We start from the raw sequence: 144,179 nt of genomic DNA, 5'->3' as shown, positions 1-144,179 counted from the left end.
CCCCAATGACATTCCAGAACTCGTGATAAAATATAGCCTGAAAACCATCTCTGCCAGGAGCTTTGAAGGTACCAATGTTTTTCACTGCCTCCAGAATTTTAGCATGAGTTATATTTCTTTGAAGCACATTATTATCATCAATAGAAATTTTATGGTGTGCAAGATTACATCAATGATCAAGAACCTCAGTAGCATTAGCTTTAAACAAGGTTATAAAATAGTTTTGAATATGCTCATTCACAATATTAGGGTCATGCAGCCAGACTCCTTGCTCATTTTTCAAAGAGTCAATTTTTAATTTTCTTTTTCTAGTAATAGTAGAAACATGGAAAACATTTGTGTTTCTTTCACCTTGAGTGATCCAATTTGCCCTAGATTTTTCAAACCACAAAAGTTCCTCTTGAAAAAGAGTTTTATTAAATTGTGAAACCAAATCTTTTTCAAGAAAGAAAAAACTATGGGAAAAATAATTTTATTAAGCTTTTTGGATTCCCTCAATGCGAGCAAGGAGCCACTGTTTCCTTTTAAAGATTTTACCAAAGACTTTCTTGTTCCAAACAAGGGAGTTTTCGGCAACAAGATTGAGATTGGAGTTCAAAGAACTGGCAGTGTTCCAAGAAGCATTCACAATATCAACATAAGTAGGGTGTGATAGCCAAGCGGCCTCAAAATGAAAAGGGCAGTTAAAAAGGAAGTTTGGATATACCTTCAACATAGACAATGAAAGTCGAATGATAAGAGTAGGTACGAGGGAGGTTTCGAATTACACCTTCAGAGAAGGCAGTTCTCCATTCTACATTGCAAAGAGCTCTGTCCAACCTTTCCATGGTGTTTGTCATACCTCTTCTATTGTTTGACCAGGTGAATTTAGGGCCAGTACATCTCAAATCCATGAGACTATAATTATTTATGCTTTCCTAGAACCGTCTATGCCTTCCTTGTTGGTTGCTTTGGCTGAAGCTTTTTCTTTCATCTTGGCCTCTTACATCATTAAAATCCCCTGCAACTAGCCAAGGGGATCTCACGGTTGCTGCTGTGTCTTTTAAGTCTTTCCAGAGATTATGTTGAAGATTGATGTTAGGGCTAGCATATACAACAAACAAGATCCACTCCTTAAAGTTTTCTTTTTTGATTGTTGCCTGAATAACCTGAGAATTTGCAACATATGCATTGGCTGAAACTTGAGTAGGATCCCAAATGAGCTAAATACCTCTCACCCTTCTAATTAGGTCAACAACTGTAGATGCAGTGAAGCCTAGATTGTTGAAGAATAATCCTATAGAACTAAAAATAACCTTTGTTTTGAATAAAGTGACCACATTAGGCCGGTGAACTCTTATGAGTTCCCTAATATTTCTTTTGAAGACTTTATTGCCGCCTCTCCGACACTTCCAAAGCATGACATTCATTGATGAACGATTGGGGAAGTTAGGTAGCTGTTACATCTACTTAGACCAGTTATGTCACGAACTTGTTTTTGAGCCAACATAGATGAACTCAAAGCTACCATCTGTATTGCTTGCACTGGTCTTCCTCCTGCACTTGTCCATTTGGCCTTGATGTTCAGTCTTATCTCTTCAATCCACCATTTGATACCTACTTGGTAAATAGCTTCGCTCTTGGGTTCTAAGTACGAGCCCACTACACTGTGAGCCATTCTGGTCAGTTGCACCTTTGGTAACACCATGTCTTCGATACTGAGATTTTGGTTCATTCTTGGAATCTAGTGGTTTATGTTTAAAATCAAGGTTTTCACTTGGTGGTACCTCTGGTTGGGGAATCAAAGGTGGGGGTGGACATAGCAATTGAGAAAAAGATGTGTGAGCTGGGTTTTGGGAGGTTGTGGTTATGGCAATATTAGGGATTTGGCTGGGGGAGGTTGTGCACGTATCAGTCATAATTTCCTCTATTTCCATACTTGTAATTTGTTCAAGCCTGGGGTTATGGCTAGTCTATTCCATCTCAGATCTATTTTGTTTTTGCATAGCTGGTGCTTTGTCTGTGAGCTAGTGTTGTTTTTTCCCAGATGGGATGCTATTTTCAATATATTCCTTCTCATATACTCTTTGCACGTGGCTTTCACTATATGATGCTTTGTTTAGAAAATCCTTCTTGTATTGGTTTGGTTCAACATTTTTTTCTTTATCTCTGGGTATGTCCAAAGCGTTGGAAGGGGTTTCAGCTAAAGGACCAAATCTATTATTGGGCCTTCTAGAATTGTTGGGTCCTACTTGTCTCCAAAAAACAATGGGCCTTCAATTTTTCCTACTAACCAATATCTATAGGCCATATTTTGCCCCTTCCTGTTCTTTGTTAATTGTGCCTTGGGTGTTTGGTGAATTAGTCGTTGTGTCTTGTCGTTGCTACCCTATTGAACCGTTAGAGTTGGTGCCCAAATTTGTTTTTCCCAGTTCTGGTGCCAGCTTAGTATTGCAGTACTCTTTCCAATGACCAACTTTGCTGCATGTGAAGCAAAAGTAATGCAGATGCTCGTACTCAATGTTGTATGTATACTTTCCAATTGCAAATCTAGAGATCAGAGAGGCTTGGTTAGGTCAACTTCCACACTCACTCTGGCATATCTACCTCTAGCTGACATAGTTGTGTTAAGGCCCACCTATAACGGCTGCCCAATTGCCTTAGCTATGTGGTAAAGGACCTTTTCATTATAATACTCTATTAGGAATTGAGGGAATCTTACCTAAAGTGCAATGGCAACCTCCCCCGCTTCTGACGGTTTAAAACCATGCTCCCGTCTCCTAACTGTGAGGTAATGATCCATAATAATCTATGGGCCTTCAGTGTAAACTCTACTACAATCAGCCATCATCTCAAATTTAATTACGAAAAAGCGTAACCCCAAATTGGTAGCTTCGAAATCTCCTTGTAAACCCCAGATTTTTCTGAGCGTGGTTACAAAGAACTTTTAACCCATTGTCTTCCCTAGTAATCTCACAATAAGGAAATCTTTCCATGGTTTACGAATGTACCTGATTAGGCGCGATGGAAGTTTGATTTTTGGAATCACAATCCCTAGATCCCTTTCATGGATTTCATCTTCCATCTCCTCAATTTCTTCATTCTCTTTCTCATCAAAAAGATGCTCAAGTGTTTGAGCTGACTGCATCAAAATTTTGAGCAATCTTTTGACATTTGTTCTATTTTCACTTTAAAAATAAAAAATCACTTTCTTATTAGGGTAAATTATAATTTACCCTTTCAACTATCACTTAGTATCATGGAAAATTTACCCATAAATCTCATTTGTAGGATAAGAATGGAAATGTTATGTGTGTTGAGATATTTTTGGGAGGATTTGGGGGTTTCATGCTGGCAACGTCTGCTGGTTGATGTTTAACGTGTTTGGTGTTGGGTGTTGAAACTCCTTTTTCTGGTGGTGTGGTGTTCCGGTGAGGGAAATGCAGAGTTTGTTTGGTTCGGTCCGGGGTGGAATTATGACAAGGTACGTGTGTTGGTTAGTTGATGTTTTATGTTTAATGTTTTTTTGTGTTTTGTTGCGTTGGTTTCTGTGGTTGGTTTGGAGTGTTGCCAGGTTCATTATTAGGGTCCATTTTTTGTCGTTACGATGGTTCATTGTTGTGTTTTGTTGTATTGTTTATTGTGTTTTGTTGGACTAGTCGGCCAGATGGTTCGATGTAGTTGTATTGTTTTGTTTATGTTGATTTTAATACGGAAACATTTTGTGTCGTATCACATGACGTTGGTGCATCCAGTATGTACATATGTAGCATGCAACACATTTGTGGTGTGTTAAGGTTTTCTTTTCTGTATGTGATGATGTTACGAGGGGTCACAACACACTAGCTGTCATTATTTTGACCCATTTTCTATTTGTGTCACATGAGTGTTCTGGCAATGTTAGTGTAATAATAATGGGTGTGGTTAATTTCAATTCTTATTTCACATTTGGAGTTTTAATGTGTTACATTGATTGGAGTGTTACGTTTGGAAAAAAATACGAGTTGCTTTTTTTTTTTGTTGTGTTTTTTTGTGTTACATTGGAATACTTTAGGTCAAGTTTGGCATATTGCAAAAAAATCAAAAGTCAAAAAGTTACTCAAAAAGTTAAAAAGTTAACACTATTCACCAAAAGTCAACAATTACGGCTGCACAACTCTCAATCTTAATTTTTTCCTACAAATCAATTTTTACAATTTTTTATTACACATTTTTCCATAAAAAGTCAAAAAGTTAACCCAAACATCTATATTTTCTTCCTCAATTTTTTAGTCCAAAAAGACAAAAAGTGCACTTATTTAGGACACCCCAAACAACCCCTTGCATTTAAGTGTTACGTTTGAGAAAAATACACTAGAAATTTTTTTCGGGGTGTTATGTTGTCACGTTTAAAAAAGTATATTAAGAAATTTTTTAATATGCTACATTGGAGTGTTATGTTATTATTCGTACAATGAGGAAAAATCCAAAACTTCTATAGTGTGAATTGTCCAAATGTGTAATTTTAGATTTGGAAAAATCCACTTTTATCCCTAAAAAATTAAACCTAAACGTGTAAGTGATTACTCTTTTATATAATTTTTACTTTAATGAGACCTTTAGATTCATAAGAAAAAAATGAAGAATTAAATAGTTCACAAAATTACATTTTAAAATTTATTAATATTTCACCCTAATATAATTTTATTTCCCTCACTAAAAAATTATTACATTTCATCACCTTAAACTATTAATTCTTATCCTTGTGAAATTTCTATTAAGAACCTATACATATATAAATAAAAAATTGACAATGTAACATGTGACTTGCACGTTGCATTTATGATATTGTTATTTGTTATCTTCTCCTATTGATAAACAAAAAAGAAAAAAAATGTCAATCCTGACAAAAATTCTTGAAATGAAATGGCTGAGCGTTTAGTGATTTGAAGTGATGGTGGACATAAAGTAGGATTATTGGAGAAAAAGCTGGCTAGCTTTATGTAGGCAATTTCGTCCGGGGATTTTTTTTTTTTTTTCAGTGTTTATTTTTGACAAAAAATTTGAGTTTTTTAAAGACTTATATAGAGGTTGAACTCTCGTTTGAAAATATGTTATTTTAGTAATTTTTTAAAAATAAATATACAGTAAAGTAAAAAGAATGATGTGACATTTATAGTGATTTTTTGACTTTTTAACTAAAATGTATAGTTGATAAATGAAACCTAAAAGACCATAAAAAAAGTTATGTTTATTGAAAAAAGTGCTGCTAAATACAAAAGAAAATAGAGAGAAAAAAAAAAAAAAAGGAAGCTGATTTTAAATTGTCGATAATGTGGTTGCTCATGAGCCAAAAAATACAAGAGCAAGGGACAGAAGGGACACAAACTCTCAGTTTTCCAAGTCCTCTTTCTTCATTTTTGCCTTTTAATGGGGCTTAATTAATGGTTGCTATTTGATAATAAAAATGTAGACACACCAAGAGGTTTTGTACAATCAAACAATTAGGACAATGAGATTGTTGAAAAAAATTAAAAATAGAAAGAAAATTTGGGAAAACAGTCTAAAATTTGATGGATAGTTCCTACTTATATAATGAAGGAAAGTTTTGGGAAGTTTAAAAAAATAGATCACTGAGAAAAAAATGAACTTGAATCCGTAGTGCTAACATCCATAACATATTTTTTCCTTTTTTATAAGGATGTTTGCTGTGATTTTAAATGGCGCCCCGCAAGTAGACAGTGAGATTGATTTTTCAAAATTAGTCCATGTAAATTGATTTGAACACTCAATTATAATAAATAAAAAAAAAAGAAAAAAAAAAGATACATTGTAATAGGAGTGAAATTATAAGTTCATGCTAAGAGAAATACCATGACAAAATTTCATAAAAAACATAATTAGTAAATGAACATAAACATTACTATATATATTAAATTATGAATACAATTGAAACAAATTCATTAAAAAAAAGTTGTTTATGAATTCATATAACTGGACATTAATGATAAAACGTCTCTAAATATTCCTCTAAACTACAATAATACTTAATTTAACATAACAATCAATAATCCTTAGCCACAACCAAAAAATAAATAAATTATGGATGTAAAATTGTGCTTGTTAAATTTTGACTAAACAAATAAATCGAATCTCTTCCCTGAGATCTTGAAAACTAAGCTATAAGCATGTATAGAAATAGAGAAACTCAATATCTGTACACAAAAATACAATAAGACCGGTGGCTCATCCACTCGGGATTCTCCGATGGTCAAGTCGGTCAACTTATCTCACAAAGATATCGGCTCAAAATAACACACTAGTTCAGAACATAGCTTAGTCCTTCTCAATTCTCTTAAGAGTTCAACCTCACCCAAATAGGTAATCTGATATCATTTTGGACTCTTGTCCTTTATCCGATTATCTCGGAGTTCAATCACATCATATCCCAGCAACTTGAATCACCTACGTGACACCTCGGCTAATAAACTAGGCTATGTGGACAATTTTCCAAAATTATGTCTCCACAAGAATCATATAATAATCACCCATAATTTTTTACCTTAAAAGATAAATATATCAATTTTTTTTAGGGCAAATTATACAAATAATCCCTATAGTTTAGGGCTTGTGTCACTTTGGTTCCTGACTTTTCAATTATAACACATTTGACCTTGAATTTTGAATCTTGTTCCAATTAAGGACAATTGAATATATAATTAGATTTTTCAAGGGTAAAATTGTCAATTTGATAAAATATAAACTAATTTGACAAAAATAAATGTCAAACAAATATTTTTGAATTTTTAAAAATCATTTCTACCTACTAAAAATAAAATTATGTAAAATCGATAAATCTTTTAGACATTTATTTATTTATTTTACTAAATTAATTTTTATTATATGCTTGGATGATGATCATGTAAAATTAATTTAAAAAAATTAATCATGTAATTTTTATTAATTTTACTTAATTTTATCATTGGTGGATAAAAATAATTTAAAAAAAAAACAAAAATATTTTTTTGACATTTATTTTTGTCAAATTAGTTTATATTTTATCAAATTGACGATTTTATCCTTGAAAAATCTAATAATATTTTCAATTGTCCTTATTTGGAACAAGATTCAAAATTTAGAGTCAAATGTGTCACAATTGAAAAGTCAGGAACCAAAGTGATACAAGTCCCAAACTATAGGGACTATTAGTGTAATTAACCATTTTTTTTATGTCACAAAATATAAGAATTTGAAGCTAGATAGTCTCGGAGCAACCATGTGGCACTATTTACATGGTGTTTCAAATCAATCACGTAATGAAAACTTTTTGACAATCACGTAATGAAAACTTTTTGAGTGAGTGTCGATTCACATTTGTTAAGTAATTAAAAGACAAATTATAGCTCACTTACTGTGTGTTTCAATTTCTTACTGACCGAGATTACCATATAATACTTTAGGAGCATTCAATAATTCTCCCAGGTAATAGGTATTATTATTATGGTTACTCATTATTAGGGTTTCATTTGTTTCATCATAAAATATTCCACATACACATTGATAGGAGTGTAAAATTCACATTGACATGTTAATATTTACATTGATAGGAGTGTAAAATTAGCCTACGCCCCGTGGTTGCTCGAAACCCGCCCACGGCGCGTGGGCGGCCCGGGGCGGACCTGGCCCGACCTGTTAACAATGTAAATATTCACATTGACATGTTAACATTCACATTGATAAGAGTGTAAAATTGGCCTGCAGCCCGTGGGCAGCCCAAAGCCCAACCGCAGCCTGAGGCGGGCTTGGCCCGACTCGTGACATTGTGAATATTCACATTGACATGTTAACATTAACATTGATAGGAGTGTAAAATTTGCCCGCTGCCCGAAGCTTGCCGGCGGCTCGGGGTACGCTCGGCCCGGCCCGTTGACAATGTGAATATTCACATTGACATGTTAACATGCACATTGATAGGAATGTAGAATTGGCTCGCGGCCAGTGGGTTGTCCGAAGCTTGCCCACGGCCCGGGGCAGGTTCGTTTGGGTCCGGGCCCAAGCTGGTGGGTAGAGCCTCGGGTCGGGCCGATGGGCCTGGGCTTAGCCTCAGGCTTGGGTCGGGCTTGGGCGGGCCTAACCATTTTTTTAAATTCTTTTTAATTTTTTCTATCAAAATTTTATTATTTTCCACAAAAAAAGACACTAGGCCTCGGCACGGGCCGGGCCTCGGACCGAGCCTTGAATGGGCCTTAACGGGCCGATGGGCCGGGCCGGGCTTCAAAGTGATGGCCTAGGCCCTAGCCTAGGGTCTCGGACTAGGCTCGAGCCCGAGCCGGGCCGGGCCTAACCTATCCCGGGCCGCTGGCAAGCTTCGGGCAGCGGGTAAATTTTACACTTCTATCAATGTTAATGTTAACATGTCAATGTGAATATTCACAATGTCACGGGTCGGGCCAAGCCCGCCTCGGGCAGCGGACGAGCTTCGGACCGCCCACGGGCTGCGGGCCAATTTTACACTCTTATCAATGTGAATATTAACATGTCAATTTGAATATTCACATTGTCAACGGGCCGGGTCGGGCCCGCCCTAGGCCGCTGGCTAATTTTACACTCCTATCAATGTGAATGTTAACATGTCAATGTGAATATTCACATTGTTAACTGGCCGAGCCGGGCCCGCCCCGGGTCGCCCACGGGCCGTGGGCGGGTTTCAGGCGGCCATGAGGCGCGGACTAATTTTACACTCCTATCAATGTGAATGTTAACATGTCAATGTGAATATTCACATTGTCAACGGGCCGGGCCAGGCCCGCCCCGGGCCTCGGGCGAGCTTTTGGCCGCCCATGGGCCGCGGCCCAATTTTATACTCTTATCAATGTGAATGTTAACATGTCAATGTAGCTATTCACATTGTCAACGGGCCGGACCGGGCCCACCCCGGGCCACGGGCGGGTTTCGCGCCGCCACGGGACGCGGGTCAATTTTACACTCCTATTAATATGAATGTTAACATGTCAATGTGAATATTCACATTGTCACCGGGTCGGGCCCGCCCCGGCCCGACTCAAATTTTTCCGGGCACCCACGAGGATCGACATGGGCCGAGCCCCTACACATTGACGATATGAACATTCACATTGACGGTGTGAACATTCATATTAGGGGTATTTTGGTAATTATGTCACCCATAGGACTTATTGAAACATAAGAAAATAATGTGAAGTAAATGGAACATAAGTAGATGAAAAATGATATTTTGATCTTCTTATCTGAAATAGGACCTAATGAAATAGTAAAAAAGAATATGGGTTGGATGGAATAAAACTCTTAGCAAGTGGATTTATCAAAAAAGCTCTCAATTGATTTTACATAATATATACATACATAGATATATATATACATACATAGATATATATATATATATATATATCTCCCTACGTTTGATTGACATTAGAAATACAAATATTCTATTGTCTAGAAGTAGAATCTGGGTTCAATAAAAAATCCATCTTGACTTTTTATCAAACAATTAGGGTGTGTTTGGTAACGTTTACGTTTTCAGTTTATATTTACAAAAATTTTATAAATTAATTTTTGTTTATTTTTAGAAAAACATAAACTACAAACGCGTTTGGTAATTGACAAAATATTTAAAAAAAATTTAAAATATAAAAAAGAGTGAGAAATGGCAAGGTGCGGCGGAAGACGGTGGTGGAAAGTGGTGACAGTGGGTGGTGGGTAGCTGGTGGTGGTGGTAGTGGGTGGGTGGGTGACAGTGATGGGTGGTGGGTGGTGGTGGTGGTAGCGGGTGGTGGGTGGTGGTGGCAGGTGGGTGGCGGATGGTGGGTGGTGGTGATGGGTGGTGGCAGGTGAGTGGTGGTGGCGGGTAGGTGACGGGTGGTGGTGGTGGTGGTGATGGATGGGTGGGTGACGGTGGCGGATGGTGGGTGGTAGCGAGTGGGTGGTGGTGGTGGTGGTGGCGGGTGGTGGTGGCAGTTGGGTGGCGGATGGTGGGTGGTGGTGGGTGGTGGCGAGTGGTGATGGTGGTGGATGGTGGGTGGGTGACGATAGCGGGTGGCAGGTAGTGGTGGCAGGTGGGTGGCGGATGATGGGTGGTAGTGGGTGGTGGTGGGTGGTGACGGGTAGGTGGCGAGTGGTGGTGGTGGTGGCGGGTGGGTGGGTGACGGTGGCGGGTGGGTGGGTGACGGTGGCGGGTGGTAGGTGTAAGCGAGTGGATGGTGGTGGTGATGGTGGGTGGTAGGTGGTGGTGGCAGGTGGGTGGCGGATGGGTGATGGGTGGTGATGGTAGTGGTGGTGGCAGGTGGCTGGTGGTGGTGGGTGGCTGGTGGTGGCAGGTGGTGCATGGTGGTGGCAGGTGGGTAGTGAGTGGTGGTGGCAAGTAGGTGGCAGGTGGTGGTGGCGGGCGGTGGATGGTAGTGGCGGGTGAATGACAGGTGGGTGGTGGGTGATGGTGGTGGTGGTGGTGGCAAGGGGTGGGTAGTGGTGGCGAGTGGGTGGTGGGTGGGTGGTGGCGACTGGTGTGTGGGTGGTGAGTGGTGGTGGTAGGTGGTGGTGGTGGTGGTGGGGGGTGGGTGGTGGTGGCGGAAGACGGTGGTGGAAAATGGTGGTGGGTGGTGGCTAGTGTTGGGTGGTAAAAAAAAAAAAAAAATTGAAAACTCAAAACGGAAACACATTTTTTGTGTTTTCATTTTTTGGTCAAATTTATAAACTAAGACCACTGATTTATAAATCAAAAATTTACCAAACAAGTTTTTATTTGAATTTTTTAAATTTTTGTAAATATAAATAGAAAACTGAAAACGAAAGTGTTACCAAACAACAACTTAGTAAGTTAAGATATTTTATTTGAAAATGTCAAATGAGCTAAAAAGGGTCGAAAGATTTATTTGGAAATGCACAATAATTGCACTTACTTGATAAGTCCGCTTATTTGGATTATATCATCTTTTTTATTTTTTTACACATCTTTTTATAAAAAATAAAAAAATATACTAAATAAGAAAACCCTAAACAAACTTCAAAAAAATTGACTTACATAATTTTTACTGATAAGTCATTTTTGGGATTATAATAAAAAATATATATTTCACTTACATTTTATTTAATTAAAATAAAAAATATTAAAATATTTTTAAGTATTTTACATTAAAACAAATGAAATTTACGTGTGCCACATCATATGCTTTAACTAAATTTCTGTAGAAAGATTCTGAAGGAAGAACAATCGAACATGGGTTTTGATTTGTGCCCTCAAAAAGTTATTTCAACAATGTATATACATTCAAATCTAAAAAAAAATATAAATGTATATACATCCATGTAAGTGAGCTCAATTATTTGACCATATGAGAACAGGCAATTTTAAATATTGAATGTCCTTTTATGCAACAATATGAATACATAAATTTCAAAAATTATTTTTACTTACACTTTTGATAATTAACTTACTTCAATTATTATTTTAATAGGCTTCCATTGAAATACTAAAATATGCCCATGTTCTAGTTTAAAATTGTTCGTAAATTCAAATCTAGGAATGTATGGCGTTAGATCTAATAATTATTTTATTTTGGTTGTAAGCACATGATTAATGAAATTATTTGGTAAGAAAGATAAATTATAGTTTTGAAGGATAACTCTTTTCGGTTTTACTCATTGTTGTCAGACAACTACCAGATTGCAGATCGCTGAAAAAGTCGTCACAAGTGGCCGACAATGGTGGTGATATGGACAGCTAGGTAAATTTAGTAGATAAATAAGTGAATAGATATGTGACATATGGACAGAGATCTATAACACTAAATCGATAGGCGAAATAGTAGACATTTGACAGATAGGTAGGGGCAATATTGTTTTTGAAATTGTTATTGCCTTAATGACCCAAAAAAATTAGAATTTAAAGCTATTGTTCCAAAAATTTCAAAATTGAATTTGTTGTCTGAGTGCCTTATGTTCTGTCGTCTAAACAAAATTAGAAAATATCAAATTGTCAACCTCAATTTTTGCAAAATAATGGAGGTAACATGCCATGTTCTAACCACAACTTTGTTCATCCAATTTTAATTTAACATCTAATTATGCCTATCATAGATGCCAAAATTCCAATTCTTGATCTGAGAATTCATATAATATAAGATATCATTAAATCTGAATCTAGATTGAGGTATTTTTGGCTTAAAATTTTATTTAATTCACAACAGTTTAAAAAATAAATAAATAAATAATTGCATACATATGCCACATTGGCTGATAATGTATGTACGTCAATATATTAATTTGTTAAATTTTTTTTTTATGTCCCTCAAAATAAATAAATAAATAAATAAATAAAAAACTCTGCCCATAGTTTGCATATGTACAACATCAATAAGGTTACATACACAGAAAAATTATAAAAGTATACATTGAAAAATAAATGTGACTCAATTTTATTCGAAGTGTGATCCATTTACTGTTATAAGATTGCTCTTATTTTATGCAATTTAACTCTTAAGCTGTGTTTAGATAGTAAATTTGAAGAAGGATTTGTGAAGTGAAAATAAAAAGTATGAAAAAAGTAAATTGAATAGGCTGTCGTTAACATTTCACCCTTAGGACATACGTTAGGAAAGTATTAAATAAGTATAGTTATTCTCATTTATATAGAAAATTGCAGAAACTTAAAAGTTGTTAGAATTTAAAAACCAAAAAAATTACATAGAGACAAAAATACCATTTCACCTTATCAGCAATGCTACAGGCCTCCAGTGACCCTCCTAGTGCCACGTGTCGGCCTGGGGTTGGCTGAAAAAAAAAAAAAAAAAAAAACTGTTTTTTGGACCAGTGGGAAGGGAGCCCCCAGCACCCCCACTGGGGGTCCGAAGCTTTATTCTTCACCTTAAAATGGTTTAATTTTTTTTTGGGGGGAGGGGGGAGGTTAATTTGTTGTGTGTGTGTGTGTAATAAGAACATTGCAACACATACAGTACTATAAAAATCTAAATAAGATATTTTTATTTATTTTATTTATTATTTTTGAAAATAAATAGAAAGAGTTTTTTATTTATATTCTTTGTTGTATTATTATAGCATCTATGGATTAATTTTTCTTTTTAATTTTTTTTTTCTTTGTAATATTGTAGTATCAATGGATGAAAATCTAATTGTAAGTGAGATTCATCAATGTATATCAAGGAATTGTTTTAACTAAAATGAATTTGCAAATAAATAAAGTACTATAACTTTATTTATATTTTTAACAAAATATTAATTTTTTATTTTTATTTAGGTGGCTCACTCCATAAATCCAAAATTAGATTTTGTTTGGTCAAAACTCTAGCCATTCAAATAGTTTGTCCATAAAGACATGTGTAGGTAAAATGACCAAACTAGTGAAGTATATATATGCCTTATGCGTGGACAAATTCCTCATTTTACAGACTAAAATCCTCTACTATCTCTCTCTCTCTCTCTCTCCCTCTCTGCAATCTGCCTCATCTAATCAAGACCACCTGGTTAACTTGAAGACTGCCCATGGTGGCCCTGCCGCTACTTCCTCTGCCATCGCCACCTCTTCGTTGTCACCTCTGACGTTCCGTTCGTCTCTCTCTCTCTCTCTCTCTCTCTCTCTCACTCACAATTTTGAACATTGCTTAACACCACCACACCAGAACCATCACATAGCTGATCAGTATCGCCAAACTAGCACCACAAATCTTCTGTGGTAACATGCAAATCACAAAAAACTTCTAACTTCTGACATGTTTGTCAATCTAGGCCAGTCCACAATAGCTTCAATTTTTTGTAGGTCAACAAAGATACCATCCTTGTTGATTACATTCCTAAAAAATGCTATACTGTCAAGCCAGAATTCACATTTGGACAATGTTGCATACAATTTCTTTTCTCTCAGAATCTGTAAAACAATTCTCAGATGATTTTCATGTTCGTCCGTACTTTTGGAATAAATCAGTATATCATCAATAAAAATAATGATAAATTCATCAAGGAATTGTTTGAAAACCCTGTTCATTAGGTCCAGAAAAGCTGCGGGTGCATTGGTTACTCCGAATGGCATAACCAAAAAATCATAATGCCCATATCTAGTTCTGAATGTCGTTTTTTCAACATCTTCTGCATTGACCTTTAACTTCTGATATTCGGATCTAAGGTCTATCTTGGAGAACACTTGTGCTGCCTAAAGTTGGTCAAACAGGTCATCTATTCGTGGTAATGGGTCTTTGTTCTTCATAGTTACTTTGTTCAATTCACGGTAGTCAATACATAGCCTTAAAGATTTGTCTTTCTTTTTGTCAAATAACACTGGAGCTCTCCAAGGTGAAGTGCTCGGGCAGATAAACTTCTTGTCTAATAGTTCTTGGAGTTGAATTTTTAATTCTTTCAATTTAGAAATGGACATTTTGTATGGGGTTTTAGAAATTGTTTGTGTCCCGGGTACTACATCAACGACAAACTCAATTTCCTTATCAATTAACTCCCTAGGTAGGTCATTAGGAAATACATCAGGAAATTCACAGCACGGGAATATTTTGCACACTACCACTATCCGAAGACATAGTCAACACACAATACAAGTAACCTCGACAACCTTTTCTTAATAATTTCCTGGCTTTCATAAATGAAATTAAGTATGGTGGAGGAACTAGCCCATTTCTAGTAAAAACAAACTCAGGCATACTAGGTGATCTAAACACAACAGATTTACTCGCACAGTCAATGGTGGCATAGTATTTAGTCAACCAACCCATACCCAGAATATAATCAAAATGGTCAATGCTCAAAGGCAATAAATCAATGTACATTGTCATATCACCAACCATAATATCAGATGTTGGATACACATATGCACACATCATAGAACCTCAAGCAAGTGTAGATACAACTAACAAATATGTCATGGGTTCTAGTGGTTTAGTAAATTTTCGAGAAAAAGCATGCGACACGAATAAATGTGTAGAATCAGAGTCTATCAACACATATGCGTTTGAGTACAAATAGGGAGTATACCTGACACCACAGATTCGGTGTTTTGCACATCACCAGGCACAAGTGCAAATACTCAACCCTGTCTCAAGGTTTCCTTCCCGGTGTTAGCTCTTGTATTTGCTCTTGATACGGAAGCAGACCCAGCTGAACTTGCTGCTGGTCGGTTGGCATTTTCGAGCCTGATAGGATAGTCTCTCATCACATGGCTGATTTTACCACACCTGAAGCAAGCACCCGTCGCTCCTTTGTGTTTCTTACCACATTCTGGGCAAATTGGTGTTAATCCACTACTTTGGCTTGAGCAACTGTAAGATCTCGTATTTTACTTCTTTGAGAATGACCGACCCTTTTAAAGTTAGATCCCGACCTCTTACTCTTCATTCATTTGTCAGAGTATTGGTCTGTTTCTTTGCGACTAAGTTGGCTTCAGTCATAAGGGCTCTATCAAGTACGTCCACATATGTGGGTAGCTTTAGGACATTTACCCGATCAAACACATCTAGATCCAGTCCTCCCTCAAACTTTCATGCTTTCTTATAATCTGTGTCCACCATATGTGGAGTAAAATGAGCTAACTCGGTAAACTTGGCCTCATATTCGGCCACTGGCATCCTGCCTTGCTTGAGTTCTTGAAATTTTGACACTTTCCCTAAAGCATTGGTGGAAGTACTTGTCGTAGAAGATCTCATTGAAACAAGCCCATGTCATATTCCCATTACTACTTTGGATTAGCAACCACCATCTACGGGCTTCATCTTTTAAGGTGTAGGTGGCCAAAAGAACCTTTTGAGTCTTAGAGCAGGGAAAGACCTCAAATAATTTTTCCCTCTCAAGTAGCTACATTTTTGCCTTCAACGGCTCAATACCACCTAAGAAAGTTAGTGGTTTCATTTTCATGAACTTCTGGGTTAAGTTGATAATGTCATTGTTATATGGTTCAACTTGGACCGGCGGAGGCGGAGGAGGTAAAGGTTGTTGCCTCTGTTGTTATGTCATTGCTTCAGTTAAAGCTGCAAGCATTTGTTCCATGCGGCTTATTCTAGCCTCAAATGATTCAGTTGCTCCATCACTTCTTGCATTTTCCATTTGCTATAGGTAAATAGAGCACTATAAACATAGGCAAATAGTCCTTTTCACAATATTCAGATCATTCATTTCAATGTCATGTGGTCATGGTCAGATTCAGTTTTCACTTTTAAAGAACACACACTCACACATGCAGATAGAATGCCCCTACTTCTTACTAGGACATTCTAAGCTCATATGGACACGTGTGTGCGGTAGAACACGTGTTCTGATACCATTCTGTCACGACCCAAACCCGCCCATGTAGGTTTAGCGTCGTAACCGGCTAGTAATCCTAAGATTACCAAAGGCCTCTGGCATGAAAAACATATAATATGGGACTGCGGAGGCAAATATAGAAATAATCATAGTCCATAGAGCTATGCAGACATACATAGAACAAAAGCTTAAACTTCAATATATAAGAGTGACGTTATATAAATACATTAGTCATACATCACCAAAGCCAGATATACAGAACTTTCAAAATATGTTCAGATAAAACATAAACATCAGAAAGTACAAAAGTCCCAAAGACTCAAAAACTTGATCGGATCTCAAAAGGGAACCTCCACAAGAGGCACGTTGGCTAGCTGACCCAACTCCTTAGGCAATAGCTTAGGCTTGGTCACACGCCTGCTCACATGCATACATATATAATACATAGTGAGCAGAAGCCCAGTGAATAATAACAGAGTAAAGATTTTACTGAATGATGTCCATAAAGAAACAAAGTCTTATACATGATTGGATGCCAAAACGGAAGCAGTTTCATATACGTAGTCGTCTTCATATTCAAAGTTCATGCATTTCACATTATAGTGTGTCGCGCATCCATTTGCATTAACAAATCCGATGACCCATGAAGGGACGACCATGAAGGCATTCTGATGACTCATGTACACAGAGACATTTCTAATGACCCATAAAGGGATGGTCATAAAGGCATTCCAATGACTCATGTGCACGGAGATGTTTCCGATGACCCATAAAGGAACGGCCATAAAGGCATACCGATAACTCATGTGCACAGAGACGTTTCCGATGACCCATAGAGCGACGCGTATCATATGATGCTAAGGATGCCACAAATATATTTCAGAAATTTGGCCAATCATTTATTCATACAAAACATAGCATTTCAGAGAATTAATCATTTCATATCATCAGAAAATAATTAAAGTTAAACATAACTTTACAGAGTTATTACTCACAGATAGTTCTAGAAGCAGATAGATTGAGTAGCTCACAGTGCGTGACCTACACAGATACAGAACGAATGCGTACTGAATTACACACCCCGAATTGTTAACTTAGTACTATCTTATCTTGGTGTGTTTCTACTTTTATCCTCATTATTGGGTCTTAATCTTGGCCTAGGAATGCCTAGGAAGAAATAAGGATGCAAAAACGCACTTGAAAACATTTAAGAAAACGTGCTGAAAACAGAGGTCTCGCTCGAGCGGACATGCAAAATATGAGTGGTCGCTCGAGCGTAACTTCTGTCACTCAAGCGGTTTGTAAACTCTGCAAAAGTATTGGTTGCTTACTTTTCCGCTTGATGCTCACTCGACGGTCGCTCGAGTGTGACACTCAGGTCCTCGTTCGAGCGCAACTCTTGTCGCTCGAGTAGTCTGCAAAAACATGAAACTTCTGGGAGCTTGCATTTCACGCTCGAGTGAACTTCTGGTCGCTCGAGCAAAAGTGCAAGATCACAGAGTGGTCGCTCGAGCGTAGATTATGTCATTCGAGCAGAGAGCAAAATTATGGGATTTCCAGATTCGTTCTCAAGCATCAAAACTCAAATTCAAAGCCATAAATCCTATTCTTTTGGGCCAAAACTCAAGAAAACATGTCTAAACTTGAAATACATTGAGAATTAAAGCTCATTTCATGAAATCAAGGCCCATAAACTTATCAATTAAATAAGCTCAAACTTGAATTGTGAAAACATAACATGAATATGACATGAATGGAGTGATTTGAGCCCCAAGTTTCCAAATCATGAGCAAATGAGATGTTGAGGTCAAAAACATGTTGGACATGCATGTAGAAATTCTTGAGAATCAACTTGCAAAATTATGAGAATTATCTATTCATGCATGAGATACTCTTCTTTACTACTTCCTGAGTTCAATTCATGCATCTCATGGCCCAATTTCTTTGAATGCATGCACCAACCAATTAAATTACAAGACTAGAGGCTTGACTGTTTACCTTAGATGCTTAATTGAACTCTAATTGGCTATTTGTGTGAGTTTCTAAGTCAAATCCTCCAAGTCTTCTTCAATTTGTTGCTCTCACTCCAATTCTCTCTCCCTCACGTTTTGTTGCTCAAGATGATGGTAGGAATGAGTCTACTCAATTATAAGTGGCCTATTTATATGCTTGATTAGCTTAGGCTAATTAATTGTGATTAGAGCAAAGTTTATTCAACTTAATAATTAATTTATTTCAATTTTTTGATTCCGAATCGAATTCTAATAAAACTTACCATAAAATTCTAAAAATTCTAAATAACACATAAACTTAGTTAGTCTCATGATCGGTGGCTGATAAGGCCTTCAATTAACAGAACAAAGTAGAATTCTAAACAGATATTCCTACGATTAACAGATATGAATGTTCTCGTTCTTAAACCTTAGCATTCTTAATCATGGATTATACATTAATCATGGGTCGAGGTTGTTACAAATGTTATATCTCATTGTCATTGATACTCGTCATCTTTAAACATGGATATTTTTTCATATATCTTTGTCCATAGCTCATTTTGAGTGTACATGCTCATTGAATTCATGATCTCATTTTGTACACATCATTGAGTTAAGTTGTTGTAGGGGTTTCCACATAAGTGATCAAATTTCTCTATAAACTTCTAACATTGTATCTTATGCATTTCTAAAGTATACTAGCATATCATGGGTGATGTTGAGTCTCTTAACCATCCACCATCTGTTTGTATCTCTATAGTTTCTCTCTCACTTCATTGAAGTCCGGGCATTAGGAAAAGGCTACCTCAGAGGCACCAACCAGGCCATCCTAATTGTTTCCATGCTTCTCTGGTTTGGTTTCCATACTCTTGAGCGTAAAAGCCGCCAGTGAATGCCCAAAAGAAAGAAAATTTTAAAGATAAATAAATAAATAAAAAATGGTGTCATTAATTGAGGGGGAGCCTCTGCTTTTACTCAACAAATACCCCTTGATTCCTGGTGGTTTGACTTTTCTCAGTGATGCTTAGATTCTCTTGTCGGAGGTCCAACTATCCGATCACTACCAGGATTAACTCTAGCGATTATGGCCTTTCAAGGATTGCACACACACTCACTATGTGAGCTGTCATGTTTGCCTTTGAGTTCTGATATTGACCTATGTTTACTTGTCTTGCTCATGATATTGTGCTTTATTTTGCCTAAATTACAAGATTGCAAGCCTCATGGTATATGGATTATCTCATCCTAGTATCACATTATTTCCATCATACTAATCCATTTGTGTTTCAAATGATACTTGAGTGCATGAGTAGTTTTGGATACTCTAGGGTGGGTGTTTCAGGTGTTTTTGGAGGTTGCTTGTTTTTGGCCACCGCTTGAGCGGTCTTAGCCCATATCTAGTACTTTTGCAAACGAGACACCTTTTGAGAGCCTTAGATATGCGCTTGAGTGCATAAGTTTTGGCTCGAGCGAAGGGGTGCGCATAAGTGAGTTCACTTGAGCGATAAAAGATTCGCTCTAGCAATTTACTCAAGTATAAAAGCCTGCAACCGTCTCTTCCACTCTATTTTTCCCCAATTCTCGTCGAAGCCTCTTCTCTCTCCTAGGGCAGACTCACCGTTGATGCACTCGCCTCCTTTTGGCTTTTTAGTGAATTTGCTCTTTAGATTTGTGTTGTTTATCACTGGTTGGTAAGTCTTCTCTCCTAATTTTGTGTTTTTCTGTTTGTTTTTGTCTCCTTTCTTTGTCATTATATACTCTTTCATTGTTTCATGCTTAGCGTGTCTTGTGTTAATGTACCTTTATGGTTTATTTTACCATCTAGTTGTATCTAGAATTTTTTTTTTCTATTTTTTTTTTAAATTATCTTATTTTTTTGTTTGGCCAATCTAGGGTCTTTCTTCTTAGTTTCTGCCAAGGTTTTAATTTTTTATTGAGTGTTGATCTTGCAAATTGTTTATCATGATTGGTTTACTGATGTGTGTTACTTGAACTCAATTTTTTGTTTCTTGCTTACTAATGGGATTTGCCTTTTTTTTAGTTAAATTTGGTGGTGGCTAGTTTTGTTGTTAATGGTTCTATTTGGCTTGTCTTGTGTGGTTCTTGGGTATATCTGTGATGGTTGTTCTTAGGTCTATAGGTTTTATTTCCCGATCTTTCAATTCTACCTATTATGGCCGCATCCTCTTGTAAACGGCTCAAGTCCACTAGTACCCGTCCTACCTATAATACTGACCTATTTCCATCTCCAGAAAAGGCCATCATGTGCGGTGATTTCTATGTGTCGCGAGCAGTTCATCTAGAATGGAACATCCAACCTTCCACCTTTGAATCCATCCCAATTCGGCATGTGTTTGATCCGTTAGGCGGTGAAATTGTTCTCTTCTTTTCTGGCCAACAAAATCTTAGTTGGATTAGAGAATTCTACTGTAACATCACCTCTATTAATACCATAGCCCCTTCCTTCAAAACATGGGTTTGGTCTAAAGAAATTTTCATTAATGATGAAATCATCCGGTCCCTACTTGCAATTCTTGAAGTTCGTAATTGCCATTTTCCTTTTCTTGGCTTTCGCAATGCAGATTTTGATATGGTATCCACTGAACGGTGTGGCACCCTCCGGACGTGGGTCGCCAAGGCACTTATTAGGCAAAATGAGCTTCTTCCTCGGCTCTGCCTTCTGAATATCATTATTTATGCCAACATCTATGTCACCCCACACAGTTCTAACATTTCCCAAAATCAGGGATATGTCTTTTACTGCATTAATCGTCATCTTCCCATAGACCTTCCTGAAATGATTGTGACAAAAATGGTAGCTATTTTCTAGGGCAAGAAATCTTTAGGTCTTCCTTACGGCTGTATGATAAACCGCTTATTTACCCCTCTTGGTGTTTTATCCTCCTCGGATGATAAGTTTGCCTATCCTATCAAACCCATTACTAAAAAGATCGTATCCCAAAGTTAGGCGCATGTTAGGGAGGGTCCATCAAGGATGGGAGGTTCTGGTACAAGTGAAGCCCCTATGGAAAAGGAAGCAGAGTTTGATGCCGCCACTACTGGTGAAGGGGAGCAACCTCCTCCAGCTTGGTCTATTCGGGGACAACTATGCCAGATTGAGCATGCCATCTTTACCTACTTTGACCGCTTGGAGGCTTAGATGGACATATATGATGCTCGTATCACAGACCTGGAGACATCCACAGATGCGTGGCTTACTGCATTGGAGGTGTCTTCTTGCCGTATTGAGCATTCCGTTGACCGATCCTCATTGCAGCTTGCTCAGATTTTATATCTTCTTCAGATGTTGTAGCCTCCTCCACCACCTCCAAATCAGTGACGTTTGTTTTTTGGACAATTTTCTTTTTTCTTTTTTTTTTCCTGTTTATTGTTGTTTTTGATCCTTCTTGGCCAGTATATATAGTTTTAATTCTTTTTGGCTTTGTCTTTTCTAAACAAAAAGGAGAGAGAAGTTGGATATTCGGTTATGTCAGATATTTTGTTAGATATTGGGATATTGGGCTATGTACTGGCTTGAACTAATCATGATTTGGATTTGATGGATTTGATTTACTCTGGTTATCTTAATTTCTATCCATTTACTTTGATTATGTATTTTTTGATTGATCCACTACTAATCACTGCTAATTTTGATTGATCATCCTACCTCTAGTGTTTGGATTATGTTGTTTTGCAGAAGGTTTGTTCAAGGTTGTTCTTTATATTGCTCGGGTTGATTTAGACTAGTTTTGTAGTGGTTTGTTTAGTTAGTTTGTGTGTTTAATGCATGTGTTTGATAGGAAAATTTGTTAGAGTGTTTTGTCTGGAAATTGACAAATGAGGAGATTGTTAGGTCCCTACTTGTTGCCAATTCTGCAAACAAACATGTTTTATTGAGTTGTAAGTGTGCCTGTGTTTTTTGGCTTGACCGCTCGAGCGGTGAAAACGTTGCTCGAGCAAAGATGCAAGCCTTACAGAAGTTTGAACTGACTGCAAAAGTACTAGGAATTGAGTTTCACGCTCGAGTGAACTTTCCATTGCTCGAGCAAAGTCACTTATGCAAAAACAAGCGTTTAAGTCACATCACTTGAGCAACCATTCCGTGGCTCAAGCGGTGATCGCAATTTAGTCTGCTATAAAGTTGCAATCAAGTTAGTTTCTAGGGTATAGCTTCCAGATCTTCTTCTTGGGTAATAGGATTTTCATCTAGAGCTTCTTTGATTGTTTCCTTTGATATCTGTGAGAGTTTATATCATGAATTGAGTGGATTATATCAAAGAGTTTATTTTTTTTTATGCTTCAATACAAAAGAGGTCTTCTTCGGTGGATTTCAAGGATTTGAGCGTGAAGTCTTTGAAGGAGTTCGAAGCTTCTCGTGGTTGTGGCTTTGACGTGGATGTTGTCAACATCAAGCTAATCAATTCCAAGATGAAAGCGTTGGAGAAAGAGGCACGAATTGTTGAAGACAGTTTTATGAAATTTGGTTCAATTGTTTGGTGAATTTGTGTTCTTTTATTCTTCATAGTGGATTGATTTGTAGCGTTTCACCTGTGATTTTTTTATCATAATTGGACGTGCTTCAACTGTGATTTTTTTCACGTAAAAATAGTTTGTGTTGATTTATTAATTGTGAAACAACAACCTAAATCACTTTCGTACATGCTAGATGATTTAGATTGTTAGTTTCAATTGTTTGGGATTTGTTGCAATTAAATCTATTACGAATCATGAATCGCTAGGTTTTTCATGTATAAATTATGTTCCATCTGTGTGTGTGTGCGCGCGCGCGCGTGTGTGCGGGTGTGTGTGTGTTGAGTGAGATCGAATGAAGAAATTTGTTACGCCCTCAAAATAATAACATTAAACCCAACAATATAGACATGCATTGATATATATAATAATTCCACATCCTTCCATTCATCAGAGTTCCATTACCAAAAAGTATTACATGTTAACGACAAAAGCAAATGCCCTACGGGCTTACAGCTTTCCAAGTTAACGCTTGGTTACAACAAAAGAGTACTAACTCATTTACACATTAAGCCCTTGGCTTGAATATACATGTAATACATCAAGAAACTAAATAACAAAAGTCTGCCCGCCTCTAGCCTCCCAAGCTATGTCCTTGGAGGTGGCATGCTACCTGTACCTGAAAATGATATTCCCATATAGGGTGAGCCACAGCCCAGTAGAGATATGCTAAACATAGTATGGGCAATGACTAAGACATTAGCAATTGATAAATGTTCAATTTTCATAAACCAATTCATAATCCATTTCCATTTCTTATCGATTTCACAGTTTCCATCAATGGCTCAGAACCCGGCCAACCACTTATATAAGACAAAGACTCATATTAAGCATTTTCCATTTTTACCATAGATAAACACACAGGTTATATCAATATCTCAACAGATAAGCATACAAGCTATATCCACATTTTAACAGATATGCATATTAGCTATATCAACACTTCCAATGACAAGCATATGAGCTGTATCAACACTTCCAATGACAAGCATATAAGCTGTATCAACACATTATCTGACAAGCATATGAGCTGTATCAGTGGAGTCCATCCCCTATCTCCTCCCAAACAATATCCGATTTAGAGGTCCATCCCCTATCTTCCCCTAAACCGTGGAGTACATCTCCTATCTCCTCCCACACATACAATGCATATATACACAAAGGTCATCTACACAATCAGTCAATACATAACGTTAATGTATTCTATCAACCGTCATACTCTATGACATATCCAATTGATTAGTTTTAGTTTGCCTAATCATCATGCATTGTCTACAACAATCAAAACTACCCTCCACCGGTAGTCCAAGCAATTATTTCTAAACAGATAATAAAAAGCTCCAACAGATAAGATATTAATGTTTTCAAAAACGAGCGATTTATAAATCCAACTCCATCATTTCACAATCATAATGAGCCAATTTCATTATTTTCAACTTAATTCCATAAGTTCATAATTTTCCCAAATTAATTATACCAATTAATTTATATCACAAATTAGGGTTTTCTACCTCTTTCCCAATATTGACCCAATGGCCTAATATCAACAACCAACAACTATATCATCACTTTGGAACCCAAAAATAAAAGTTATGAGCCCACAATCACCCAACCCCTTTTACACATTTTGAAACCCTAAGTCCCAAAATTTCCCAAGTTCAACACTCTATCAAAACAACTAAAAATCTAGGTCAAAGACCATAAGAGTGAGTAGGAATCCCTACCTCAAAAGACGACAACCAACGGAGAAGATGACGAAAACGAACTTGCTCCAAATCACGAGTTTCTCGGATCAAAAGATAGCCCTTGACAATCAACAACTCTTTTGTAAAGACCAAAGGTGAGGAAAACACCCTAGCTAGATCAAAATCTAGAGAGAAGGTAGAGCTCTAGAGTGAGAAGCTCAACAATGGTGTTTTTGAAAAAGTAAGAGAGAGAAGAAGAGTGAAAAAGTGATTTAAAAAGACCCAGCGGATAACTCATATACGCATGACCCGCTCGAGCGGAGAACACAATGCTCGAGCGCCAAGAACAAAATCTGGACACGCTCGAGCGCAATAATGCCCGCTCGAGCGCCAAGACACAAGAATAAAGCACTTCCGCTCGAGCGCGAAAACCAGTCCGCTCGAGCGTAGATTTTCCCCTCCCAGAACTTATACCCAGAAAGTACTACCCGCTCGAGCGCCAACAAACCCGCTCGAGCGCCACCGCTCGAGCGCAAAGAAACCAGCTCGAGCGCAAAAATCACATCTGCAGAAGTTTTGCAAGAACCCGAAATACTGGAGGTGTGCAATACCCGCTCGAGCACAAGAAGACCCGCTCGAGCGGACCGCCTAAAAACTGAACAACAAGGAATTGAAACCAAGGCCTAACCAACCTGTAACAACCCTCCTCAAAACATCCTAAAACTCAATCAAGTGGAATTAAAGGACGACAACAAGATAGATACAACTACCAACTTCACGGAACCAAGTCCGGAACACAACAGAACAGTGAAGGGGCAACCGGGATCGCTATAACCTCCCTCCCTTAAAGAATTTCGTCCCCGAAATTAAACACAAGTTTTTCAAAAACAGGTTTTCTCCATTCTCAATAATATTACAACATAATATTAAACAACCCGACCCATTACCGGTCAATTCCATCTCTTTTCAAGAGGCATTTCGCGACATATATTATAAGTGCATTATCAACATGTAATTTTCCTCCATTTCCAACCATTTCCAACATACATGGTTCACAGTTCATATCATAGTCAATATACATGATACAATTCCAATTCGACAATATAGTCAACATATGCAATATCATAATCAACTCCCATATCAAGGTAAGTTCTACAACATACTTTCATTAAACCAAAACATTACCAATGTTTTACAACTTAAGACATATATAAAGCTCTTAAGTCCAATAACATTACATAATCTAGATACCAGATTACTCATCAATAAACAAGTCCGGATATTTCTCGCGGACCTCCAACTCACGTTCCCAAGTGGCTTCCTCCACCCCGTGATGTTTCCACAAAACCTTTACCAAAGGAATGGTCTTGCCACGCAGGACTTGATCCCGCCTATCCAAGACCCGAACCGGTCTCTCCTCATACGAGGCATCCTCATCTACCTCTAAGTCGGCCCAATCTAACACATGAGATGGATCCGGCTCATACTTCCGAAGCATACTCACATGAAACACGTCATGAACTCCGGACAACTGTGGCGGCAACGCTAAACGATAAGCAACCTCGCCAATCCTCTCAAGGATCTCAAAAGGCCCAATAAACCGAGGGGATAACTTCCCACTCTTTCCAAATCTCATCAAACCTCGCCTAGGTGATATTTTCAAAAAGACATGATCACCTACCTCAAACGCCAAAGGCCTCCTCCTACGGTCGGCATAATTCTTTTGGCGACTCTGGGATGTAACAAGCCTCCTACGGATAAGCTCAACTTTCTCCGTCGTCTCCCTAACCAACTCCGGACCCAACAAAGGTGCATCACCCACCTCGGCCCAACACACTGGAGACCTACACGGTCGGCCATACAAGGCCTCAAACGGTGCCATACCGATGCTAGACTGAAAACTGTTGTTGTAGGCAAACTTTACCAATGGCAAGTGCCTCTCCCACGTCCCACTAAAGTCTAGGACACAACCTCGAAGCATATTCTCAAGGATCTGAATAGTACGCTCGGACTGCCCGTCAGTCTGAGGATGATAAGCCGTACTAAAGGTCAACTTAGTGCCCAAGGCACTCTGCAAACTCTGCCACAACCTGGCAGTAAAACGAGGATCTCTATCTGAGACGATCGTCACTGGGACCCCGTGCAATCTCACTATGTCCCGAATATACAAGTCGGCATGATGATCTACCGAATCTCTCACGCGCATAGGAATGAAGTGCGCCGACTTAGTCAACCGGTCTACAACCACCCAAATAGCATCACTACCCCGCTGAGTCCTCGGAAGACCTACAACGAAGTCCATAGTGACATGCTCCCACTTCCACTCGGCAATAGGCAAGGGTTGTAACAAACCCGCTGGCCTCTGATGCTCGGCCTTCACTTGCTGGCAAGTAAGGCACTTCGATACGAAAACAGCCACATCTCTCTTCATACCTCGCCACCAAAACTGGCGGCCTAAATCCCGATACATCTTAGTGCCTCCCGGATGCACCGCAAGGCGTGAATGATGGAACTCTTTGAGTACTTCCTCTCGGCGAGACTCCGGCACAAACAAACGGTCTCGGTATCTCACACTCTGGTCGGGATACACCGTCAAACCCTTCTCAACTTTCCCACTAGAGATCTTCTCTCAGAAGGATTCTACCTCAAGGTCATCTCTTTGTGCCTCTAACACTCTAGTCACAAGTGTAGGCTGTGCAAGAATAGAAAACAAGGCCGTAGCCTCAACAAATTCGCCCAAACGCAAATCAAACTCACCAAGTACACCCAACATCTCCCATTCCCGGATGGCTATACAAGCTACATCACTAATGGATTTCCTACTAAGGGCATCGGCCACAACATTGGCCTTTCCCGGGTGATAGTGCAACTCAAAATCGTAGTCCTCCATGAACTCCATCCATCTCCTTTGCCTCAAATTCAAGTCCCCCTGTGTAAACAGGTACTTCAAACTTTTGTGGTCCGAGAACACCTGGAACCTCTCACCATAAAGGTAGTGCCTCCAAATTTTCAAGGCAAAGATCACTGCCGCTAACTCTAGGTCGTGTGTAGGGTAGTTCTTCTCGTGAATTTTCAACTGTCGTGAGCCATAAGCTACCACTTTCCCTTCTTGCATCAACACACAACCCAAACCCTCTCGTGAGGCATCACAATAGACCGCATAACCCAACCCTCTCTCCGGAATAATCAAAACCGGAGCGGTGGTCAATCTAACCTTCAACTCTTGGAACAACTTTTCGCAAGTCTCACTCCACACAAACTTAACCCCTTTTCGCGTCAATCTAGTTAACGGCGAAGCTAGCCTGGAGAAATCCTTCACAAACCGACGGTAATACCCAGCTAATCCCAGAAAACTGCGGATCTCAAACACACTCTTAGGCTGTGCCCAATCTTGCACTGCCTCAACCTTGGATGCATCAACGGACACCCCTTCCCTAGATACCACATGGCCTAAGAATTTCACCTCTCCTAGCCAGAACTCACATTTCCCAAACTTGGCATACAGTCTATGGGCTCTAAGCAACTCAAGCACCACTCTCAAGTGTTCCTCGTGCTCCTCCTCAGAAGGCGAATAGATGAGAATGTCGTCCACGAAAACGACTACAAATCGATCCAAGAATTCCCGGAAGATCCGGTTCATCAAGTCCATAAAGACTGCCGGTGCGTTGGTAAGCCCGAATGGCATCACCAGAAGCCATACCGCATACGGAATGCCGTCTTAGGAATATCCTCCTTCCTGACCCTCAACTGGTGGTAACCCGATCTCAAGTCTATCTTAGAGAAACAACGGGAACCCTTCAACTGGTCAAACAGATCATCTATACGGGGCATAGGGTACTTATTCTTGACCGTAGTCCGATTCAACTTCCGGTAGTCTATACACAATCTCAAGGCACCATCTTTCTTTTTAGCAAAGAGGGCCGGTGCTCCCCACGGCGAAACACTAGGGCGAACGAAACCCTTATCTAACAATTCTTGGAGCTGAATCTTCAACTCACTCAACTCGGCTGGGGCAAAACGATAAGGTGCCATAGAAATCGGCGCTGTGCCGGGCACTAAATCAATAGAGAACTCTATCTCTCGATGAGGTGGAAAACTAACGAGATCCTCGAGAAAGACATCCGAATACTCACAAACCACCCTCGGCAAAACAACTTGGGTCTCATCACACTCACCACTCAAAAAGCTAGCAAGTAGACCACTAAGCTCACTCCGCCCTCGCGAATCATACCCCGGTGGCAAAACACAACCAACCCGATCTCCCAAGAAATGGAACCACTCCCCACTCAAGGTACATAACGTGACCTTCTAGCGGTAGCAATCGATAACAGCCCGGTATGACGATAACCAGTCCATATCCAAAATAACATCAAAACCCTTCATAGGCATAACTACAAAAGGGAACGAAAGCCTATAATCGGCGACCTCTATATCACAACCTCTACAACCCTGTTTCAGAATCAACTCACCCCCAAGAGGTGACACTACACAAATAGGAGATGCTAACTGTGCCAACTCCAATTCCAAAACAGATGCAAATACAGCAGATACAAAAGAATGAGATGCACCCGTATCAATCAACACACTAGCAACCGAGTTGCAAAACAGGAAAGTACCTCTCACTACTGATGGAGCCGGTACTAGGTCCTGCGCGGTAACAGCATACACGCGCCCTGTAGGCCCCTGATCCACCTGCTCACCTCTAGGAGCAAAAGACTGCTGCACAGACTGGGATGACGAAGCTCCCGGATTGGCCCTTAAGGCCTGCACAGACTGAGCTGGCTGATAACTCTGCTTCTTCCTAGAACCAGACGCTCCCGAAGTAGCACTCAACTGTGGGAAATACCTCTTCAGGTGCCCAGGCTGACCACACTGATAGCAAGACAAAGGCTGGCCCCTGCCTTGACTCTGGCCCTGAGGTCTAGCTGAAGAAGAAGCAGCTCGCTGACCCCCTCCCTTCTGCGGGCAAACCGAAGACTTGTGACCCAGCTAGCCACACGCAAAACAAGTCAAGCCTCCCTGACTACCTCTCCCTGAGCCCGTACTCGATACAGGAAAAGTCGATCTAGCCACACCTCCCTGAGACTGCTGACGGTTAGAACCCCTCTGTCTCCTGCCATCACCCTGACCATCTTGGCCCCTCTTGGAGCCCTTCTGCCCCTCATCTTCCTCCTGCATCATGAGCTCCATATGAGCTGCTGCATCCATCAAACGTCTATACTCCCGGATGAAAGATCCACCAACCCTTAACTTGAGGCCTCGCCTCAACTTCCGCTCAAACTCAAAGCAACGGCGTTCCTCGGACGCCACCAATTCAGGTGCAAACCTGGACAGCTTGGTAAAAGTAGCCTCAAACTCGGCCACAGACAAGCCTTGCTGTCTAAGCTGGCAGAACTGCTCCCTCAGCTTTTCTATAGCAGCTGAAGACAAGAACTTCTCCTAGAAAGCATTCACAAATGCCTCCCATGCACCACCAACACTGTCCTTCTCATACTTCCACCATTGACCCGCATCTCCCTTCAGCTGGAAGGATGCCAAGGTTACCTTCAAAGCCCCGTCCTCGATGCCAAGCATCTCGAACGTCTTCTCCATTTGTTCCAACCACTCGTCAGCCTTAAGTGGCTCATTTGAATCCCCAACAAACTCGTCCGGGTTAGACCAGAAGAATTCCCTCTTCAAGAAAGAAGGCCCTGCCTCAGCAACCTGATTCTCAGCCCTGAGAATACCCAAAGCTCCCGCTATCTCTCGGGCTAAGGCGCCCATAGCCTGCTGACCCGCTGGCTCGGCCACATTGGCCTGACCAACTCCCTCCTGCATTGCCGGAACGTCATCCGGTACAGGTACCTCCTGCCTACCATGCCTGCCTACCTCCTGCCTACCACGCCCTCGTCCTGACATCCTAATAAAGGTAACCAAGACTATTAACACATTCACAAATGTGCCAAAGCTATAACACTCGCGTCCTAATGCATGGACAACTGTAATTCACTCCACGTAAGCACATAAATACATAAGCATTTACGAATTTCATTTCCGGATAATGATAGTCCCGAGGCGTTACTAGAGTTCCGGTTAGAAACAGCATTGATCAAGTGCTTTTCCAACAAGACTCCCAGCAACCCAAGGATCCGATTAACATCCTAAAAACTACATTCCATACCCACATAGTCACATAAGCATGTTATCAATTAAGCACATAGCATATGACACTACATCTAAGTCTCTATCAAGCGAGACAAACCCATTGTGATCCTAATCACTTCCCACGTACCCAAAGTATTCGAACCCGGTACGCTCTGATACCAAGTTGTTACGCCCTCGAAATAACAACATTAAACCCAACAATATAGACATGCATTGATATATATAATAATTCCACATCCTTCCATTCATCAGAGTTCCATTACCAAAAAGTATTACATGTTAACGACAAAAGAAAATGCCCTACGGGCTTACAGCTTTCCAAGTTAATACTTGGTTACAACAAAAGAGTACTAACTCATTTACACATTAAGCCCTTGGCTTGAATATACATGTAATACATCAAGAAACTAAATAACAAAAGTCTGCCCGCCTCTAGCCTCCCAAGCTATGTCCTTGGAGGTGGCATGCTACCTGTACCTGAAAATGATATTCCCATATAGGGTGAGCCACAGCCCAGTAGAGATATGCTAAACACAGTATGGGCAATGACTAAGACATTAGCAATTGATAAATGTTCAATTTTCATAAACCAATTCATAATCCATTTCCATTTCTTATCGATTTCACAGTTTCCATCAATGGCTCAGAACCTGGCCAACCACTTATATGAGACAAAGACTCATATTAAGCATTTTCCATTTTTACCATAGATAAACACACAGGTTATATCAATATCTCAACAGATAAGCATACAAGCTATATCCACATTTTAACAGATATGCATATTAGCTATATCAACACTTCCAATGACAAGCATATGAGTTGTATCAACACTTCCAATGACAAGCATATAAACTGTATCAACACATTATCTGACAAGCATATGAGCTGTATCAGTGGAGTCCATCCCCTATCTCCTCCCAAACAATATCTGGTTTAGAGGTCCATCCCCTATCTTCCCCTAAACCGTGGAGTACATCCCTATCTCCTCCCACACATACAATGCATATATACACAAAGGTTATCTACACAATCAATCAATACATAACGTTAATGTATTCTATCAACCGTCATACTCTATGACATATCCAATTGATTAGTTTTAGTTTGCCTAATCATCATGCATTGTCTACAACAATCAAAACTACCATCCACCGATAGTCCAAGCAATTATTTCTAAACAGATAATAAAAAGCTCCAACAGATAAGATATTAATGTTTTCAAAAGCGAGCGATTTATAAATCCAACTCCATCATTTCACAATCATAATGAGCCAATTTCATTATTTTCAACTCAATTCCATAAGTTCATAATTTTCCCAAATTAATTATACCAATTAATTTATATCACAAATTAGGGTTTTCTACCTCTTTCCCAATATTGACCCAATGGCCTAATATCAACAACCAACAACTATATCATCACTTTGGAACCCAAAAATAAAAGTTATGAGCCCACAATCACCCAACCCCTTTTACACATTTTGAAACCCTAAGTCCCAAAATTTCCCAAGTTCAACACTCTATCAAAACAACTAAAAATCTAGGTCAAGGACCATAAGAGTGAGTAGGAATCCCTACCTCAAAAGACGACAACCAACGGAGAAGATGACGAAAACGAACTTGCTCCAAATCACGAGTTTCTCGGATCAAAAGATAGCCCTCGACGATCAAAAACTCTTTTGTAAAGACCAAAGGTGAGGAAAACACCCTAGCTAGATCAAAATCTAGAGAGAAGGTAGAGCTCTAGAGTGAGAAGCTTAACAATGGTGTTTTTGAAAAAGTAAGAGAGAGAAGAAGAGTGAAAAAGTGATTTAAAAAGACCCAGCGGATAACTCATATACGCATGACCCGCTCGAGCAAAGAACACAACGCTCGAGCGCCAAGAACAAAATCTGGACACGCTCGAGCGCAATAATGCCCGCTTGAGCGCCAAGACACAAGAATAAAGCACTTCCGCTCGAGCGCGAAAACCAGTCCGCTCGAGCGTAGATTTTCCCCTCCCAGAACTTATACCCAGAAAGTACTACCCGCTCGAGCGCCAACAAACCCGCTCGAGCGCAAAAATCACATCTGCAGAAGTTTTGCAGGAACCCGAAATACTGAAGGTGTGCAATACCCGCTCGAGCACAAGAAGACCCGCTCGAGCGGACCGCCTAAAAACTGAACAACAAGGAATTGAAACCAAGGCCTAACCAACCTGTAACAACCCTCCTCAAAACATCCTAAAACTCAATCAAGTGGAATTAAAGGACGACAACAAGATAGATACAACTACCAACTTCATGGAACCAAGCCCGGAACACAACAGAACAGTGAAGGGGCAACCGGGATCGCTATAAAATTGGAAATAGGTATGATAGTAAATCCAACAAACATCTATTGGATTTCCAACATATAGTATGAATTCTATTGGATTTGAACACAGATCTAACACAAAACTGTTAGATTTTCAACAAATAGTATGAATTATGTTCGATTTGAACAAGATCCAACACAGATTTGTTGGATTTTTAACAAATAGTAGGAATTATGTTGATTTTGAACAAATCAATGGTAATTTTTTTTTTATCTGGCTTGTTGTTGTTGTTGTTGTTGTTGTTGATCTGATTTTTTATTTTTTCTTTCTTGATTGTTGTTGTTGTTGTTGTTGTTGTTAATGATGAAACATATCGCAACATATTATTATTATTATTATTATTATTATTATTATTATTTCTTGTGTTGAATAGATCAGGTGAGCGAGGGTGCTGACTCGGCTTTTTCGCGCCTCCTTTTGGAAGGTTTGAAAGAAAGGCCTCATAGTTTGGACTTCCGCAGTTCTGAATCTAGTCTCACAAGTGCAATGTGAAACTGATAAATACCAAAATCTTTTTGAAAAATTTATTTTAAATCAAATAATACCAAAATTGAATTGCTTTTCCAGGTATAGAGTCGCTACCTAAACATTTTATTTTGGGAAAGTTTAGGAAATCCTGACTCGTGCCAAAGGCCATATGTTCGTCATCACAAAAGTTGGCTCGGCTCAGGAATTTAGGTATAAGAGGGGAAGGTCATGAATTGAGCAACCCCGCTCGCCCGATCAAAGATCGGCCTCTACTAATCATGATATGATATTTTATAAACATTATGTACTCTTGTTCCGGTTATTAATCTAGCTTTACTATGTGACGCACACAAGCAAGTATAAACAAGTTTGCTCAATTTGGAATAATTCAACTCATGTTTGCTTTCGAAAAAGGTTTGAATTTGCCACCTCAAGTGAGCTTAAAGATGCGGATTTGCCACCAAATATAGTGGGCTTAAAACAGATTTGCCACTCAACAAAGTGGGTTTAAAATGCACATTCGTTGAATTGTTCCAATTCAAACAACAAGCCTTCATCCACAGGCATTCAAGCATTTTAACATTTAAGCACATAGCCTTATGGCAAGCATGCGAAACATGGCAATATGAAAATCACACTCATGCAAGTATGCTAAAGCGTATAAGCTTACCGAGTACTCCAAGCCAAAAAAAAAAAAAAAAAACTAGTTAGAAAGATACATGATCCTAACTATGTTAAGATGCCTAATGCAACACATGCGATATGCAGTTAATAGGCTCAACTACTAATATGGCATATGAAATAACTTGATAACATGTGGTTAAACACGTATTCAAATAAGATATTGAAATTGCAATGCAGTTTGAATGATGCGCCAAGTCTCGGTGCATGCAAGACAAGATGAATGTATACAAGCATGCGATATGTTAATTGAAACATGTCCCTAATCTAACCATCGAAAGCGATTAAATAAAAGGAAGAAAGACGCGGGGTTGGAAGACATGCACACATGCACGCACGCACACTTATTACAACATTATGCCCTCGCGAAGGAGGGTCTGAATGAATAAAAGCTAACTAGCTACGCTAATTAAGCTAACTAATTGCAACACTTAAAATGAATTAACTAACTATTCTAAGCTAATTAAATATTACAAATCAAATTAATTAGCTAAACACTTAACTAACTAATTACAAAGCAATTAAGCTAATTAATTACAACATGAAGTAATTAACTAACTACCCTACTTAAATAATTACAACATGTATTTCACCTAATGCTAATTAATCTAATTAGATAATGGTGGGAAGCGAGGGAGGCCCATGCATGCTCGATTTTCGTCCGAAAAAGCCACTGTCTTACCATTGAATGCCTCTGTTTGCGCATTTGAACACTGACAATTGTGCCAATTTCTAGAACACCTTTGCCCCACCTTATCAACACACTGTGCAAATTTCATTGATGGTTGGTCAGCTACCAATGGTGGCTGTCGACTACCATTGGTGACCGGTCGGCTACTGTTGGCCTAAACTTCCTCTTGTTGCAACAAAGAGCAAACAGAGGCAAAGCAGTGTATTCTCAAGGATTATTTGTACTGTTACCCTCCTTATTATCAAACAAGCTCAAAAGAGTGTAACTTTTGGCCCTTAAACCATCAAACAAGCAATTTTCATGCATGATGGCTAAGGAACCAAGTTTGTATAAGTTTAATAAATTCAAAACAAGACTCAGGAAGACCACCACCCTATCATGCATGATTAAGGGCAATGGAAACCAAGGAAAATGGCACATTTCATCACTTTTGAGTATGAAATGTCCCATTTTCCTTGCGTTCGAATTAACGTCCGATTCGAACACATGCAATGCAACATGAAAAATGCTTATCTTGCCTCTTTTACTTGTCATTTTTTATTTACTCATTTTAATTACCAAATCCATCCTTTAGTCAATTGTCCATTGGTGAATGGTCTCTAATGGAAAGATGGCTCAAACCACAAGTAGCTTTGGGGATGAAAGAGATGTTACACTGTTGGTAATGAACCCCCTAAGGGATTAAACCATTAGGTGTAGTACCTCTATTTCACACTTAGGCAAACAAAAGAGTGAAGAATTGAAGGAGATTGCAGAGATTAAAGTGCTGAAATTAACTGCAAAACAACACTAAAACATGCTATTAACTCAAAACAATGGTAATTAAAACCCTAAAACACCAAGTTAGTGAAGGAAATTACACTACAACCATGCCATACAATGCTCAAATGAATTAACCAACCAAAAATAGAGGCAAAACAACCCTAAATATAGTCTAAAACATGCTGGACTTAAGCCACAAAAAGCTAAAACAATAAGCTAATACATGAGGCTAACTAGGCATGCAATAAGACACAAGGAGGGGAGGGTAACCCCTCCAATTTTGGACTTCAAAATAAGGTTTTTGCCACTGAAAAACCTCTGAATTTAGTGGTTGAAAGGCCCAAAACAGTTGGTTTTAAAGTGATGAAAAAAGGTACAAAAACTTAACAAGCAAAGGAGCAAGAAGGGTGGACCACCCCCTAACTCAAAATGACCTCAAACCAACACTTTTAAATCATAAAAACAGATTTTTTGACAATTCGAAATCAATCCAAAAACAGTTAAAATAGATGGCAAAACAAAGATACAAAATAAGCTTAAACAAGGTAAGTGTAATGACCCCGACCTTCGATTAATGCTAATTCATGATTAATTATGCTTACTAGTAATTTAAGAAGGATTTGGGATTTATTTTCATGTGTATTGCATTATTTATGTGTTTCTATCTATATGCGATAAAATGATCTGTTCATGTCTTTGACTTTAAATTGCGAATTGAAAGCCTTATCAGCGTCCGAATCAGGAACTGACTTGATTTATGTGCTAGTTAGGATTTATGGAATTTTATGGTAGGTTTAATTAAAATTCGGTTCGGAGCGATTAAATTAGATTAAATAATGCTTGATGAAACATAGATTCAGTGAATGCTCGTAATTATATTTTTGCCCCTTAGTGGGCCACTTTGTCCAATCTTGATTAGGAGCTCTTGATTCATTTCCTCAGCCATTTTGGGACCAAGAAGAAATGTAGGAGAGTGAGAGAGGGAAAATTGAGTTCAACAATGTATTGGCTTGGGAACTAGAAGGATTGAAGGTTAATTGTGCAAATTGAGCTTGTATAACTTGTCATTCAAGGTCTAAGGTAGGAGAACCAACTTCTTGAGCTTGCATTTAAGTTTAATTCTTGCATGGTTCATGGAAGTTTAGAGTTTAAGACAAGAATTGGTTGAAAATGTTGAATTTAGAGCTAAATCATGCATGCATGTGCATATCTTGAAGTTTAAAGTTGTTTTCATGGAAATTCTTGCATGCATGTTTACATTTTGGTTGAAGTCCATGATTTCATCTTGTTTTTGAAAGAATTGGCTCTTAGGAGCATGAATTGAAAGCCTTGAGGTTGATTAAATTCATGCATGTTACATATCCATCATGTTCTTGAAGTTTATTTGAAAATTGTGTCTAATTGAACTACCATTGGGCTTTGATTTCTCAAATTGATCTTTGAAACATGTCATATTATGGTTTACAAGTGTTTTCCAGAAAATTAGCCCAAAAAGATCGAATCTGATGCATTGCAGTTGAGTTTTGAGCTTGAGGTTCGAATTTGGAAATTCCAGATTTCGGACTCACGCTCGAGCGGGGAACTCCATGCTCGAGCGTACATACTGGGTTCATGAAGTATGCTCGAGCGGGAATTTCGTGTATCCAGTACTTTGCCTGTGTTTACAGTCCGCTCGAGGGGGGTAATGCACGCTCGAGCAAGGACTTGTGTCTCACGCTCGAGCGGGTATCGAGCGCCCATTGAGCGTGAATTTCATGCATCCAGCACTTTTACTGTAGCTTGAAGTCCGCTCGAGCGGAGTAATCCACGCTCGAGCAGATTCCTTTTGTCTGCATGTCCGCTCGAGCGTAGAAGGCCATGCTCAAGCGGGACCCCTGTTTCAGGAAAATTTTGAAAAGTGTTTTAAAGCGCATCTTTGCATCCTCATTCCATCCTAGGCATTCCTAGGCCATGTTTTAGACTTTATAATGAGGATAAAAGATTAGAAACACACTAAGAGCCAACGAAATAAGTTTTGTACAATTAGAACGTGTGTTTCAAGTGTGCATCTGTTAGGTGTCGTGTAGGTCACGTACCACACCCTGTCTGATCGATTTGCTCTGTCTGTCTGTCTCCAAGCTCACTGTGAGTAATAACTTTGTAAAGTTATGTTTAACCTAAGTATTTTCTGATTGATATAGTATAATCTATTTTCTGAAATGCTATCTTACGAATTATGAATGAATGTCCAATTTTCTGAAAAGTAATTGTGGCACCCTTAGTTCACGTGGCCCTCGCCCGGGGGTAACAATATCGTGGCCAATCTACATGTGGCCCTCGCCCGGGGGTAACAATACCGCGACCAATCTGCACGTGGCTCTTGCCTGGGGGTAACAATACCATGGCTACTTGCACGCAAGTTATGGACTTTTGTGGTCGTTGGTACCAACTATGTATGTGGGTCTCTGGACCAATCTATTCTGATAGCTAATGGGTGTACCATGTATGATCTTATGCAAAATCTGAATATGCAAATGTATATGAATTTGTTTCTGTTTTGAAGTCTGATTATGCTCTGAATTAAATACTGGATTCTAACTTGTGATGGACATCATTCATATAACCCATTTACTTTGTTATTATTCACTAGGCTTTTGCTCACAGTATATATTATGTATGTAGGTGAGCCGGCACATGACCAGAGCCAGAGTTGACGGCCCTCTGTACCGTTTTGTCAGCCAACCCTTGTGCCTCCCGAGGAGGTTCCGATCGAAGTTTAATGCCAAGGCTGTTTTTTTTGTTTTCATGCTAGTCTTTGTGTAAGCACTGTATAGTCAGATCTTAGGAAGTTCACTTCTGTAAATATTTTGTAAATACTGTTGTAGACACCCTATTTTTGACCGCCCTTAAGACTTGGGCACCACTGATGGTTTACTTGGTAGAGAAAGGTGTGCAGGGAAAAGACTCAGTTTCTTTGGCAAGGAGAGAGACAAATCTCAACTTCACACCCCATTTTGGACCAACGGTGTTTTGGATGGTTTTTAGACCTTAAAACCCTCTCTTTCAAAACATTTTTTGAAATAAAGTTTCTACAATGTTCCGAGGCTCACATTTTGTCAAATGATGCGCTTTTCGATAAACCGAGCAAGGACAAAGTAGAAATGAATGAAAGAGAGATGAAATCTTTGAAAAATCTTTCAAAACACCTTGTTTAGGGGTTTAAAGTTGAAAAAAAGAGGAGAAGAGAGAAGAAACCTAGGTGAGGAAGAAGTTGCATATGAATCGCTAAGGGAGAGTCGAGCGGTCCTTGCCAAATCAGGTTTATCTGTCTGTGCACTTGGAGTTAAGCTATGAGGCCACCATCATTGGAAATAAGACTTCCGGGGCTTCATTTTCCACTCAAGAATCTCCTCAGGCCGAGTCCGGATGGGGGAGATATGATTGGTTGAAGTTGGGCATCATCCCGGTTGGACCGAAACTGAGAAACCTTCACCAAAACAAGCATAACTTTTTACACAGTTGGAATTTTGATGGAAGGCTGGCGCCATTGGAAAGCTTACATCTGGGGCTTAAATTTTGACACAAGAATGACCTAAAAAGGGGTCCATATGAAGACGTTATGCCCGTTTGATGTTGGACCTGCAGAGCAGATTTTTCCTGCCGACCGACCAAAACAGATGGCCGACCGACCAAATAGATGGCCGACCAACCAGTTAAAGTAGCCGGCCGACCAATTAACTGGTCGGTGGCCTTCCTACGTGTTCTACAGGCTGAGTGGATGCCAGCTGTGCTAGCTGGTGAGCACTGATTCTGCCCTCCATACACGTGTATGGAGGGATTTGTTCCTTGAGTTAGCTTCCCTTGGAAGCTTTGCATTGCACTTTTCTATAAAGAAGAGCCTCCCTCTCATTTACACAGGGTCTGAAAATTCCAGAGGCTTACAACTTTATCTCTCTCTTTATCTCTACACTTGAGCCTCCAAACGCTAGTTTTCTTGGACCATTTGCACTACAACCCTTAGCACCACACCTCCACCATCCATTCCAGCACTTTGGGACTGATTTTCAAGGGTTGAAGGTTCACCAACTTGGTCCAAAAGCTCCAGCTTTGTTTCTCTCCAAGGGTAAGCACCTATTTCCCTTAAACTTGCATTTTTTTGCTCCATTGATTAGCCTTACTTGAAAGTATTTCTCGGCTTCCACATAAACTATAAAGTGTCTTATTTTGAGCTCTTCTTAAAGTTTGATTAAGAACACTTTTCTGTTTGAGGTCATCTACCTCCTTGTATCTTCCATCTCTCTTTTAGGGCTAATTTTGCATCCTAGCTTAGCCTTACTTGAAAGCATTTTTGACATTTTCCATGAACTAAAAAAAGTCTTATTTTGAGCCCCTCTTAAAGTTTGATTAAGGGAATTTTTCTTTTTGGGGTCATCTTCCCCTTTGCATGCTTCATTTCCTCATGATTAGGGCTATGCATTAGAGCATTTGCATTGGCCTTGGTTAGGCCTCTTAGCCACTGAAATCCAGTGGATTTTTAGTGGCTTAGGTGTGTTCTTTAGCCTTAAAATCAGAGGGGGGTGACCCCCCCTCTCTCCTTGTCTTGTTTGGTGGCCTTTTGGGCCTTCCAAAGGACCCCCTATTTGCAAGCTTCCAAGCTTTGTTTCTATCATTTTTTAGTAGGTTTTAGGACCCCCATAACTCATTTTTAGAGTTGGTTTTGCTGTGCTAAGTATCCTTGATGCATGTGTAGAGTAACCCATCTTGTAGCTTATCAAAGGAGCTCATCGTTCTTGCATGTGTAGACCTCATTTCAGTGGGTATTTGGGCATATTTTGACATGTTTTGTTCACTGTTTTTGGCTGGTTTGGTGAGATTTTATATGCTTCATATAGGTGTGGTATAAACCATGCTTACTAGCCAATCTTGCATATTGTTTTAGCCCTACATGCTAGCACTTTTTGGCCATGCTTTAAATTAGTATTGTGCATATTTTGGGACTGCCTTGGCTCTGTCTTTGTGCTTCATGGTCAAATAATGCTTGCTTTGCATAGTTATAGTTCAATACATGTGCCTAGTTTTGTGTTCCGTGGACTATTTCATGCATTGGGTGGCATATTTGCATGTTTCGGGACCATTGAGCATCATACTTCAGTGCTGGAACATATGCCATTGTATGCCATAATTCATCCTTTCAATGCCTTTGTGGAGTTGTGTTTTGTGCCTTAGACTCGGAGCCATTGCATTGTGCATGTTTGCATGCATCTTGGTTGCCTCATTTTAATCACATGGCCACTAATTTTGGCATGCTTGCGAGCTATCCATGTTAGTTTAAGTCCATCGTCGCATGATGTTGCATGCCATGTTTGCTTACATGTTTAGGTTGCGTGCCTAGTATACATTGCTCATTTGCATGTTCATGTTGCATACTTAGCCTCCATGCCTAGGTTGCATTTCATTGAGCATGCATCCCTTGCCTCTTGACCAATCATGATAGGGGTTGGGGCCCTTTGATGTATTTTGTGCTTGCATTTCATTTGATATCGAAGTTGCACACTTGGCTTTTGGGCCATCATGCATTGAAATGCATGATTGATGGCCCGAGGGTCGAGGGCCATGCTCCCTCGAGTCCAATGCATGATAGGGAGTGTGGCCATGCTCACATTTGCTTGAAAATTCCATGTCATACACTGCTTGCCCTCTGCTGCTATTAACTGTTGGATTCTGCAGGAAGAAATGGCCGGCCGGCCACCTACAGTGCCGACCGACCATCGGTGGCTGGCCGGTGGTACAACAGTTAGCCGATAAGCCTATCCCCATGGCTGGTGGTGCTTTGAATTGGCCGGTGATATTCCAGAGTGATTAGGAATCAGTTAAGAGGTGTCCCAAGAATTTTCACAGTCCTCAGAGGAGCAGGGCAGCGTTGACAGAGGCAACAATGCTATGGCAGCGAGTTTCTGGGCGAGACGAGTCAAGCATGCATCATTCACGCATCCCGAGGCAGAGCTGTGGCCACCTTCTTTCTGCATTTAATTTTTTTAATTAATTAGAAATTCTGTAATAATTAATTTAGTATTATTTATTCGGACTGTAATATTTATTCGGACCCTCCGAGTGAGGGCAATTGTGTAATAAGTGTGCGTGAGCGTGTGTATGTCTCCCAACCCCACGTCTTTCTTCCCTTTTATTTACTAGCTTTCCATGGTTAGGCTAGGGCATGTTTCAATTAGCATACAGTATGATAGCATGTTTGCATCCATTCATTCGTTTTGCATGCACCGGGCTCGGCGCATCATTCTAACTGCGTTTGTATTTCAATTCCAAATTGAATACGTGTTAGTTGTAGCATTTCACATGTCATTGTAGATTAGCCGAGCCTATCTTAATTGCATTTTGCATGTGTTGCATTAGCCATTTTAACATGAACTAGGATCATGCATATGATTACAAACTAGTTTCTGTTTTGGCTTGGAGTACACTGTAAGTCTTTTCGCTTTAGCATCCCCGCACGAGTGTAAATGTTAAACATGACAGCATGCTTACCATGTGGCTAGATGCTTATGTGATATAACTACTTGAATGCCTGTGGATGAAGGTTGAATTACCTAAGTTGGAATAACGCATTAAAACTGTGAGCTTTAAGCCCACTAGATAGTGGCAAAATCATGATTTCGAAGCCCACTTGAGGGTGGCAAAACTTACATTTTAGCCTACTTGCGAGTAGCAAACCATTTTCAAAACAAACAGGCAATGTTTTGTTCCAATTTAGGCGATTTGGTCTATACTTGTTTGCTGTGCGCATAACATAGTAATTCTACGCTAATAACCGGAATAAGAGCATATAATGTTTTCAAAACCAGATATCATGGTTAGTAGAGGCTGATCTTTGATCGGGCGAACGGGGGTGCTCATAGCTGACCTTCCCCAATCGTACCCAAGTTCCCGAGCCGAGGTAACTTTGGTGATGACGGACATGTGGCCTTTGGCACCGAGTCAGGGTTTCCTAAATTTCCCAAAATAAAATATTTAGGTGGCGACTCTGTATCTGGCAAAGCAGTCCATGTTTGGCACTTCTTTTCTAAAAATCTGTTTTCTAAAAACGATTTGCCGGATTTGGACTCTTTGGTTCAGATTAAGAACCGTGACAATTCGAGTCCGAACTGTAGCATGGGGCCCACGGGCGCGTCTACAGTTTCTGGCGACTCTGCTGGGGATTTTAGAGAACTTGACTCGAACGCATGATATCTTGTTTTGACTACACTTATGTGTTTCTTTGCATTGTATGTGCATTGGTGCGCCTAGGACACCGTGTTTGCCATCTGCTATTCCTGAACGGTTTGCCGGAGGCTTGCTTTGTCAAAGCATGCCATAAGGCTGACCGGTTACGGGCTCTGCCAGTATGGGAGCACAAAATCGGGCACCCTTTTCGACCATTCGACCTAGTATATATTCGGAATCCATAGTGACCATTCCAAGCTAGGACAGGTTGCTTACCCGATTGTAGGTTGTTTGAAACCGCTGCGTGCGTAATAAAACCCTAGCTCCTGACAAAATAGGACAGGGAAACCCTACCCCAACATAGGGGTGTTTTGGCTCTCACTTGTTTGCTATGTGCTCTAGAGTGTATCCCTACAGGGAGTGTATGTATCAGTTTGCAAGTTTGAGTATCAGGCCTGTGGGCATCAGGATCAGTATTTGGGGAATTAGTTTTACCTGAGGGTATCAGTTCACAAGCAGAATTTTGGGGCAGAATTCAGTATGAGGCACAATCATCCTAGTATGCTCATATCTGTTTTGGTGAAATCAGGTTGAGGTGCTGTCTGTTTTCTCTTTTGCTAGGTAGTCTTGGAACCATAGCTTCAGAAGGCTCTGATATCTCCTGGGTACATTGGACTAGTGCTGATAGACTTTGTTGGGTCAGAAATTCAATTCAAGGGTAACCAGTGTTCTTTCGCTGAGGCAAGGCAAAGAAAGGCCAGTCAGGGCTCACCGGTTCATTTGATCCGTCAGTTGCCAGTCACATCACCTTTGTTCAGACTCAGCAGACCGTGATGGCACAGGGTTCGGAAGAATTTGTGGCCATGATAGCAGCGTTAAGTCAGGAAACTGCCATGTAGGCTAAGACCGGTATTGAAATGCAACGTCCATCTGGGGCATCTGCCTCACATCTAGCTTTGGGACCCCAGCCAAACTTTGACCCACTTTCGCCAGTTGAAGATTTGCAGTGTTCGAATCCTCGAGAAAGGTTGACTTAAGCTCAGGTGCTCAGGCCCCTGATGCAGCCTAATGAGAGGCTTTATTCCCTTGATGTTAATGAGCTCAATCCGACTGTAGTGAAGATTGCGAACCTTAAGAAGTAATTCAAAAAGGCACAGGGCCTTAACTCCATTCCCGACATTGAGGATGGGCACACCGAGGCTGCCGTTCGGCTCCCAGACAGATTCAAAATGCCATATATTGGCCGTTTCGACGGGTTTGGAGATCCTATGGTACATATCCGAATTTTCTTGGATGTCCTAAAGCCGATGGGTCTGACTAAGCCACAGAAACTCTCTCTGTATGGAAGAACCCTGTCGGGTACGCTAAGTTGGAAGATAAAGTGAAGCAAGATTGGGAAGAATTGGCTGAGGCCTTTGTCGATCAGTATTCCTACAATAACCAAGTTGAAATGACCATGCAAGAGCTTGAAACAACCCGCCAGAACCTAATAAAGCCTTTTGTGGAATTTGTTGCAAGATAGAGAGCAAAGGCAGCACAGATGACAGATCGGCCTTCTGAGAGGGATCAAGTGCAGATGATGGTGCGAAATCTCAAGCATGATATGTTGCAAAAGTTGATAGTCGCTCCACTATTCACTTTCAAAAGTTTGCATGAACTGGGGGTTCAGGTCGAGAATGCGTTCAACAGCGGGATCATTCCCAGAACAAGTGAACTGACAAGGAGGGCGATTGCAGGAAGCACCAATGCTGGTAGTGGCACTATTCCCAAACCCACCGAAATCAATACAGTCGCCACAGCCGACCCTTTTGCCAATCCAAGCCTACAAACCGCCGGCCCAGCCCGAGCTCAAGGCAGAACTTTCACCCCCCTCTATATGAGCCTGACTAGCGCATTAAAAGTCTTGATGGAAAGAGGGCATCTCAAACCCCTCGATCCTCAACCTCTTCCTGACCCACTTCCGACCAGACATAACCCCTCCAAGTACTGTGTGTACCATCAGCAGCGCGGTCATGGCACCGACCGTTGCTACCGCCTTCATCATGAGGTCCAAAATCTCATCGACAACCGGACGATAGCTCCACCTTCAGCCCCAAATGACCAAGTACCTCATCCATATCTCAACCTAATCCACACACTGGCCGTCCCTTACGACCCTAGTGTATACATCACCCCAGCCCATTTATCCAAACCAGAGGTGTTCATTCCAGTCAGCATGGACTTATGCATGATGGATGCACCCGGACCCCAATCATCTCAAACCCTTGAGCCCACTACTTCAGAGCTAATAAGAATGATCGAAGATCTTCAAAGAACTGTGGCAGATTTAGCCTTTGGGGTTTTGGCCCCATCATTGACCACGTCACGTACCAGGGAGTTCATGTCTAAAGGCTCCCCAACCTTAGGACGGGTTGCATTGGAAGAAGGCCAATCCCTTGGCAAAGTGGATGCAAGTGGTAAGAACAAAGTAGGGACAGGCATTGGTCCCCATGAACACCTTCAGTGGGATATTGAGGCTTTGAAAGCCGAAGGGTTGAACAAACAACAAGTGATTGTAGTCGTTACAAAAGCTGTGGATGACACTTTCACCACTCAAGTTGAGAGCAGTTTGAATCAAGGGGTAAGCCGGGAGAAGGGCCGTTGTACCAGGAATGTTCCTTTCAGCTCTAAACCCTTGCTCGGAAGAGATCATCAAACCCAGTCAGCGCCTACCAATCCCTTTGCTGGTGCATCCAGCAAAACTCCACAAACCTCAAAACACCCACCTCGAGGCCAGAGGGTGTTCGCACCACTGTACATGTCTCTATCAGCGGCCTTGAGGGTCCTGATTAGAGAGGGGGATCTGAAACCCCTAGAGCCGCGACCACTGCCAGATAAACTTCCTCCCTCCCATGATCCAGCCAAGTACTATGCCTTTCATCAGCAAGTCGGCCATGTCACTGATAGTTGTTTCCGTTTTCGCCACGAAATACAAGATCTGATTGACAATAAGGTCATCGTCGCACCAACTCAGCAAAGTCTATCGTCATTGGATCAATGAACCTGGGGGATAATGTGATGCGATCGGGGGATGAACCACTTGCGGGCGGCACTCAGTTTACTTCAGATGTAGCGTATGGCATGCACAGTTTTGAGCAATGTGCGAACACTAGTTTTTGTGCTTTCTGACTTAGGTATTGGGTCAGTTTTGTTGTTTTGTATATGGTCAGTCTTTTTGTACTGAGTCGGTCAGGTTTGTCTTGTTGTATCGAGTCAGTCCTGTCACGTTGGAGTTGGGTGATTCCGGGGGTGTTACCTCGGACATCACTTCCTTGTTTTGTGTTTGTCATTTTGCTTTCTTTTGAGTCTGTTTCTGCCGTGGAGCCAGTTATGCTAACAGATTTGAATGAACAACAGTGATTTTCACACTCTTGTGTTTGCTTCTGCCTTGTGCTAAGTTATGCTAGAAGTTCTGAATGAGATGGCAGTATTTGACTAAGAACTCTGTCTTTTCTATGCCTTGAAGTCATTGCATTGACCTAAGTTTTTCAAAACTTTTTGAACACTGTGGTAAAAACGAAGATGAAGGAATTCCTCGGGATTTGTGAAAATTTGATCAATTGAGAAAAAGAGAGGCATGCTAAGCCCTTAATGAATGAAATCATGTTTGTTAATGTGAGTACTGGGAAGGATCCTGGCTTGATCCAGATTGGTTCCGCACTGTCTTCAGCATGAGCAATTAGTCGCTTTCTTAAAAGATTTCAAAAAATGTTTTGCATAGTCCTGCGAAGACCTGTGTGGATTCGCTCTTGAGGTTGTGCAGCCTAGGATCATTCTCAGCCTTGAGACTCGACCCCTATCACTTTCAAACCTTGAACTTGGATTCAGAAGGTTCAACGATCAACCACAATGTGAGGCCTGTGTGGCCTGATTTGAAGCAGCCCATGAATTAGGGGCAGGGAAGTCAGATCAAGAAGATCAGATGTCATCAAAAGAAGCTTGCAAAGCTAGATTAGAAGCACCCCTCGAACCAGGGGCAAAAGATGCCAGATTGTGCTCGAAGAGCCGAAGATGGATCATTCCACAAATCAATGAAGATCGGCAAGAATGCCAAATCCCAGAGGGAGGAAAGAAGAAAGTATTGCTGAAGAAAAACTGAGTTCCGATCCACAACACTAGGGGCAAATTCAGCCCCCATTGGATGGACTCCTACATCGTCAGCGAACAATAGCCGTTCTCCTGGATTCAGATGACTTCAGGATCTCAAACCATTCAACATGGACAAAGCTACACTTTTACCCTTAAGAGGCTCGCTGGGCCGAAAACCCGGAAGGGCGACCCAGGCAAAAGTTAGAGCAAGAAAAAGAAGAAGAAGAAAAAAAAAAGAAAAATATAAAAAATGAAAATAAAGAAAATGGAAAAAAAGAAAAAAAAAAGATGAAAAAGAAAAAAGAAGAAAAGAAATGAAAAGAATTGAAAAGAAAAGAAGAACAAAGCTCGCAAAGTTGAAAACCCAGAAAGGGCGGCCTTGGCAAAAGTTAGAGCGTAAAAGGAGAGGTTAATACCCAAGTGTACCTTAACCCCGAACTACGTAAGGCTTGATTCCCATGTTTGGGATACGTAGGCAACTTCATTCTGAAGTCCAGTCGTAAAACATTTCAAATTCGACTGTGTCCATGTAATGGTTTTGATCATCTTTGCCTTCTCTATATCCGAGAGTTCGGTTGTCATCATCACTCTGAGGACTGATTACAATGCGCTGCGATGCTATCCAAACAAGGGGCAATTTTCCGTTGCCATACAGTGTGCCGTGGTGCCATTCAAACAAGGGGCAACTTTCCGTTGCCGTGCAGCTCTCTTCAAGCAAGGGGCAATTTTCCTTCGGATCTGAGGTTGTTCATCTCAAGAGTAGGTTCCGTGCTTGTTGAGCATTGGCCGTTTGCAAAAATAGTTTTTGAGAATTTTTACAGAGGTTGACTGATTTTCTCGAAAAGTATTCCATTTTTCAAAACTGGACCATTTCTTAGATCCAAAAAAGGAAAATTTTCAGTGCTCATAGCCGGACTTGCATTATTTTAAATCAGAAAATTGAACAAGCATGTTAATCTAACTCTCATATTGGTTAAAATTGTTTTAGTAGAAAGCCAAAACAAAAAATGGTCAAAATGATGAACTAGGGGCACAGTTGAGTCAGGTGTTCTGTCTTTTCCCCATTGTTAACATGCTTGCCAAGAAAGGCACCATACTTGCCGGAAAAAGGCACCACTAAAGCTAACCGCAAAAGGGCAGAAAGCTCTTACATCCTCCAAGCAACGAGGTATCAAGCCAAGTGCGAAGCACGAACCAGAATGGGACAAGATATCCCATTCCCTCATCTGGGCAGATCTGATCACGTCCAAACTCCCCAGCAGAGCATCGTCAACCGATGCTAGCTACAAATTTGCTACACACCCAATTGTAGCGCAGCCCCTCTGTGGAAGAAACTCACTGTTGTGAACAAGAAGAAGAATCTAGTGGAATGCTAGGGGCAAGACCCTGCAACTTTCCGTTTATCCACTAACCATCCAGGGGAGGGATAAAAAATGAGAGATTGAAGAATAGAGAGTTGTCCGCTGAGAGAAAAAGTGAGAAAATGAATTTTTCAGAAAAACAGAGATTGAGTGCCAGAGTGATGTGAGAATCACAAATGAGAAAAAGGTGGGAAACACTACCCGGAGAAACTGGCTCCTCGTGAACTGAGAGGTCTCTTGTCTTTATAACACGTCTGTGTGTCATGTCTTTTGTTTTGTTTACCTCAACTTTTGTTTTGAGTCTTTTTCGAGTGTTACTCGATGTGTTTAGGTCGTGTACCTTTTGTTGAGTCATAGTATGCTGTGTTCAGTTGTAGGCTCAATACCCGGTTGAGAACCTTTTTCTCATTTTCAAAAAAAATCGTTTTGTGCTCAGAGTGCTGTGCCATTATGCACATTTATGCAAAACAAGATTCTTTCTTTCATAAACCGTAAGGTTCAACCCAGGTCATGTGAGAACAGTAGAACAAGGACCTATCTGAAGCTATATAGGTTCCGGACTGCAAAGCAAAAGAAAAGAGGGAAAATTTGGAGCATCTTAGTCTGTTTCAAGTTTGGCAAATTTCGAGACTGCACTCTAGGTGCACCTTCTCAGGCCTCGCCATTTCTCTAGAGTATGAGTGTATCTCGACCCCAAGTGTAAGCCTGCTTCAAGTCAGAATAATAGTCCAAGCAGCACCAGAGGGTTTCACACGTAGATGTTATCTCTCGCCAATATAAACAGGGTGTCCCCTTTTGAGCTGAGCGTATTGCCAAGTCCTCCGAAAGGTAAATCGGAGGCACCAGAGTACATGTTTGATGCCCTTCCATTGCATAGAATGTGCACTTTCATATACACTTCTGTTACATGCGTGCCGCGTATCGTTATGATTCATGCATAGAATATGCTTGCTTTCGATTCTGCATAGAATATGCTTTCAATATTGCATAGAATATGCTCCTGTTTCTTGCATAGAAAATGCTCGTATCTTTTGCATAGAAAATGCACTCTTCCATACTTGCATAGAAAATGCACCTCATTTGCATAGAACATGCATTCACTCGCACTGTCTTGTGCACTTACACTTTGTATCCCACTAGCACTGTCTTGTGCATCTTGTGGTTGTATCTCACTCACACTATTTTGTGCATTGCATATCAATTGCGTTGTTTAGCGTATCACACTTTTTAGTGCATTTCAAAATCAATCGCGCTGTTTAGCGTATCGCACTTTCTTGTGCATTTCAAATCACTCGCGCTGTTTAGCGTATCGCACTGTCTTGTGCATTTCAAAATCAATCGCGCTGTTTAGCGTATCGCACTTTCTTGTGCATTTCAAATCACTCGTGCTGTTTAGCGTATCGCACTGTCTTGTGCATTTCAAATCACTCGCGCTTTCTTGCGCATCGCACTGTTTTGTGTAGTTTACACTCGCGCTGTTTAGCGTATCGCACTGTTTCGTGCAATTTACTTTCGCGCTTTCTTGCGCATCACACTGTTTTGTGCATCACATTGTTTCATTCGCGCTATTTTGTGCATCGCACTGTTTTGTGCAGTTTACACTCGCGCTCCCTTGCGCATCGCACTATCTTACGCATTTCATTACATGCTCTCTCTCATCTTGCATAGAAAATGCTCGTAGCATTTGTCAGTGCATTGCGTCGCACTGTTTTGTGCACCTTACTTGCATTTTGCATGCATTCTATCACGCTTTCTTGCGCACCTAACCTGTACATCTTAGTACATTGCATCGCACTGTTTCGTGCATCTTCTTACACTGTTTTGTGCATTCACTCTTCACTCGCACTTTCTTGTGCACTCTCTGGTCTAGGAGACCCTAAATCCTCTAAAGGTGCAATTCCTTTGGTGTTTGTCATGCCCGAACGACTTCCGATGGTCTGGTATAACCACCTGCCTGTGTTTGCGGTGAGTTCCTAGGAGACCAACTGAGACGGTGGAACCTAGAGTTTGAATGGCTCATGCCTAGAACACAAAGGTTTGGGATTTTCAAGACTAAAGTCTGGTTTAAATACCCAGGGGTATATCCTCGGCTTGAAATCTGTATGGCAACCCCATAGATTGAGATAGCATCTGTATGCACCTCAATTCTGGATACTGAACCAACCTAGTCTGTCACCCTGTTGGAGAATATGGAAAGCTACGGCCACAGCCAGGTAGAAAAGTAGTACCTGCAGTTTAACCAAGAAGAAGCGGAAGGTCCTCAGTAGCATGAGGTAGGTCATTGCCAATTGCCCCTGTAAGGTACCTTCACTTTCTAGCCATTATATTGCATTTTTGCGTTGCATTGCATGACAAAAATCCCGAATTTTCAAACCGGCTTCGCGTAGCGTATAAGTCCAATTATCAAAGTCTTCCTGCATATCATTTGCATTCTGCCCCTGAACTACGTTGGTTTGATTCCTTGCAAAGGGATACATAGGCAGCCTGCGGGCACAACCATTTATTTATCGGTATTTTGTTTGTTTGTCCAAGTCTTCGGCCTTGTCAAAAATGGGTCGTCTCTGGGCTTTGAAACTCACTCACGTCACTTCTTGACTTCTGAGTTCTGTCAAAGAGGGGCAACTGTAGACACCCTATTTTTGACCGCCCTTAAGACTTAGGCACCACTGATGGTTTACTTGGTAGAGAAAGGTGTGCAGGGCAAAGACTCAGTTTCTTCGGCAAGGAGAAAGACAAATCTCAACTTCATACCCCATTTTGGACCAAAGGTATTTTGGATGGTTTTTAGACCTTAAAACCCTCTCTTTCAAAACATTTTTTGAAATAAAGTTTCTACAATGTTCCGAGACTCACATTTTGTCAAATGATGCGCTTTTCGATAAACCGAGCAAGGACAAAGTGGAAATGAATGAAAGAGATGAAATCTTTGAAAAATCTTTCAAAACACCTTGTTTGGGGGTTTAGAGTTGAAAAAAAGAGGAGAAGAGAGAAGAAACCTAGCCGAGGAAGAAGTTGCGTATGAATCGCTAAGGGAGAGTCGAGCGGTCCTTGCCAAATCAGGTTTATCTATCTGTGCACTTGGAGTTAAGCAATGAGGCCACCATCATTGGAAATAAGACTTCTGGGGCTTCATTTTCCACTCAAGAATCTCCTCAGGCCGAGTCCGGATGGGGGAGATATGATTGGTTGAAGTTGGGCATCATCCCGGTTGGACCGAAACTGAGAAACCTTCACCAAAACAAGCATAACTTTTTTCACAGTTGGAATTTTGATGCAAGGCTGGTGCAATTGGAAAACTTACTTCCGGGGCTTCAATTTTGACACAAGAATGACCTAAAAAGGGGTCCATATGAAGACGTTATGCTTGTTTGAAGTTGGACCTGCAGAGCATATTTTTCCTGCCGACCGACCAGAACAGATGGTCGACCGACCAAATAGATGGCCGACCAACCAGATAAAGTAGCTGGCTGACCAATTAACTGGTCAGTGGCCTTCCTGCGTGTTCTACAAGCTGAGTGGATGCCAGCTGTGCCAGCTGGTGAGCACAGATTCTGCCCTCCATACACGTGTATGGAGGGATTCGTTCCTTGAGTTAGCTCCCTTGGAAGCTTTGCATTGCACTTTTCTATAAAGAAGAGCCTCCCTCTCATCTACACAGGGTCTGAAAATTTCAGAGGCTTACAACTCTCTCTCTCTCTCTCTCTCTATATATATATATATATATATCTCTACACTTGAGCCTCCAAACCCTAGTTTTCTTGGACCATTTGCACTACAACCCTTAGCACCACACCTCCACCATCCATTCCAGCACTTTGGGACTGATTTGCAAGGGTTGAAGGTTCACCAACTTGGTCCAAAAGCTCCAGCTTTGGTTCTCTCCAAGGGTAAGCACCTATTTCCCTTAAACTTGCATTTTTTTTGCTCCATTGATTATCCTTACTTACAAGCATTTCTAGGCTTCGACATAAACTGTAAAGTATCTTATTTTGAGCTCTTCTTGAAGTTTGATTAAGGACACTTTTCCGTTTGAGGTCATCTACCTCCTTGTATCTTCCATCTCTCTTTTAGGGCTAATTTTGCATCCTAGCTTAGCCTTACTTGAAAGCATTTTCGACATTTTCCATGAACTAAAAAAAGTCTTATTTTGAGCCCCTCTTAAAGTTTGATTAAGGAAATTTTTCTGTTTGGGGTCATCTTCCCCTTTGCATGCTTCATTTCCTCATGAATAGGGCTATGCATTAGAGCATTTGCATTGGCCTTGGTTTGGCCTCTTAGCCACTGAAATCCAGTGGATTTTCAGTGGCTTAGGTGTGTTCTTGAGCCTTAAAATCAGAGGGGGGTGACCCCCCCTCTCTCCTTGTCTTGTTTGGTGGCCTTTTGGGCCTTCCAAAGAACCCCCTATTTGCAAGCTTCCAAGCTTTGTTTCTATCATTTTTTTAGTAGGTTTTAGGACCCCCATAACTCATTTTCAGAGTTGGTTTTGCTATGCTAAGTATCCTTGATACATGTGTAGAGTAACCCCTCTTGTAGCTTATCAAAGGAGCTCATCGTTCTTGCATGTGTAGACCTCATTTCAATGGGTATTTGGGCATATTTTGACATGTTTTGTTCACATTTTTTGGCTGGTTTGATGAGATTTCATATGCTTCATATAGGTGTGGTATAAACCATACTTACTAGCCAATCTTGCATATTTTTTTAGCCCTACATGTTAGCACTTTTTGGCCATGCTTTAAACTAGTATTGTGCATATTTTGGGACTGCCTTGGCTCTGTCTTTGTGCTTCATGGTCAAATAATGCTTGCTTTGCATAGTTATAGTTCAATACATGTGCCTAGTTTTGAGCTCCGGGGGCTATTTCATGCATTGGGTGGCATATTAGCATGTTTCGGGACCATTGAGCATCATACTTCAGTACTGGAACATATGCCATTGTATGCCATAATTCATCCTTCCAATGCCTTTGTGGAGTTGTGTTTTGTGCCTTAGAGTCGGGGCCATTGCATTGTGCATGTTTGCATGCATCTCGGTTGCCTCGTTTTCATCACATGGCCACTGATTTTGGCATGCTTGCGAGCTATCCATGTTGATTTAAGTCCATCATCACATGATGTTGCATGCCATGTTTGCTTACATGTTTAGGTTGCGTGCCTAGTATACATTGCTCATTTGCAAGTTCATGTTGCATACTTAGCCTCCATACCTAGGTTGCATTTCATTGAGCATGCATCCATTGCCTCTTGACCAATCATGATAGGGGTTGGGGCCCTTTGATGTTTTTTTTGCTTGCATTTCATTTGATATCGAAGTTGCACACTTGGCTTTTGGGCCATCATGCATTGAAATGCGTGATTGATGCTCCCTTGAGTCCATTGCATGATAGGGAGTGTGGCCATGCTCACATTTGCTTGAAAATTCCATGCCATACACTGCTTGCCCTCTACTGCTGTCAACTACTAGATTCTGCAGGAAGAAATGGCCGGCCGGCCACCTACAGTGCCGACCGACCATCGGTGGCTGGCCGGTGGTACAACAGTTAGCCGATAAGCCCATCCCTATGGCCGGTGGTGCTTTGAATTGGCCGGTGATATTCCAGAGTGATCAGGAATCAGTTCAAAGGTGTCCCAAGAATTTTCACAGTCCGCAGAGGAGCAGGGCAGCGTTAACAGAGGCAACAATGCTATGGCAGCGAGTTTCCAAGCGAGACGAGTCAAGCATGCATCATTCACGCATCCCGAGACGGAGCTGTGGCCACCTTCTTTCTGCATTTAATTTTTTTAATTAATTAGAAATTTTATAATAATTAATTTAGTATTATTTATTCGGACTGTAATATTTATTCGGACCCTCCGAGTGAGGGCAATTGTGTAATAAGTGTGCGTGAGCGTGTGTATGTCTCCCAACCCCACGTCTTTCTTCCCTTTTATTTACTAGCTTTCCATGGTTAGGCTAGGGCATGTTTCAATTAGCATACAGTATGATAGCATGTTTGCATCCATTCATTCGTTTTGCATGCACCGGGCTCGGCGCATCATTCTAACTGCGTTTGTATTTCAATTCCAAATTGAATACGTGTTAGTTGTAGCATTTCACATGTCATTGTAGATTAGCCGAGCCTATCTTAATTGCATTTTGCATGTGTTGCATTAGCCATTTTAACATGAACTAGGATCATGCATATGATTACTAACTAGTTTCTGTTTTGGCATGGAGTACACTGTAAGTCTTTTCGCTTTAGCATCCCCGCACGAGTGTAAATGTTAAACATGACAACATGTTTACCATGTGGCTAGATGCTTATGTGATATAACTACTTGAATGCCTGTGGATGAAGGTTGAATTACCTAAGTTGGAATAATGCATTAAAATTGTGAGCTTTAAGCCCACTAGATAGTTGCAAAACCATGTTTTCGAAGCCCACTTGAGGGTGGCAAAACCTGCATTTTAGCCTACTTGCGAGTAGCAAACCATTTTCAAAACAAACAGGCAATGTTTTGTTCCAATTTAGGCGATTTGGTCTATACTTGTTTGCTATGCGCATAACATAGTAATTCTACGCTAATAACCGGAATAAGAGCATATAATGTTTTCAAAACCAGATATCATGGTTAGTAGAGGCTGATCTTTGATCGGGCGAACGGGGGTGCTCATAGCTGACCTTCCCCAATCGTACCCAAGTTCCCGAGCCGAGGTAACTTTGGTGATGACGGACATGTGGCCTTTGGCATCGAGTCAGGGTTTCCTAAATTTCCCAAAATAAAATATTTAGGTGGCGACTCTGTATCTGGCAAAGCAGTCCATGTTTGGCACTTCTTTTTTAAAAATCTGTTTTCTCAAAACGATTTGCTGGATTTGGACTCTTTGGTTCAGATTAAGAATCGTGACAATTCGAGTCCGAACTGTAGCATGGGGCCCACGGGCGCGTCTACAACTGTGTATCTGAACTGGCATGTTTTTATATATATAAGTAAGTTTTGAAATGTTCTGTCCCATGTACGTTATCACAGCTCATTGGACCTTGTCTATTTTGTATTATTGCTTCCGCAGCCCCTTATTATTTGTTAATCTGTTCAGAGGCCTTTGGTAATCCACGGATTACTGGCCGGTTACGATGCTAAACCCATAGGAGCGGGTTTGGGTCGTGACAGAGTGGTATCAAAGCACGTGTTCTACCGCACACACAGGTCTGTATGAGCTTAGGATGTCCTGGTAAGAGTTAGAGGCATTCCATCTGCATGTGTGAGTGTGTGGTAATTCAATTGAATATGAAAACTGAATGTATATTTGAATCAAATGAATTGAAGGAAACGAATAAGATTATGCCTCTATTTATTATCATTTGATGTCTGTATAGTAAGATGGACAATGCAAGGGGAAGTGGTGAAAGTGAATCTTCAGAGGCTCGCATGGGTCGAATGGAACAGATGTTAGCAGCATTGACTGAAGCCTGGACACAACAACAGAGACAACAACATTTGCCCCCTTCGCCTCCACCGGCACAAGCCAAGGTAGATAATGTTGACATCATCAATCTAACAAAGAAATTTATAAAAATGAAACCACCAACGTTCTATGGTGGAATTGAACCTTTGAAAGCAGAGACGTGGCTACTTGAAGTGGAGAAGTTGTATGAAGTGTTCCCTTGTACCGAAACTCAGAAAGTCCTCCTAGCCACCTACACTTTGAAGGATGAAGCTCACAAGTGGTGGTTACTGATCCGAAATGACAATGGGAATATGGCATGGACACAGTTTAATGCTATCTTCTACGACAAGTACTTTCCCCGATGTTTCAGGGATCGGAAAGTGTCGGAATTCCAAGAACTTAAATAGGGAAGAATGGCTGTAGCAGAATATGAAGCCAAATTCACTGAGTTGGCACGTTTTGCTCCACATATGGTGGATACTGATTAGAAGAAAGAACGGAAGTTTGAGAGAGGGCTGGACCTAGAAATATTTGACCGAGTGGGTGTCCTAAAGTTACCTACTTATGTGGAGGTACTTGACAGGGCATTGATGGCAAAGCCACAATGGTAGCTAAGAAACAAAATACAACACCAACAACAGAATGGAGAGGAAATAGGACTGGACCCAGTTTCAAGAAAGGCCGGTCGTTTTCGAAAAGGCAATATACAGGATCCTTCGGCAGCTCTAGCCAAAGTAGCGGATCTACTCCAAACTGCCCCAACTGCAGAAAGAAGCACAGGGGTGCCTATTTTCGAGCATCAGGTTCGTGTTTTCATTGTGGCAAGACTGGCCACATGGTGCGGTATTGCCCGATGAGATCCAATGAGGTCAACTGTCCTATGAAAAGTTCCACTAGGTCTGTTTTCGCAGCAAGACCAAATGCAAGGACCGATGTTAGAGGGAATGCAAACAATGAAACATTGAGGCAAGGAAGAGTGTTCGCCTTAGTGCCTGGTGACGTACACAACACCTATACTGTGGTGTCAGGTACACTTTCTGTATGTTCTCAAAATGCATGTGTACTGATAGATTCTGGTTCTACACATTCCTTTGTATCGCATGCTTTCTCTCAAAAATTGACTAGACCACTAGAACAAATGAGATATGTGTTATCTGTATCCACACCGTCTGGGGATTCTATGGCGTGTACTCATGTTTATCCGGCATGTGATATTATGATTGGTGATATGGTGTTATATGTGGATTTATTACCCTTGGATATTAGTCATTTTGATTGTATTTTGGAGAAGGACTGGATGACTAAATACTATGCTACCATTGACTGTGCAAATAAAACTGTTGTGTTTAGACCACTGGGTATGCCTGAATTTACTTTTATTGGGAATGGGGTAGTTTCTCCCCCGTATTTTCTTGCGGCTATGAAAGCTGTAAAACTCCTTAGGAAGGGATGTAGGGGTTACCTGTGTTGTATACTGACTGCACCATCTGACAGTACTACTATAGAAACAATCCCTGTTGTTTGTGACTTTCCTGATGTGTTTCCAACTGGCTTACCTGGGGACTTAGTTGATAGGGAGATTGAATTCACTGTTGAAGTGTTTCGGGGACACAACCTATTTCCAAGACTCCCTATAGAATGTCTATCTCTGAATTGAAAGAATTGAAAACCCAACTTCAGGAACTGTTAGACAAGAAATTTATCCGTCCGAGTACTTCACCTTGGGGTGCTCCAATCTTGTTTGTCAAAAAGAAAGATGGATCTTTGAGATTGTGTATAGACTATCGAGAACTGAATAAAGTGACTATCAAGAACAAATTCCCTTTGCCCCGAATAGATGACTTGTTTGATCAACTTCAGGGTGCCCAAGTGTTTTCCAAAATTGACCTCAGGTCCGGGTATCATCAATTAAAGGTTAGAGCTGAGGACATAGAGAAAACTGCATTCCGAACTAGATATGGACATTATGAATTTTCAGTGATGCCGTTTGGGATGACCAATGCACCTGCAGCCTTCATGGACCTTATGAATAGGGTGTTTAAATCATATCTAGATGATTTCATTGTTGTATTTATTGATGACATTTTGGTTTATTCTAAAGACAGGGAAGAACATGAGAACCATCTGAGAACCACCTTGCAGATTTTGAGAGAAAAGAAATTGTATGCTAAATTGTCCAAGTGTGAATTCTGGCTTGACAGTGTGGCATTTTTGGGACATGTAATCAACAAGGATGGAGTTTATGTTGACCCTCAGAAAATTGAAGCCGTTGTGGATTGGCCTAGACCAACAAATGTGACAGAAGTCCGAAGTTTTCTGGGACTTGCAGGTTACTACCGGAGGTTTGTGAAAGACTTTTCCAAGCTTGCCCTGCCATTGACTCAATTAACTCAGAAAAATGTGCCATTTGATTGGAATGAACAAAGGGAGGCAGCTTTCCAAGAGTTGAAAACCAGGTTAGTGACTGCACCAATCTTAACTTTGCCTAATGGTATTGATGGGTTTCAAGTGTACAGTGATGCTTCTTATAAAGGCTTGGGGTGTGTACTAATGCAAAACGGAAGGGTGATTGCCTATGCTTCTAGACAACTTCGACCTCATGAAAAGAATTACCCAACACATGATCTTGAGCTGGCAGCTGTGGTGTTTGCTCTGAAAATATGGCGCCACTATTTGTATGGGGTAACTTGCGTGGTGTACACAGACCATAAGAGCTTGAAATACTTTTTCACCCAAAAGGAATTGAATATGAGACAGAGGCGATGATTAGAGTTAATCAAGGATTATGATCTACAAATCTTGTATCATCCAGGAAAGGCTAATACCGTAGTAGATGCCTTAAGCCGAAAATCCGGTGCAAGTTTGTCACGTTTGTTGTCCAACCGAAAAGAATTGCCAAATGACCTAGAACAAGATGGGCTGTTATCTGCTATTTCTGCTCAACCTGCAATTCTTGATGAGATCAAACAAAAACAATGTGAAGATGAATACTTGAAAAAGATCATAGAGGAATTTAATTCGAAGCCAAGGCTAGGATTTGTGTTTGGGAATAATGTGTTGAGATTTCAGAACCATCTTTGTGTACCCGATTGCGATGATTTGAGGAAACATGTTATGACCGAAGCTCACAGTAGTAAGTTTGCTATGCATCTGGGGAACACGAAGATTTATCATAATTTGAAACAGAATTTTTGTGGCCTGCAATGAAAAAGAGTATTGCAGACTTTGTGGCTAGATGTCTACATTGCCAACAGGTTAAAGCTAAGCATCAACGACCCGCTGGTTTGCTACAACCGCTCCCAATACTGGAATGGAAATGGGAGCACATTACTATGGACTTCATTGTGGGATTGCCTCGTTCTTCTCGAGGTATGGACTCTATCTGGCTTATAGTTGACCGTTTAACTAAGTCTGCCCATTTTCTGCCTGTTAAAACTATTTATAATGCTGACCAATTAGCCAATATCTATATGACTGAAATTGTGAGATTACATGGAGTGCCAGTGTCTATTGTGTCTGACAGGGACTCAAAGTTTGTATCGAGATTTTGATAGAGTTTGCAACAGGCTTTGGGGACTGAATTGAGACTGAGTAGTGCCTATCACCCACAGACAGATGGCCAAACTGAACGAACGAACCAAACTCTGGAGGATATGCTCAGAATGTATGTGTTAGACTTCCAAGGAAATTGGGAGACCTACTTGCCATTAGCTGAATTTGTGTACAACAACAGTTACCATTCAAGCATTGAAATGGTTCCTTACGAAGCTTTTTATGGAAGAAAGTGTCGTTCTCCGATATGTTGGGCTAAAGTAGGTGATAGACCTTTGTTGGGACCGGAACTTGTACAAGAAACAACCGAGAAAGTGAAACTGATCCAGCAACGCCTGAAAACTGCACAGAGTCGGCAGAAAAGCTATGCCGATGTCCGAAGAAGAGATAGGGAATATGAAGTTGGGGACCACGTGTTCATAAAGGTGACCCCGATGAAGGGTCAAACTCGGTTTGGTGTTAAGGGAAAATTGACGCCAAGATATGTTAGACCTTATGAAGTCCTCGAAAAGATCAATCTGGTATCGTATCGGGTAGCCTTACCTCCAGTAATGGAACATATGCATAATGTCTTTCATGTATCGATGCTACGAGAATATTTGAGAGATCCACTTCACGTCATTGAACCGACACATGTACTTTTGAAAGATAACTACACTTATGAGGAAAGACCTATCCAGATTGTGAATCACCGGATCAAAAGACTGAGAAATAAATGAATACCACTTGTAAAAGTTGACTGGCAAAACCACGGAGGAACCTATGCAACTTGGGAAACCGAGGAAGACATAATGAAGAGATATCCAGAATTGTTTCCATTGGACCCAATGTTGATTCAGAATAAAGGTAATTCGAGTTTGGAGGACCAAACTCCTTTAAGGGGGAAAACTGTAATGACCCCGACCTCCGATTAATGCTAATTCATGATTAATTATGCTTACTAGTAATTTAAGAAGGATTTGGGATTTATTTGCATGTGTATTGCATTATTTATGTGTTTTTATCTGTTTGCGATAAAATGATCTGTTCATGTCTTTGACTTTAAATTGCGAATTGAAAGCCTTATCGGCGTCCGAATCAGGAGCTGACTTGATTTATGTGCTAGTTAGGATTTATGGAATTTTATGGTAGGTTTAATTAAAATTCGGTTCGGAGCGATTAAATTAGATTAAATAATGCTTGATGAAACATAGATTCAGTGAATGCTCGTAATTATATTTTTGCCCCTTAGTGGGCCACTTTGTCCAATCTTGATTAGGAGCTCTTGATTCATTTCCTCAGCCATTTTGGGACCAAGAAGAAACGTAGGAGAGTGAGAGAGGGAAAATTGAGTTCAACAAAGTATTGGCTTGGGAACTAGAAGGATTGAAGGTTAATTGTGCAAATTGAGCTTGTATATCTTGTCATTCAAGGTCTAAGGTAGGAGAACCAACTTCTTGAGCTTGCATTCAAGTTTAATTCTTGCATGGTTCATGGAAGTTTAGAGTTTAAGACAAGAATTGGTTGAAAATGTTAAATTTAGAGCTAAATCATGCATGCATGTGCATATCTTGAAGTTTAAAGTTGTTTTCATGGAAATTCTTGCATGCATGTTTACATTTTGGTTGAAGTCCATGATTTCATCTTGTTTTTGAAAGAATTGGCTCTTAGGAGCATGAATTGGAAGCCTTGAGGTTGATTAAATTCATGTATGTTACATATCGATCATGTTCTTGAAGTTTATTTGAAAATTATGTTTAATTGAACTACATTTGGGCTTTGATTTCTCAAATTGATCTTTGAAACATGTCATATTATGAGTTTACAAGTGTTTTCTAAAAAATTAGCCCAAAAGGATCGAATTTAATGCATTACAGTTGAGTTTTGAGCTTGAGGTTCGAATCTGGAAATTCCAGATTTTGGACTCACGCTCGAGCGAGGAACTCCACGCTCGAGCGTACATACTGGGTTTATGAAGTACGCTCGAGCGGGTAAAATGACGCTCGAGTGGGAATTTCGTGTATCCAGTACTTTGCCTGTGTTTACAGTTCGCTCGAGCAGGGTAATGCACGCTCGAGCGAGGACTTGTATCTCACGCTTGAGCAGGTATCAAGCGCCCATCAAGCGTGAATTTCATGCATCTAGCACTTTTACTGTAGCTTGAAGTCCGCTCGAGCGGAGTAATCCACGCTCGAGCAGATTCCATTTGTTTGCATATCCGCTAGAGCAGGACCCCCGTTTCAGCAAAATTTTGAAAAGTGTTTTAAAGCGCATCTTTGCATCCTCATTCCATCCTAGGCATTCCTAGGCCATTTTTTAATCTTTATAATGAGGATAAGAGATTAGAAACACACTAAGAGCCAACGAAATAAGTTTTGTACAATTAGAACGTGTGTTTCAAGTGTGCATCTGTTATGTGTCGTGTAGGTCACGTGCCACGCCCTGTCTGATTGATCTGCTCTGTCTGTCTGTCTCCAAGCTCACTGTGAGTAATAACTCTGTAAAGTTATGTTTAACCTAAGTATTTTCTGACTGGTATGGTATAATCTATTTTCTGAAATGCTATCTTACGAATTATGAATGAATGTCCAATTTTCTGAAATGTAATTGTGGCACCTTTAGTTCACGTGGCCCTCGCTCGGGGTAACAATATCGTGGCCAATCTGCATGTGGCCCTCGCTTGGAGGTAACAATACCGCGGCCAATCTGCACGTGGCTCTTGCCTTGGGGTAACAATACCATGGCTACTTATGCGCAAGTTATGGACCTTTGTGGTCGTTGGTACCAACTATGTATGTGGGTCTCTAGACCAATCTGTTCTGATAGCTAATGGGTGTACCACGTATGATCTTATGCAAAATCTGAATATGCAAATGTATATGAAACTGTTTCTGTTTTGAAGTCTGATTATGCTCTGAATTAAATACTGGATTCTAACTTGTGATGGACATCATTCATATAACCCCTTTACTCTGTTATTATTCACTGGGCTTTCGCTTACAGTTTATATTATGTATGTAGGTGAGCCGGCACATGACCAGGGCCGGAGTTGACGGCCCTCTGTACCATTTTGTCAGCCAACCCTTGTGCCTCCCGAGGAGGTTCCGATCGAAGTTTAATGCCAAGGCTGTTTTTTTTCTTTTCATGCTAGTCTTTGTGTAAGCATTGTATAGTCAGATCTTGGGAAGTTCACTTCTGTAAATATTTTGTATATACTGTGTATCTGGACTGGCATGTTTTTATATATATAAGTAAGTTTTGAAATGTTCTGTCCCATGTACGTTATCACAGCTCATTGGACCTTGTCTATTTTGTATTATTGCTTCCACAGCCCCTTATTATTTGTTAATCTATTCAGAGGCCTTTGGTAATCCACGGATTACTAGCCGGTTACGATGCTAAAGCCATAGGGGCGGGTTTGGGTCGTGACAGTAAGTGCTATACCTTTGAAGCAAAGCATAAATTAGGCACAAATTCAAGCTCAAACCTCGTTCTAGACCTCAAACAAGACTCCAAGGAACCTCAGCTCAAAGATGGTCAAGTTTGATTAAGGGTTGGTATGCAAAAGTATAGAGAAACTAGGCAACCAAGCACAAAAAATATCAAGAGAGAGAAAGAAAGCTAGAGAGAGAGATATATATTTTTTTGGTCTAAAATTGCTAACCCTCAAAAATGGGAGAGGAACCCATCTATATATAGAAAAAAAACAAGTCTTGAGCTTAGGAACATCCTACCATACACGTGTATGGAGATGCAACTCCGTGTGCAACAGCTGACACAACTATCAATAAATATCAGGAAAAAGAGACTAATGGCCATCAGCCACCACTGGTAGCCGACAAGCATAAACCAAGGCCGACAGCCTATGGGGCTGGCCGATAAGTCACCCACTCTTCCAGAGTTGAAACAACAAGCTTTTGGTCCAAAACAGTGCACAAAACAGATAAAGTTTCAAGGCGCAAAGGCGAGGTACTCCATCGAGGACTTCGAGCACTCAAAATGAACACAAACAAGCACAATCATCGAGTGCACAAGCGATGACATCTGAGTCTTGTGAACGTTCAAAAATGGGGTGTCTATAGAGGGATTTGAACAGATAAGAAAAAAATTGAGCAGATATTGTTTGGTTTGGCTTGGTATTGCCATAGATAACTGTCTCTAGTAATTGCAACACATAACTCTCTCTGGTAATTGCACAGATGACTCTCTAATTTACAAGTACATATAGATAGATTAAAAAAATTAGAAAAAGATTGTTATTTCATCGAATAAAATTGTTGATTTGGCTTGGTATTTCAACAAATAGAAAAAGTAAAATAATAAAATTTGAATAGATAGAATTTTGATAGATAGAATTTAGGAAAAAATTGAACAAATAATAAAATTGGATACATATTTGAACAGATAAGGTGAAGAAATTAAATAGATAAAAAAATTTGAACAGATAGTCCAAAAAATTGAAATAGATAGACAAAAAATTTGAACAAATAGAAAATAATTTGAACAGATAGACAAAAAATTTGAACAGATAGAAAAAAAAAAGTCAACAGATAAAAAAAGTCCACAAATAAATTAAGGGATAAATTTGGAAACAAAATGTCCCCCCAAAACAATGAAAGGACTTCTCACCAAATTATTCATAAATGGTGGACCTCTCAATAATAAAAAATATCTACTGGACCTAATATCATATACCCTCATTTGATTGGATTTATCACCAATTTACTCTTTTATTTAAGAAGACACTATTGTTTTATGAGAAAATTAGCGATAAATCCAATATAAGGATTGTTTGAGGCACGAGGTCCACTGGATAATTATTTTTGATAAGAAGTACACATTTTGTGAAATATTGTGGTATGATGTCCATTTTGTTATTTTCAAGGACATTTTCTTTTTGTTTGTACCTTTTCATGTTGATTTTTTTTAACCTATCTGTTTAAATTGTTCAAAAAAAATCTATATGTCGAAATTATATGTTCAAAATTCCTATATATTGAAATTATCTGTTCACAAAATCTATTTGTTCAAATTCCTCTCTATTTAAAATTCATATATGTTAAAATTATCCGTTCAAAAATCTATCTATCTGTTGAAATTATCTTTTTTAAAAAAATCTATTTATTGAAATTATTTGTTAAAAAAATTTATTTGTTCAAAACCCAACACACACACACACTCCATCTCTTTCCACACATCCACCATCTGCTCAAATCTTTTTCACTATATTTCTCTATCTTGTTTTTCCTATCTTCAAGCATTTCGTGTTCTTATGTTTAATTTTTTTTTAAAGTTATCTGTTTACTTTTTTTTATCTATTCAATTGTAATAGATCTATTTTTTTTATATGTTCATTTGCAATTTGTTTCTCAACAACAACAAAAAAGGATATATATATATATATATATATAATTTAGATCAACAACAACAATAAAAATAAATATTAAAAAAAAAGGATAATCCAAGAAGAGTGAATGTAATTTATCAAAAAAATAAAATTAAAGAAACAGAAGAAGAAGAAGAAGAAGAAGTTAAAGAAATTTTTTATCTATTCAATTAGTCTATCTAGAATCTTTCCAGACTCATTCTTTCTCTCTCTAAAACTATACTTTTCTCTCCCTTTTCATTCCAACTTTCTCAACAACTAAACAAGAAGTTTCTGAATGGAAGATTCTCAACCTATTCTCATTCTTCTCATCACAAGATGAAGATGATAGTCCCTCGACCTATTTGAAGAAGGCATTGGACTGCTGCTACTGCACCAGATCTGAATACACCATCTTCGTTCGCGTCGCTGCCGACGACATTTAGTCAGTGAGGTACTCACTGATAATGAAGACGACGGTCTTGGGATTATCTCGAAAATCGGCGAATGTCGTTCGATCTGGCTCCGGGAACCAAGTTCCTAGCGGTTTCTTCGTCGGAGTTGCTTCAACCTTCATTCATACAAAGTCAAGAACCGCAAATCGAAGTCAATTGAGCTTTCATGACGTAAGAGGAGATATAGGTGGTAACGGTGATACAAGTGGAGTGGATAGCAGTGTTGGGGTTGTGGAGATGACGGAGAGGAGTTTGGAAAGGTAAAAAGAGAGAGGCAGAGACAGAGCGTCGTCGTGGGACTCGGGGAGGAGGGAGAAGAGGCAAAGGGCTAATTTCCCTAATTGTGGCATTCCCAAAATTTTATACCCACTCTAGGGTGAGTTTTTATCTTTTTTTTCCCATTATAGGGTAAAACGGCATTGCCAAAACCGTTTTTTGAAAAACGGCTTTTCAAAAGCCATGTTTTACAATTAAAATAATAATAAAAATTGAACATAGAAAACTAGCATTTCAAAAACCGGTTTTAATTAAGTTCCAATTAATTTTGAATTAACTAAAAATAGTTTTTGATTTATATTTTCAACAGAAATATTTTTTTACCAAAATATTTTTTTTACATATAAAACAGTTTTCAGAAAATCGTTTTAGAAAATGACTTTAGAAATGCTGTTTTATAAAACGGCTTTAGAAAAATCGTTTTCACTTTTTATTTTCCCATTTGTTTTGGGTTTTAAGTGACCCATCCACGTTTTTTTGGCCCCAACACTCCAATACTAAACACTTTCACTCAGCAGAAAACGAAATAGAGAGAAGAAGAGTAAGACGTGAATAAAACGAAGACGAGAAGAACGCGAAGAAGACGAAGCCCACCACGAAAATGAAGCCTATTGCGAAGAAGACCAGCAAACATCCTCGTACCTCTCCCTCTCATCGTCCACATTAAGGTTTGTTTTGCAAAAATTAGGGTTTTAATTTATGATTTGGGATTTTCAATTTTAAAATTAGTGATCATTGAAATTAGGGTTTTGATTTTGATTGAGTAAGAATAGATAAGAATTTTCTTATTGCTGATTTGAAGGCCTGACGAAGGCCAATGCATTCGAAATGTTGTTTACCACGCCTAACACGTTTTTGTTTTTTTTTTTTGGTTTTGTTTTTGTTTCATGGGTGAACACAAATTTTGTTGGGTATATCTATGTACACAATTTGTTTTTTCCCGAGGAGCCATTAAGGCACCATGGAGCCCCCATTTTCAATTTTATGATTTTGTTTATTATATATACATATATTTTATTATAAAAAATAGAAATCTCCCTCTTAGTCTTTTTGTTTATCAAAGATGTACAGATTGAAAACATGTTTTGGTGTCATTTTTTTTTTAATTTTTTACCAAAAAAACAAAAAACAAAAACAACATTTCAAAAACAACAAAAACGTGTTAAGCGTGGTAAATAACATTTCAAATGCACTAGCCTTCGGCGAGCCTTCACATCAGCAATAAGAAAATTCTTATATATTCTTACTCAATCAAAATCAAAACCCTAATTTCAATAATCACTAGTTTTGAAATTGAAAATCCCAAATCATAAATTAAAACCCTAATTTCTGCAAAACAAACCGCAATGTGGACGATGACATGGAGAGGTGCGAGGATGTTTGCTAGTCTTCTTTGTGGTGGGCTTCGTTTTTGCGATGGCCTTCATCTACTTCACATTCTTATCATCTTTATCTTCTTCGCGTCTTGCTCTTCTTCTTTTTACTTCATTTTCTGCTAAGTGAAAGTGTTTAGTGTTGGAGTGTTAGTGTTATCTGTTACCTAGTACCAGGGTTTCACATAGGTTCCATTCATGGAACTAGTTATGCATAATCAACTATGTAATCTGCTCATCGATCTCAATGACCATCTCATGTGATATGGGTCATTATGACTAACTACTCTGTACGCGAATCTTTATGACCAATCTAATCTATTAGCTAATAGATATACCACGTATGACTGTTTATAAATTTGAATATGTATATGAATTTATTTCTAATTCTGATTTCTGAATCTGTTATGGACATCATTCAGAAAACCATTACTCTGTTGTCATTCACTAGGCTCCAGTTGATTATTTATATACATATGTAGGTGATCAGGCGTAAGGCTTCCAGTCTAGATCTATTTGTGTCAACCAACCAGTGCGCCTACCGAGGAGGTTCCGAAACAGTGATGTGGGCAAGTCTTTTGTGACCAAGTTGTAAGTTATATTTTCTTTTGTTTAGATGACTTTTTGTTTACTCTGTAAATAGGGCTAAGTCCCTTTTGTTTTATCTGTACATGTGATGACATAAGGCTAACGTATAATATATGAATATGATGTTTAAAATTTTTGTCTCATATAAGTCTACATAGTTATATGGACATTGTATATGGATATTTGCTTCTGCTAGCCCCTTATTTTGTTACTTTGATTCAAAGTTCAGTAATCTTAGGATTACTGGACGGTTACGATGCTAAACATATAGGGACGGGTTTGGGTCGTGACAAAGTGATATCAGAGCACGAGTTATATCGCACACACGACTCCATATGAGTTATAGGATGTCCTAGAAAAAAAATTAGGGACATTACATTGGCATGTGTGAGTGTGTGTGTGTAAACTAAACTTGATCATACTAATGTGAATTAGGCTATAATTACCTATCCAAATATTTCATTTGAATCTTTTGGTTTACTAATTCAAACAGGTTCAAACTCATATTCTATACATATCTGTTAATCATATCACAATTCAATTCATACATGGCACATAATAACACTCATAAACACATAATTACCATAATTTCATTTAATCACTTGCTTAACATTCTTAATTATGGACTAACAATTAATTAATCTTTGATTGAAGTTAGAAATATGAAATTCAAGTTGTTTTAAGGGTTTTAGGTCTTGATACGCATGAAATTGAAGTTGGATTTTGTAAAGAATGAGTTCCAAATCAAGAGAAGATTTTCGAACAATTTTCTACCCAAATCACATGTGCGGCATGGAGCCCTGCACGTGCAGAATACCTCTCCTATTTTAGTTTTGCTACTGCTTTAATTACACGTGTGGATGGTTCCGCACGTGCGGGCAGGCCCTCTGTACGTGCGATTTTCAAGGCAGTTTGCTATTTTGTTTTTGTTTATGACTTTGTTTTTCCAACTCTTGGCCTCCATTTGCATGGTTTTCTCTATGTATTTCAAATTCATATGCATATCATGAACATGAAAGAAATTAAAGAACGACTAGGGAAGATTAAACGAATAATTAGAAGATGATGAGTGTAGAAGTCTCAATTTCAAGAAATTAGAGAACAATGCTTACCTTTGATAGTTGATTTGTAGAGTTCTTCTTCCTCTTATTTTTTTTTTCTTCTTCTTCTTCTTGAGCTCTTTCTGTCCCTTTCTAGAACTCTCTCTCAAGGTGAATATCTCTCCCAACAAAATCCACTTCTTCTCTCACTTAGCATCTCTTTTCTTTATATACATTGATGAGTCAAAATGTATTTCACTAATGTAATATTATACCTAAATTAGATCATATTAATAAATTCAAAGCACATTATGTTCTTAATTAAATCATCAAAAATCTAATTTAACTTAAACTAAACTTGATCATACCAATGTGAATTAGACTCTAATTACCTATCCAAAAATTTAATTTTAATCTTTTGGTTTACTGATTCAGACAGGTTCAAATTCATATTCTATACACATTCTTTAATCATATCACAATTCAATTCACACATGACACATAATAACACACATCAACACATAATAACCATAATTTCATTTAATTACTTGCTTAACATTCTTAATTATGGATTAACAGTTAATTACGAATCGAGGTTGTCACAGTTGGGGGCAAAAAAAAAAAAAAAAACTCGGGTGGGTCGCATAAAACCCAAAACAAACAAAAAAATTAAAATTAATGTGAATTTTTTTTTTCTAAAGTTGTTTTATAAAACGGCTTTTCTAAAGTTGTTTTCTAAAATGGCTTTGAAAAATGCATTTTATATATAAAAAATAATTTTGGTAAAAAAATATATATGCTGACAATATAAATTTTAAAAAAAAATAGTGTGAAAACGTTTTTACAAAAACAGTTTTTAATTAATTTAGAATTAATTAAAACTTAATTAAAATCGGCTTTTGAAATACCGATTTTCTTTGTTTAATTTTTATTATTATTTTAATTGTAGAACACGGCTTTTGGAAAGCTGTTTTTCAAAAAATGGCTTTAGCAACGCCATTTTACCCTATAATGGGAAAAAAAAAAGAGGATAAAACCCACCCTAGAGTGGGAATAAAAAGGATAGACCTCTTGTAGACAGCCCATTTTTGACCGCCCTTAAGACTTGGGCGCTACTGATGGTTTACTTGGTGGTGAAAGTTGTGCAATGCAAGGGTTCGATTTCTTCGGCAAGGAGAGAGTCAAATCCCAACTTCATACCCCTTTTGGACCAAAACAATCTTGATCAAAATATTTTAGACCTTGAAACCCTCTCTTTCAAAATAGTTTTTGAAAAAGTTCCTATGATGTTTCGACGCTCACATTTTGTTAAATGTTGCGCTTTCCTGTAAACCGAGCAAAGGACAAAGTGGAAAGAGAGATGAAATCTCTGAAAAATATTTCAAAACACCTTGTTTAGGGGTTTGGAGTTGAATAAAAGAGGAGAGAGAAGAAAACAAGTTGGAGAAGCAGTTCGGCATGAATCTGGGTAGGATCGAAACTGAGCAGCCTTCACTCAAATGAGAATAACATGCTGCACAGTTGGCATTTTGAGGTGCGGTTTTCACCATTGGAAAGAAGACTTCCAGGGCTACAATTTAGGCTCAAGAATGACCTGAAAAGCAATCCAGGTGAAGGAGATATCTCCGGTTAAAGTCGGGCCCAAAAAGCAGATTTTTCTGTCCAATCAGAGGTGGAAGTTTATGACCATGAATGGAATTTTTGGGCCATGTGCCCACCATGAATGGCCAATTCCGGCCCCCTTCCGTCCAAGGGAGTGTGTTGCCAGCCAACAATGGTAAAGTGCCGGCCAACAGTGGTACAATGCCGGCCACAAATGGCAGAAAGCAGTTTTGGACAAATATTTTGCTCCAGCTTGTTCCAGCTATCTCTCTTGAGATATTTTCAACCAAAGCCTCTTGTTTTGCTATATATTGAAGCCTTATATCTCATATTCAAGGGTTAGAACATTTTGCGAACAATTGAGGAAGAAGTTTGAGAGCCTCTCTCTCTTTAATATTCTCTCTAGATTTCACTCTCTCTTGGGCATTTGTGCTTGAAGGCTTGCATACAATCATCTTCAACCTATCAACCCTTAACAAGAGTTGTTGATAATTGGGCTGAGGTTGCTAGAAGGTCTTCTTGGAGCTTATTAACGAGGTTTTGACTTGGTTTTGTGCCTCAAAGTGTGTTTCCCTCCAAGAGGTAAAACTTTCACCCTTTAAGCTTGTCTTTCACACTTGCTTCACCATCCTTTTTCCATTGTTTTGGATTGTTTGGGGGCTGGTTTTGAACCATAAAAAACTCTTATTTTTGAGGTTCTAAAATGATGGTTTAAGCCTTGTTTGGCTAGGCGGTTGTCTCTCCCTTTTACTCCTTGGCTTGTAAAGCCTTTTGAGCTATCTTTTAAAGCTTTTGAAACCATCTCTTTTAGGCCCTTTAACCACTGAATTCCAGAGGAATTTGAGTGGTGGAAAGGTGGTTTTGAGGTCCCAAATAGGAGAGGATGGTTCCCTCTCCTTGTGTCTTGTTTGCTTGTCTTGATGGCCTACCAAATGAGCATGTGTTTCCACTTCTTTGTGGCTTTGTTCAAGCATATTTTTGTGACTTTTTAGACCTGCCATAACTCTGTTTTTGACTTGTTTGATCATTGGTTGCTTGCTCTTTACACTTGTAGTGTAATCTTGCTCCCTAGCTTTGCATGCTTGTTGCTTTAGCCCATCATTCTAGCTTATTTTGGCTATACTCCAGCATGCTTTTACTCATGATTTTGCATGCTTTAACTCTGTTTGAAGTGGTCTTGGTCATGTAAGGCTTGCTTAGTATGGTTATAGTGTAAAGGCCCTTGACTAGCCTTGTGTTTTGAGTCCCATAGCATGCCTTGCTTGGGTTGTTTGCATGATATGGAATCATTTAATATGTAATTTTAGAGCATATTACTTTGTCATATACCGACACATATCACTCTTTAAGTGCTTTTGAGAGTTGAACCTTTTTGCCTTGTTGGTGAGCCAATACATTAGCATATCTTTCTTGCCATCTATGCTGCGAGTCTAGCATGTTTTTACTACTATTTCGACCTGCCTTAGGTCTATTTTGAATGGTCAAGGTCATTTGAGCATTGCTTAGTATGGCTGTAGTGTAAAGGGCCTTGACTAGCTTTGAGTTTTGAGGCCTTTAACATGTTATGCATGTGATGTTTGCATGGTATGGCACCATTTAGCATGTAATTTCAGTGCATATAGTGTAGTCACACTCTCATATACTTCACCTCTTCATAACTTTTGAGGGTTGTGTATTATGCCTTGCTTATAGACCAACATGTGTGCATGTTCCTCTAGCATTTTGAGCTTCATTTCCAGCATGTTTGGGCCATTGTTTTTGGCATGGTTAAGATCTATCCAAAGCTGGTTTGGTTGTTTATGCTTGATATTACATGCCTCTAGTGTAATGCTTGTCACTAGTTTCAATGCCTTTGGCCTTTAACATGTTGTGAATTCGTTGCTTGCATGGTTTAGTGTCTTTAGTATCTTATTTCAGCAATGAAATGTTTGCCATATCACTCCATTCTTCACTTGTTGCTTTGCTTTGAAAGTGGTCTTAGGCCCCTTGTTGGCTTGAGCATGGAATTGAGGCTCTCATGCCTAATCGTTTTAACCTTCTCTTGAGGGTTTCTACTAACCAAAAGCATGAGGCTTCTTTCATGCTCAAGGTGCTTGTGGCTGAGGCCATCTTTCCCATTAGCGGACTTTCACATTTGGACTTAACCGATTAAAGAATGGTTGGTAATGTTAAAATGTGTAAACAAAATCAATCAAGTAAAACATGTCAAGATAAGCATGTTGCATGTGTGCATTGCATTGTGTTCAACCAGACGTTATGTTGAACACAAGGTGGATTGGTCCACTTCATACTCGAAGTGATGAAAGTGAGCCAATCCCCTTTGTCTTCGTTGCCTTTGATCATCCATGATGAGTTAGCGGATTTAGAGTCTTGTTTGCATTGCATTTATCGAATTTGTAGGAATTGAACCCTTGGCCATCATGCATTAAGATGCTTGATTGATGGTTTTGGATCCAATAGTGCCTCTCCCTTGATGTTTTGAAATGATATGGAATAGCACAGTACACACATGCCCTAGGGAGACCCTCTATTTCCTCTGTTTTGTGCTCTGTTGCAGAATGGTGTTACAGTACACCAGTGGCCGGCAGTTCCTTATTGATGGCCGGCACCTCTTCATCCGTGGCTGGCACTGCACATCCTTGGCCGGCAGGAGGGTCGGCAGTTGCCATTCATGGCCGACAGGCCACTGGTGCATTCCCCAGCAATGATTTGGTAAGGTTTAGCAGCAAGTTCTTGGAGAAACCCTGCAAACAGAGCCTCTAAAAAGCAAACCAGAGAGTTTTTCGAGGCGAAAACCGAGCATGCATCCATCATTGTTCAAGGCAGAGCTGTAGCAGCCTAATTTAGATGCTTCTCATACTTAGTTGGTTTTGTAACTTAATTAATTTGATTAATTAGTCAAAGTTTTGTAATAATTAATTAGCTTAGCATAGTTAATTAGTTGGTTTGTAATAATTAGTTTAATTAGCGTAGCTAGTTCGCTAAATTCATTCGGACCCTCCGTAGAGAGGGTACAATATTGTAATAAGCGTGCGTGTGTGTGTGCATATCTTCTAACCCCACGTCTGTCTCCCTTTTATTTATCAGCTTTTGATGGTTAGTTTTAGGTCATGCTTCAATTAGCATACTTATGCTTTGCATACGTGCATCATTCATCCGTATTGCATGCACCGGGCTCGGCGCATCATTCAAACTGCATTGTATTTCAATTCCTATTTGAATACATATATCGAGTGTAGCATTCATATGCCATCTTAGATAGCCGAGCCTATTTTAGTTACATTTTTGCATGCGTTGCATTAGGCATCTTGTATAGTTAGGATCATGCATGATTTCTAACATAGCTTCTGTTTTGGCTCGGAGTACAGTGTGAGTGTTTATGGTTTAGCATCCTTGCATGTGTGTAAGTGACTGCCATGATAGCATGATTGCCTTGAGTCTAACTGCTTAAGTGTTTAACTGCATGAATGCCTGTGGATGAAGGCTTCATTGCTTGAATTGGAACAATTCATCAAAATGTGCATTTTAAGCCCACTTGCGAAGTGGCAAAATCATGTTGTTTTCTAAGCCCACTTGAAGGTGGCAAATCCACATCTTAGCCTACTTGCAAGTAGCACTTTCAAACCATTTTCGAAAAACAAACATGAGATGTTTTGTTCCAATTCTTGCAATTGAGTCTATACTTGTATGCTGTGCGCATCACATAGTAAAGATAGCTAATAAACCGGAATAAGAACACATGTGTTTACAAAAACAACATATCATGTTAGTAGAGGCCAATCTTTGATCGAGCGAGCGGGGGTGCTCATTTCAGGACCTCCCCCTCTCGTACCCAAGTTCCCGAGCCGAGACAACTTTGGTGATGACGGACATGTGGCCTTAGGCATGAGTCAGGGTTTCCTAAATTTTCCAAAACAAAATATTTGGGTGGCGACTCTGAAATCTAGCAAAGCAGTCCATGTTTGGCGCTTTTTGATTAAAATCGATTTTCCAAAACGATTTGCCGGATTTGAACTCTTTGGTGATTTATCAGTCTTACATTGCACTTTGTGAGATTAGATTCAGAACCATGATAGGAGTTCGAACTGTAGTAGCTATGAACCCTAATCCGCGCCCTCTCCGAAAAGGGGGCGTGCGGAGGAAGTTCAGGCGGTCTACACCTCTACACACGTGCGGTGAGGGACTTCTGCACGTGCGGGAAGTGGGAAAATTTTCTGTTTTTTTTCTGATACCCTTTTTGACCTTATGAACCTGTTAATATGTATCTTTTATCCCTCTGAAATACTTAAAAATGAATAGAAATTGAACAAATCCAAAAAATGAGGAAGATGAGAAATGAAAAAAAGAATGCATTACTTATCAATTTCTGTGTGTGATGTGTAGGTCACTCGCCGAAAGAAATCATTGCATGTCCGGATCACTGTAAGCAATAGTAGTGTAACGATATGTTACGCTTTGATATGTTAAGAATCCATTGTTTTATGGAAGACGATATCACACTAGATCACAATGGTATATGAATTAGGCCTGAGGCCGTTCTGTTATTATTGGGCCCGAGGTCGTTTTGTTAGTATTGGGCCCGAGGCTATTCTGAAATGTGTTGATAAAAAGAACATACATGCATTACGTGCATATTCTGCAGGACACGTGCCCATATATATGTCTCTATACATTATTATTCATTGAACCTAGCTTATTCTATAATCATGTATGCTTTGTAGGTGGTTAACTTGGAGGCCAGCCCTAGCGTCTTTCAAGGACTTATTTTGTTACGCCCAAAGTTGGAGTCTTTTACCCCTTTAAGAAGTCCCTTTAATGCCACATTTTTGTTAAGATCCTAGTGGCTTTTGTTAAACATTTTATGGTTAAGTAACTTTTGGGTTATTAACTCTTTGTATATGCACATGATTTGAATTTGTATCTATACTATATATATAAGCAAATGTAGTGATCTCTTAAAAAATTCAAAACTCTTAATCCTAACATTTCATGAACCCCTTTCCTACATGGCACATCCATTCTTCTCTCATTTTATTTTCCTATTTTTTCTTATCTTTTTTTATATTTTTTATTTCACTTTTTAATTACCTATTGCATGGATATAAAAGATTTTCAAAATATTTAAAGATAAAAGATTTTCAAAATATTTAAAAATAGAAGATGAGTTTGACTCTAATTCAAATTTCTTCATCAAAACTCTCATCCTAACATCTCATGAACCTCTTTCCTACGTGGCACATTCATTCTTCTCTCATTCTATTTTCCTAGTTTTTCTTATCTTTTTTTTTTATATTTCTTATTTCACTTTTTAATTACTTATTGCATGGATATAAAAGATTTTCAAAATATTTAAAGATAAAAGATTTTCAAAATATTTAAAAATAGAAGATGAGTTTGACTCTAATTTAAATTTCTTCATCAAAACTCTCATCCTAACATCTCATGAACCTCTTTCCTACGTGGCACATTCATTCTTCTCTCATTCTATTTTCCTATTTTTTCTTATCTTTTTTTTTATATTTCTTATTTCACTTTTTAATTACTTATGGCATGGATATAAAAGATTTTCAAAATATTTAAAGAAAAAAGATTTTCAAAATATTTAAAAATAAAAGATGAGCTTGATTCTAATTCAAATTTCTTCATCAATTTATGTCTTACCCAAGGATATTTGAAATAAATAAATAATTAAATTTATAAATCTCAAAACCTAACTTCTATGACAATATGAAATTAGGCAAAAAGATTGGAGAACAAAAATAACGTTCTAAAGAAATTAAACGGGTGATTTAACCAATTATGCAAGATTTTTAGCATCTTATGTGAAAAGAAGCACATGTTTTAAATCTCATATTGTGTTTTTTGCTCTCTTTTACTTTTGTAATTTATCTAAGTTTCTCTTTCTATATTCGTATAATTTATCTTCAAATTTGCATTTGATTTTTTTTTAAATCTTTATCTTATATTTACAGGATCGATTCTTGCTTTTTATTTTTAATTAAGTTTATTCTATTTTTATTTGATTTTCACTTTCTATATTCTTATAATTTTTTATTCTTTCTTATTTCAATTAAGTAGCTTTAGAAGACAAAATTTGATTAAATTATAGTAGTAGACACAAAATAGAGTTAAAATTTGTATAATAAGATAACATAATTCCTTATTTTTTAACTACACAAAATTTAAATTTAAAAAAATTATAAGTGGCACTTAAATCTTATCAGATTTTCAACATACTACCTCGATTTTATTTTAGTTTTTTTTTTACAAATTTTAAAAAATTATAAGTGGCGTTTCACTCTTATCTAATTTTTTAATTATTACCCTCTCCATTTCTTCTGTTATTAGAGTTATATTAGATTTTATTTTTCTTTTCAAGTTTGTCTTATCTTATTTTTTAATTTTAAAATTCAACTTTGTTTATTTTTTTTTTTCAATTACTGAATTTCTCTCTACCTCATTTTTCTAGGATTTGTCTAATTTTCTTATATATATATATATAGTTTATCTTCAAATTTAAACTTAATTTGTTTTTATCTATATCTTATATTTACAGAATCCACTCTTACTCTTAATTTTCAATTCAACTTTTTTTTCTTCTAAAATTTATTTAATTAAATATAGTAAGATCACTAAATATATTATTTCAATACCCATCTAAATAAATATCATAGTATTTAATTGTTAATTTTTAGCATGTTCAACATTATTTACCATTTTTTGTTACTTGCCCGTGCATAGCACGGGTTACCGCTAGTTTATTTGAAATATGTGTATGGACTTCTCCGTCTACACTTAGTCATGTAAGGATCCTGGCATATCTGCATTACTCAATGGACATTCTATTATTTTTTGGTATTTGCTTTCGCTTAAGGCCCCGTATTTGAATATAGTTTTGAAATTTTGTTTTGAGGCCTAAGTATAGGCCGGTCATGTCCTAAACTTTTAGGTGCAGGTTTGGGTCGTGACAGTTTATGCTTTATTTTCTTTTTGTTGCAACAGGGCAGACCCCCAAAATAGTGGCTGGCCGATCACTTTATTTTATCAAACAATACCATTTTCATGACAGAACATAGAAGAGGCTGGAGGGAAAATAGATTATTTTTCTGACTGCAAAACAAAACAGTTCTAGCAGCAAAACAGAGGTGTTTTCGGGTGGATATTCCCGTTCATGCATACGCGATTCTCTATTTCCCTTGGCTCGTGAAATTAATGCTAATTAGTAGATTTATTCGAAACTTGTAATAACTAGTTCAGTAATTAGTTAAATTCCTTTGAATTTGTAATAGTTAGTTACTTAGTTAATTAATTCTATGTTGTAATTAATTAATTAGATTAATTCAATTTTTAATAATTAGTTAGTGTAGCTAATTTATTTGGTACTGCAATAGTTAGTTTAATTAGGACATTCATTTGGATCCTCCTGCGCGAGGGCCAAATTGTAATATTGTGTATGTCTTTCAACGGTCGTTTCTTTCTCCCTTTTATTTATCCATTTACCATGGTTGTATAGCATCATATTTTCCTTAGCATTTTCATGACTCGCATCCATTCATTTTGCATGCATAAAGGTTCGACTCATCATTCTAATTAATGTCAATTTCAAATTCCTTATTCAAATACGTGCTTTCTTGCATGCTTTGAATTAACTCACATGCCATGCTAATAGTCGAGCCTATTAGTTGCAGATTGTATGTGTTGCATTAGTCATGTTGCGTTGTTTAGAAACATACATTTCTTCTAATTGTTTTATCTTCTTTGGCTCGCCTCGAAGTACTAGGTGAGCATTTCTTGTTTTAGCATATTATATGTATGTTAGTGTTGCCATATCAAGCATATTACCATGAGGCTAAGTGCTTATTTGACATACCTCTTGAATGCCGGTGGATGAAGGCTTTTTCGCTTAAGTTAGGATGATTTGATTAAATGTACATATGAACCCACTTTTTCAAGTGACACATATTCAAACACTTTTCAAAACAAACATAAAATCAAAACGTTCCAAAGTGGGCAAATTAGTCTATACTTGTGTGCATTACATAGTAAAAATAGCCTAATAATCGGAATAAGAGTATATACTGTCTATAAGAGTCACATCATGATTAGTAGAGGCCGATCTTTGATTGGGTGAGTGAGGTGAGTGGGTGCTCAATTCATGACCTTCCCCTCTCATACATAAGTTCCCGAGCCGAGACACTTTGGCGATGACGGATAAGTGGCCTTTGGCATGAGATGGGTTTCCTAAATTTTTCAAAAATATTTAGTTGGCGACTCTGAAATATGGCAAAGTGGGAGTCCGAACTGTAGGGCCATCGTATCCAAGGAGACTAAACCCCTTCGAGGAGCACTAAACACAAGCTACAATTTTTGGTGACTCTGTTAGGGAACTTATAGAACTTGACTTGAATTTCATGATTTGACGTTTTATTTACATATATATGTTCTTTGCATTGCATTTGCATTTGTTACTTTAAGTCACTGTATTTTCCATCTACTATTCATGGACGGCTTGTCGAAGGCTTGTCTAAAAAGCTTGCCAAAAGCCTAGCCGGTCGTGGACTCTGTCATGTTGGAAACACAACCCTTGGATCTGGATTATCGTCGTACCGCTTGATCCTCCTTTCACTTCACAGTGTTAGGTGTGAGAGGTATATTAGGTAATCTTATTGAGGTACCCTTTTGGACCAATCGGCCTAGTGCATGTGGTGAGCTCTAGCGACCATTCAAAATAGGACAGGATACTCTCCCACATTCAAGATGTTATGAAACCGCTTGTTTGAATAGTAAAGCCGTAGATCACTTCAAAGCTAGGACAGGGAAACCCCAACCTCTGATAGGGGTGCTTTAAATGCTTTTGTGCAAAATGTGAAATCTTTGGCAATGTGTGATGCAATCCTTGGAGAGTCTTAATCTTGAGGTGATTCCTTTTAACCTTGAGGGTCATATTAAAATAAAAATTTCGGACAAAATCCAAGGGTTTGTGTTTGATATGGTGGAAAAATATCAAAACCAGAACCGTGGCCAAAAATTGTATCTTGCTTTGTTTTGACTAGCATACCCGGTATCCTGATCTGATAAGGCATTTGTTTTTAAATGCCAGGTTTGTCTGAGTCAAAGAATGAGCAATACCAACTCAACAAAGGCCAAGCCCAATTCTACCCAGAAAGCCTTAACCCATTACAGTCCATCCAATCCTAGAAAAAAACCCACTCAGCAAAGGCCCAGTCCATCCAATCCCAGATGAAAAAAAAATCCACTCAACAAACGCCCAGGCCATCCAATCCCAAAAAAAACCCATTCAGCAAAGAACCAGTCCATCCAATCCCAGAAAAAAACTCACTCAGCAAAGATCCAGTCCATCTGATCCCCAAAGGCCAGTTCAGAAAAGATCCATCCAATGCCAAAAGACCCATTCTAAAAAAGCCCAATCCAGTCGAACCTGTCTAGACTAAACCAATTCAGATACATCAAGCATAACCGGACCAAGATTCTTATTAGTCAGCTTTCAGGTTACACCCATCCATTTTTCCAATTGCCAACTCAGCAGACCCGTGATGACATAGAATCTAGAAAAAGTTATGGCCATGATAACAACCCTAAGCCAAGGAATTGCTATGCAGGATGAGACCATTGCCGAAATACAACGCCCATCTGGGGCATCTACCACACATCTAGTCCCGGGCCCCTAGCCGAACTTTGACCCACTTCCACCAACTGAAGATTTGTAGGATCTAGATCCTCGAGAAGGGTTGGCTCAAGCTCGAGTTTTTAGACCCCTGGTGCAGCCTAATGAGGGGGTTTTTCCCGTTAATATTAATGAGCTCGACCCAACCTTGTTAAAAATTGCTAACCTTGAGAAGCAATTCAAAAAGGCACAGGGAATTAACTTCATTCCCGACATTAAGGATGGGTACACCGAGGCTGCCATAGGGCTCCCAGTGTCACGACCCAAACCCGTCCCTATAGGTTTAGACTCATGACCGGCCAGTAATCCTAGATTACTTTCGGTCTCAGAGACAAGATTTGAAAATATTTAAAATCATGTCGGGGCCTAAAGCGAAAGCAAAACAAAAATAATAATATCCATTGGGCTTGTACCTACATGATACAATAATAATTTATATACATGTACAAATCTTATATATCTCACACACATATACATTTAAGACTCAGCAAAATACCAAACTTTGACAAAGTTAAGGGGCTAATTTTCTTGGCTCTACTCGAGCCTAACTTGCTCCATTCCGGAAGCTCTTCAAAAGGCTAACACGGGTGGACTCTGTGACTTTCTTTATCCTTGTTGCTCAGTTTGCTCACCTACATATACATATAAATAGTGAGCTAAAGCCCAGCGAGTAATAACAAAATAAAGAGGTTAAATGAATGAAGTTCGACCATAGAACAAAAACATGTCTTACAAATTTGAAATGAATCTTAAATCATTTTCAAAGTGAGGCATTTGCCACATTATATCAAATTTACAACAAAACATTTTCCATGTCAAATCCCATATCAAAACATATCTTTCATTTTTCGGAGCAATCCATTTTAATAAGTAGAACATTTTGATTAGCAATCATATCATTTCTATACAATAACAAAAGCCATTAGTATCAATATATGTGGTACATCCATGAAACAATAATATTCCAATAACAATGGACCACAAAGGGTCAAACCAATGGACCATGAAGGGGTCAAACCCTTGACTAATTTTCCAATTTCTAATACAAAAATATCTTTGATCATTAAGATTAAAACCAATAATTTCATGAATATAATAATTTCAACATGTTTCTTCTTTTGTGTTATAAAACATAAAATTTGAGGTATAAAGCTCTTTAAAAGAAATATTTGCTTATATGAAATTCAAATCAAAATCAAACTAATTTTTGATTCTCAAGTATAAATTATAATTTATTTCCAAATTTGTCCAAATTTATATTTAATTCATTTTCTTTATATCAAACCCACAAATTTTAAAATATGAATTAAACTTTCAAAATTCTGGACAATTTCATGATGTATGTAAAAATAGAACCCAATTTCATTATTAATAACAAAATTCAAACTTAACTAATGAATAACAAAATCAATTTCTTAGAATTTCAACTTAACTCAATCTTTAACCAAAACTTAATTTATGATCATATATGTTCCAAAATGTGTTTAAATTGAATAGAACTTTTAAATTAAATTACATGCATGGATTAAAAATCAAAATGAAACAAATTCCTAATTTTCAAAGCTTTTCCTTTTTGTCTCTTCAAAATATGAGATTGAATTGGTTCAAATTCTTCAAAATCCATGATGCATGTATAACTAGAGTATTAAACTTGTAGATTTTGCTCATGCATGTAACAATGAGGCTTAGTTTCATGCAGGACTACAACATCAAACCCAAAATAATTAATTTTCATAACCATAAACCTAATTTCATTTCTTCATCTTCGTTTTCTAATTCTTTCCAAATATATGAACTTCGAGCCAAACTCATCTTTAATTTCAAGTGTAATATAAGGACTCTACAAATATCAAGGTTGAAATCCTTACCTTTAATCTTCAATTTGATAAATTTCTTGATGGTCTTCCGTTTTCCTTTCTTGAATTTTCTTCAAAACCCACCAGCACAAAGAAACAAGCTCTCTCTCTCTCTCTCTCTCTCTCTCTCTCTCGGTTGTCCTCCCTCCCTCTCTCTCTCGGCTGTGTTCTTTCTAGCCAAAACAAATAGATGATTAATAGCAATGTACTACACCCCTTCCTTTATTCCACTTTCTTTTCCCCAACTTTTATATATATATATATATGTATTAAAATGGCAGAACACTCTAATTCTCTCATCTTATTTAATTGACTTGATTAAATTATTTCACTAATCACATATTAACATAATTAGTCAACTGTTAATCTTAATTAATTATGTCTAATCTTTAATTTAGTTAGTCTAATTGGCTTCAATTAAAGCCCAATTAATTATATTTAATTTTTACCATTCTAAATCAAATTTTTAATCAACTCCCAAAAGGCTCCAAATATTAAATTAAACTTATTGACATCATCAATTTTGATTTCCCAAATCATTTAGGCCTTCAATTTCTGATCATACTCAAATTTCCGTCAATAATTTACATATTCAAAATGGACACCTCGTAATTAAATTTAATTCATAATAATCACAATTCTCAATCTTCATAACTTGATCAACTCCAATTCGGACCCAATTAATAACATCTCAATTTTACTATACTGAATCGAATATTTAATTAAACTCCCATGTAGTCTGATACTCTAAATTAAATTATTTCAATTCATCAATTTCACTTTCTTGAGCCACATAAGCTTTTAATTTATAATTCCAAAATAACTCTTTTATAATATTATATAAGAATCAACCCCAATATTATTCATCAATTCCACAATTAAATCGGAATAACAATTAATTAAATTCTAAATCACCTTGATTAATTAAATGTAAAATATTTTACGTGGCGGGGTTGTCACAATCTCTCCCCCTTAGAAAGTTTGGTCCTCCAAACTTAAGGCACTTGTACCTAAAAACTAATCATATAGCTCTGCTTCATGTCATTCCTCTTTTTCAAGTAACTTCCTTACCATTCGATTTTCTCCTCATAGGAGTTCAACTTATTTGCATTTAATGGTTAATAACCCAAATTGTGATTCATTCTAATTCATATTGTCATCAAAAGTCATTTTGTAACATATAATAGACTTGAAGTCAACCTCATAATAATAAGCCACAAAACATATTAATCACGACATACTACTCTCGTTAATCACATAACTCATGTACTTTTATTTAGGTATTCACATATCTTCTACTAATCCTTACATTACCCATAATCCACATGTCTCCAAATAGTCAAGGATTAATCAAAAATGATATTCACGATCTTACTTAGATTCAATAAATCAAAGTACTCTTCCATTGACATCTCATATGAAGTCTTCAAAACAGGTTGGGTATGTGATACAACCTCAACAACAAATTCAAATCCACAAATTCTCTGACCGCAATAATTTGGATATTTGTTCCTATGGAATTCATAAACCATTAAATCAAATGGATTGGGGATTTAAATCTTGGAAGTCAAAGATGACTCACTTAAGTATATGATTAACATTCGCTTGATGGATAGAAAGTCCATTCACACTCAACATTACATTCTAGGGTCTATATTCATAGTACAATGTTTCCAAATAATATAATTCTCCGACTAACGAAGAAACATTTTTACACAATAATATTCCCAATGATATATTCATCTTATATCAATTATTTCAAATGAATGGATGGGATCCTAAATCAATTAACATATAGATATTTTACTCGCAAATAGTTGAGGTACTCAAAATAACAATTTCATTCTAATTGTCTCAACAATGTCATATTAAGTTTTGAATGCCCAAGTAGATGAATTCTAAATTTACCCATAATCAATTCAAAAATTTAAAAATGTGTCAATTCTAACTCAAGACTTTTTATATTCACTAGCATATTCTTATTGATCTCTTTATAAGGTACAAATCTTCAATCTAATCCAATTGACTTGTAGCATTCACTCTCTCTCTCTCTCTCTCTCTCTCTCTCTCTCTTTCTTTTTCTTTTTTTTTTTTTTTTTTTTTTTTGACAATCTCTCATTTGATGTTCTGTTTTTCCAGAATTGACCATGAGTTAGTGACATAACTTCCTATGAGCTTTTTAACACGTTGGACATGTTTGGGTAGGGTTACTTCTTTACGAATTTGCTTAGGATTGTTTGCCTCTCATACCACAAAATTTCTGAACATCTTCTTTCATTCTGTTGTTGATTCTACACTTAACTTCATGTTTTAATCTTGCCGTTTCTCATGACATGTTTGCAGAGGTTTCATCATATTGTCTAATGATTCAACAACTTCCACATTATTCATACTTGTCATCGTCCTTTCCTAAAGTTACAAGACAAACGTGGACAATACTTAGGATAATATTAGTTAGCTTGGAACATAACATCACGTATTCCACTATAAGTCAAACAATCACGTAAGGTTATTGGTAGGGAAACCTATTCATTCCCATGAAGTTAACTGAGAATTTCCAATTCGAAGCTATGCCAGCCAAACATGATTCTAATCGGACTTTCGAGGTCATTCAACAAAGGTATGAAACTATGGTTCATACAATAGGTCCCTCACCAAAACAACATACCATCTACATACCAAATACTTTTCTAACTTTCAATCACCATAGTTCGACACACTTCATTAATCGTCAAATACTTCAACTTCCCAAAATGTTCTCACAGTCTAATTTTACATTTAACCACATAGATTTCATAACTTCCATAAAAAAATTTTAATTGCTTATAATACCGTGTTCACATGAATCAATATGCTTGTATCTACCAATGTGCTATAATCAAAATTACATTTCCCTTATAGCATTAAAAATTTCACAATAGCTCTTAGCTTTAATACTAAACTTGTTAAACACACACATCCCAGTCTTTTTTAATCATCGAAATTCCAAAATAACCTTTAATTCTTACAATACTATATTCTCACAAATCATTATACTTGTACTCACTATTATTTCCTCATAATGTGAAAGTTCCTCAATAGTTCTTGGCTCTTAGCCTCAATACCACATTTATTAAACAAACACATTCTGATCCTCTTATAAGTATCAAAATCCCCTACAACTCTTAATTCTTGGTTTTAATACTTAAATCTATTACACAAACACATACATATTCCCAAATGCACAACTTATCACTTTCTTACTAGATGCATGCAAATTAAATATGTTCTAAACATTCTTATGCTCAATGGACATATGTGTGAGATATTAACTCGTGCTCTGATACCACTCTGTCACGACTCAAACCCGCCCCTATAGGTTTAGACTCATGATTGGCCAGTAATCCTAGATTACCTTCAGCCCCAAAGACAAATTTTCAATATATTTAAAATCATATGGAGGCCTAAAGCGGAAGCAAAACAAAAATTATAACGTCCATTGAGCTTGTACCTACATGATACAATAACAATTTATATACATGTACGAATCTCATATATCTCACACACATATACATTTAAGACTCAGCAAAATACCAAACTTTGATAAAGCTAAGGGGCTAATTTTCTTGGCTCTACTCGAGCCTAACTTGCTTCATTCCGGAAGCTCTTCAAAAGACTGACGCGGGTAGACTCTGTGACTTTCTCTATCCTTGTTGCTCAGTTTGCTCACCTACATATACATATAAATAGTGAGCTAAAGCCCAATGAGTAATAACAGAATAAAGAGGTTAAATGAATGAAGTTCAACCGTAGTACAAAAACATGTCGTACAAATTCGAAATGAATCTTAAATCATTTTCAACGTGAGGCATTTGCCACATTATATCAAATTTACAACAAAACATTTTCCATGTCAAATCCCATATCAAAACATATCTTTCATTTTTTGAAGCAATCCATTTTAATAAGCAGAACATTTCGATTAGCAATCATATCATCTCTTTACAATAACAAAAGCCATTTGTATCATTATATGGTGTACATCCATGAAACAATAATATTCCAATAACAATGGACCACGAAGGGTCAAACACTAGAGATCTCTGTGTTTCAATCAATCCAATAGCCATGGTATTGTTACCCCCATGCAAGGTCCTATGGTCAATGGATGCCACAATACAATTCCAAAAGTGAATTTCATTCATCAATAGAAAATAACATTTTAATAAACCATTCAATCAATCGCATATTGATTTCAAGAACAATAACCATTTCAAAAATAAATATTACCTTAACATATCTTTATAAAGTTACTACTCACAGTGGGTTAACTTGATATAAGGCCTCGGACATCCACCCAATTTTATTGGTAAAGATGAACCCTTGACTAATTTTCCAATTTCGAATACAAAAATCTCTTTGATCATAAAGATTAAAACTAATACTTTCATGAATATAATAATTTCAACATTTTTCTTCTTTTGTGTTATAAAACAAAAAATTAGATCCATAAAGCTTTTTAAAAGAAATATTTGCATATATGAAATTCAAATCAAAATCAAACTAATTTTTTATTATCAAATATAAATTCCAATTTATTCCCAAATTTGTCCAAATGTAGATTTAATTCATTTTCTTTATATCAAACCTACAAATTTAAAATATGAATTAAACTTTCAAAACTCTAGAAAATTTCATGATGTATGTAAAAATAGAACCCAATTTCATTATTAATAACAAAATTCAAACTTAACTAACGAATTACAAAATCAATTTCTTAGAATTTCAACTTAACTCAATCTTAACCAAAACTTAATTTATGATCATATATGTTCCAAAATGTATTTAAATTAAATAAAACTTTTAAATTAAATTACATGCATGGATTAAAAATCAAAATGAGACAAATTCCTAATTTTCAAAGCTTTTCCTTTTTTCTCTTCAAAATATGAGATTGAATTGGTTCAAATTCTTCAAAATCCATGATGCATGTATAACTAGAGTATTAAACTTGTAGATTTTGCTCATGCATGTAACAATGCGACTTAATTTCATGCAAGACTACAACATCAAACCCAAAATAATTAATTTCCAAAACTATGAACCTAACTTAATTTATTCATCTTTTTTTTCTAATTCTCTCCAAATATATGAACTTCAAGCCAAACTCATCTTTAATTTCAAGTGTGATATAAGGATTCTACAAAAATCAAGGTTGAAATCCTTACCTTTAATCTTCAATTTCATAAATTTCTTAACGGTCTTCCATTTTCCTTTCTTGAATTTCCTTCAAAACCCACCAAAACAAGGAAACAAGCTCTCTCTCTCTCTCTCTCTCTCTTGGTTGTCCTCCCTCTCTCTCTCTCTCTCGGCTGTGTTCTTTCCAGCCAAAACAAATAGATGATGAATAGCAATGTACTACTCCCCTTTTCTTTATTCCACTTTCTTTTCCCCAACTTATATATATATATATATATATATTAAAATGGCAGAACACTCTAATTCTCTCATCTTATTTAATTGACTTGATTAGATTATTTCACTAATCACATATTAACATAATTAGTCAATTGTTAATCTTAATTAATTATGTCTAATCTTTAATTTAATTAGTCTAATTGGCTTCAATTAAAGCCCAATTAATTAAAATCTAAATCACCTTGATTAATTAAATAGAAAATATTTTACGTAGCGGGGTTGTCACACCCAGACAGATTCAGAATGTCACACATTGACCGTTTCGACAAGTCTAGACGTCCTGAAACCGATGGGTCTAACTAAGCCTCAAAAACTCTCTATATGGAACAACCCTGTCAGGTATAGCAGCCACTTGGTACGCCAAGTTAGAGGATGAAGTAAAGCAGAATTGGAAAGATTTGGCTGAGGCGTTTGTCAATCAGTATTCTTACAATATCCAAATTGAAATAACCACCCAAGAGCTTGAAGCAACCCACCCGAATCCTAAAGAACCTTTTATGGAATTTGTTGCAAGGTGGAGAACAAAGGCAGCACAAATGACAGATCGACCCTCTGAGAGAGACCAAGTTCGGATAATGGTGTAGAACCTTGAGCCTGATATGTTACAAAAGTTAATAGTTGCTCCATTGTTCACTTTCAAAATTTTGCACAAATTAGAGGTTCAGATTGATAGCGCATTTAACAAAGGGATTATTCCTAGAATAGGCAAACTAGCAAGCAGGGTGTTTTCTAGGAGTACCAATGCTAGTAGTAGCACTATTTCCAAACCCACTGAAATCAATACTGTCACCACCGATCCAAAAACTGTCGACCTTTTTGCCAATACCAACCTACAAAAAGCCAACCCAACCCGAGCTCAAGGCAAAACTTTCACATCCTTCATATGAGCCTAACTAGCACATTAAAAGTCCTGATGGAAAGAGGGCATGTCAAACCCCTTGATCCTCAACCTCTTCCTAACTCACTCCCTGTTAGACATATCCCCACCAAATACTATATGTACCATCAGCAGTGCAGTCATGGTACCGATCGTTGCTACCGTCTTCATCATGAGGTTTAGAATCTCATCGACAACCAAACGATAGCTCCACGTCAAGAACCCAATGTTGCCACTAACCCACTTCCCATCCATGACTAAGTACCTCCTCCTCACCTTAACCTCATCCATACACTACCTCCTACCTTCTACCCCAGTAAATATATCACCCCATCCTATCTGCCCAGGCTAGAGGTGTTCATTTTCGAAAATACTGATTTGTGCATGATGGATACACCCAATCAGGTTTGGATGCACCAAGGGCGCCAAATAGCCGAACCCACTACTACTGAGATGTGGGAAATGATCAAAGACCTTCAAGGAACGGTAGCAGATTTAACCTTTGGGGTTCTGACCCCGTCCTATACCACACCTCGTGCTAGGGATTTTGTACCAAAGAATTCTCCAATCTTGAGACAAGCTAAAATTGGAATGGGCCAATCGAAAGCAAACAGGCCTTACCTAGATATAGTCGTCCGACTCTTTAACAGGGCTAAAGCAAGTAACAATAATGAGTCTGGGATAACTAGTGACCCTTGTGCACATCTCTGATGGGTTATCAAAGCTCTAAAAACCAAAGGCCTAACCAAATGGAAAGTCCTTACACTTGTTGAAAGGATTGTAGATGAAATTTTTGCTACTCGACACAACAATGCTCAAGTGGGGGTTACTCATAGGTTTGCAAACAAGGGAAGGCCAAACAATGAAAACAGACGCTTTACCAGGAACACCCATCCTAATTCTAGTCCCAAGCCCTTGAATACCTAGCCAACCCATTTGCCAACGTTTCTAACACTGATGCTTCTTCATCCCAAAAAAAAAAAAAACATTCGCTCATCTCCATATATGCCCAACCTGTGCATTAAAAGTACTAAGGGAGAAAGGGTATCTCAAACCTCTCACTCCTTAACCTCTCCCTAATCCTCTCCCATCGAGACACGACCCTACCCAATATCGTACATTCCATCAGTAATACGGTCATCATACTGACCATTGTTTCCACCTTCGCCACGAAATTCAAGACTTGATTGACAACAAGGTCATCACCCCACGCGAAAATCCCAAAGCTGTCAGTAAATCCCATCCACAATAGTTTGCCACCCCATAACATAAATCCCATCCATAACTTGCCAATAACCAACTATTACCCTAGCCAACACATTATACCTGCCAATGAGCCCAAACCCATTGTGTTTATTCCTGAATCTTTCAATTCTGATCTGAACAAAAGGAACAAAATCTTTGAAGAGATGGAAAGGTTACTTGATCTTGGTGAGTTCAAGCTTAAAGAAGCAGTGGGCTCTCTACAGATGCCAGCACTGATGGTTGGAATGATCAATCTCAGTCTCAGCTAGGGAAATTTTCAAAAACACTTGGAAAGGACCTTCTAAACTACGGGCATGGTGTGAATTAAGGGCATGGTGTGAAAAAGAAATTGTTTTGGTCAAAGAGATATGTGGGGACAACCAAGGTAATTGTGAGGCTCAATCTGTGAGACCCAATTTGAAAGCTTGAAATCAATCTTGCTGGGTGTGGATGTTATTGCTGAATTGGAGGCAGGTTTAGACCCTCTCGTGGGCTACTTGAAGTTGTTTTTGAAATCTACAGATGGACTTGGAGAGTGAAAACCCTTTTCTGTCTCAAGGATGTTGATTTTGTTTTTCAGTTATGTTTTGTAAATAGTTGAGTCGTGAGTTTTATTTTCGTTGTCTTTTCTTGTGTTGTTGCATCAGTTGATTCTTTTCCTTTGAGTCGCTCTCATATACGCTCGGGGTCTTCATTTTGTTGTTTTAATAATAAGAAAGTGGGAGTCAAGTTTTTGATCATTTTCTTGTGCCTACAGTAATGCATGTGTGACCTTTAAAAAATAAAAATAAAAAGGCTTTGAATTTTTTTTTTTTGAATGAGATTCTATTAATAAGCTCGGGTACTGAGAAGGATCCCCAAAATGGTTTTGTTTTTTGAATGAGATTCTATTAATAAGCTTGGGTACATGATCTAAAAAGTTTAAGTTGTTTCTTCTACAAAACTTGCCAAGATAGATTTGGAATTGTGCTTGGTATTCTACACCATCCTGGAGATTCTCTTCCCCTTTAGGAAATCATTTTGGCAAGTACAAGATGGCTTTCAGACCTCATAATCTCCCCCTAGTGTTTTAATTACTTCAAAAAGAAATGTATAAAAGAAACCAAAAAGAAGAAAAGAAAAGAGAAAGAAGAAAGAAAGAAGAAATAAAAAAGAAAAAGAGAAAGGAAAAAAAAAAAGTCAACCATCAAGCCAGGGGTATTCATTGGAATAAAATCCAATCAACCATGAGGAAGGAAACTTTTGTTTGAATTCGAGAAAGCCAATGCAAGGAAGTACCATGAGAAGAACCAACTCTGAAAAGGAGCAAGAGAAAAGAAAAAGACATGCATAAGAGAATGGAGAACCAAGCTCAAATCAAGGTGAAGCCAGTTCCAGTATTAGGACAAGGATGCCTATTGATCGAATTCACCACAAATGTTGTAACGTTATTCTCGAGAGGCTTGCTAGGCCGAAAACCCGAAGGACGACCTAGGCAAAAGTTAGAGCATGAAAAATGAGAAATCAAACAAATAGAGCTTGCAAGGTTGAAAACCCGAAAGGGTGACTTTGGCAAAAGTGCGTAAAAGGAGAGTATCAATACCTGAGTGAACCTAAGCCATGAACTAAATTGACCTAACTCCCATTCTTGGGATACATAGGCAACTTCATCTTGAAGTTCAGTCTGAACCATGCCCATCTCATTCATCTCAACCCAATAACCTTGCCCGAGTCACATCATCAGCTTCGTATACCGATTACTACACATACCTGCATTGGGTAAGAAGGAACTATCTTGAATCAACAAGTGGAGCAATTTTTAATACTTAACTTATTAGTGGAATATCTATCTTGAGCAAAAAGGAATCAAAATTGAGTTTTAAAGGGAGCATAAGTAATACAAAGGGCACTATGAATGATCAGTCACCTTGAGTATTTTTCTGCTTTCGAGTCAGTTGTGAGTTCTGTTGTTTCGTGCCTAGCGTTTGTTTCAGTCTGCGCTCTTCATTGAGTCACCATAGCGTATCTGTCGCTCAAAGTTCAATAGAGTGGCATGGTCAAAATTCCATACACATGTGTTTGCTCTGAACTCAAAAACAAGTCGATGTGTGGAATTCATAAACAAACTAAGAGTGCCCATACAAGGGGCATTACATTCATGATCATTGCAAAGTGTATATGAGGAATCCGTCACTGCTGTGGAAGGGACTGAAGTAAGTTCTCAACATGCTGGAACAGAAGAGAAGCATGAGTCTAATTGGTTGGCAACCGTTCCAAGATCTGATGATCCTCATCATGCGTGCCTGCATGATGTTGAAAAAGGTGGTCAATGGCTGGACATTAGGGGCAATTTTCAATACAACTGACCGAGTCATCATTTGAACAAGGGGCATGAACCCAACCTTTCTCTCAATGCGCTCAGAGCCATTTGTCAAACATTTTTCCCTGGATAAGGGTAATTTACCCCCATGATGATTCTGATATGATTCAGCTATCAAAAGTTGTCTCCGACCATTTCAAAACTCTCTTAGGATTGCCATCTTCCCTCTGATTAATACATGTGTTTTGGATTATGCATGCATGCTCATACACTCTGGTTGATTTGAATTGCTTGGTGGGTTGCTCTTACTCTTGACTTTGTTCTGTACTTAACAGAGTTTCGTTGAGTTACCTACCGTAGTATTTTTCAATTACATTTTAATAAATTGTGGCAAGTTGTCCTACACTCATTTCATAAGGTACATGACGCATTACTCTAAGTACTGCTCATTTCCCTCTACATACCATGCATCTTCACCTTGTATTGCACTATTTTGTGTACTCAACTTATATCACACTGTTTTGTGCATTCACTTGCATCACACAGTTTTGTGCATTCTACTAGCACCGCACAGTTTTGTGCATTCATCCTACGTTACACTGTTTTGTGCATTCAACTTACATCGCACTGTTTTGTATATTTACTTTCATCACACTGTTTTGTGCATTCTACTTGCACCGCACTATTTTGTGCATTCATCCCACATCACACTGTTTTGTGCATTCACCTTGTATCACACTGTTTTGTGCATTCACATATACTGCACTGTCGCATGCACCTACACAACACTGTTTTGTGCATTCACCTGCATAGCACTGTTTTGTGCATTCATTCACCCCGCACTATTTTGTGCACCTCACCCGCACTGTCTTGTGCATTCACTGGGTCTAGGAGACCTTAAATCCTCTAAAGGTATAATTCCTTTGGTGTTAGTTATGCCCGAACGGTTTCAAGTGGTCTGGTATAGCCACCTGACTTTGTTTGTAGTGAGTTCCTAGGACACCAACTAAGACGGTGGAAACTAGAGTTCGAATGACGATGCCCAAAATGAAAAGGTTTGGAATTTCTGAGACTAAAGTCTGGTTTAAATACTAGGGGTGTATCCTCAGCTTGAAATCTGTATGGTAGCCCATAGGTTGAGGTAGCTTGTATGCGCCTCAATTCTGGATACTATACCAACCTAGTCTGTCACCCTATTGGAGAATAGGGAAAGTTACAAACATAGCCAAGGAGAAAAGTAGTACCTGTGGTTTGGAAGGGCAAGATGAAGGAAAAAGTCTTAAAACCAAGAAGAAAAGGAAGATCCCCAACAACATGAGGTGAGTCATCGCCAATTGCCCCTGTAAGGTACTTTTACTTCCCAATTACCACATTTTATTATCCGTTACCTCTATCGTATTGCATATAGCATTTATCGCATGCATCTACTTCATTATTCATTACATCCATTACATCATACCATTTTATTACCTGCATCCTTTCCATGTTAAGCTTAGTTTTGCATGTCCTCATATATTTCCCACAAAAAGCATAGCTCTTCATGTGTACGTGCTTATTCTGCAAGAATTGTGGTCTGAGGGTTCCGGCACCTTTTCTGTGTTAGATGTGGTTTGGTTTGTGTCCATGCCTTTTCTAGGTAAGACGTAGTTCGGCCTGCGCCCCCTATTCACTTCATCCATTGCATTGTACTTGGTCTTGTTGTATTCAGCATTTAGGATCATTATCTTTCCCCATCAAATCATTGCTCACTTATATCATACCACCCAATTACTTGTACTCTTTCTGCGAAAGGCATAGTTCTGCATGTGTACGCACCAACTCCATAAGAATTATGGTCTGAGGGTTTCGGCACCTTTTCTGTGTTAAACGTAGTTTGATTTGCATCTCCATTCCTTTATGGTTTTCGTGCATTTTGTACTGCTTGTGGTTTGATTATTTCGTAACATTGTGTATCATTTGCATCCTACCCTTAAACTGTGCAGGTTTGATTCCTTGCAAAGGGATATATAGGCAACTTTCAAGTTTAACCAACTACATCCGTATTTTGTTTGCTTGCCCAAGTCTTACGGCCTATTCAAAATGGGTCGTCTTCGGGCTTTGACATTCACTTACGTCATTTCATGACTTCAAGCTCTGTCAAAGAGAGAAACTGTAGACCACCCATTTTTTACTGCCCTTAAGACTTCGACGCCTTAGGTTGAACACTCAATGATGAAATACTACGGTGTACAATGGTTCAAATTCCTCAGTAGAACGACTTCAGTTTTCCAACTCCAGAGCATAGAACCTTGCACCTTTTTTGAGCCAAAACCTCATTTTTCCAAACCTGACCACCCAGAGGCCTACTGGCCAACAGGTGGCTGGCTGGCCAAAAAATGGTGGTCGGTCGTCCCCTACCTGGCCGGCAGGCTAGCCAAGTTTCCTGGTAGAACAAATATTTGTTGCCAACTGTCCCCCCATGTGCATGCACTGCACCAGCTGGCTCAATACCAATATTTTTGACTGAGGAACATATTTTTCTATACATAGATGACCACCCCTCTTGATTTTAGGTTAGAAAAAATTACAAAAGCTCAACTTCTTGAAAAGCTCTCTCTCTCTCTCTCTCTCTCTATCTATCTATCTTGCAACCTATATACACCCTACATATACTTCCTCAACCAAATATTTGAGGCTCTTTGTTGAGTTTCTTAAGCTAAAATTTCAACTCTTGAGGGTGATCACTTGTTGGTTTGTGAATCAAAGAGTAACCTCTCTTCAAAAGGTATAACTTTGGCCATCCTTACACTACTTTTTCCCTTTCTTTTCTTGCTATTTTCATACTGTTTTATACTATTTTTATGGGCTGAAACTTGTGACTTAAAGCTAGGAGGAGTTAACCACCCTTCTTTGAACCTTATTCCCTAAGCTTTTGTCCTTGTGTTTTCCACTTCTTTTTCAACTTTTGGCCACTGATTTTCAGAGTTTTACAAGGCTAAAAAATGTGGTTTTGAGGTCCAAAAGTGGAGAAGTTAGCCACCCCTCCTTTGGCTTGCTTACTAGCTTCAATTTTCTCCAATTTGTGCTTACTTTTCTAGCTTTTCAACTCAATTTTAGCACTATTTTTGGTATTTTTAGGACTTTTTTAATGTGTTTATTTCATTTATGCTTTTCATCGTATGCTTGTAGTGTTGTAGTTTTCAAAGGTTTGGTGATTTAGCCCTTAGACACCAACCTACTTGAGTTGATAGCTTTTATTTTCAAAGCTTTTATACATATGCTCACACTTGTAATACTCATCTCAGCACCCTCCCTCCTTTCTTGGTTTTCTTTGTTTGAGAGTCGTTTCAAACGAATTCTTATTTAAGGCATGCGAAAGAGACCTTCCATGCTAAATGGTTTAATCTCTTCGGAGGTTCATTACCAAGGCATTACATCTCTCTCATGGTAATTGTTTGACATTTCTCTTCATTAGTGGGCATAACTCTCACTCTTTGGACTAAAATGATTAAAGAATGGAAATGTAATAAAAAGGGCTAAAATAGTAACAAGTGTAATAAAATTGGTTTGTGTTGAATCGAACATTAATTAAACCTATTGCGTCTCGAGTCATTACATACTCATCAGTGATGTTAATGATTCAAGAAGCAATGTCTACCACTTCCCTAGAGAGGTAACTCCATGATAAGAAAGAAGTTTTGTTGGTCTTTTATTTTCATTTATTGAGACTTTGACCCATCGATTCATAGATCATCATGCAACGAGTTTGCATCAATTGATGGATTGTGAATCGAGTCTACCCTTCCCTTGATCTATTTCATGAAAGGGAGAAGCAAAAAGGATAAAAATCTCCCAAAAACACTCTGTTTGTGCTCTGTTTCCTTTCTATTGCAGCAGCGCAAACCCCCAAAATAGTGGCCAGCTAGCCACCTATCTATCCGGCCGACCACCTGTTATGGCCGGTCAGCCATTTTATTTTATGCAGACAGTACCATTTTCATGGTAGAATAGAGCAGAGGCTGGATTGAAAATAGATTATTTTTCTAACTGCAAAACAGAACAGTTCTAGCAGCAAAACAAAGGTGTTTTCGAGTGGATATTCATGTTCATGCATACGCAATTCTCTACTTCCCATGGCTTGTGAAGTTAATGCTAAATGGTAGATTTATTTGAAACTTGTAATAGCTAGTTCATTAATTAGTTAAATTTCTTTGAATTTGTAATAGTTAGTTACTTAGTTAATTAATTCCATATTGTAATTAATTAATTAATTAGATTCATTCAATTTGTAATAATTAGTTGGTGTAGCTAATTTATTTGGTAATGTAATAGTTAGCTCAATTCGGACATGCATTTGGATTCTCCACGAGGGTAAAATTGTAATATTGTGTATGTCTTCCAACCCCATTTTTTTCTCCCTTTTATTAATCCACTTACCATGGTTGTATAGCATCATATTTTCCTTAGCATTTTCCATGACTCGCATCCATTTGTTTTGCATTCATAAGGGTTTGATTCATCATACTAATCAATGTCAATTCCAAATTCCCTACTAGAATATGTGCTTTCTTGCATGCTTTGAATTGACTCACATGCCATGCTAGCAGCCGAGCCTATTATTTGTTGATTGTATGTGTTGCATTAGTCATGTTGCATTGTTTAGGAACATGCATTTCTTCTAACTATTTTATCTTCTTTGGCTCGCCTCGGAGTACTAGGTGATTATTTCTTGTTTTAGCATATTGTATGTATGTTAATGTTGCCATATCAAGCATATAACCATGATTCTAAGTGCTTATTTGACATACCTCCACTACAAGAAAAAACACTTTCCGCGACCAACATTTTGGTCGCGAAAAGTACTATATTTGGTCGCTAAAACCTTTTCGCGACCAAAATATGTTGGTCGCTAAAGCCTCCTCACAGATAGTTTTCTGCGACCAAAAAATCCTTTGGTCGCTAAAAGTGACCATTCGCGACCAACTTTTTTGGTCGCGGAAAGTCCAATTCATATTAGCCAAAAGTAAAATTTTAGCGACCAAAGATAAGTTGGTCGCCAAAAGTCAGCGCCTTGACCCAAAAAAAATAATTCTTTTGTGCTGTCTGGGACTTGAACTCCTAACCAAGGAGTCACCATGCACCCAATCCACTCTGCCAATAACATGCTTCTTGTTCATATTTGGCAAAAAATATATATAACCCATAAAAATTGGGTTATATATTATTTTATAAAACTTTTAATGCCTAAACAGAAAAATAGCATGTAATTACAGTAGTATCATTTTTTTAAAAATTTATCCCGCGATAACTTTTCGCGACCAACTTTTTTTTTTGGTCGCCAAAGGGTAATCTTCCGTGACCAAAAAACCTTTGGTCGCCAATAGTATACTTTCCGTGACCAACTTTTTTTTTTGGTCGCCAAAAGGTGATCTTCTACGACCAAAAAAGCCTTTGGTCACCAATAGTATACTTTCCGCGACCAACTTTTTTTTTTGGTCGCCAAAGGGTAATCTGCCGCGACCAAAAAAGCCTTTGGTTGCCAATAGTATACTTTCTGCGACCAACTTTTTTTTTTTGGTCGCCAAAAGGTATACTTTCTGTGACCAACTTTTTTTTTGGTCGCCAAAAGGTGATCTTCCGTGACCAAAAAAGCCTTTGGTCGCCAATAGGTATACTTTTCGCTACCAACTTTTTTTTTGGTCGCCAAAAGGTGATTTTCCGGGACCAAAAAATTGTGGTCGCCAAAAGTTAAATTTTGGTCGTAGAAAGTGGACTATTTCCGACCAAAAAAAATAAGTGGTCGCCAAAAGTGTTTTTTCTTGTAGTGCTCTTGAATGCCAATGGATGAAGGCTTTTCGCTTAAGTTGGAATGATTTGATTAAGTATACATATGAGCCCACTTTTTCAAGTGACACATATTCAATCACTTTTTAAAACAAACATATATTCAAAACGTTCCAAAGTGGGCGAATTAGTCTATACTTGTGTGCATCACATAGTAAGAATAGCCTGATAATAGAAATAAGAGCATATATTGTTTATAAGAATCACATCATGATTAGTAGAGACTGATCTTTGATCGGGTGAGTGGGTGCCTAATTCATGACCTTCCCCTTGCATACCTAAGTTCCCAAGCCAAGACACTTTGGTGATGACGGATAAGTGGCATTTGACATGAGTCATGGGTTTTCTAAATTTTTCAAAAATATTTAGGTGGCGACTCTGAAATTTAGCAAAACGGCCCATTTTTGGCATTTTTGATTAATATCGAATTTCAAGAAGATTTACCGGATTTGGACCCTTTTGTGTTTTTCTACTTCACATTGCACTTATGAAATAAAATTCAGAACCACGAGAGTCCGAACTGTAGGCACTGCAAGGAAAAACACTTTTCGCGACTACCTTTTTTCAGGTTGGTGGCAAATAGTTTACTTTCTACGACCAAAATTTTCCCTGGTCGCGAATGTTTTATGCTTTTGCTACCAACACTTTTCTGGTCGCTTATAGGTGATTTTTTGCGAATAAATTTGACATGTGGTTGCGGAAGGTAATTTTTAGCGACTAAATTTGAAATGTGGTCGTGGAAAGTAATAGCGGTAGAGCGGAAAAAAAATGGCGGTATGTCAAAACTATTGGTGACAAGTAAATATTGGTCACAAAAAAGAAAAGGGACATTTTTGAAACAAAACTACATAGTTTTGAATTTTCCTAAATCAATTCTTTTTTTAATTATGTAATTCCTAAATATATTTCAGATTCATTTTTCATCATTTCAACTCCTCATTCTCTACATTCCCAATCGGTAACAAAGCCCTAGCCACCATCTTCATTCACTTTGACCCTTGTTCGCAGCCAATCAGAGCCAGTTTTACTACCTCTTCTCTCGCATTTCGTCCACCACCAGGTTTGCTTCCTCCTCTCTCGCATTGCCTCCACTTTGAGATGATTTTAATTTTGTTTTCCTTTATGGGTTTTGTGGTCCAATCGAGTATTCTCTCTCTATATATATATATATATTAGTTCATCTTTATTTTGATTTTTTCTTTGCTTTCATTCTATGCATATCATTTGATTAGTGGTTGAATGTATCTATTTCATTGACTTTCTAGATGTTCAAATGTCTCTACTAATTTAGTTGCTACACCTACATTTTTCTTTTCTTACAATCATTTCTGAGCACTAGTACCTGGTTGTATATAGTGTTTTTTGAATTGGATTTGAGAGTGGCTGTTATATTTGAAGGTTTTGGTATTGTATTAAATATCTGGTTCTCTCTTTGTTTCGTAGTCAGATCATGTTCTTTCTTTAGTGTATCTATGCTGCTGTCACTGCTACATTGTATCTGTGTTGTTGCTGCTGTTTTTTTTGTCTGTCTCAGCCACTTGTCTATTATTCTTTTGTTGTTGGTCCCTCACCAACAAATGGGCAAAATGTAATTTACCCTAAGAATATTCACAATTAAGGAAAATAGACTGCAGAAGTTTCAAGTTTTAAACAAATTTTTTTAAAATAACTTCCAAACTCTTAAAGAATAAGTATTTCAGAGAAAACAAGGAATGTAATCTTGATACCTCTGTTGTCAAGGTGTTTTTACATGCATCTAATTAGGTAGTAATACATGAATCATAACTTCAAATAGAAACTAAGATCCAGTCATAGCAAATAATAGTTTGTGTCAATTTTCTTCACTTTGTCTTAGCATAAAGACAAATTACTTGCAGCTATTGACTCTTCAATGAGAGTATGTCTCACTACACGTATTTACTTATAACTGGACTAACAATAAGAAACAAACCAAGAAAAAACAAATACCAAAGAAAAGTAATCGAGTTCTTCATTGTTTTCCTTTTTCAGTTTTAAAATGTGAGAGAAAAAGTAACTACTAGGTAATATGTGTGTTCCTGATAATGTACCTGACTTCTCCAATTATGTAGATTGTGCTCTTCAAAGCCTTTCAAAGGCATTAAAATAGACACTCTTGGCAGGTTGACCTGATTAGAGTGCTCAAAGGAATTAATACCATGAGAAATAAAGGCAAAGCTATTGCCACCTCTCAAACTATCTTTCATCCTTCTAATCTATCAATTCCTATCCGAAGTGACAAAATGTTACAAAATCTAAAATTTCACATAGTAATTTTTTTATCAAGATTCAGGGCAGAAACTGATCCGGGAACTTAAAGCCACATTGTCACCTAACTTTAGAAATTAAAGCTTGATACTTGACATAAGCAGCACAAGCCCACCCAAGAGCAAGTGTTAGGCAAATAAAATATCCCTACAACACAAACAAAAGACACTGATTGGAAAATGATCATGTTGCAACATCATGTTAGAGTGCACAAAAGTATGGGCAAAGAACATAAATTTGAAAAATAAGATACCATCACCTTACAAAGCAAGAAGAGTCAGTTATATCGTACATTTATTTGGTCCATAAGCATTATCATTTTCAAAATAATACAAACCAAATCCATACCTGGCATAAAGTAAATAAAAAGAAAAAACCAGCAACATGCCCATGTAATCCAATGTGTTCTGTAATATTCTTCTAAACTGAGATCTATTAAAATTCATGATGAATCTAGTGGCTATGAAATGGTTGATATATGTGCAACTAATCCTGTAATAGTGATACTATCTTTAGCTATATTCATTGCACCAACACATGACGACCTGGGCACCTATAGGCAACAGCTTGTGCAAAAAAAAATTTATCATTGAAGTCTCCTTGTCAGGTAGTCCATACCCAAGTAAGCCACAATACCTTTGTCAGCATCACTTTGATAATCATTGAGATATACTAAAGTAAATCAAATTTTCAAAGAAACTTCAAGGACTAAGACCTTACAGATTTGGTTTTACAAGTAGCGACAAGTAACCTCATCTAGTTAGGGAAAAGCAGCAGTATTAATCAACTGCTAAACCTGTAAAGCAACCTCATGTCTTACGTAGTTATTTTCCTTATATACGAGACCAGATTCTATATGAGTCCATCCTTAAGAACCCAATTTGGTTCCAAATTAGAAAGCACAAAACAGAACGATGTGGTCCCAGCCTTTTCCTAATTAGTCGTGAATGAGAATTGCATTATCAACTAAGAGCTAGCAAGCAGAATTCTAAAACAAAGACTTTACCATTTTAAGATGATCAAAGCTAATCACTTGATCTCTAGGAACTACATCAAACTTTCATATTCTAAAGTGTTTGGAAATAATTTGTTGTAACCCGAAATCTTTTATGCTATTACTTTCCTAGGTTGTTTTTGTCCGTTGTTTTTCTGTTCACTCCATGTTGTATTTTTACCTTTTGTTTCTTTAGATACACCTCTGCTTTGCTGTTTGGAACCTCTCCAAAGAGGTTGAACAGGTGTGTTATCTTTGTTTGTGTTGATGTCTATGTTATAGTGCATACATTAACTTTTTGTATGCATTTCTGTACTTTTTGTGCTGATCTGCTTGTGTGAAAATTAGTTAGTTAGTTATTGGTTTCTTCACTTGTATATAATTTATTGTTTTTTCCATGCATCTAACCATAGCAAATAAATGGTACAATTATCTAACATAACCTTTACTTTGTAAGTGACCAAATATGGACAAGAGTTGGATGTCCATTAGAAATAGATTGAGTTCGGAGTATAGAGAAGGGGTTAAGTCATTTTTCCAATTTGTAATGACAAATGTTGGCCTAGATAATAGAATTTGTTGTCCGTGTATGGATTGCCTAAATTTTGAACGTCATACCATTAAGGATGCAGAATATCATTTGATTCGAAAAGGGATGTTGCTTTCATACAAAACTTTGGTGCGCCATGGGGAAACTATTCCAGTCACTCAACCTCATGTGTGGAATAATGACAATGAGGTTGAAGGTGTTGGTGAAGAAGGGATAACCAATGAAAGCCTTGACCTTGAAAATGAATTGTGTGATATGTTAGAAGACCAACGCATGGCGAATATTTTTGATGATGATGAAGAGGATGAGTGGAACGATAATGAGCAAAGAGAGGATACACGAAACTTTGATAAATTGTTAGAGGATGCTCAACGTCCGTTATACCTTGGTTGTCAAAAGTTTACTTTGTTATCGTTTGTTATTAAGATGCTTCATATGAAAATGTTAAATAAGTGGAGCAATAAGTCTTTCAACATGTTGTTGGGTGTATTGAAAGACCTTTTACCAGAAAGTGACCAAAAGGTTCCGTGGACCTTTTATGACGCCAAGAAATTTTTGTGTGACTTGGGGTTAAGATATGTGCCTATTCATGCATGTAAGTATGATTGTGCTCTTTCTTGGAAAGAAAATGCAAATTTAGAAAATTGTCCAATTTGTAAGGAGCCTAGATACAAACTGAATGATGGGAAAGGTAAGAAGATCCCTCTTAAGATTTTGAGATATTTCCCGTTGACACCAAGGTTGCAAAGATTATACATGTCCAAAAAAACTATTGCAGATATGAGATGGCACAAAGAAAAAATGTGTTAATGATGGCATATCAAGGTATCCAACCGATGGTGAGGCGTGGAAGGACTTTGATAGGCAACATATTGTGTTTGCCCAGGAACCATGTAATGTGAGGCTAGGGTTGGCCACCGATGGTTTCAACTCTTTTGGAAATATGAGCAACGCATATAGTATGTGGCATGTAGTAGTTATGCCTTATAACCTGCCACTGTGGAAATGCATGAAACAACCATTTTCCATGATGTCATTGGTTATTCTTGGGCCGCAAGTACCAGGGAGAGATATTGATGTTTACTTGAGGCCATTAATTAATGAATTAAGGGATTCATGGGAAGATGGTGTAATTACATATGATGCCTCAACTAGGCAAGTTTTCGAATGCATGCAATTATTATGTGGACTATTAATGACTTTCCTGCTTATGGTAACTTGTCAAGGTGGAGTACAAAAGGATATTTGGCTTGCCCCAATTATAATAAGAATGCATCATCACAACAGTTAAGAAGTAAGATAGGATACACTAGTGCTCACTGATACTTATCTCAAGACCATCCTTAGCGAAAAAGTAAGCTCTTTAAGGCTAAGGTAGATGATCGAGTAGACCATTGGAGTTGTCAGGGGAACAAATATTAGATCAATTGATTCAAGAACATTTAAACCATTTGGGAAGCATTCTAGCAACCAGAAAAGAAAAATGGATGAAAATACAGTACTGAATTGGACAAAAAAAACCATATTTTTCGAATTGTCATACTGGAAGACACTCAAGTTATAGCATAATCTCGATGTTATGCACATAGAGAAGAACATATGTGACAATTTGATTGGGACTTTGTTGAGCATTGATGGAAAGAACAAGGACACGGAAAAAGCACGCATGGATTTAGAGGATATGAAAATTAGGAAAGATTTGCACTTAAAGAGGTGCACGGATGGGACCTTTGAAAAGCCCCTTGCATTGTACACATTGTCTCCAAAGGAAAGACAAGGTTTTTGTGAGTTCTTAAAATCGATTAGATATCCTGATAGATATGCAACAAACAGCTCTAGGTGTGTGAGCACAAAGGGCATAAGTTATCCGGTTTGAAAAGTCATGATTGCCATGTCCTCATACAATGACTTCTTCCTATTGGGATGCGTGGGTATCTTCACAAGGACATTTCTATTGCATTGTTTAAGTTGGGAAATTACTTTCAAGAGTTATGTTCGAAAACAGTGAGGATGAATGATTTGGAGAAATTACAAGAAAGCATAGTGCTCATACTTTGCAAGTTAGAAAATAAAATTTCAACTTGCATTCTTTGATGTCATTGTCCACTTAGCTATTCACTTGCCTCGCGAAACCATTCTTGAAGGGCCAGTGCAAAAGGTATTATTATGCACTGAATTGTAAAATTATATTTTTTTAATATTATAGTAACATATCTATGGTTTATATAGTAATTTCATGTTATTTGTTGAAGATTACTCGGGATTTTGAAAGGGTATGTAGCGAATCGAGCTCGCCCAGAAGGTTCGATTGCAGAAGCTTACATTGTCAAAGAATGCCTCACTTTTTGCTCTATGTATCTTGGTGGGATTGAAACCGTATTTAATAGAGAGGAAACAAATGAATATGGTAGTGATGTTGGCTTGGGGCATTCAGTTTTTTCACAAAAAGTCCGTACTTTTGGGCTAACTCAAAGGGCAATCGACGTGTCTGAGAATGAAACAAAAGTGGCTCATTGGTTTGTCTTGTACAATAGTCCTGAAATCGATAAATATCTAGAGTATGTTCTCATTTAGTTAAGTGCATGCATAACTTTTTCGTTATGATCGCACTCAAGTACTAATTATTCATTATTTTATTTTTTTTGAATAGAGAGTACAAGAATCAGTTACAGAATGCAAATGCACATGACATTACAAGACGACAACAAGAAGAATTTCCTAGGCAGTTCAAAGAGCAGGTAAGATATATAGATAAATATGTAATAAACATCGTAAACATAATTCACTGTTCCTAGATTGATATTAACATCATACATCCTTTTCACATGTTCATGTAGATAAATCAATTACGAGATGAAGGACCATCGGAAGTAACTGATGAGTTGTGGTCATTAGCTAATGGTCCTAGTCCAATAGTGAATATTTATTCAGGTTGTATTTACAATGGCATTCGATTCCATACCAAAGATCGAGACAATCATCGTAAAAGTCAAAATAGTAGGTTGGTCATTCAAGGGGATCATCAGGGTATGTCAATTGATTTCTGTGGTCACTTGACTAAAGTTTGGGAAATGACATACATGTTCGGGCATTGAGTTATGTTGTTTCAATGCGAATGATTTTACACTAGTAGCAATAGAACATTTTGCACTGAAACACATCTAACAACCATTGATGTAAGAAGTCGTTGGTATCAAAATGACCCATTTGTCTTGCCAAGTCAAGTACAACAAGTTTTTTATGTCAATGATACCAAATTAGGTGAACATTGGAAAGTTGTAGAGCAACTTCAACGTCGAGGAATATGGAATGTGCCGGGGCTTGAGGATGTAGATCCCAATGATAATGAATTGTCTATTTCGAATGATGTGTTCCAGCAGGACGAGACCACTGAAATTGTCCAAATCACCATTGCAGTCCATTAGCAACACTTTACGTAGGACTGATATTGCACTTGATATTATTCCAAGTCAAATGGTTTTGCAATCTGCTAGAGGTGTATTTGCAAAGGGTGCAAACAGAGATGATTTTATCTGTGATGATGATGATGATCAAAATTCAAGTGATCCTAGTGATGATGAAGATGAATTTCATAGTCATAATGACTCAGATACAAATCATGATATAGAGCCTTGACTGTAATGTCCTTTACTTTTTACATTATGAAGTCATTTTGATTGTAATGGCATGCACTTGTTAATGAAGTCAAATTGTACTGAATTTTTTGTTCATAATTTCATTACTTGTAATGTAGTTCTAATATTAGACTATTAGCTTATCTTATATTTTCATGAATTGTCATGCATTTTAAATCTTTATTAATGTATTGCTTATAATTTATTTGTTACATACAAAGACTACACATATGCCACCGGGACAAGCCAATAAGAGGAGGTCGATGACTTCAATGTCAGAGGCAACCCCAACTGAGGTCCCAACTCACGTGTCAACATCTCCATCTCTTATGGATGTATCTACATCTTCGCAAATAGCTGGTTCTGGTACGTGTTTCATCCTTTGTATAGAACAATTTGATTCTTGCACCCATCATTGTAATCAATGTTGAGTACTTACTACATGCTTACACTTTTGGTTTGATTATGATTGACAATATTTAATTTGGTTGCCAAATCATGATGTGTAAATGGTATTTTAACAGTGAATTTTGCTAAACAGCAGCCATCAAAGTGTATAAACAACAACCATCAAAGTGTATAAACAATAGCAGCCTATAAACAATTCTTTAATTTTCCTTGTTCTTATTGTGGACATTACAAAGTGCAAGTGTAATGAACCCTAAACCTAACTTCAGTGTTGAGTTATTTTTTATTTTATTTTATTTTGGTGTAAAACTGTCAAGGGTAAGACCTTAGGTTTTGTTATTGCTAAGCTTGCATTTCTTTGCATTGTTTATAACATATAGATTGAAAGAAATAATAGTGTTTAATTTTGTGTTTATAATACAGGTTCAACAGTGAAGCAAGTATGAGGTTCAACAAAGGGTAAGAACACTAGTAGACTTATCACCCAACATGGTGGCAAGAAGCTTTTTGTTGGAGTTTCTAGTAAGCGGAGAACATTTGTGGGGCTTAATGCCACTAAGGTAGCTAATGAATTCGGGGCACAAATTCGACTGCAAGCCCCATTGCAAAGAATACAAAATTGGGAGGATGTTTCACCATCCATTCGAGCAGCTATCGTACAATCCTTGTGGGTAATTTAATTTTTAGTGTTCTTGATGTAAGTAGGTTAATATATATGATCTCTGATTACTCGTGTAATTATTTAATTGGGACAGGATAAGTTTGAGATTGAAAGATATGATGATGGCCCACTTGCACTAGAAGTTATTGACACAAAGTCCACAATTTTGTTCAAAGGTTGGCGATATCATATGAATCAGCATTACAAAGAGTTGGTGAAAGCAGGTACAGATCCTTATAGTAAGCCATTTGTTGGGGTAGGCCAAGAAGATTGGAGGTACATGATTGATCATATGTTTCTTGGTGACACACACAAGGTAATTAACTTAACACTCATGAATGTTTCTTCTAATTGCACCACAAATCACCATTATGCATTCTTGTAATTGCACTACAAATCCATAGATACTTAAATTTCTTATAACTCAAACTTCCTAAGTTTCTTTGAAATTCAAAAAATGGTTGTTGATTCATATAATTATACATATAATTATACAGTAAGAAATTGCAGAGAGAGAGGGAAAGAGAGAGGAAACAAGCACTTAAGCTAATTTTTTAAATTAATAATTTTACTACATTGTAGGAACGGTCAAAAAGGAACATAAACAACAGAAAAAGTTACCCTATAATCACACCATGGGTTCAAGATCATTTTCAGCAGCAATCTCAATTGAGGTAACATATTTTTTTTTTTTAAGACTATTAGTTAATGCTGCATTTTTTTGATTAATAGTATTGCTAAGTTTGCATTTTATATTTTTAATACAAGGAATTGAAAATGGCAAGGAGCCTCACATTTTACATTTTTACAAGACCTCACATTGGAGTAAGAAAAAAAAATGATTGGATTGAACCAATTTGTGGGGTGTTATATGTAAGTATACCTTCACTATATTTGTTATTCATATTCCTATATAATGGTTAACTAGTTAGTGTACTTGTAAAATATACTTACTAGTTTTTTTTTTTTACACTCACAGGAGAAGATGGACCAACTTCGTAAGGAAGCTTCACAGCTTGGAGCAACCCCGATGACGCAAGAGCAAATTTCTGTTCAGGTCCTTGGGAAGAGGTCGGGGTATTTGAAAGGTTTTGGGATTGGTCCAAAGCCGTCTTCCGCTTTCAATTCTACAACTAGGTCAGAAGCACATGATCAAGAGTTTAAGGGCCTTAAAGAAAAGGTAGCATCACTGAAAGGGATAATTCAATCATATGAAAGATGCTTTGGGCAATTCGAACACTTTATGAGACAAATGCAAGAAAATCATAGTGGATATGAATCTTTTGATGAGTAAGTACTTTAAATTTATTACATATATTAGTGTTTTTAAAATAGTAATATTTTATAACTAACCAATTTCACGGCATATCTTTATGCATGTTGTTGAAGTGACTGTTAATATTTGTTCCATTAAAGATACCTAAATCTAAATAGATGGACTTTTTGTTTGAAGATGAGCAAAGAAAACACTTGTTCATTATCATTAAAACCCATTGTCATCATCATCATAATATAAGGGGTGGGGTGTATAGTTTTGACTAGTTTGTCTTATAACCATTGATTATTTGCAGACATTTAGTACAAATTGTAGATTATATGTTGAAATTGATATGTAGTTGTAGACACCCCATTTTTGACCGTCCTCGAGACTTGGTTGTGCTTGCAGGTACACCCAATAACTAGTTCGATTGCTCGCTAAGTACTCGACTGTCGCGGCGGAACGTCACTAGTTCGAGCTTCCCGGACCCTGTATCCTTTCTGCCTTTTTTTTGGACCTTGACTAGGTCCTTTCAAAGTGACCTTCTTGGTGCACTACCGGCCATGGCATGGAACTGCCAGCCATTGCCTTGTTCCTGCCGGCCATTGGTGATGCCCTGCCGGCCATCAGTGAGCCACTACCGGCCATTGATGATGGTCGGCACCCCCCTGTCTCAGCTGGTTTTCCTCCAGATCTTTTGAGCCAGCTGGTTTTTTGTTTGCTCCCCTCCATACACATGTATGAGGGATGAAGCCCTTATAAAGCTTCTTGAAGAAGCTTTGGCTTTGCATTCCTCTATATAAGCAAGAGACCCCCCTCTTTGCTAGGGGTTCTGCAACTTTGGAAGAAAAAACCTCTTTCTCTCTATATTGTTTGTGTCTTGTGCTTTGGAGTTGGATTTCCTTGCACTTTTACACTACAACACCTAGATATACACCACCATCATTGGACAAAGCTTCTTGGGAGGTCTTCTTGAGGTCTGAAAGTGAGTTTCTACCCCCTGAAGTTGCTGGTTTCGAAGAGGGTCTTCAAGGGTAAGAATTTTCCCCATTTTTGCACTTTCTTACACCTTGCTTTAGCCCTCTTTTCATATTGATTTAGGCTTTGCTTATAACTGAAAAAAGTCTTGTATTTAAGTCCTTTTTAAGTTTGTTTAAGGTCATTTTACTGTTAGGGGTGTGTAGCCCTCTTGCATGCTTTGTTTGGCTTTGTTTTAAGCCATATCTTGGAACCTCCGAGCTAGCCTTGGTTTGGCCTCCCTACCACTGAAATCCAGCGGATTTTCAATGGTAAAGATGTGGTTTTGAGCTCCTTAATCAGAGGGGGTGGGCCCCTCTCTTTTGGTTCCTCTTTGCTTGCATTTTTGGCCTTCCAAAGGACCATCCTTCTATGTATTTTTGAGGCTTGGTTCAGGCCTATTTTTGTGACTTTTAGGACCTGCCTTGGCCCCGTCCATGGCTGGTTTGGTCATATTTTGCATGCATATAGTATGCGTAGTGTAACTCCATCCATAGCTCATTAAAGTAGCATGTGTGCTTAGCTTGTGTTGAGTCTAGTTCAGTGGGTTTTTGGTGATGTTTTACCATGCCATGAACCTGTTTTGGGTTGGTTTTGTTACTCCATGCTTGCCTGATGCACTTGTAGTGTAAATCTCATAAACTAGCTTCATATGCTTCATGCTTTGCCATGTCATTTTAGCTTGTTTGGTTTACATTTCAGCATATATTTGGTCATCATTTGGCATGTTATGACCCTATCCATAGTTGGTTTGACCATCCTTTGCATGCTCCATATAGGTGTAGAACAAATCTTGTTTACTAGCCATTTGTGCATGATGTTTTGACTCATCATACTAGCATATTTTGGCTTTACTCGAACTTGATTTTATACTTATTTTGAAGTGTTCTAGGACTTTTTTGGGCTGCCATGGCCATATCACTCGTGCTTTGTATAGCTATAGTGTAAATGCTTAGGCTAGTCTTGGGTTTTGAGGCCGCTACCATGCCATACATGTGATGTTTGCATGCTTTGCCCTCATTCCATATGCTATTTCGGTCCATGAAATGTTGTCATACACTTGCATTTGACATGCCTTGAATGCTTTATAGAGCTTGTGCTTTATGCCTCAAGAATGAGCTTTTGTGCATACTATTAAGCCTAAGCCTTTGGCACATCATTTCAGCGCATTTTGGGTCCTATTATACCATGATGTAACTCTGTTTTATGTCGCCCAAGTCATGCCATGTTTGGTTTCAATAGGTGTAGTGCATTGCCTCTTTAAAGCCTTGCATGCTCCATGTTTTTGGCTTTGTGTTCTAGCCTTTGTTGGCTAGCTTTGAGCTTAGTTTTGGTCTTGTTTGGACCTACCCTAGGACTGTTTTAGGTCCCCTCGGCCCCTTGGGGCTTGCCTTGTATGGCCGTGGCTTAAGTCCCTTTGCTTACCTTGAGCTTTGAGCATCATGACATGCTATGCTTGCATGGTTGATTTAATTTGGCATCACTTTACATGAAATTTCAGAGCTTACCTCATTGTCATACATCCGTGTTTGTTGCTCCTTAAGTGTGCTTAAGAGTTGTCCTCTTTGTGCCTTAATACTTGAGCCACTTGGCATACAAGTTTGCCTTGCCATTTCATGCTTTTCATGCCATCAATTCATCACTTATGGCTACTGATTTGGACCTATTTGAGAGCTGTCCATCTTTGGTGTAAGCCCATCTTACCATGTTGTCGCATGCTTGTTTCATCTTGTATGTTGTCGCATACTTGTCCACCTTTGCGTGCCTTGCATGTTTGCATATCCATGTTGCATTTTGCCATGTTGTTCAAAGTTGTCACCTCACATCATGCCTATGTGCTTGTTGCATGTCATTAGCCTTGTTAGGTTATTCACATTGCATGTTTGCCATCCTTACACGTTGCATTGTTTGGATTAAGTGTTAATCCGAACACGAGGAACGAGGGGCATTTCATACTTCGAGTGATGGAATGTGTCTCAATTCTCGGTCGCCGAAGCTCTTGATGATTCATGATAGAGTTCTAGGCTTTACTTGCTTTATTTGTGCATTCATTTTCATATTGATTTGCACAAGTTGGATCTTTGGCCATCATGCATCGAGATGCATGATTGATGGTCGTGGATCCAACTAGGCCTCTTCCTTGATGTTTTGAGGTGATTTAGGGTGGCATAGTGCATATATACCCTTGGGAGACCCTCCCATTCCTCTATTTTGTGCTTTGTTGCAGTTTGGTGTCACAGCACACCAGTGGCCGGCAGTGTCACACCCTTGGCCGGCAGTGCCCTGTTGTTGGCCGGTATCTCTCCTTTCATGGCCAGCAAGCCACTGGTGAATTCCCCAGTAGTGTTTTGGTAAGTTGCAGCAACAAACACTGGAAGACATCCTACAAATAGAGCCTCTAAAGAGCAACCGGAAGGCGTTTCGAGGCAAGGAACCGAAGCGAGCATGCATACCCTCCTCTTCTTCAAACAGAGCTGGAGCAATTCTCTTTTACTGCTTACTAGTTAGTTAGCATTTGTTATTTGTAATAATTAATTTGTTAATTAATTAAGTTGTGTAATAATTAGTTGTAACTAGTTATTCATAGGGTTTTGTAATAATAAATTAGCTCGTGAGTTAGTTAATTAGGCGGCTTGTATTATTTATTCGGACCCTCCGAGAGAGGGCACAATTGTAATAAGTGTACGTGCGTGTGATGTATGTCTTCCAACCCCACGTCTTTCTCCATTTTATTTACCCGCTTATGATGGTTAGATTGGGGCATGTTTCAATTAGCATACTTATGCTTGCATGTTTGCATCATTCATCTGTATTGCATGCACCGGGCTCGGCGCATCATACTAACTGCATTGTATTTCAATTACGAGTTGAATACTTGTTAGTTGTAGCATTTCACATGCTATCCTTAGAATAGCCGAGCCTACTATAGTTGCATTTTGCATGTGTTGCATTAAGCATTTCTGTATATTTAGGATCATGCATGATTTTTAATCAGCTTCTTTTTTGGCTTGGAATACTCGGTAAGTACTTATGCTTTAGCATCCTTGCATGCGTGTGAGTGACTGCCATGATAGCATGCTTGCCATGAGGCTAACTGCTTATGTGATATAACTGCCTGAATGCCTGGGGGTGAAGGTTGGGTTATTTGGATTGGAACAATTCATCGATTGTGAGTTTTAAGCCCACTTGAGAGTGGCAAATCATCTTGTTTTCTAAGCCCGCCCGAGGGTGGCAAATCCACATCTTAGCCTACTTACGAGTAGCACCATCAAACCATTTTCAAATAAATAAAAATGAAATGGTTTGTTCCAATTCAGGCGATCCAGTCTATACTTGTATGCTGTGCGCATCACATAGTAAATCTAGGCTAATAACCAGAATAAGAACGCATAATGTTTTCAAAACTAGATATCATGGTTAGTAGAGGCCGATCTTTGATCGGGCGAGCGGGGGTGCTCACGAAGTAACCTTCCCCAATCGTACCCAAGTTCCCGAGCCGAGACAACTTTGGTGATGACGGACACGTGGCCTTAGGCAACGAGTCAGGGTTTCCTAAATTTCTCAAAATAAAATATTTAGATGGCGACTCTGTATCTGGCAAAGCAGTCCATGTTTGGCACTTCTTTCAAAAAATCTGTTTTCAAAAACGATTTGCCGGATTTGGACCCTTTCATGATTCATCGGTCTTGCATTGCACTCTGCGAGATTAGATACAGGACCGTGACTTTGAGCCCTGAACTGTAGTGAGCCCAATGAACAAAACGGGATTTCCCTCCCGGGACGTTCGGGGACGTCTACAGTTTCTGGCGACTCTGTTGGGGATTTAGATAACTTGACTCGAACTCATGATATCTGGTTTTGACTACACTTGTGTGTTTTTTGCATTGGATGTGCATTGGTGCACCTAGGACACCGTGTTTGTCGTATGCTATTCCTGAACGGTTTGTCGGAGGCTCACTTCGAGAAGCATGCCATAAGGCTGACCGGTTGCGGGCTCTGCCACGACGGGAACACAAACCCCGGTTTTATCGGGGCACCCTTTTTGACCATTCGACCTAGTGCATATTCGGAATCCATAGTGACCATTCCAAACTAGGACAGGTTGCTTACCCGTTTATAAGTTGTTTGAAACCGCTGCGTGCGTAGTGAAACCCTAGCTCCTGACAAAATAGGACAAGGAAACCTTACCCCAACATAGGGGTGTTTTGGCTCTCACTTGTTTGTTATGTGCTTTTAGAGTGCATCTCTATACGAATGCATGTATCAGTTTACAAGTTTGGGCATCAGGCCTGCGGGCACCAGTTCAGTATTTTGGGTATCAGGCCTGCAAGCACCAGTTCGGTATTTTCAGAATCAGTTATCTGCGGGTATCAGATTCAGCTCCGGGGACAGTGATTTCAGAATAATGATAAGTCTTTGAGAACGGTGTATCAATTGCGTGTTAATTATATATGACTGTGTGTTGTGTTTATCTACGCTGTTATGCTGTCCGTTTGTCTGCTCGTTTATTCCCTTATTATTGCTTTATTTATCTTTTTGCTAGGTAGTTTAGCACAATTGCTTCAGACCAAGCAGATATTCCCTAAGCACTCTGGACAAGAGGTCGCCGACTCAATCGATCTAAGGATCTGGTCGATGGACAACCAGTGTTCCACTCTCTACCCCCAGTTATCAGACGGAGGCCGAGAAGACGCAGTGTATCCGAGCAGAGATTGCTAGATCGGTGGACTTTGAACAGTCAGGTTGAGCTTCCTGAGGTTACTCCAGAGTTAGACCTTCCGATATTTCAGAGAGATCAGGGCAGTATGGCGGGAACGACAGGAGTTGAGAAAATGATGCGTCAGATGCAGGACACCATGAGAGCCATGCAGCAGAATGTTGTTCACCGAGATGAATTTGTCAAACAACAGGCCGAGATCATGGCCCAGTAGGCAGAGTTAATTTTCAGGTTACAACAACAAACCGGGGCATTTGCTTCACACCCAGCTCCTCCCCCACCAGGAGTTCCAGCACCCGGGGAGGCACCAAATGTCCAGGGAGATACGGACATCCCGACGGGGCCGGCTCCGCCCCTGATTCTACCACAGTTATCCAAGGCACCTACGCCTGTCAATCAACCAGACTCTCCCTTTGAGTTCGAGGTAGACCATACAGCATTGAAATTGAGCAAGCTTGAGAAGTTGTTCAAGAAATCCCAGGGGGTGAGTCCATCCCAGACATTGAGGACGGATATACTGACGTGGCCGTGACGCTGCCAAATAGGTTCAAGATGTCACAAATCGACTGCTTTGACAGATCCGAGGATCCCATGGTCCATCTTCGGTTGTTCTCAGATATACTGCGACCGATGGGCCTCACCAGACCACAGAAGCTTTCACTATTCGGCCGGACCTTGTCAAGTGTGGCCGCTATCTGGTATGCAAAATTAGAAGATGATGTCAAGCGGAACTAGGACGAGATGGCCGAGGCTTTCATTGCGCAATACTCCTATAACACTCAAATCGAGATTACAACCCGTGATCTTGAGACAACAAGGCAGGAGCCTAAAGAGAGCTTTTCGGATTTTGTGGCCCGTTAGATGGCGAAGGCCTCAATGATGACCCTAAGGCCTACAGATAAAGATCAAATTCGGATGATTGTGCGCAATCTCCAACCAAAACTGATGCAGAAAATGATTATGCTCCCCTTCCCTACCTTTTCAGATTTGCACGAGATGGGGGTACAAATAGAGGATGCTATGAAACAAGGTCTAATTGACCAAGATAGTGAGCAACCTTGAAGAACCTTCAACCGCAACAACAACACAGGCACCAATAATGCCGCAAATGCTAGAGCTTCAGAAGTAAGCATGGTCACCACCCTTCCCTCTCCAAGACCCATGGCAGCTACACCTTTCTCCGGTGCATCCGGAAGAAACACACAAACCACCCGATTCCAACCCAGAGGCCAAAGAACCTTCACCGCACTGTATATGCCCCTGTCCAAGGCTTTAGGGCTATTAATCAGGAAAGGGCACTTGAAGCCCCTGGAGTCGAGGCCATTGCCAGAAAAACTTCCCCCTTCTCATAATCCTGCCAAATACTGCGCGTATCACCAACAACATGGTCACGACACTGACCGGTGTTTTAGATTGCGTCATGAGATTCAAGATCTCGTTGACAAGTAGGTGATTGTACCTCCAGAAAAACCCAATGTCACAACAAACCTTCTCCCACTGCACAACTAAGCTCCACCTCCCAAAAGAATCAACTTTATCCAGACTAGGATCGTGTCTTACGATCCCAGCATATATATTACCCCAACCCACCTACCCAAGCCGGAGGTGCTCTTTCCTGACTGCACTGACTTGTGCATGTTGGACATCTTCAGAGCCCAACCCGAACCATTGGTGGTGGCTGTCGAAGACAGAATGGGGGAGATTCCAGGGGAAAATGGGATTGTTGAGCCAGGATCTGAGAAATCTGAGAGTTTCTTATACAGTCCGAGTGACTACATCCGATCAGTGGGCCAAGTTGGACCGAACTTTGAATTGCCGGCGGAGGTAGAGCTTTGCATGATACAATGGGATGAATCTGGTCAGAGGATAGATGACCTGGCAGCTGTAGAAGAGGACTTTGCTAACCTCCAATTTTTCAATGAACAAGAGCTAAAGGGCATGGTAGTCAACTGGTCAGATTTTGAAGAGTCAGCAGAGGTCACCGGGTGGCTTGATGACCTGCCAGACGTTGTTGACGAAGCTCAGTTGGAACAGGGCCCGGCAGGGGCAAGAATATCAGTTATGGCCGGAAGGGCCGGAAATCAGAATGAATCGCCGGAGAGCGACGGTGCTAAGAATTTCGCTCAAGGCTTGGGCATTGTGAATGCAGAAATTGTTGAACAGCCAACTGTACTGACACAGTTGGAACAAGAAAGGTTTGAGGACTCTGAGAGAACCAGGAAAGCTAAGGGCCCTGAGGGGACCGAAAGTGATGTCTGCACGAGGATAGAGAATGCTGCGAGCATGTGGACAGAGAGTACTACGGATGCAACTGTACCAGAGCCAGACAGGTGTCTGTTGGCTGCCGACAGAATGTGGTGGGAGGACGATGATTTATGTCTTGCCCACACGGATGAGGATTGGGGGAGCAACCAACCAGATGATACCTGGTATATCGGTGAAGTCGATTATATGACCAGGAGCGGGCAGTATTTCAAGCCCCCGCACCTAGACCAGTGTAGACACCCCATTTTTTACCATCCTCAACACTTGGACGTCACCGATGGAACACTTGGTGATTACCCATGTTCGTGTTTCGTTTTGAGTTCCCGGAGGTCTCGGCTACACGCCTTGCTTCAGGATCTCTCAACTCGACTGTTCTGTGCTTGGTTTTTGCACCAAACACTTGTGTTTTTGTTTCTGAGGGTAGAGAGTAGCTTGTTAGCTACCCCTGGCACCCAGCGGCCATGGCTTGAGGCCACCGGCCATTGGTGAAATCTACCAATGGCCGGTCGGCATTTGGTGTGGCCGACCAACCATATGTTTGGCCAACGGCATCCTTTTCTGGCCGGTACCACTTTTTTTTCCTTTTCCAGGCATGGTGCATGCCAACTGTACCAGCTGGAATGCACAAGACATGCCCCCGTGCATATATGTGGTTGTTTTCCACCTTTGACCCCTTTTTTTTTTTTCACCCTTTGCTCAAAGCTTCTTGAGGAAGCTTTGACCCCTTGTCTTGGCTTCCTCAAGAAGCCGGCACCTTTGGGATAGCTTCCATTGGAAGCTTGGTTCTTTTGACCTTTTTGCAATAGCTTCTCTAAGAAGCTTGGGGCCTTTCCTTTGTCTATATAAGGAGCCTCCCCCTTCTTTTGTCTTGGTTGAGCAAAAACCAGAGCAAGATATAGATATATATCTGATATACACTTTCTCTCTCTATATCTCCCCCTCTCTCTTCATTTTGTGTGTGTTTTATAGCCTAAAAGTGTGTTTAGTTCATAGTATTGCACTAAAACACACACTATTACACCATACTTCATCTTGGGAGGCCTCGAGGGTTTGTTCTTGAAGTTTTGAGCTGATTTTGATCATAAGAAGGGGCCTGAGCTTGCTGTTCTTCAAGCGTTCTTCAAGGGTAACATTACTTACTTTATATTCCCCAATCTTGCACTAGCCTTTAGCCTATCTTGCTTACTGTTTTAGACTTCATGTATAACTGAAAAAAATCTTGTATTTTTATGCTTAAGACCTTTCATTAAGGTTATTTTGGTGTTGCGGGTCGACCTCTCCCTCTTAGGCCTTGTTTGACCCCTTTTGTCCCCTCTTTGATTGAGCTTTGAACCTTTTGTATGTTGGCCTTCTCACCACTGAAATCCAGTGGATTTTCAGTGGTGAAGAAGAGGTTTTGAGGTCTTGCATAGGGGAGGGACACCCCTCTCCCTTTGTGTCTCTTTAGCTTGTGTTTAAGGCTTATAAAGGTAGCATGCATGCCTAGCTTTGTTTGGCTTTATTTCAGAGGTTATTTGGTGTTTATTTAGGATGTTTTACCTTTGTCCCATGTTGGTTTGTTGACCCCTTGCATGCATAATACACTTGCCTTGTATTCCTCTATTTTGCTTAGAAATGCATATTGCCTTTGGACCATCATGCTTGCATGTTTTGGCTTAGCTTTGTGAAGCTTTAGGTCATGTTTGGCCATGCTTAAGGACAGTTTGGTACTGATTTGGTCATATTTTCCATGTTTGATATAGCCACCATGCATTTTGGCTTGAGAGCCTTGGGTGTGTGGGTCACTAGCATGCTTTACTTGGCTTATTCCCATACTTTGGCATCATTTGAGATCATATTTCAGCCCATGTAATGTGGTCTTACACTTGCATTTGGCTCTCTTTCAATGCTTTGAAGTGTTGTAGTTTTGTGCCTCAAGAGTTGGTCATTGTGTTTGCCACCATGTTTAGACATTTGGGATGCCATCTAAGTGGGTTTTGGGGCTCATTCTAACATGCCATAGCTCTTATTTTGTTGGTCTATTGTCCATGTTTGTCTTCTTTTAAGCGCGCTTGAAAGTTGGATTTTATGCCTTAGTCTTAGGCCCATTGGTTTGCATGCTTGTCTTGCATGTTGGCACCATCATTTTAGTACATTTGGCCACTGTTTTGGGGTGTGGCTGAGGTTCCTCCATCCTAGTATAAGTCCATGCATTTGTGTCTTGTAGTATGATCATCACATTGCGTGATTGTTGTATCCTTGTAGTTAATGCATTATTACATGATTATCATTTTGCTTAGTTGTCTATCTAGGTAGCATTGTAGCATTGCATGCTTAGTACATTGCATATTTGCATGTTTGGTTGGTGTTTACATTTGACATGCTTTGCTAGCTTGAGTCATTTTGCATACTCGAGCCATATTGCATACATGCATTACATTTTGCTTGGTTTGGGATGTCAAACCAAGCACGAGGGATGAGGTGCGCTCGTACTCAAAGTGACGTAACGCGCCTCGATCCTCGGTCGCCGACACCCTTGATCCCTACATGATAGGGCGTGAAGCTTTCATTTGATTGTTGCATGCATTGACATTGATTTGCTAACTTGGCCTCTTAGGCCATCACGCATCAAAATGTGCAATTGATGACCCGAGGGTCGAGGGCCATGCTCCCTTGAGTCCATTGCATGATAGGGAGTGTGGCCATGCTCACATTTGCTTGAAAATTCCATGCCATACACTGCTTGCCCTCTGCTGCTGTCAACTGCAGGATTCTGCAAGAAGCAATGGCCGGCCAGCCACCTACAGTGCCGATCGACCATCGATGGCTGGCCGGTGGTACAACAGTTAGCCGATAAGCCCATCCCCATGGCCGGTGGTGCTTTGAATTGGCCGGTGATGTTCCAAAGTGATCAGGAATTAGTTCAGAGGTGCCCCAAGAATTTTCACAGTCCTCAGAGGAGCAGAGCAGAGTTAACAGAGGAAACAATGCTATGGCAGCGAGTTTTCAGGCGAGACGAGTCAAGCATGCATCATTCACGCATCTCGAGGCGGGGCTGTGGCCACCTTCTTTCTGCATTTAATTTGTTAATTAATTTGAAATTCTGTAATAATTAATTTAGTATTATTTATTCAGACTGTAATATTTATTCGGACCCTCCGAGTGAGGGCAATTGTGTAATAAGTGTGCGTGAGTGTGTGTATGTCTCCCAACCCCACTTCTTTCTTCCCTTTTATTTACTAGCTTTCGATGGTTAGTCTAGGGCATGTTTCAATTAGCATACAGTATGATAGCACGTTTGCATCCATTCATTCGTTTTGCATGCACCAGGCTCGGCGCATCATTCTAACTGCATTTGTATTCCAATTCCAAATTGAATATGTGTTAGTTGTAGCATTTCATATGTCATTGTAGATTAGCCGAGCCCATCTTAGTTGCATTTTGCATGTGTTGCATTAGCCATCTTAACATGAACTAGGATCATGCATATGATTACTAACTAGTTTCTGTTTTGGCTCGGAGTACTCGGTAAGTTGTCACGCTTTAGCATCCTTGCATGTGTTTGAGTGTTACCATGACAGCATACTTACCATGAGGCTAGCTGCTTATGTGATATAACTGCTTGAGTGCTTGTGGATGGAGGTTGAATTACCTAAATTGAAATGATGCACTAAAACTGTGAGTTTTAAGCCCACTAGATAGTGGCAAAACCATCTTTTCTAAAGCCCACTTGAGGGTGGCAAAATCTGCATTTTAGCCTACTTGCGAGTAGCAAACCATTTTCAAAATAAACATGAAATGTTTTGTTCCAATTTAGGCGATTTGGTCTATACTTGTTTGCTGTGCGCTTAACATAGTAATTCTAGGTTAGTAACCGGAATAAGAGCATATAATGTTTTCAAAACAAGATATCATGGTTAGTAGAGGCCGATCTTTGATCGGGCGAGCGGGGGTGCTCATACCCAAGTTCCCGAGCCGAGGCAACTTTGGTGATTACGGACACGTGGCCTTTGGCACCGAGTCAGGATTTCTTAAATTTTCCCAAAATAAAATATTTAAGTGGCGACTCTATATCTGGCAAAGCAGTCCATGTTTGGCACTTCTTTTCTAAAAATCTGTTTTCTCAAAATGATTTGCCGAATTTGGACTCTTTGGTTCAGATTAAGAACCGTGACAATTCGAGTTCGAACTGTAGCATGGGGCCCACAGGCGCATCTACAGTTTCTGGCAACTCCGCTGGAGAGTTTAGAGAACTTGACTCGAACTCATGATATCTCGTTTTGACTACACTATGTGTTTCTTTGCATTGCATGTGCATTGGTGCGCCTAGGACACCGTGTTTGCCATCTGTTATTCCTGAACGGTTTGCCGGAGGCTCGCTTTGAGAAGCGTGCCATAAGGCTGACCGGTTACGGGCTCTGCCACGATGGGAACACAAACCCCGGTTGTTACCGGGGCACCCTTTTTGACCATTCGACATAGCACATGTTCGGAATCCATAGTGACCATTCCAAGCTAGGACAGGTTGCTTACCCGATCATAGGTTGTTTGAAACTGCTGTGTGCATAGTGAAACCCTAGCTCCTGACAAAATAGGACAGGGAAACCCTACCTCAACATAAGGGTGTTTTGGCTCTCACTTATCTGTTATGTGCTTTAGAGTTAGTCTCTACAGGAATGCATGTATCAGTTTGCAAGTTTGAGTATCAAGCCTATGGGCATCAGGATCAATATTTGGGGAATCATTTTTACCTGAGGGTATCAGTTTATAGGCAGAATTTTGGGGCAGAATTCAGTAGAGGGCACAGTCATCCTAGTATGCTCATATCTGTTTTGGTGAAATCAGGCTGAGGTGCTGTCTGTTTTCTCTTTTGCTAGGTAGTCCTGGAACCATAGCTTCAGAAGGCTCTGATATCCCCCGAGGTTCATCGGACTTGTGCTGCTAGACTTTGTCAGGTCAGAGATTCAGTTCAAGGGCAATCAGTGTTCCTTTGCCAGAGGCAGGGTAAAAAGGCCAGTCAGGCACAGATCATCAGTTCAACAGTCTTCGGATCAGCAGTCATTATCCATCTCACCTGTGTGCGGTTGGGTTGAGATATCTGCTTTTACCATAGAGACAGATATACCGATAGATCAGTTAGATTAGGGCAGTATGGCGGGAATGGAAGAGATGGTGCGCCAACTCTAGGATAGTATGAAAGCCATGCAGCAAGACGCTGTCCATCAAGCAGAATTCGCCAAGCAACAGGCTGTGGTCATAGCCCAACAGGCAGAGACAATTGCCAGGTTAGAGCAACAAACTGGAGTATCTACTTCACACCAGGCTCCTCCCCCACCAAGAGTTCCAACACTCGGGGAGACAGCTAATGTCCAGGAAGATACGGACATTCCGACAGGGCCAGCTCCGCCCCCGGTTCTACCCCAGCTATCTAAAACACCCACCAACCTACCAGACCCCCCCCTTTGATGTCGAGATAGACCCCACAGCATTGAAAGTGAGCAAGCTTGAGAAATTGTTCAAGAAGTCTCAGGGGGCCCACTCCATTCCTGACATTGAAGATGGGTATACAAACTCAGCTGTGACGCTGCCGGACAGGTTTAAGATGCCGCACATCGACCGCTTTGATGGATCTAGGGATCCCATGGTACATTTGCAGCTGTTTTCGAACATACTAAGGTCGATGGGCCTCACCAGATTACAGAAGCTATCATTGTTTGGCCGGACCCTATCTGGGATAGCCGCAATCTAGTATGCAAAATTGGAGAACTCTGTGAAACAGAATTGGGAAGAGATGGCTGAGGCCTTCAGTGATCAATACTCCTACAATGCACAGATTGAGGTCACAACTCGTGATCTTGAAGTCACCTGCCAAGAACCAAAGGAGAGCTTCTCGGAATTCATGGCCCACTGGAGGGCCAAGGCCTCAATGATGACCATTAGGCCAACGGATAAGGATCAAATACGGATGGTTGTGCGCAACCTCCAGGCCAAACTAATGCAGAAAATGATCGTGCTCCCCTTCTCTACCTTTTCAGATTTGCATGAGATGGGATTACAGATCGAGGACGCTATGAAACAGGGCCTCATTGACCAGGAGAAGGAGCAACCTAGGAGGGCGTTTTTCCGCAATTCAAGTGCGACCACCAGCGGTGATGCAGCTGCAAAATCTTCTGAAGTGGGCATGGTCACTACCACCACACCAAGAGTAGCCACCCCCTTTGTTGGTACATCCACTTCAAGCCCCCGAACTTCAGACTATCTACCCTGAGGCAAGAGGGTTTTCACCCCACTCTATATGCCTTTGTCTAAAGCCCTAGGGGTCCTACTCAGGAAAAGACATCTGAAACCGTTGGAACAACGGTTTCTACCTGATCCTCTCTCTCCAAAGCACGACCCGACTAAGTACTATGCTTTTCATCAACAAACCGGTCATGACACCGACAGTTGCGTCCGTCTCTGCCACAAGATACAAAATTTGATTGACAACAGGGTCATTCCCGCACCGGGTCCTGCAAAGTCTGTCGGCATTTGATCAGTGAACTTGTGGGGGATAATGTGATGTGATCGAGGGATGAACCACCTGCGGGCGGCGCTCAGTTTACTCCGGATGTGGCGTATGGCACGCACTGTTTTGAGCATTTTGCGAATGCTAGTTTTTGTGCTTTCTGACTTGGGTATTGGGTCAGTCTTGTTGTTTTGTATAGAGTCAATCTTTTCTTACTAAGTCTGTTGGGTCTGTCTTGTTGTACCGAGTCAGTCCTATTTTGTTGGAGTCTGGTAATTTTGGGGGTGTTACCTCAGACATCACTTACTTGTTTTGTGTTTGTCTTTTTGTTTTTCTTTTGAGACTGTGTCTGCCGAGGAGCCAGTTACGCCAACAAATCTGAATGGAACAGCAGTGATTTTCACACTCTTATGTTTGCTTCTGTCGTGTGCCAGTTGTACCAGAAATTCTAAATAAGATGGCAGTATTTGACTAGAAGCTGTGTCTTTTCTGTGCCTTGAATTCATTGCATCGACCTAAGTTTTCCAACACTTTTTTCGAAACATTGTGATAAAAATGAAGAGGAAGGAATTCCTCGGGTTTTACAAAATTTGATCAATTGAGAGAAAGAGAGGCATGATAAACCCTTAATGATCAAGATCATGTTTGTTAATGTGAGTACTGAGAAGGATCCTGACTTGATCCAGATTGGTTCTACATTGTCTTTAGCGCGAGCGATTTGTCTCTTTCGTAAAAGATTTCAAAAACTGTTTTGCGCGATCTTGCGAAGACCTATGTGGAATCACTCTTGAGATTGTGCAGCCTAGGATCGCTCTCAGCCTCAAGACTCGACCCCTCATTGTCAAACCTTGGACTTAAGTTCAGAAATGTTCAAAGGTCAACTACAATGTGAGGCCTGTGTGGCCAGATTCAAAGCAGCCCTCGAACAAGAGGCAAGAAAGTCAGATCAAGAAGATCAAATGTCATCAAAAGAAGCTTGTAAAACTAGATCAGAAGCACCCCCAGAACTAGGGGCAAAGAATTTCAAATGTGCTCGAAGAGTCGAAGATGGATCATTCCACAAATCAAAGAAGGTCGGCAAGAATGCCAAATCCCGGAAGGGAGGAAAGAAGACAGTTTCTGCTGAAGAACAATTGAGTTCCTATCCACAACACTAGGGGCAAATTCAACCCCCATTGGATGGACCCCAACATCCTCAGCAAACAGCAGTCGTTCTCTTGGAATCAGATGGCCTCGAGATCCTAGAACCATTTGACACGGACCAAGCTACACTTTTACCCTTGAGAGGCTCGCTGAGCCGAAAACTCGGAAGGGCGACCCAGGCAAAAGTTAGAGCAAGAAAAGAAGAAAAAGAACAAAGAAAAGAAAAATGCAAAGAAAAGAACAAAAAAAAAAGAAAAAAAAAACAAAAAGAAAAAAAAATGAAAATAAAGAAAATGAAAAGAAAAGATGAAAAAGAAAAAAGAAGAAAAGAAATGAAAAGAATTGAAAAGAAAAGAAAAACAGAGCTCGCAAGGTTGAAAACCCGGAAGGACGGCCTTGGCAAAAGTTAGAGCGCAAAAGGAGAGGTTAAATAACCGAGTGTACATTAAACCCCGAACTACGTAAGGCTTGATTCCCACGTTTGGGATACGTAGGCAACTTCATTCTGAAATCCAGCCACAAACACTTCCAAATCAAGTGTGTCCATGTATTTGTTTTGGTGGTCCTCGCCTTCTCTGTATCCGAGAGTTCGGTTGTGATCGTCACTATGAGAACTGGTTACAGTGCGCTGTGGTGCCATTCAAACAAGGGACAACTTTCCGTTGCCATGCGGTGCCATTTAGACGAGGCGCAACTTTCCTTCGGATCTGAGGTTGTGCATCTCGAGAGTAAGTTCCGTATTGGTCGAGCAGTGGCCATTTGCAAAAACAGTTTTTGAGAATTTTTACTGAGGTTGACTATTTTCTCAAAAATTATTTCATCTTTTCCAAAACTAGACCATTTCTTGGACCCAAAAAGGGAAAATTTTCAGTGCTCATAACCTGACTTGCATGATTTTCAAATCAAAAATCGAACAAGTATGTTAATCTAACTCTTATATTGGTCAAAATTGTTTTAGTAGAAAGCAAAAACAAAAAATGGTCAAAATGATGAAATAGGGGCACAGTTGAGTAAGGTGTTCTGTCTCTTTCCCGTTGTCAACATACTTGCCAGAAAGGGCACTCTACCTGCCAAGAAGGGCATAACTGAGGTTAACAACAAAAGGGCTGAAAGCTCTCTCATCCTTCAAGCAACGAGGTATCAAGCCAAGTGCGAAGCACGAACCGGAATAGGACAAGATATTCCACTCCCTTATCTGGACAGATCTGATCACGTCCAAACTCCCCAGCAGAGCATCGTCAACCGATGTCAGCTGCCGATTTGCTACACACCCAATTATAGCGTAGCCCCTCTGTGGAAGAAACCCACTGTTGTGAACAAGAAGAAGAATCTAGCAGAATGCTAGGGGCAAGAGCCCACAACTTTCTAGTTATCCATCAACCACCCAGGGGAGGGATAAAAAATGAGAGATTGAAGAATAGAGAGATGTGCGCTGAGAGGAAAAGCGAGAAAAGGGTTTTGAGAGAAAAAAGAGCATGAGGGCCGAGTGATGTGAGAATCACAAATGAGGAAAGGGTGGGAAATAATATCCAGAAAAACTGGCTCCTCGTGCACTGAGAGGTCTCTCGTCTTTGTAACACGTCTCTGTGTCGTGCCTTTTGTTTTGTTCGTCTCGATTCTTGCTTTGAGTCGTTCCGAGCGTGTCTCGATGTGTTTAGGTTGTTTACCTTTTGTTTTTCGTTGTTAAGTCTTTCTCGATGTGTTTAGTCGTAGGCTCAATACCCGGTGAAGAACTCATTTCTTAATTTCAAAAATAAAATCGTTTTGTGCTTAAAGTGCTGTGCCATTCTCCACATTTGTGCAAAACAAGATTTGTTCTTTCATAAAAATTGCAGGGTTCAACCCAGGTCATGTGAGAACAGTAAAACCAGGACCTATCTGAAGCTATATAGGTTCCAGACTGCAAAGCAAAAGAAAAGAGGGAAAATCGGAGCATCTGAGTTTGTTTCAAATTCCGTGATTGTATTCCGGATGCACCTCCTCAGGCCTTGTTAATGCTACCAAAGTATGAGTGCGCCTCTACCTCAAGTGTAAGCCTGCTTCAAGTCAGAATGGCAGTCCAAGCAGCACATGTGGTCCTCACATGCAGACGTCATCTCTTGCCAATATGAACAGGGTGTGCCCTTTTCAAGCTGAATGTGTTGCAAAGTCCTTTGAGAGGTAAATCAGAGGCACCAAAGTACATGTTTAATGCTCCTCTATTGCATAGAATGTGCACTTTCATATACACTTTTGTTACGTGCGTGCCACGCTTCGTTATGATTCATGCATAGAACATGCTTTGCTTTCAATCATGCATAGAATAGGCTTTCCATGTTGCATAGAAAATGCCCCCATACTTGCATAGAAAATGCATTTTATCGCACTTCTCTTGTGCACCTCACTCGCACTGCCTTGTGCACCTATATTGCATTGTCATGAACACTCTTTACTTGCATTGTAATGCACCCATTTCACTTGCATTGCAATTCACTTTTCGGTTGCATTGTAAGGCACCTTTTCACTTGCATTGTTGTTCTTTCTCCTCGCGCGTGCGACGAGTTAGACCTCCTTTGGTTTAGAGCATTTGGAATACGTTCCAATGCTTATACCTTTTCGAGACACCAGGTTACGTCCCTATGTTTCTCCTTCCTTCCGAAATACCGGGATACGTCCCTATGTTTCTCTCTTCTTTCCGAAACACCGGGATACGTCCCTATGTTTTTTCTCCTTTTCCGAAGCACCGGGATACGTCCCTATGTTTCTCTCTCCATTCCGAAACACCGGGATACGTCCCTATGTTTCTTCTCCTTTTTCGAAACACCGGGATACGTCCCTATGTTTCTCTCTTCTTTTTGAGACACCGGGATACGTCCCTATGTTTGTTCTCCTTTCTTCGAAACACCGGGATACGTCCCTATGTTTCTTCTCCTTTTCCGAAACACCAGGATACGTCCCTATGTTTCTTCTCCTTTTTTCGAAACACCGGGATATGTCCCTATGTTTCTTCTTTCCTTTCCAAAGCACCGGGATACGTCCCTATGTTTCTCCTTCCATTCCGAAACACCGGGATACGTCCCTATGTTTCTCCCTCTTCGGTTAAAAGCGTTCGGAATACGTTCCAATGCTTACACCATTCCGAAACACCGGGATACGTCCCTATATTTCTCCCCCCTCGGTTAAGAGCATTTGGAATACGTTCCAATGCTCACACCATTCCAAAATACCAAGATACGTCCCTATGTTTCTCACTCAATCCGAAACGGCGGGATATGTCCTAATGTTTCTCCTTCTTTGGTTATGAGCATTTGGAATACGTTCCAATGCTTATACCTTTTTCGAAATACTGGGATACGTCTCTATGTTTCTCTCTCCTTCCGAAACACTGGGATATGTCCCTATGTTTCTCCCTCTTTGGTTAAGAGCATTTGGAATACGTTCCAGTGCTTGAACCACTCTGAAACACCGGGATACGTCCCTATGTTTCTCCTTCGTTTCGAAACACCGGGATATGTCCCTATGTTTCTCCCTCTTTGGTTAAGAGCATTTGGAATACGTTCCAATGCTTATACCTTTCCGAAACACCGGGATACGTCCCTATGTTTATTGCATGATCATAAGTTATGCTCGGCTTTGTGCATTGTCTTGCATTTTGCCCCTGCCCTCGGGCGCATATCTTTGTCCACTGCTGGTATTGCTTTGCCCAAGTCTTCGGCCTTGTCAAAAATGGGTCGTCTCTGGGCTTTGACAATCACCCTCGTCATTATTATTACTTCCGAGTTCTGTCAAAGAGGGGCAACTATAGACACCCCATTTTGACCGTCCTCAAGACTTGGACGTCATCGATGGAACACTTGGTGATTACCCATGTTCGTGTTTCGTTTTGAGGTCTCGGCTATGCGCCTTGCTTCAGGATCTCTCAACTCGACTATTCTGTGCTTGGTTTTTGCACCAAACACTTGTGTTTTTGTTTCTGAGGGTAGAGAGTAGCTTGTTAGCTACCCCTGGCACCCATCGGCCATGGCTTGAGGCCACCGGCCATGTTTTGAGGCCACCGGCCATTGGTGAAATATACCAATGGCCGGTCGGCATTTGGTGTGGCCGGCCGACCATATGTTTGGCCAACGGTATCCTTTTCTGGCCAGTACCACTTTTTTTGCCGTTTTCAGGCATGGTGCATGCCAGCTGTGCCAACTGGAATGCACAAGACCTGTCCCCGTGCATATATGTGGTTGTTTTCCACCTTTGACCCCCTTTTTTTTTTTTTTGCACCCTTTGCTCAAAGCTTCTTGAGGAAGCTTTGACCCCTTGTCTTGGCTTCCTCAAGAAGCTTGCACCTTTGGGGTAGCTTCCATTGGAAGCTTGGTTCTTTTGACCTTTTTGCAATAACTTCTCTAAGAAGCTTGGGGCCTTTCCTTTGTCTATATAAGGAGCCTCCCCCTTCCTTTGTCTTGGTTAAGAAAAAACCAGAGCAAGATATAGATATATATTTGATATACACTTTCTCTCCCTATATCTCTCTCTCTCTTCATTTTGTGTGTGTTTTATAGCCTAAAAGTGTGTTTAGTTCATAGTATTGCACTAAAACACACACTATTACACCATACTTCGACTTGGGAGGCCTCGAGGGTTTGTTCTTGAAGTTTTGAGCTGATTTTGATCATAAGAAGGGGCCTGAGCTTGCTGTTCTTCAAGCGTTCTTCAAGGGTAACATTACTTACTTTATATTCCCCAATCTTGCACTAGCCTTTAGCCTATCTTGCTTACTGTTTTAGACTTTGTCTATAACTGAAAAAAGTCTTGTATTTTTATGCTTAAGACCTTTCATTAAGGTCATTTTGGTGTTGGGGGTCGACCTCTCCCTCTTAGGCTTTGTTTGACCCCTTTTGTCCCCTCTTTGATTGAGCTTTGAACCTTTTGTATATTGGCCTTCTCACCACTAAAATCCAGTGGATTTTCAGTGGTGAAGAAGAGGTTTTGAGGTCTTGCATAGGGGAGGGACACCCCTCTCCTTTTGTGTCTCTTTAGCTTGTGTTTAAGGCTTATAAAGGTAGCATGCATGCCTAGCTTTGTTTGGCTTTATTTCAGAGGTTATTTGGTGTTTATTTAGGATGTTTTACCTCTGTCCCATGTTGGTTTGTTGACCCCTTGCATGCATAATACACTTGCCTTGTATTCCTCTATTTTGTTTAGAAATGCATATTGCCTTTAGACCATCATGCTTGCATGTTTTGGCTCAGCTTTGTGAAACTTTAGGTCATGTTTTTCCATGCTTAAGGACTGTTTTGTACTGATTTGGTCATATTTTCCATGTTTGATATAGCCACCATGCATTTTGGCTTGAGAGCCTTGGGTGTGTGGGTCACTAGCATGCTTTACTTGGCTTATTCCCATACTTTGGCATCATTTGAGATCATATTTCAGTCCATGTAATGTGGTCTTACACTTGCATTTGGCTCTCTTTCAATGCTTTGAAGTGTTGTAGTTTTGTGCCTCAAGAGTTGGTCATTGTGTTTGCCACCATGTTTAGACATTTGGGATGCCATCTAAGTGGGTTTTGGGCCTCATTCTAACATGCCATAGCTCTTATTTTGTCGGTCTAATGTCCATGTTTGTCTTCTTTTAAGTGCGCTTGAAAGTTGGATTTTATGCCTTAGTCTTAGGCCCATTGGTTTGCATGCTTGTCTTGCATGTTGGCACCATCATTTTAGTACCTTTGGCCACTGTTTTGGAGTGTGGCTGAGGTTCCTCCATCCTAGTGTAAGTCCAGGCATTTGTGTCTTGTAGTATGATCATCACATTGCATGATTGTTGCATCCTTGTAGTTAATGCATTATTACATGATTATCATTTTGCCTAGTTGTCTATCTAGGTAGCATTGTAGCATTGCATGCTTAGCACATTGCATATTTGCATGTTCGGTTGGTGTTTACATTTGACATGCTTTGCTAGCTTGAGTCATTTTGCATACTCGAGCCATATTGCATACATGCATTACATTTTGCTTTGTTTGAGGTGTCAAACCAAGCACGAGGGATGAGGTGCGTTCGTACTCAAAGTGACGTAACGCGCATCGATCCTCGATCGCCGACGCCCTTGATCCCTACATGATAGAGCGTGAAGCTTTCATTTGATTGTTGCATGCATTGACATTGATTTGCTAACTTGGCCTCTTAGGCCATCACGCATCGAAATGTGCAATTGATGACCCGAGGGTCGAGGGCCATGCTCCCTTGAGTCCATTGCATGATAGAGAGTGTGGCCATGCTCACATTTGCTTGAAAATTCCATGACATACACTGCTTGTCCTCTGCTGCTGTCAACTGCAGGATTCTGCAAGAAGTAATGGCCGGCCGGCCACCTACAGTGCCGATCAACCATCGGTGGCTGGCCGGTGGTACAACAGTTAGCCGATAACCCATCCCCATGGCCGGTGGTGCTTTGAATTGGCCGGTGATATTCCAGAGTGATCAGGAATCAGTTCAGAGGTGTCCCAAGAATCTTCACAGTCCAGAGAGGAGCAGGGCAGTGTTAACAGAGGCAACAATGCTATGGCAGCGAGTTTTCGGGCGAGACGAGTCAAGCATGCATCATTCACGCATCCTGAGGCGGGGCTATGGCCACTTTCTTTCTGCATTTAATTTGTTAATTAATTAGAAATTCTGTAATAATTAATTTAGTATTATTTATTCGGACTGTAATATTTATTCGGACCCTCCGAGTAAGGGTAATTGTGTAATAAGTGTGCGTGAGTGTGTGTATGTCTCCTAACCCCACGTCTTTCTTCCCTTTTATTTACTAGCTTTCGATGGTTAGTCTAGGGCATGTTTCAATTAGCATACAGTATGATAGCACATTTGCATCCATTCATTCGTTTTGCATGCACCGGGCTCGGCGCATCATTCTAACTGCATTTGTATTCCAATTCCAAATTGAATAAGTGTTAGTTGTAGCATTTCACATGTCATTCTAGATTAGCCGAGCCCATCTTAGTTGCATTTTGCATGTGTTGCATTAGCCATCTTAACATGAACTAGGATCATGCATATGATTACTAACTAGTTTCTGTTTTGGCTCGGAGTACTCGGTAAGTTCTCATGCTTTAGCATCCTTGCATGTGTGTGAGTGTTGCCATGACAGCATACTTACCATGAGGCTAGCTGCTTATGTGATATAACTGCTTGAGTGCCTGTGGATGGAGGTTGAATTACCTAAATTGGAATGATACACTAAAGCTGTGAGTTTTAAGCCCACTAGATAGTGGCAAAACTATCTTTTCTAAAGCCCACTTGAGGGTGGCAAAATCTGCATTTTAGCCTACTTGCGAGTAGCAAACCATTTTCAAAATAAACATGAAATGTTTTGTTCCAATTTAGGCGATTTGGTCTATACTTGTTTGCTGTGCGCATAACATAGTAATTCTAGGCTAATAACTGGAATAAGAGCATATAATGTTTTCAAAACAAGATATCATAGTTAGTAGAGGCCGATCTTTGATCGGGCGAGCGGGGGTGCTCATAGCTGACCTTCCCCAATCATTCCCAAGTTCCTGAGCCGAGGTAACTTTGGTGATTACGGACACGTGGCCTTTGGCACCGAGTCAGGGTTTCCTAAATTCTCCCAAAATAAAATATTTAGGTGGCGACTCTGTATCTGGCAAAGCAGTCCATGTTTGGCACTTCTTTTCTAAAAATCTGTTTTCTCAAAACGATTTGCCGGATTTGGACTCTTTGGTTCAAATTAAGAACCGTGACAATTCGAGTCTGAACTGTAACGTGGGGCCCACGGGCGCGTCTACAACCAGCCAGAGGCATCTGGGAAAGATAAAGAGGTGGAGAAGCAGAAAGAAAAGCAACTCGAAGAAGAGGCCGTACTGAAGCAGGTGAAAAAGATACAGGCAGACATCTCCATCTGGGGACTACTTATGGCATCGCGAGTGCATCGACAAGCTATCTTATCGGCCATCGACAAGGCTAAGCTCTCAATAGACACCACACCCGAACAGTTGGTGGGCTTAGTTTTTCAGGGAGGAGCTACCCCGATGTTGACCTTTTCTGACAAAGAACTGCCACCTGAGGGTGCGAACCATAACAAGCCACTCTACATCTCCGTGGAGTGCAGAAATAAATGGATACCTGTGGTGCTTGTCGACACAGGGTCCGCCATCAATGTGTGTCCAGCAAGGACTGCCTATGTAATCGGTTTGAAGACCGCGGACTTTGTGCCAACAGCCCAGGTGATTCGGGCATACGACAACACAAGCAGAGAAGTCATGGGGACAGCGAAAATTCAGACCAAGGTTGGGCCAGGGCAGCATGAAATTGACTTTCACGTCCTAGAGGTTCCCGCCACTTTCAATTTACTCTTGGGGCGGCCATGGCTGCATCAAGTGAAGGCAGTTTCTTCTACCTTGCATCAAATGGTGAAATACCCCCATGGAAAGGGAGTAGCCATTGTTTTTGGGAATTCATCGATCCATCCAGCGCCAGAAGTATCTACGCCAGTTTTGGAAATTGAGCACGGTATGGAGGATGTGTTCTTATCCGGTTTTACCCTAGCTGAGGCCCGGGTCGTGCAGAACATCTTACCTGTTAATGAGGGGGTGTATGTCAGTGCTCAATCAGTATACCTAATGAACAAGCTTCAACACATCCCCGGGATGGGATTGGGAAAGAGCGGCCGGAAGGGCATCGCAGCATTAGCCGAGGTGCCACATAACCCACATACCTTTGGCTTGGGTTATCTGCCCACCAAAGAGGATTGGATAAGGAAGGGTAAAAAGATGGTTGGGAGAGCCAGAGCGAAGAAGGCGGGGAAGCCTTTTGACTTAATGCACCAGTCCATTCAGGGTACCCTAAACGGACGCTTCATCTGGGAGGGGGAGGACTTTCCATTTTGTGGCTTCCGAGAGCCGTGGCTGAACGCGGAGAGGAAGCGCGTGCCGGGGTTTGAGATCTTCTCTGACCTACAGTTACCCGGGAATGACGTTGCCGAAGAGCAGACAAACCCATTAACTGAGGTTGAGCAGAGCAAGAAAATGGAGTTTGAGGACGCCGAAAGTGAAATGGAGGTAGCGCTGGCGTGTCTACTTTCAGATCCTCCGATCGAACAGAAGTGCTTGGGGGATAACTTCTTGATATACGTGATCAGGAATGGAACGGCTGTGAGCCTACCAGCAAACATTTTGGATGCATCTATCGCACCCTCTCTCATCTGGCAGTATGAAGAGGAATTTTTGTCAAGCAGCACCGGGTCAGGTAGTGAGCTGGAATCTAATTCCACCGAGTCTTGTGAGTCGGAACCAGGTTCCAGCTCGACTGAGTCTGAGTCCGGTATTCCTGGGGGTGATAACCCGGATACCACAGTCCTGTCCAGGTCGTATTTTTCTTTCTCTTTTGAGTCTGTTGTAACCGAAGAATCGGACGATTCGGATGTTCTTAATGAGAATGATGTGGCTGTGGTTTCTGAGTACTTTTCTGTGCCTTTGATTTATTGCATTAACTCAGGCTTTCAAAATTTTGATGAAAACGACGAGGAAGAAATTCCTCCGGTTTTGCAACGCTTAATTGAACAAGAGCAGGAAAGATTTGTTAAACCCCTAATGGATGAAATCACTACTGTGAATGTCGATACTGAGGAGGACCCGTGGTTGGTCCAGATCGGGTCCACGTTGTCTTCAGAGGAACGCGAGCGCTTAGTCACTTTATTAAAAGATTTCAAAGACGTTTTCGCGTGGTCCTACGAAGACATGCCTGGAATCGATCCTGAGATCGTACAGCACCGGATCCCTCATGACCCGAGGCCCGACCCATTAAACAAAAACTCAGAAGGATCCACCCGGACTGGGCTCTCAAGATTAAGGAAGAGGTCACTAAGCAAATTGACGTAGGTTTCCTACTGGTATCCGAATACCCAACTTGGTTGGCCAATATCGTTCCGGTGCCGAAGAAGGATGGTAGGATCCGGCTATGCGTGGATTTTAGGGACTTGAATAAAGCTAGTCCGAAGGACGACTTCCCCTTGCCGCATATCGATGAGTTGGTGGACTTCACAGCGGGGCATGCTTTGCTTTCGTTCATGGATGGCTTTTCGGGCTACAACCAGATAGTGATGGCACCTAAAGACCGGGAAAAGACTGCATTCACCACCCCGTGGGGAACTTACTGCTACAGAGTGATGCCATTTGGGCTAAAGAACGCTGGAGCTACATATCAACGAGCCGCGACCACAATATTGCACGACATGGTCCACAAAGAGGTTGAGGTGTATGTGGACGACATGATTGTCAAGTCCAAGGAAAGGGAGGGCCACTACACCACCTTGCAAAAGTTCTTTCAAAGGATTAGAAAATTTCGGTTGCCGTTGAATCCTCAGAAGTGTACGTTCGGTGTTACAGCAGGGAAAATGCTAGGGTTCCTCATTACACAGAGAGGTATCGAAGTCGACCCTTCCAAAATCAAGGCCATCTTAGAAATGCCACCACCAAGGACTGAAAAAGAGGTGCGAGGCTTTCTGGGTAAAGTGCAATTCATAAGACGGTTTATCTCAAAATTAACCTTGACTTGTGAATCACTTTTTGGTCTCCTGAAGAAAGGAAAGAAATTCCAGTGATACGGCCGGTGCCAAGCTGCTTTTGAAAAGATCAAGGAATATTTACAGAACCCACCCGTGTTGTCACCACCAGAACCGGGGAGACCGTTGATATTGTACATTTCAGTAACTGAGACCACAATGGGCTGCATGCTCACGCAGGAATCAGAAGATAAAGTGGAAAGGGCCATCTACTATCTGAGCAAGAAGATGCTAGAGTATGAGACCCGCTACACACCATTGGAGAAGGCTTGCTTAGCCTTGGTATGGGCTACCAGGAAGCTGCGGCACTACCTGTTAGCTCACTCCGTAATGTTGGTTTCATGTCTAGATCCCATCAAATATCTTTTCGAGAAACCGACACTTACGGGTAGGCTAGCTCGTTGGTTGCTGTTGCTTTCCGAATTCGATCTGAAATATGTGACGCGCAAGTCAGTCAAGGGAAAAGCAGTAGCAGAATTCTTAGCCGATCATCCAGTGGAAGAGGGTGAAACAGTTGAGTACTTATTCCCAGAAGAGGCCATTTTGCATATCGACGACGAGTTTTGGACGATGTATTTCGACAGAGCGTCCAACCAGTACGGGCATGGGATAGGAGTGTTGCTGATAGCGCCCGACAATTCCCGTATCCCTCTGGCCTTCAAACTCCGGTTCAAAGTCTCGAACAATGAAGAAGAATATAAGGCATGCATTGCCGGTCTAGAAGCAGCTCTGGAACTAGGGGCAAAACGGTTGGACGTCATCAGGGACTCGAATCTCGTTGTGGCTCAAGCAAAAGGAGACTGGAAAGTCAAAGAAGAAAAGATGATAATGTATCACCAAACCTTGGATCTGCTGATTCCTCGGTTTGAGAAGCTAAACTTCACTCATCTACTAAGAGAGAACAATAGGTTCGCAGATTCACTAGCAACTCTATCTTCCATGATAGACATCCCGTTTGGAGTCCGGATGCGTCCAGTCATTATCGACCTGAAATTTGTGCCGGCTTACGAGTCAATTGCTGCTATAGATGAGGTTCAGGATGAGAACCCCTAGTATTACGATATTTGGAATTTCTTGGAGAAAGAGTCGTATCCACCAGAGGCAAATGCCAAGGATAAAAGGGCAATAAGAAAAATGGCTGTTCAGTTCATCATCTGCGGAGGTAAATTGTATAAGAGAGGTCATTTGGGAATGCATAAGTTGTGCGTTGAAGCTGAAGAATTAAAACGCCTGATGGAGGCCATCCATGGAGGGGAATGTGGTGCACATATGAACGAGGTAATGCTGGCACGGAAAATCCTCAGACAAGGTTACTATTGGTCCACCATAGAAGAGGATTGTATCAGCTTTGTTCGGCGATGCCACAAGTGTCAGATCCATGCAAACCGCATGAATATTCCGCCGTCGAAGTTGTACAATATGACTTCGCCATGGCCATTTTCAGTTTGGGGAATCGATGTGATCGGGGCAGTCACTCCAAAGGGGTCGAATGGGCATGAGTTCATCCTAGTCGCGATAGATTATTTCACAAAGTGGGTTGAGGCCCAATCCTATGTGGTGTTGAAGGCGTCGCATGTTGCAAAATTCATCAGAAACAACATCATCTGTCATTATGGGGTCCCAAACGAAGTCATTTCAGATAATGGTTCCCACTTCAAAAAGGAAGTAATTGATTTGTTGGAAAAATACAATGTGGCTTTTCATAAGTCATCCACATACCGGCCGCAAACCAATGGAGCGGTTGAGGCCGCCAACAAGAGCATCAAGCACATATTGCAGAAGATGGTGGAAACCTACCGGGATTGGCCAGACAAGCTGTCGTTTGCTCTGTGGGGGTACCGGACTTCAATTAGAACTTCAACTGGGGCGACTCCGTACTCATTGGTTTATGGGATGGAGGCTGTTCTACCTATTGAAATTGAGGTTCCATCTTTGAGAGTGCTGGCTGAGTGTCAGATAGCCGAGGCAGATTGGCAGCAGAGCAGATTTGAAGAACTCATGCTCTTTGATGAGAGAAGGCTGAAAGCACTGTACCATGTTCAAGGCTATCAGCGCAGAATTACCCAGGCTTTCAACAGGAAAGTTAAGTCCAGGAATCTAAAAGAAGGAGATTTGGTGCTCAAGGACAACCGAGCTCCCATCCACGACCCTAGGGGCAAGTTCAGACCCAATTGGACTGGTCCCTACATCATCAAGTCCATCTGGTCAGGTGGAGTTGTGGTTCTGATGGACCTAGATGGCCTAGAGTTTTCACAACCGATCAATATGGACAAGTTGAAGAAATATTACCCTTGAGAGGCTCGCTAGGCCAAAAACCTGAAAGGGCGACCTAGGCAAAAGCTAGAGCACAAAAAATTTGAAATTATAAAAACTGAGCTCGCATGGTTGAAAACCCGCAAAGGGCGGCCTTGGCAAAAGTTAGAACGTAAAAGGAGAGTGAAAATACTCGAGTGAACCTAAGCCTGAACTACGTAAGGCTTGATTCCCATCTTTGGGATACGTAGGCAACTTCGTCCTGAAGTTCAGCCATAAACTTTTCCCCGATCAACATAGTCCATTTGATCATCTCGGTCATCTTTGTCTATTCAGCATTCAAGAGTTCGGTTATGATCTCCGGTGCAGTGCTCTTCAGACTAGGGGCAACTTTCCGTTGCTACGCAGTGCTGCGGTACTATTCAGACTAGAGGCAACTTTCCAGTTGCTATGATCCGAGGTTGTGCATCTTAGTGACAAATTTCAGGCGTGTCCAGTTCTGATCCATATCAAAAATGGTTTTGAAAAGTTTTAATAAAAGTTGACTTTGTTCAAAATTAATCTTTTTACAACTTAGACCTTTTTTGTACCAAAGCGGAAAATTTTCAGTACCCACAACCTTCAATTTCATTGATTTCAATACAGAGTTCTCCTGCTCTTGCATACAAATTGAAGTTGCTTTTTATTACAATCATAAAGAAAACTTGAAAGTACGAATAAAGCAATACATCCGGGGCATAGCTAAATTAGGTGTTCCTGCGCCACCTCCCAGAGCTGGTCGAAGCCTCTGATGCCAAAGTGGGCCCTTCATGTGCCTCTTCATTGAGCCAATCCAAGCACTCATCAGACAAAGTGCAACTGAAAGTGGGAGCAGGGGCCAGGAGCTCTCTAGTCCTCCATGCTGTGGCATACCGGGCAAGCTGTGCGCCTCGAATCGGGAATGCAGCAGGATACTCTATCCCCTCTGGCGAGCAAGTCTGATCATGTCCGAATTGGTGTTGGAACCGGAACGGAATATAGAAGCCACAGTGTGTCATGCCAATCAATTGAATCCCAGGTTGATGGGTCATCTTGTAACTCATTGCCGGCAGATTGAGCCAAGGGCAACGCCAAGCAATGCGGTTTGCAGACAAATTGCACATCCAGTTGAACCACCACCTCTCATCAAGGGCATCGACCAGGCGTTGTCGGAAAAAGGTGCCGCGAGTTGAGTATGCGGGGCATGAATCCACAATCTGTAACTTGTCCATCAACCACACCTGGGGAGGGATTGAAAAATGAGAGAATAAAGAATAGAGAGATGTACGATGAGAGAAAAGTAAGAAAAGGGCTTTGCGAGGAAAACCAAGCCTGAGGGCCGAGTGATGTGAGCAATACATATGTAAGATTGGGTGGGAAACATTACCTACAGTAGTAGTGGACTCCCCGCAAATCTAGTCGTCTCTCGGCGATAGAAGGCGTCTAAGCCCATCAATGTCTCAGCTAGAGTCATGATAACGCAGCTCTTGCCCTCCTTCAAGCCTTGGGCTATCTCGATCAACAAGACACTGAATCCTTCGGAGCCTGGGGCAAACAAGAAATGAGATAGCAAGCATAGGCAAAGCGCGTGTCGTCGATGGCCCTGTCGATAATGGTCGCCGCGGTCGCCAGCATCAGAAAACCGACAAACTAAGCTTGGGATGTCCAGCTCCCCATCGTGAATCAATGATCAAGCATCATGCAAAGTGAGGCCGCACATTTGTCCTAGGGCTTGGACGTGGCCAAATCGGAGTTGAGGCAAGATTTCCTCATTACGCTCGGATTTGATCAAAGCTTGGAAATCCTCGAAGGCAGGACACATCTCTTGCCCGCTAAAGCTAAAGATATGTGTTACCGGATTCCAAAACCTTGTCGCGGCATGGAGGAAAGGAAGGTGCAGCGGAGTACAGCCCAGCGTGAATAGTACGTTCAAGCCAAAGCCCCGGAAGTTCAACTTTTCCGAGCCATCTAGAGAAGCGATCCAATTTGTGAGGTTTTGGGCAAGGAGTGCTTCCATTTGGTGCAAATTTGAGCTGAAATTAAGAGAATCCCGAAGCTGGAACTCATATAGAAGATAAGGAAATGAGTGGAGGACAGGTGTCGTCATTTTGGAGAGTCTGCCATCGATGGCCGGCAGTGGCTCATTAGTGGCCGACAGTGGCACACTAATGGCCGGCAGGGCTCCATTGATGGCCGGCAGTACTTCCCTCTTGCTCATTGGCTCCCTTGCTGAAGACCCAGTTGTCCGTTGTAGTGGAGTCCTATCCCTTGTGTCTTTCAAGGTCTTGTTTTGTCCTGTTGGACTTTGTCGTGTCTCGTTTAAGGCGTATTATTTTTTTTTTCTATGTTAGGTTGTAATTATCTTCCTTTCATTTATCGAGTTGTTGCAATTTGCTTACCGAATTGTAACTTATCGAGTTGTTGCAATTTGCTTATCGAATTATAACTTGCTAGGCTTTGTTTTGTTTATCGAGTTGTTTTGTTATTAGTCAATTCACTACCTGATTAGTGCAATTTAAGCGTTTGGTTTTCAAAACAAAAACTTCAATTTCATTTACATTGTTGTGTAAAGTAATGTGATGCGATGCAATGCATGTACAAACAAAACAATTTTTCAACAAAAAGGTTGTTTTCATTCCGTCATAGTTTCTTTTCACAAAAGAGATTGGTTTTAAACCAAATCAGCCTAACGCAGTACAATGTGCAAAACTACTAGTAAAAAGGAAAATAAAGCAAAAGAGGATCAGCATCTGAAGTAGCAAAATGTCTGGATCAGCGCCAGTGGCCTCAAGTGCGGGAATCCGTCCTGGTCCTCTTCCTGGACGAAGGTCTAGGACCTCCACCGTCAGCATTCGACCCTGAATCTGACTGCAGACTCATCACCTCCTCGTCAGACTCATCATCATCAGGGGCAGGCCCCCATGAACTAGTCCCTCGTCCTGCTCCCTCTGCTGCTTGAGGAGGTGCTGAAGGGCCCACCCCTGCTCCGCGGGAACACCCGATGGGCCTGGCGGCAAGAAAGGAATCTGAAGGAGGGACAATCCGCCAAAATGCATTAGTAATCAAAATGTATCAGATGCAAAAAAATGATGTACTATGAATAGTGAATGATTTGCAGTGAATGTATGCCGTGAGTGGTGTATGGGAACAATGTATCAGATCAATGCAGTGTGTAAGCCGTACAAATGATGGTGTGTGAAGAAAAGACTTCATGGCACGAAGTGCAGTTTGAGCGAACTTACTGGAATGCTGTAGATACTGAGTAGGTCCATGCTCGTCTGCAGCATCCCTATCACTGAAGCCGTCATCGCCAGAGACTGACGAGTATACTCAATGGGAGCCTGCAAAAATGATTGAAATCATTAGTACTCGGCAGAATATTAAGTGGAATCGGATGACTGTACAAGGGATGACAGTGTAGTATATACTGGAGTCGAGCCATAACCTCAGACAAGCTCGTGACCAGCCAAAGGAGGAGCAAAGGGAACCTGATAGATCTCTCTAGCTCGCCCTCGAAGTGTCATAGTAGCAGGCAGCACTGGCCATCTAGACCCCTGCCTCTCCTCAGGACCTCTCCTCCTACGAGACTTGGTCGCTCCACCTCTGCCCCTCGTAGCTGGAGCCCTCGCTCTCTCTCCTCCTCGGACACCAGTCAAAGGCGGCATCAGATGTGTCTGAATGAAGGTCGCGTAGTCGCCCTCGGCATGGAAGTAATTTGTCTCCAACCCTACCATGAACTGGATCACTTGGTTAGCGGATAACATGTGTGTCTCCCTCATCGATGGTGGAGGCGCCATCGGCACAAATGGGGCGGGTAACCCTAAAGTCTGACGTACAAAGTGCTCACTTAGAAACCAGGCCTGATAGCTAGGCCCCTCGAAGAGGATACGGTACTGAGACATAATCTAGGCAACGCGATACCGATCCCGGAGTCCTGACGGAATCACCTTCCATGGTCGCCATGTAATCTGAGAAAGAGAATCAGCAAGATGATCAATCGTCAAATAACTAAGGCAGGTGCATTGGTTTAATTGAAATAATCCTATTACAGACTTACCTCGCCCGCCGCAACCGTGTCAAAGTACTACCGAAAGAACATGAAGCCCTCCCGAGTCCTACGACGGAGCGAACCGTCATATACATCAGAGAACGGGACCGTCACTGCAGTCTCCTCCACTGGATTTGGAGCAAGTGCTAGGAAGTATGCATATACCCAAAGTTGTTGAACAGATGTGATCAGTACAGTGTATGAACAAGAATGCAGAAAGCAGAATGCAGAATGCAGTACAGTACATAACAGGGGCAGGCCTACAAAAGCGGACATTAGATCCAGTGTGTAGTGTATGGTGTGCAGTGTGCAGTGTATGATGTGCAGTGTATGGTATACAGAAAATGCAAAGCAGAAAACATACAGTGTGATAGTGAGTACGGAGAGTACAAATGTTGAACAAAGCAAAACGTACAAATGCTAAGCAAAGTAATGAAAAGGGGAAATTAGGTTGTGCACCTCCCAAGCTCGTTAGTAGCCTCCAATCAATCTCCCACGCATCCAAGAAGTGGAGCTCATGTATCCATAAAGAGTGGTGAGGCCGGCTGCGCCCCAGTTGTAGGAGCGGACCCGCGGAAGCACCACCAGGGCGCTCAAGAAGTACAAGCCCACGGTATTCCGCTTATTCGAAAACAAGGTGGTACCAAAAAGGAATAGGAGGAAGCCCCTGGCATACTGCTCCACTCCCTCATCGGTCTCAGGATCCTCCCCGCAGAACTGCTCCTCGAACCAAGAGTATCTAACCATACCTGCCTGAGCAAGGGGTGGATGTGCTCCAAGTAACACATCCCATGCAGCCACCCACTCCCCCATGTCAGGATCTAGGGGAATCGGATCACCTCCCACGTCCAGACCAGTGATCATAGAAAAATCAAAATGAGTCATGGTCATCTCCCCTGTTGTGGAAAAATGGAAGGAATTGGTGGTGTCCCACCACCTCTCCACAAGAGCCCCCAGGAGAGGGCGACTCACTGTAACCCGCGTCAGGCTGCCGCAAAATATACCGAAGCCGGTCTCGTTGACAATCCAGCGGACCCCCGCGGGGAGCACATCGTACCAATCTCGAGCGGTCGTAGCTCCGTAGCCCCGGAAAGAGCGAGATCCCTCCTGTTGAAAATACAGTTTCAAACCAAATCAGCACAGTTCAAATCAGATCAGCACAGTTCAGATCAGATCAGTGATGTATTGAAAATACAGTTGCATCCAGAGCAGTGATGTGTCAAAAATGCATTCGAATTCAGAACAGTGACGCATGAGATGCGGTTGTGTGCAGTATATATAGGGCAATGATGTGTAAAGTACAGTCAAGTGCAAATCAACAATGTATGAAATACAGTCAGATCAAAGCATGCGACACAATCAGATTGAAACAGTGCAAGAAATGCAGGTATTCGAAAGTGATACTACAAAAAAACAGAGGTGGTACCTCCACGGCAATGGCCGACAAGTGAGACATCGGCTCTCTCAACAAGAGGTCGTCTGGCACATCCTCATCGAAATCGGTAAAAGCATGGATGCCTCCCGCCACCGGAATGATGTGAGTCACCGGATGGTACACTGCGGGGTCGAAGGGACGTACATCCAATGGTAACGGCTGAGGCTCAACCTCTGGCTCAGCCGCAAACTCTGCCGCTAACTCTACTGGAGGGAGTGCGGGGAAGCCCTCGCCATGAGGTACATCGTCATCCATCTGAGGTGGATGCAAAAGAATGATGCGAAAATGAGCAAAATGTTGAAATTTTGAATAAACTCAAACCCTAAGAGAGAGAAAATTCAAGAAAAGTTAAAAAACCCAGGAAAGTGAACTAACCTCGAGAGAAGATCGGGGGAAATGATCCTTGAATGCGGGAAATGATGAAAGAAGCCTCAGATGCAATTTCTGATCGGTTCAAATCGAAGGATACCAAGAATCCTTAGTGATGCAAGGTTGTATAGGGTGTTGGGAAACGCGCAAAATGCGCGAATCTAGAGAGAAGGCACACCTAGGAAGGAAGAAAATTGTTTTCTATGGAAGAGTTTGTGAAGAAATGGGTTGGTTTTGAGCCTATTTAAAGACCCACGGCTTAAAATCCCGCTTTGCCCGAATCTGCCATCGATGGCCGGCAGGTGCCCATCGATGGCCGGCAGACTGTTGTCGATGGCCGGCAGTGTATTCTGATGGCCGGCGATGGCCGGCAGTTGCCCGTAGTGACCAACAGCCTCATATCAACTTTCTTTGCCTATTTGATCTTGGTATGTGTCCCCGGGCCCCAACAATCCCGAGGAATGCTTGAAAATTGATTCGAATCGCCTCCGTGGGAACTCGGGAATCACATCCTCAATATACGGTGATTTACACCAATCAAGGCGCATGAGGTGTATCCTTTTGACGCATCCCAAACCCTTCGGGAGGTAAACCGGAGGTCTCTTTTTAAGATGTCCTTATTAAGCGTCTTCCTCTTCTGTTGTTGTCAATTGGCATTCGTCTGTTACAGTAAACACCCGTCTAGTTCACATGCATTGTTTTTGCATATTTCTAAAATGCATTGTCATGCATTTTCTCTATCTTGCATTGCCATGCATTTCCTTGTCACACATCATTATGCACTTCCTCATCATGAGTTGTCACAGTTTCCTGCCATACACATTGCTTATATTACTGTATGCTTTACTTACATGTGTATATGTATTCTTAGGTGGTTACACATTGTATACGTTTCGACGTGTTCTTTACTTACATGTGTTCATACCTTGCTTGCTTACACATTGCATGCGTTTCCACGTATGCTTTACTTACATGTGTTTATGCATCTCACAGGAGGTTACACATTGTATGCGTTACTGCATACTTTACTTACATGTGTTCATTCCTGCCATACACATTGCTTGCATTACTGCATGCTTTACTTACATGTGTATATGTATTCTTAGGTGGTTACACGTTGTATACGTTTCGACGTGTGCTTTACTTACATGTGTTCATACCTTTCTTGCTTACACATTGCATGCGTTTCTACGTATACTTTACTTACATGTGTTTATGCATCTCACAGGAGGTTACACATTGTATGCGTTACTGCATACTTTACTTACATGTGTTCATACCTTTCTTGCTTACACATTGCATGCGTTTCTACGTATACTTTACTTACATGTGTTTATGCATCTCACAGGAGGTTACACATTGTATGCGTTACTGCATACTTTACTTACATGTGTTCATTCCTGCCATACACATTGCTTGCGTTACTGCATGCTTTACTTACATGTGTATATGTATTCCTAGGTGGTTACACATTGTATACGTTTCGATGTGTGTTTTACTTGCATGTGTTCATACCTTGCTTGCTTATACATTGCATGCGTTTCCACGTATGCTTTACTTACATGTGTTTATGCATCTCACAGGAGTTTACACATTGTATGCGTTACTGCATACTTTACTTACATGTGTTCATTCCTGCCATACACATTGCCTGCGTTAATCCCATATGCTTGACTTACAGGTGTTCATACCTTGCTTGTTTACACATTGCATGCGTTTCCACGTATGCTTTACTTACACGTGTTTAGGCAACCTCTCGCATTGTTATACTTGTTTCGAATCGCATTGTTATGCACGCGCCTGCGTCGCATTGTTATGAACCCCCTTCCACCCGCATTGTCATGCATCTCCTCACTTGTGTTGTCACGCACTTTCCATTGCATTGTTATGCACACTTCTAACAAAATTGTACCTGTTAAGTTTTGTGTCTCTTTCAGGCACGATATTGTATGTACGGTTCATTTGAAGCTGGCACGACCAGACGAGCCGCACAGTCTTCGGCCTTGTCAAAAATGGGTTGTCTCTGGGCTTTGACACTCACTCCCGTCACTTTGTAACTGTCGAGTTCTGTCAAAGAGGGGCAACTGTAGACACCCCATTTTTTACCATCCTCGAGACTTGGTTGTGCTTGCAGGTACACCCAACAACTAGTTCGATTGCTCGCTGAGTACTCAACTGTCGCGGCAGAACATCACCGGTTCGAGCTTCCCGGACCCTGTATCCTTTCTGCCTTTTTTTTGGACCTTGACTAGGTCCTTTCAAAGTGACCTTCTTGGTGCACTGCCGGCCATGGCATGGAACTGCCGGCCATTGCCTTGTTCCTGCCGGCCATCAGTGAGCCACTACCGGCCATTGACAATGGTCGGCACCCCCCCTGTCTCTGCTGGTTTTCCTCCAGATCTCTTGAGCCACTGGTTTTTTGTTTGCTCCCCTCCATACACGTATATGGAGGGATGAAGCCCTTGTAAAGCTTCTTGAAGAAGCTTTGGCTTTGCATTCCTCTATATAAGCAAGAGACCCCCCCCTCTTTGCCAGGGGTTCTACAACTTTGGAAGAAAAAACGTCTCTTTCTCTCTATATTGTTTGTGTCTTGTGCTTTGGAGTTGGATTTCCTTGCACTTTTACACTACAACACCTAGATATACACCACCACCATTGGACAAAGCTTCTTGGGAAGTCTTCTTGAGGTCTGAAAGTGAGTTTCTACCCCCTGAAGTTGCTGGTTTCGAAGAGGGTCTTCAAGGGTAAGTATTTTCCCCATTTTTGCACTTTCTTGCAGCTTGCTTTAGCCCTCTTTGCATATTGATTTAGGCTTTGCTTATAACTGAAAAAAGTCTTGTATTTAAGTCCTTTTTAAGTTTGTTTAAGGTCATTTTACTGTTAGGGGTGTGTAGCCCTCTTGCATGCTTTGTTTGGCTTTGTTTTAAGCCATATCTTGGAACCTC

Source organism: Camellia sinensis, chromosome 5 (assembly GCF_055761805.1).
Source record: "Camellia sinensis isolate YWXY chromosome 5, ASM5576180v1, whole genome shotgun sequence".
In the NCBI taxonomy this organism is placed as follows: domain Eukaryota; kingdom Viridiplantae; phylum Streptophyta; class Magnoliopsida; order Ericales; family Theaceae; genus Camellia; species Camellia sinensis.
Note: the sequence above shows the minus strand (reverse complement) of the source record.